Source organism: Triturus cristatus, chromosome 6 (assembly GCF_964204655.1).
Source record: "Triturus cristatus chromosome 6, aTriCri1.1, whole genome shotgun sequence".
Lineage (NCBI taxonomy): Eukaryota > Metazoa > Chordata > Amphibia > Caudata > Salamandridae > Triturus > Triturus cristatus.
In genome coordinates, this window is record NC_140589.1 from 1,642,885,269 (window position 1) to 1,643,029,447 (window position 144,179).

A 144,179-nucleotide genomic window follows, 5' to 3' on the forward strand; every position below is an offset into this window, starting at 1 on the left:
TGGTACGGGATCAATCAATGGCATATTGTAGTATTTGGGCTTATCATAGGTTTAACGACGCTTAATGTGGCCGCAGCAGTGACCGCTAAAATAACATTTGTCCAGGGAAACTAGTCAAGGACATAAACTAGATTGCTTGTATTTATCTTTGTTTTCCTTTGCAGTTTCACTTCAGTTATAATGTATAATAATAACACACTTAGAAGGTGTCGCAATATAACCTTTACCAGTCAAAAGAAATTATCCTATTTCAAAATGGTGCCTCCTTTGCTTCAGTGTGCCGTGTCCTCTTTCTGTGTTTATGGCAGGGTTAGACAAGGCCGTAGACAGACAGCACAGATTGACAGCACAGAGACCAGACCGTTCCTAATCTCGCAGTTTCGAATTCTCCCGAATTTACTCCCAGCATTTAGTGCTATTTTTTTAATGCAAAATGCTGAGGATGCATTTTGCTCTAAGAAATAGCATTAAATGCCATATAACACGAAAAGTGAGTGCCAACATCTATTCGTGCTCACTAAATATGCTCTTGCGGTAAAATCTTTCCCTCCACATTACTCTTAATTACGAGAACGAACGTAATCGCGTTAGTGTTGGTAATTCCGCATCAAAGAGTAATGCAGAATTACCAAAATGACTCCGGCATAATTGAAATCCGCAGAGGCCTATAGATTGTTCCCTGGAAGGCACTTATTCTTTCCTTTAATGGGAGTATTAATGTTTTCAGGGTCGAAAATCAACTGCAAGGGTATGTATGTGAGTGCACACAAAGTTAACATTTGTGCATATTTGTCTACTTTTGAAAGTAGGAGCTACCTGGATGCCCAGAAACGCACCTCTTGCCCTGCATTTTTGAATTTGGAAATTTTAAGATACTGTTCAAATTTCTGTATTACCAAATTACATTTGTGAGAGTAATATTCTGCTAAATCGGATTCAGTGCATCAAGATATAGATTTTGCCAGAACAAATGCATTTAGTTTTGTATTACGTGGGCTTTGTGAACCTTATCTTATGAGAACAGAGGTAACCCCTTTCTGTGTGTGCAGGAGAATTTGACTGGCCTCTGGTACGCTTGAACCCCAATGCAGGCCAAGAGGAGGAGGAGGGGCCGGCCGGCTCTGCACTGTTGTCGTGATATAATTAGGGCAGTTATGTAGAGGTCTGGAGCTGAGAATATCCCACCTGAAAGTTGGAAACAAATTCATCCTGTGTATTTCTGAGAGGATTGTTTTGTGCCCACAGAAAGAAAATAAACACCAGACGGACGGAAATGACTGGCATGTGGGTTTGGTCTGGCGCTAATTGATCATCCATGGCAGAGACGTCTTGTTCTTGATTTAAACTAATGAGACGTGGTGCTGAAAGAAAAGAGTGCGTTGTGTGAGGACAAATCCGCAGCTATCAACAAGGCAGGGCCAGACAGCTGCATTCTGTTCGGCTCAGTTGGTACTGTTGTGTTTGCCAGTTGTAAACACGGGGTGCAGGGGCATGGACGTTAATGATGGATGGTTATTTTACCTCATGACACCACCATTACTCTCACAAACCTCCAACCAGGTTAATGTTGTGCCTACAATTCTTTTGCTCTTTTGAAAGTGCATGAAAATTTAAAAAAAGCATCTGATAAAGCAAAGGTTCTTTTAATGGGAATGATAACAGGCAAATAAAGTTGCCTTAACATAAAACATCATAGTAATATACCTTAGATAGCCATGTACATATAAATATATATCGGTTATACACATTTTACGATTTGGGAAAATTGCATATATCTACTTTCTTAAAACATGGGAATTATGGTGCAAAATCAAGTAAACTATCAAAGTAAAATAATTTTCTTTCGGAAAGATTTCATCTCCATTTAATGATATATGGTTTCAACCAAATTTTGCTATGCGGTGTGTTTTTAAGTATTCCAGAGATAGAAGTCTCATGATATTCAGGTAAGGTTAACAATGTTAGTTTAATAATTGTCAAAGCAGTAAGCAAACATGAGGGTTAATGAATGCCTTATTAAAAGTTGAAAAAAACATCTATTTTCAATGTTGGCTGAATTTAAACCAATTTACGCACATGAATATCTTTTTCAGATTTTAATTAGCACTTCTGTTAATATTGTATATGAATAAATGGATAAAAGAAAAGATGTATTTATGAATTAAATATTTATATAGCAAGCTTTGCTAAGTGGATTGCTGTCCTTATAAGGACTGACTACACAGAGATGTATTACTAAACAACTGAATAGAATCTTTACAATTGTAGTGCAGTGCTTGAGAAGCTGGGGCAAATCTCACAGAAAATTTCACTTTCTGATGTTTTTCTGTCATTTTTACTGATTACATTTTTTACCAACATCACAAAATAAAATGATGGACGGAGTGTTGAAACTTTTTAAACACTCACACCCAGTCACAGATCTGGGTTTAATCCATCATTAGTTTGCTTGCCACGTTACCCCAGTTTGGACACAGCTATATGCAAATCGGTTTTGAGCCTGCTCCCCATTGGAACAGTCCAGCCCGAACTGCCAAGCCAGGTTCTCCTTGGACTGGAAACAAGCATACTTGGACCGATTTCAGGGTATAACCTCTCATCAGCCAGGCTAGCTTGAATCCAGTGGCACAGTGAGCAAGGGACCCATGTCTGGGCATGTCCTTAGCAACTTAGGGCCCACATAGCAACATCACAAAATAAAATGATGGACTGTGTGTTGAAACTTTTCAAACACTCACCCCCAGTCACAGATCTGGGTTTAATCCATTGTTAATTTGCTCTCCATGTCCCCCTAGTTTGGACCCAGCCATATGCACATCAGTCTTGACCAGGTTGCCCATGGCAACAGTCCGTCCCGAACTGCCAAGCCAGTTCCTCCCTGGACTGGAAACAAGCATCCTGGGACCGTTTTCAGGGTACTATGCCTCATCAGTCAGGCTAGCTTGAATTTAGTGGCACAGCGAGCAAGGAACCCACGTCTGGGAATACCCATTGCCACTTAGGACACACATAGCAACATCACAAAATACAATTATGGACAGAGTGTTGAAACTTTTCAAACATTCACTCCCAGTCCCAGATCTGGGTTTAATCCATCGTTATTTTGCTTGCCACATCACCCCAGTTTGGACCCAGCCATATGCAGTACAGTCTTGACACTGCTCCCTATGGGAACTGTCCAGCTCGAACTCCTAGCAAAGTCCTCTCTTGAACCGGAAACAAGCATCCTGGGACTAGTCTCACCCACTGAGTTCCAAGTGGCATGCTTCACCATAGAGTCCTCGTCCAGAAGCCAAATGTATCTGGACGGGCTCAGCTTTAGTAGCCAAGGGAGCTCTTTGGTTATTGTGTGGGATCCTTTATTTAAAATAGTCTAGGGTGTCCTGGGGGTTAATTTTATTTTCAAATGGCACCAGTGCATTCTTCTTGGAATTCTTGTGGGTGAGAGTCCTTTTAATATTAGAGGTAGATCCCCTTGGACTGGTATGGATAGATGGGCTAAGCACAGTAGAGATTCTCTCCGGTTGTTGTTGTATGCTTAGATGTTTGGGAAGGTAAACAGATCCTGTATCAGTTTTCATTCCCTCCTTCTTAGAATATATCATAACTCAACGTGACTGCTTATTTCATTCACTAAGCCACTGAAGCTCATTCCTCCCTCTCTTACTGTCCAAAGGAAATATTGCACAGTGCCAGTCATTGTTATAACCCAACTGAATTACAGTATTCCACATCTTGGCCTACGCAAGGTCCTCATTAAACAAGTTGTTGATCCAAAATGCGTAAGCCACATTAGTTTGGGAAGTGTCTATGCTGTTCCCTGTAGCTAATATTTTCTTTTCATTCATTGCTGATTGAGGCCAGGATTTATTTTTAAGGCTCTTTGTCTGGTTTATGGATGTGTCCATGTACTGGCATCTCTCTTCCTTACAGCTTATCCTTAGCACCAAAACCCTTCAGGGTTCATGGGTGTATAATTAAATTCCCTAAAGATAACGTAACAATAGAAGAACACACGTTGTTGATGATAGAAGGAAGAATTAATGTTATAATTACTGTCAATGACATACTCATGGAAAATAAAGTAAGAGGGAAATATTTTGAGTGGGTTCTCAACCTTGTTAGACAAAGTAACAATTGATCCATGCTATGGGAGTCTCTATTTGGGACAGGTTTGTTAGAAGGTAGAGGGGAAAATACTTCTGCGCTCATGTGAGTAGTATAATTAAGCCTCCAAAGGCTTTACATTCTTTTTTTTGTGGCTCACAAGAGTTACATTGTGTTGGATGACAGTGCTCCACCCAAAGTGGTACTCCTTTTCATAACTGACGACTACATTTCTCTTGAACAGGCCTTTTGAGTCCTAAATTCCTTTGAATCCCCAGATGCTCAATGGTACTCCTCAGCAGGCACCACTTACTCTTCTTGCTGTAAAAGCATAGAATATTAAGGCAGTAGTCAATTGGGGGGAAAGGGTAGGATACTGGGTAACTGGGGAGATCGGCAACAACAAGAAAGCTTGAGTTGTATCTACTCTTGCTCCCTTATCTTCTTATCAGATTTCTTTAATCACCTGTACCTAATGTATAGTTATTCAGATCTATATATCTGAGCTGGAGTAAGGCTTCTAATACTTATGTGTTCTCATATGCACCAAAAGGAAGAAACATCTGTCTGTGTACTGTCTAGGGTTTAAGGACAATAAATGGAAGCTGGCTGTGAAATTACCAACATCAACCCAGGAATATTGTGGATTTTCTTTTCTTTCTTTGCTATATCAACTGTGGTTCTTTCATCAATAACCAACACACCGGGCCAAGCCTGGTAATTTCACCCCAAAAGGCTAAATTGAAAAACAAAGATCACCCAGAGCAGGATAGATTACTTTAGGTGTAAATAAAATAACTGTTTGCTTCAGAATAACAAAACATAACAAAGACACTGGCAAATAAAATTATTTTAGAAAAACATATACCAGAAAGATAGCAGCACTGTACTCAATGTCAGAGGATTGCAAGTCACATCAACGTCAAAGACACCCCTAGCAGACATTGGTCACTACAAGAATAATGGCTTTTGTCCAAAATGTGGAACACCTCACCCATCTCCACTGGAAACCCGAATCAGCCTTAGCCTCAAACATCAATTTGTACCTGCTACTGGATCACTGGTACAGACGTGTGAGGAGAGTAACTGCCTGGCTCCTTCCTCAGTGAAGATTCAGAATACTGAGCACTGTTGTCCTTGGTGGGGCACCTTCTATAATGTACCTACCCAAGATAAGCTTAGGGTGCTGGGACTTCAAGTTCCAAAATGTTTCAGGGCTGACACAGTGCTTATGATGGCAGCTCTATCATGAGCAGTCTTAAACTGGATGTAGTTAACTTTGGCCACACACCCCTGTTGTTTTCTAACGCCATGCCTCAGCCCACATGCAGTCATAAGACATAAGGACCTAGCTATAAGAAGAAGGGACCTGTACTACTCTGAGATAGGTTGTAAGTTGGACAGGCTTCTGACAGGGATATGGCAAAATGAATTAATGGTTGGTGGTGACTGATTAACAGTTATGTGAAACAGGCCTTTTTACATTTACACCAGTTGGGGTGTAAAATTATTCAGTCTATTAAAATTGCCTTTCTTCTTTCAATGCTAGTGTTGTTCAGGATCATCTATGGTGAGAAACCCTTAGTTGAGTCACTCTCTTTGTGTTTAGCCCCTAATGGGGGTGTTTCATATGATTGAGTGGTAGTCCCACTTGCTGTTGTTTCTTTGCCTTCCTGCCTGTCTCCCCACGCTGCTCTTTCACTTCCCTTTCCACCAGAAGGCAATGCAAAGTCAAGGGTATGTCTGAATGGAATTATTATAAACCAGTACTCATCCTACCTGAACCATGTGTGTTCCAGTGCATGCGCCTGTGGCTGAGTCAGGAAAACCCTAGCTGAAACACTGTGGACAAGGGCATGGCCACTACTCCACACTTCAATAGAATAACTGGATCTGGTATTTCGAACTACGCTTACGGACATTTAATACGGAACACAGTGTTCTTCCGCACTCTCTCTTCATACACCGTACTCCTTGTGATTAGACGAGCAAGTGAGACCATTTCCATACAACAGTACTACAGTAACACTCTTTCCAGGTTTCACATAAAATAGTCCAAAAAAGAAGAAGGAGCTTTGCAAGTGCTAAAAAAGGGACTGCGTTTAATTGGATACGTGATCATTTTTTCAGCAAACTCAATGTCTTTGTAGATGATAAGCGTGGTACTTCAGACAGCGGAGGAAGTATGGGAGTTACTAGACAGATGCAGAAGGGAATGGTTAAAAATAGATAGCATGTGATGGAGCGACCTACAACACATTACACAGAATATACAAGAAGTGAGCGATGTACTAAATCTACTCAAGCATTAAGAAGAAAGGTATCACACAAAGGAAGTCCCCAGACCTACATAAGGTGAATAACAAGCATGTGAGACAATGTGAGGTGATAATCTCTAATTGTGTTATCCAACAGCTATAAATCAAGTGGACCCTTAGCATGTTATCACAGCTTAAATGGTGAATTCAGACTAAAAAACTGGAAGAATGTGGTACAGCATTATGTCTAATGACACTGCTAATAGTCATCCATAACAAACAGCAAAATAGTTAATTGGTGCTTTTGTGCATCTTAGTTAAGTGGCTGTCAGGAGAAAGATAAAGTGTAACATCTGATGACACCTGAATTTTACATTGGGAGGGATACATTTACACAGTTTTGAGATTGGATTGGGACAACAGTTTATGACTATTATCTGTTTATCTCTTTGACTGAGGCAAGAGGCACTAGGGGATGCCATCTGTAGATATTTTATGCATAGTTTGGGTAAAGGGAGGATGATTTGAGAAATAACTCTCACACTTTCAGGACAGTGTTCCTATGGAAAATAAATTAGATAATGGACAAAACTGAAGGAAGGATAGTCATCCAGTTCTTGCTGAGCTCAAATCCACATTTATTTTTGCTTCAGGAGACGCACCAAGTAGGAACAGAATGTTGATTTTAAAGAAGGCCTACGTTTATCTTATTGTCACATACAGGTTTTACAAGGGGAACACAGGGGTTGTTCTATGAGTTAAGAATCCCCTGCTCTTTGTGGTATTTAGTAAAAGGGCATACCCAGCCAGGAATACTACTATGATAGCTGTACATAGGGACATCAAGATACTGTAGTGTTATGTTTATGTGCCTCACCCCCACTCAGGTCTGAAGGATGCTTCTGATAGGAGGTGTTTGATCCTAGCATGGACAGATCTGGAGACTGATCAAACCAGGATGCCATGCCTACTAAATTATCCAAGTTTGTGAGATTGATTGGTCTCATAGACATCTGGACACTTCAGCATGGTGCCAAAATGTGAAACTCATTTTTATCTGGTGTTTATGGCACAATGTTGGGGTAGATTATGTTTTTAGGTCTGATGTGCTTTATTCTAAGAAGGAGGGAGTGAAAAGTGATACAGGGTTCGCTCACTTTCCCAAACATCTAACCATACAAAAACAACAGGAGGGAATACCTACCGTCCTTTGTCTATGTCTCCATACCAGCCCAAGGGGATCACCCAATGGTATTAAAAGGACTCTCCCCCATTGGGATTCCAAGTGGCAAGCTTCGCGATAGAGTCCCCATCCAGATGCATAGTGTATCTGGACAGGTTCAACCTTGGTCTGATGTGTACCAATGGTCAGTCAGTTCCTTAGAATTTCTGTCCTGGGGAATTACTGACCACCTTTTATTGATGGCGACCCTAAGACATCACTGTAGAGACATAAATGAGATGTTGAAACCGGAAAGGTAAAAAATTTGAGATAAATGCTTAGCTCAGCATTTGACTTCCATAAATGGTCAGAGAACAATGAAGGTGAGAAGTGTGGAAACAAATCTAAATGTTATATGAGAAAATATACACTTTTAGATTTCTGATTACAATCACCTTATTCAAATGGTCAGATAAAGATAAGTTGCTCTCAGTAGAGGACTTAACAATTGAAGCAGTTGTATCTGCAGTAACCCAGTCCAGGAAAACCTCACAAACTTCACACCTATAAACTGCATTTAATAAACAGTTATCATTGCATTTTTATAAACAGTTATCTGAAACATTCAGTCTGGAGCTCTTGCAGTTATTCTTGGCAGTGAAGGACGAAGGATCACTTTCCCTAAATGTGTGGTATGTGACCATCATGCTAATACCCGTGGCAAGAAAACCCACTGTGAACTATTTATTTTGCAGACCAATTTGGCATTTCATGACTGAAATATGTATCCTACTACATTGAAAAGTGCAGAGGCAATACCTATGACAAATCCAGTGTAGAGTGATATTGAAGGTGGTAACCAAAAAGTAATGAGAATGCAAATTCAGGGCTGTACATCAAGCAATGCGAATGACTAAACCATGATTAAAGGCTGGGTCTCGGGTTTCAACATTAAAGACCGGTGATTGTTGCTGAAAACTCGCTGGCTCAAGTGTCAGAAATATCAGACATGTTGCAAACAAACTGTGAGTCATACTTAAATGCAAATTAAACTAGAATTTACCAATCCCTGAGTAATGGCGCCTGAGAGATGATGAAGCTATTAGGTCTCCCCCAGAGCCTAAAATAAACACTTGAACATCCATGAATGCTCTGAACATCCAGATACAACAAGCACAGTCAAAGTCTACCTTTACTTCCACATTGCACTCGTTTATGAACTTCCTAGCACATAGAAACATGACCTTCTCATTAAATCAAAAACTCCAACGCTAGAGAAATGAGTGAAATTGGAACCCATGGCAAAAATGGATCGGCCTGTAATCTGTGAACCACCTATGTCTTGGAGAAGCGATCAATCTATCATACTGTGTGTGGCAATCTTGTGACTCCATAGGGACAGAAGACACAAACCCAAATTACTTACATCATCCTTGGAGAGGGAAATGACAAAAACCACTAGGTGAGTCATCTGCAGAAAACATGCACACATCTATAGAGATCAAATATTAACAAGGCACACATTGCTAATTTGGAAACCTTGAAGGAAAAAGTGAATAAACTATCAGATAAGATCACAACACTTGCAAAAGCATTTGGATCAACTGAGAAAGACGTTGAAGGTACTGTTCAAATGGAAACTGCTCACCAAGAAAGAAAAAGAAATGTTTGGGAACGTAATTGTGAGGATCTAGAAATTTGATCCTGACATCAAACACTCATGTTGTTATGATCTCTGAATGGTCAGATTGTTCCAAGACAGGCCACACACCAAATGTTCTATTGTACTGTGTTAAATTGCTGAACCTCAGTAGCAGGCCTCCTTACATTAGCTGAATCCTATGTAGTACATTCTTATGCCTTAAAACCTAGGGGCTTCCTAAGACTATTATTGTGTTTTGTTTGGGATTTCTTCATTGAAGAGAAGATAAGGTTTGTTTGCATTCGTAAACCCTGTGTGTCATAACATTATTCAGTTTGCGTCTGCAAAACACATTTTCAGTGTTCAAAACCCACTTTATGAGTTGTAAAAGTTTTTTGATGCCCAAAATTATTTTTTTAACACATACTGAATCATCATTTGGAAGGGGCATATAAGGGACACTACTTTCAAATTGAAGGTTGGTATGTAAGCATTATTGGTTTGCAGCCACAATTATGGTTGCAAACCATTGATCAATTACTTAAACCTCAAAGAGGATGGTAACTGATTTGCAAAGGGAGGCATATTGGTAAGCTCGCGGGGAGTAGGCAGTGGTCTGAAGAAAAACTGTCTGCTCTTTCTTATGTTTTCCCAAATGGAAAACCTTTTTTAAAATCCGCAATAGCTCATTTAAATGAACCCGCATGACTGTTGGATCAAATTTGTAGGAGAACAAAAACTGCATTTCCACTTCTAAGGGGTCACAGTGGCACTAAGAGCCTCAGGACCTATCATCGCTGATAAGGGTGGCACAGTGGAGGAGGTCAGGTCCTCTGCTTTATTTCACTGAAGTGCATGACTGTCCCCTCTAAAGTGTAGCATCAGCTGTGCTCCTGCTCTCACAGAGATGCTGTAGAGTGAGTGCTGCAGAGGAGCAAAGCAGTTGTTCCTTCCTTCTAATGCACACCAAGGGCTCCACAGTTTTACCACAACACATTTTTTAGTTCTCACCTACGAGGCATGTTTTAGCTGTCCATAGGCAAAGCCCTATAGTGAATCACAGAGCTTTTAGTGGGAGTAAAAAGGTGGGTTGGCCTCTGAAAGGTTAGCGACATAAGTAATGAAGGACATGGCTTAATACATGTGAGATACAATCCTGTGCTTTACACAGCATGCTGCCGGACCAGCATTTAGGTGCCTCTTTGTGACTTTTCTGCTATTGCCTCTCACTATATCACATAACAATAAGCTTATGCCTGAAGCAAGCCAGACCTTTTCGCTTTGTGAGTGCTTGTTAGCAGTTTGACATTAATGAGTAAAAACAAACCTTAAGTTGAAAATAATAAGAATTGGAAATTAGAAATGGTACATATGTGACCATCACTGTGTGTGCACTGGATTGAGGCCAACATTGGATAAGCTTGGACAATGACCCACAGACTCACACTTACCTTCAGCCTCAGCTCCAGATCTCTCAATTGTTCCCCATTGTAAACACCCAGCAACAACCAGAACTTACCTGAACACCTAAATGCAACTCAGCTCACATGTACTATACAGGCATTGAATAACCCAATGACTCAGCCTTTTAGAGCTGAGACTTCTTGCTTTGCTAATACTTAGGGCCTTATTACGAGTATGGCGGTACTGGGAACCCCGTACTCTCGGTGGCGGTCTGACCACAGCAGCCCCCCCCCCCACCGTATTGAGAGTGCGGAGGTCGGACCACCTGCAGCTCACTACAACACTGCTGGCACAGTCAGGATACTGGATTTTGATGTGCTCAAAGTGTTGGAAATGAGGAGGAATGGAGGCAGTGGCGATCCCAGCACCACCGTCCACATTACGACTTGCTCTTCTGGAAGCCTTTTTATGGCAGTGCCTCCACCTTGAAAAAGATGGTGGAAGGGAAAGGAGGGGGCCCCCAACAGAGCCCCCGGGCAAATATACCCATCGGGTTCGGGGCACATGATGTGCCCCACCACAAGTGCATGGTCGTGCATGCACTGTGTGGCATGCATGACATGGTGCATGCTGCACCGTGCACAGATGAGCATTTGGTGCTGTCACTGTGGCGGTAAGCTATATAGACTCTACTATGAGCCTAACATACCAATGGAGTGAGACTGCCACAGCAGCGTCCACCTGCCCAGGATTTTACTCGAAATCTGGCGGGCGGGCTCACCAAGGCCTTGGCAGACTTCCTGGGACCATGGCGGTTCCAGACGAAGAACTCCATAGTCATAATAAGGCCCTTAGCAAAGTAACTAAAAGTACAATACAAAATTGTACTTTAGTAAAGAGAGTTTACAAATGCTATTAAATTCAAAGTCTTAACTTATGTAAAATATGAATGTAAATACAGAAAGATATTGCTAAAACCATTGATAAAGCCAATAAGTTTAAAAGGCGAGATCTGTTAGCTTTGCCAGTGCCTGTTTATACTGTACAATGTTTTGTAATAACAGGACCAAGTATTTTACAATTTACATCAACAATATTCAAGTGGGGAGGGCATGGTCTGAGCACCCAAGGTGGTGGCCACACCTTTGATGAGGCTCTGATCAAGCCCTGACAATCCTATTACTATCCTGAAGATTCTGAAGCCATCGAAGCGGCAGCGTTTCACCCTGAAGCCAAGGGGAGGTGAGAATAGGGATACATTTGCAGCATCCCATGCAAGACTGTCCTTGTTGCAGACTGCAGTTGTGTGCTGCTGCACCAGGAGCTGAGGCAGGCCACCATGGGGAGAATTCAGATCACCAGTGTGCAGCAGTGGTGGAGGCACAGTAGCCCCAGCATTGCAGAGACAATGAAAGTGGCCTGACAGCAGAGGATAGTGTTGTGTGGCCTGGTGGAGGTGGACTGGGTCTAGGACCAACAAGAGTGAACCTTCCGGCCCTTGTTTCCATCCACCCTTCCTCCTGGACCACGAGGTGAAACAGCCCCACAGGACTGCACTGGGTGATCGAATTGAAAGGGGCCACCACAGTTGGGTATGAGGAGGAGGGAATACTGCTCAGCCAGGGTCACATGGGCCTGAGGCTAGTTAACACCTGGAATGACAGGTGTGAGATGTGTTGCTGAATCTGCTGCTGGCTCTTGGTGGCTTTGGGATCACACATGTGCACTGTGGTGGTTTGGCAGGGGAACTGGTCCCTGGGTCTGATATCGGCATATTGGCCAGAGACTGTAGGGATGATTACAAAGAGACTTGCCATCACGGGTGCTTCCTACCTTCTGTTCTACAGTGGATAAGGACAGCAGGATGTTGCAGCTCAGCCCTGGGCACCACTTGTTTGGTGGCTGTGCTGCTGCTGCAGCTGTTAAGAAGTTAAAAAATTGTGTAACTACTCCTGAGGTGACAGAATAACCTAGCCAGTGTTAGAGAACCTGGGGAGTGGCGGCTTACTCCTTGTTTCCCTCCCATGTTTGCATATGCCTTTGTGTTAAGAGGCCATGTCCCCGTTCTCATTGGGCAGCCACGCTCATCGAGCAGCCTGAGTTGATAGTCTGCCCACTGTTGGGTCAACCCAGTGAGACTGCCTAGCAGTGAGCAATTGGTACAATGCCCTCCTGGGAACCTATGGTGCCAAGCGTGGTAAGGGCCCCGTGGTAGCCTAAAAAGAAATGTTCCCACTCTGCGAATGTGTTTCTTGCTACTGCACTGCTATTCAGGTATCAGTGGTCTCCTTAGAGTAAACAGATACTCATCATCGCAAACATAATTCATCTTTAGGAATAAATCAGCTTCTTAACTAATCAGATAAGATAGTTATGTATTCATTTGAAGTGATCTCTGACCATGAATCTCGTGTGATGATAAATGGAAACGTATTCCCAAATGCATTTCGGGGGCAACCCAGCCCTCCATCAGCGAGTAGTCCCTGCAGAACAAAAGAAATGCTGGCTGTAGAACAAGAAAACGCTGATTGTTTGATGCAAATATATAACCATTAATCATTATTGTAAGGGAAATCGGGAAATAAACATTACACCCAGTAATTATATGCAATAGCAATAGTAACCACTCGGCGGAGAGCACCAGTGAGAGTTAACCTGAGAATCAACAACCAACATGATGACTACACTGTGGTGAATCGGCATCTCACAGAGTGCCCCACAGTGGAATAGATCAATCATCTAATGGATGCTGTTAAAATGTGTGAGGTGAAAATAGAAACCTGGTGTGATGTCAATGTGAACATTATGCATGTGATTATCAGTATTAGTCACAAATGGCTTTTACCAAACTTTGTGGATGCAGCTATAACAGAATACACCTTGATTAAGTAGGTGCTGTGAGTGCTCCTAGGTTTAGTGAAACCACTGTGTGAAGTACGATTTGTGGTGTGCCAGTTATCCAGCAAAAATCATGGTAGGAAGGGACCTGCATCACTTTAAATTCCTGAGTGTATATCTCTGAAGACTCCAACTAGTGCTGGGCACTCAATATTGACCCACTTCTGTGCAAAACACAATAGACCTTGAGTTGTGGGGGAATCTTCCAATATCTATATGAAAAGGGAGGCACTCTTCAAAAGGATCACAATCCATCGTTTCCTTTGCATACTTGATAACTACTGATAAACAACAGGAGAGAGAGGGTTTTCAGATAATCTAAGAAGGAGCACTCTTAGTCCCCCTGAGCAATATAGTCAAAAAACAACAAAAGAGTGTACTTTCCTTGAGAGAGGAGAAGTCGAAAAAAAATCACAATGGATTCTTTAGAAAGCCCTCACTCACCAACCTAGTTGGTGACATGCTTCATCATCGGGCCCCACCAGGAAGGTCTAAAACCCCCCCGGTGTGCTTCGACGCCAGAATTACTGCGGAGCAAGTTATTTTGTGTGTGAGTGATCAAGTGATGTGAGATAAAAGTGACTAGGTTGTGTCTAAAAGTATTTTATTCGTAGGCCAACCCAGCACGGTTAGAAAAGGAAGCGGGTGGTAGAAAATCTGGAAAGATATTTCAGCTATGCCACGCTCTGTGTGGTCAACATGTTTCTGCCTATCTGGGTGCAAACTCGCTAGGCATTCATCAGGACCAGTGTGACTACCCTGGCAGACACAGACAAACATATATATATATATATATATATATATATATATATATATATATATATATATAAAAATATACAGTATGTACAAGCGGTTGAGCACTTCATTTTACGTGTCTGCTTGTCAGCAGAAAATTCAAAACGGTGGATCTCCTCTCTTAGTGCATTCAAAGGAGTAGTCACGGTACTATGGTGCAGTAGCGTGCGTATTCTATGGATGTGTTTCAACGTGAGTGGTTTGTGGCAAAAAAAGGAACACTCAGTGTGGGGAGGTACCTTGTGATGGTAGCGCTACCAAGACCTGCACGCCTGCTTGTGCGTCGTATGGTATAAGTGCGTGTTTGGCGCACAGGAATAAGTAGTGACTTTCACCACCCCTACACGTGTGACATGGCAAATGGTGATGCCTGGGATAGAGATCCCAGAGAATTGGCGCTTACATGTGGTGTGATCACTAATCACCCCATGGGTCTCGGGAGGGGAAGATGGCTGAATAGGCACACCCTGTAAAAAAGAAGAAGTACGCGGTCAAACAGAGCGGAACTCGTCCGTTTCCTCCTAGTTACTTATCTGTATGTGGCATTGGAAGATCAGGATTCACTCACGCCGGCGCAGTCAAGCACCCTCTTGGTACCTGTGATCTGCCTCAATTACCGGACCCCGTCGATGCCGAGGTGACTGTGAAACTACCCTTAAATATGAAGAGGCACTGATTCAGTGGCGGTTGCTGTGGGCGAGAGCACTCTGGGCGTCCAGAGCTCGCAGTGTCCGCGTAAATGCATCATATAACTATCCATATACCCTCGCCAGCACTTTTTCACAGACATTAACTCTTTTCTGGGGGGGTTCCTTTGAGCAGGAGCTAAACCGCTCCTCAAATATACATACGCACCATATGATAATGGCTGGGCTTACCAGATATCTGCCTCTATTATTGGGCTTTCAAGTTCATTACTATCAATAAAAGGATCTTTGGGAATCACAATGACATGGCCTCAGACTGGAAATCGATCTTCTCCAGACTTCAAACATTTTTTCTCTGTTACATGGACCCTTTGTGCCCTGTGGACTTTCTGAGCCTACCAGAGTTTCTCTTAAATTCTGGATTACAGCCCACAAACACATCAGTGGTACAAGATGTCCTCAGGTTAGTTCCCCCTCTTGCTTCCATATGTGTGGGCCTTGATCAAATTAAATTAGTTGACAAAATAGCAATCTAAACGACTGAGGGTATGTGGGTGGGCAATCACATCAAGTCATATGAGCTGTAGACCACTGAGTTTGCCCTGGCATTGGTTTACAACACAAAGACCTACTCATAGCTCTTCCAGAATTTAAACCACTTGAGCCAAAAATTATGATGGAGCTCCTTGGGAAAAAGCCATGTCATTCATTTACAGATCAGTTGTGATCATCACCACAGATCCATTGAGAGTTTTGAGGTACAGATGGCAGAGGGACATTGGCGTCCTTGAAAACAAGGAATGACACAAAGTTAAAATTGCCTTGAAATGCATAGCTATCTCTTCCTCACTATGATTATGTACAATTTAAATACTTTCATAAAATGTACTATGACCCTGCTAAGCTTTGGAATATGGGGAAGAAACAAAACAAACAGTGCCCACACCCACAAGATGACAAAGAGGGCAATTTTTATATGATCTAAGCCTGCCTGACTGTGATCCACTAGTGGCAGCTGATATGCAAAGGTTTAGGTTAAATGCTCTGGGGCCGATTACGATACGAATAGGCTGCATCGTGAGTGGCCACTCGTTTTCCTTTACTACCGCCTCATTATGTTGGAGGCAGTTGGTAAAAAAAACAGCCGGACATTTCGGCTGGCTGCCAACGGGCTCAGAGAGCCCGTCTGTCAATCGGAAGCTGGCAAGTAATCTCAAGGGTGGGTCTTTACGCCCTTGAGATTACGATCCCAGTTTCCAACATGATCTTTCCATGCCGGTCTGTCAGACATGGAAACCATGTCGGAAAGCGTGTATGGGAGCCCACAGCAGGGCCCCCTTTCGTGTACAGCTTTCTGTTGGAGGCTGAGGGGAATTGATCCCTGCACTTTGTGGCAGGCACCTTGAGGTGTGTGCAACTGGGCGCAGGAATGCACCACACCTCCCATTTCACTGTGGGAGCATGCATCACAGCCATAATGCATGCTCCCATAGTGAAATTTAGGAAAGCGAACAAACAGTGTTCAGTTGCATCCTAATGAGGTGGTCATGACCGCCGGCCGTATGTCGGTAGGTCCCAGTGTGGTAAATATTCTTTTACCTGGACTGAATTTCATACGGAATCTTAAATAAAATAGCTCAGAATAATAAGAGGCAGAATCCGTGGTATAAGAGGTTTCTGAATGGGCTTTATTCCAAAATGGCCGACTCGAGTCGCGGCCTTCAGGTTCCGTCACCACGGGGGTTCAGGAAGTGAAGTACATACTTTATTGACAGGAAATTGCTTTTATAGAACATACATTATAATGAAACCAATGTAGAAGGCGTAACAATTGATAAGAGAAACGATACTGTAAGTGCGTAACCGAAAATGGGCGTAATAAGGAGTAAAAAGAAACATGATTGGTCATGATGTTGTGCATAGGTGGATCTATAAGATAATACTTGGCATAGATGCGCGTGCAGCAGCATGACGTGTAATTGACGTGTAACTAGGGGGTGAAGGGGACTTGACATTTAGCTCTACATGTGGAGACAAAAAGTCTAGGGGGTCAAGTCAACCTAATCCCAAATCATATCTAACATCCTATGTTTAAAGAACTATGTTATCCACAAGGAAGGACTCTCGGACAGAATCTATTCTATACTGACTGTGTGTGTGCGTGTACAAGCGTCTAAGTGTCTATATGAGATTCGAGAGGCAGAAACTTTCCATGGCAACAGGGCTATGATTTACTTGCATGAGGACAGAAAGGCCGAGCCCTTTGCTTGGGAGCTAAAGGAAATGTTTACCTAAACTACTAGACAGGAATGCATCGGCTGAGGAGCAAAGTAGATAATTCGAAGGTGAAATACAGCTTCTTGGCAGGCAGGCGAAACTGGCCGAGGCAGGCACCGTTAGCTGCACAGGAAGTAGGACAAAGTTCATGGATACAGATGCGAGCTCAAATTGATGCTGTCAGAGGCAGAGAGCAGGGAAAGGCTTTGAGGACAGAATCGGGCCTACTCTGCCTGAACTGCAAAAATGGAGTAACTTAGCCATATAAAGTCGGTGGCCTTTCATACTTAGGAATCGAATATCCAGCCCATTGATGGCGGATCTGACAGAGGACATGTTGATGGTGGACGCACATATGTTTGCGTCTTCGAAACTGGAACTGGAGGGAACATACATGTGCTTGTAACATGCACATAGAACCGTTGGGGTCCAAGATAGGGGACATAACTGATCAGGAAAATCCACATTTCCACATTCCCTCCTTGTCCCCTACTTGCCCTTCAAGAGATATCGATCTTCATTAATCCATCGATTTGCTCATGGAGCATCATTTCTTCTTCTTTCTTCTTCCGGGATTTTGAACGAAACCCTTGATGTGGAATACACGATGTGGCACACAGACCACAAATCGCTGGTCCACATTGCAGGCATAAGCAGCAACTGAATAGTATAAGAAGGCCAATACCTAGGAAGGACAGAACTCTCCATCCCCAGGCTGATATCACACTCCAAAACCACCCGGACCACGTCCAAGTGCCTGGATTCTCGTGTATCTGGTTCACAATCTTATGAAGGCGTGTTATAGCTTTATATACAGATGGCGAATTTTCTGGTATGAATATGCAGCAGCTGGATCCGATGACCCTACAAGCTCCGCCCCTATCGGCCAGGATGACGTCAAGGACGAGACGATTTTGAAGAACAACAATTCTCATCACTGATTGCTCCTCTGTCAAATTGCCTAGGGCGGCTATAGTCTCATTCACTACAGCTTCAAGAGTCTTGGTTAGCCTACGTATCAGCTTACTATTTGAAATTGTACCTATATAGGGAAAGATACCTTTATTGAAATCTACATACTTGTCCCATGCCGTCTCAGTATAATCGACAACTGGGAGATCTCTTCGCTCTCTATTGTGTACTAAATGAACATTTCGATAATAATCAGGAGGAGCTAGGAAAACAGGTGGCAAAAGGAATGCTATGTAACAGGTACCATCCCAATCTAGAGGCAGACGCATATATGCGGTCTGACCACATATAAAGTAGGAATGGCAAGAAGCTCTAAATGAAGATTTACTTTGATCACTATATTCTACTGTAGTAACGCATTTGCTATGGCCCATATGTATGGAACCAACTTTTCTTACACATAATTCACCCTTAACTGGAAATACTGACATAGTGGGCAGAATTAGTTCAACTTCGGATTCGACATTCAGAATCATAAGATTAGGTGTAAAATTACCTAATCCATACACTTCATTTTCTAGATCAGTTCCTGTTCTACTGGGGTGACCCTCCTTATCAGGGTAACAGACTTTGAATAAAACTAGATTCAGATTTCCCCATATCCAATGGTATTGATAAACTGCTGTGTCTGAGTCTATGGAATTCAGTAAACTAAACAATGCTCCACAGGAGCCATTATGTGTGAACGGATGGGGGAAGAAAGGCAGAACTCCTTTGTTATTCTGATAGGGAGGAAGTCGGCCACACACCCAACAATTAGTGGCATTACTAGTCTGATGGGAATGATGTAACATACTAATGAAAGTGTTATTACGCAGCGCAAGTCTATAAGATAATTCATGTGGGGGTAGGTCACTAAAAGAATGTTCATCAGTTATATTGAAAATATGTTTAGAAACAGGATAATACATATGCAACAATATACTTGCAGTAATTATTATAAAACTCAAGGAAAACAAAATTAATAATGTCATTATACAGTGGCTACGCAGTGCTTTACAGTATGCATGTCGTTTCAACATTGTTCTTGATTGTTCATGATTCAGACCTAAGGGATACATGTCGGGACAAATTCAACCGCTTCACCTAGAAGAGGACTTAAACAATCAAATCGTCCGACGGCCTGGGTCTAAGTTTCAGTTTGTAAAGGTCTGTGCTACTGGCCTCAGCCAAAGGTAGCTTTGAGTCAATGGGTGAAGACACACGAGGAGGACTGTTTATATCTGAAGGAAGTCCATGAAATTTCTTGATGTGGCTTGAATGGATCCAACCTTTTCTTCCTTCGATCTTCACGGCTGTCCTTGTGGTCAACAGGACTAGCTTGGGTGCCTTCCACCTCGGCTCCAGTTGGGTCTTTCTGTCAAAGTTCCTCACAAGGACATAATCGCCCGGGATTACGTCATGGGGTTTCACCTCAGTGTTGTCAGGAAAGGCTGCAGCTACCTGTGAACGACAAGATTGTAGTGCAGACATCAAGGAGGCCAAGTAATCTGTCAGCATATTACAATCAACATCAGTTATTTTACGGGGTATAGGCGTCCCCCACATATTCGGTGGTCTGCCGAAGATCACCTCATACGGGGATAGCCCTGTTCGAGAGTGTGCTACCATTCTTATGTAAAATAGTGCAACTGGTAAGGCTACTATCCAGTCAACACCTTTCTCCTGACATATTTTAGACAATCTGATTTTCAAAATTTGATTATGTCGTTCCACGAGACCTGCTGCCTCGGGGTGTCGGACACAATGAAACTTCCACTGATATCCCAGCAAAAGTGAAACATGTTTCATTAATTCAGATGAGAAAGGCTGGCCGTTATCTGAATATACAACACGTGGTAAACCGTACCGTGGGAAGAATTCTCGAACTAGCTGCTTGGCAGTGGTCGGGGCAGTGTAATCTGATACTGGGTACGCTTCAGTCCATCGGGAAAGAGCGCAGACAACTACAAGAACATATTTGAATCCTCGACATCGTTCCATCTGGATATAATCCATCTGGAGAGCTTCGAAAGGATGATCAGGAGTATGAAATCCACCCTGTTCTACGGGAACACTTTTTCCTGGGTTGAACTGACAACATATCATACAGGTACGGATTTTTTGTTTAGCTGCTGCTCGTAAATGTTTATTGAACCAAATGTGTTGAATGCTATCTAGCATAGCTTTCTCTCCTAAGTGCGCCGGACTGTGAATTGTAGCTATAATGGCTTGGACCATAGAGTCAGGAAGAAACCATACAGATTTCTCCTTTGTCACCCATCCCTGATCTGTCTGGATCCCTCCTAGTTCAGTCCATTTCTTTATTTCTTCTGTTGTGGCATGTGACTGTATGTCAATTATGTCAAGTGCGGGATCCTTAATCGTCATACACTGTATTGGTGTCCGAACTATTGTCTTTGTCATGTCGGATGTGCGAGTCTGAGCAGTCTGTTTAGCTGTTCTGTCAGCTAAATCATTGCCTTGAGAAATGATATCAGTAACCTTCGTGTGTGCTTTACATTTCATAATCGATATAGCTGTGGGCAGATGGATTGCGTCTAACAAAGCATGAATGAGAGACCCATGCTGAATATGGGTCCCATGAGAAGTTAAATAACCCCTCTCTCGCCAAAGCACCCCGAAGTCATGTACAACTCCGAATGCATAACGTGAATCAGTGTATATGTTGACTTTCTTATTTGTGGCTTGAATACAGGCTTGTGTTAGGGCAATAAGTTCCGCTGCTTGGGCTGACAAAGTATCTATACAGTTTGTTTCAATAACTTCAGTGTCTGTTGTGACTGCATACGCGGCCACTAAATCTCCTGTACTTGTTCTCATGCACGATCCATCTACGTACAACGTCAGGTCTGGATCTAACAATGGAACGTCTTTTAAGTCTTGTCTGGGTTTCGTCTTTATTTCAATAACTTCAACACAATCATGAGCTAGTGGGTCTGTTCCAATTACAGGTAAAAGTGTAGCAGGATTCAATGTATTACAACGTCGGATCTCTATGTGTGGCTGAAACAATGTCAGTTCATAACCGGTAAGTCTTGCTATGGTCAAGTGTTGTGTTTGCGTTCGGTTCACAAGGACTTCTACTGCATGTGGTACTTGTACTGTCAATGGATGTCCTAACACTATGGCATCGCTTTGTCTAATTGCTAAAGCTGTTGCTGCCACTGATTTCAGGCACGCAGGCAAAGCCTGAGCTACGGGATCTAATGTACTGGAAAAATACGCACATGGCTTGCGTGATCCTGCTTGTTCCTGAGTGAGTACTGACAAGGCAGTACCTTCGCGTTCTGTAACAAAGAGTGTAAAATGTTTGCTGTAACATGGTGTCGCTAAAACAGGTGCTTGACATAGAGCTTTCTTTAAGCTTTCAAAAGCTTGTGTGTGTTCCTGGGTCCAAGGGAGGACAGTCGATGTGGCTGCCTCCTGTGTTGTCAACTGAATGAGTGGTTTTGCTAGAAATGCGTACTGAGGGATCCACTGCCTACAATATGAAGTGAGGCCTATGAAAGCCCGCACCTCCTTTTGTGTCTTGGGTATTGACATGTTAGCAATTAACTGAATGCGATCTGGTGTAAGCTGCCTTCCCTCCTTGGACAGCGAGTGACCAAGATAAATAACTCGCTGGACACAGAATTGCAGCTTAGAAGGAGACACCTTGTGCCCTTTGTCTGCTAGAAAATGTAAAACTGTCAGAGAAGCCTTTTCACATTCAGGTTCGCTTCTAGCGGTGATCAGCAGATCATCGACATATTGAAGCAAGGCAGTGTTAACTGGCATGTGGATACTGTCAAGTTCTCGTTTCAGTGCTTGGCTATAGATGCTGGGGCTTTCTGTAAATCCTTGAGGTGCGCGTGAGAATTTAAAGCTACGCCCATTTAAACTGAATCCGAACAAATATTGGCTTTCCGGATCTATGGGGACGCTGAAAAAAGCATTCTTGAGATCAATTACAGTAAAGAATGTTGCTTCGGAATCAATGGCTGTCAATAATGATGAGATATCGGGGACCACAGGAAATTGTGGTACAATGCATTTGTTTAATTCGCGTAAATCAATAACCAATCGATACACTGGCGGGGCTGTAGGATCTGTTCGTTTAAGAATCGGAATTATCGGTGAATTACATACATTGGAGTCTGTTTCTACAACTACTCCTTGGGCAATTAGCTCGTCAATGATTTTCAGCAAAGCCACTACAGCATCTTGCGGTAACTTGTATTGTCGCATTCGTGGTAGCACCACTCCTGCCTTTAATGTGACTCGGTATGGTGTAATGTTCATGCAACCAACATCAGTAGGGCCTTGTGCCCATAGATGTGCTGGTAAAGTCTGTAATCGGCGATCCATGTCTCTGGATACATAATGACCTTTAAAATCACGTAAAAACAATCGTACTCCTTCCGGAGAACAACAGATAATAGCCCCTAGGGCTTTTAATGTCTTTATACCTAACAAGTTTTCTGGACAAGATTTGGTAAGCAATAAATCTGTAGTTCGTGTCAAAGGACCAATCGTAAGTGGAAGTGGCTGTGATACCTCATTAACAATAGGCTTTCCTGAAAAACCAAGGGAAACATTTTGAGAGCCTGAGAGGGGTGCCCCTGGAACTTCACTACGTTTTATTGTTGTTCGACTTGCCCCTGTATCGAGTAAGAATTTTCTATCTTGACCTAATACTTCACTATGTACATAAGGTCCTTCTTGATCTACAGGAATCTCAATAAGGGGTAAGTCAACTTCCCTCTCTAGGCTAGTTCATGCGTAACGCTGATACTCAGGATATTCATACTGTGCAGTCTGATACATTTGTCGTGTTGTGGTTTGTGTGGCAGCAGCAGGCATCGGTGGTGCAGCTGGCACAAACTGTATGGATTGTTGTGAGGCTGGCATAGACTGTTGCTGAGCTGGCATGGACTGTCCATGCTGCGTAGCTCCTTGTTCATTCTGATCCTGTCTGAGTGGTCGTGGTCTTTCTTTTGCAATACCTATAGCTATATTACGCTTCAGGACTTGACAATCGTGTACATAATGGCCTAGTTGTTTACAGTAATTGCATGTTCCCTTTACAGGAACTGCTGAATCTCCGGAATGTGTCACACCCTTTTTGTGACCATCCGCTGGTACTGTCTGAGAAACTAGCATTTTCATTTTTGTATCCTTCATACGTCTTTGTTCGTGTTCTTGTTCATCTCTAATTCTATTGTGATGATACTGTAACATTTGTAGCATTTGTGACGGAGTGTTACTTTGCCAGGTACTCTCGAATTTCAATATTCTATTCTTCACTGGAGGCAATGCATTTTCCACTAATTTTGTCACAAATAAATGTGGATACGACTCACTACTTGCTTTTATACCACTATTTACACCAAAACATTTTTCAAATCGGGCATAATAATCACTTGTGTCTTCATCATGCTTTTGCTTACAGGCTGAGATTGCACCCCAATCTTCCTTTTTCGTAGTTAATAAACGTGGCAGTACTTGTACTAGTAAACCTGGTAATGCTTTTACTTTATCCCCGAGCCCTGAACCTGCAGTTCGGGCCCTTTCCTCTGCTTCTAATGCTGTCCAATCTATTTTTTGGTCTCCCACTTCCCACTCTTTTTCTTTCAGCTTTTCATAAATGCCAGCAGGCATTAGCACCTTTAATATCGTCATAATATCAGGATAGGTATACTCTCCCATCAGTAACATGTCTTTAATTTCTCGGTGAAAACCCGCTGGGTCTTTGTCATGACTCGGTACTACTTTCTTCATTTCTAACAATTCAATTTTTGTTATGGGTGTGTATACAAATACACGGTGGAACTGATTATCTTCGCCTTTTATTGGGTGCACTTCTCGTAAGGGATTTTGTCTATCCATGTAATACGGCATTCTTTCCTTGCTGGGCAGCGAGAAAGGATCTGGGCTTACAAAAAGGACGTACTGTTTACGTGACACTAATATTTCTTTAATTAACTTGTTACTAGAACCTCTCCATCTATTCGTGAGTAGTTCCGTTAATATATCAGGTAAGGGACCAGGATCAGCATGTTGGCTCTTATATAATATAAGGAGTTGCTGAATCATATAGATTCCAGCTAAACGTTGTTCATCTGGACTGAGGTTAAAAAACGTGTGTGCTACGGTCTCATCACCGTATTTTCCAGGACTGTCAATCCAGTGGACGGCTGATCTGGCTAGTTCTTGCTCATCCATAGAATCGAGGAGGTGGTAACCCCTTCGTTCTCGGAGTATTTTATCTGCGGCTTGAAACAAATGTTCAGGAGACTTCAGATTTATTATTGGCGTCGGATACGTTCTGCTATTATTTGGACATACAGAGTGTATTGGATCAGAAAAACATCTAGTATTATTACAGGATCTTCCTCTACCTACATAGGCTATGGTCTCTGACTGTCTTACGGAATCCCCTGATTCGGACACTTCATCTTGCTCGAACTCGTCTGTTTCCAATCTTTCTTCATGAATACGTTCTATTTCTTTACGGATCTTTCGGCACATGGCTATTATACAATTTTGCTTATCGTGTCTCCCTTCTGATATATTCTGGCTCCATCTTGTAAGAATAAGCATGGCATTCGGGTCTACCCCCGGTCGGTCTTGATTTCTGATCACACAGTTTATGAGGAAACGTAACAGTTCCCCCTGTATCTCTACTTTCTGGAATTCCATAGCTCTATTAATACATTCTGGATCTCGCCCTGTTTGAACAAAATGATATATTTTATCTAGATGCGCAGTCATTCCTGGTAACTTCGCTAAATACCCTGCGGCTCGTCTGATGCGTAATGATGCCAGGACCATTTCGTCCTCTTTACCGACCACCGGGTCATATCTACAATCTATAAGAAGTTCCTTAAGCGCACGTTCACTTACGAATTTGGGTGTACGTGAATGCGCTGACTCTTGAAAAACAAGTTTATTTATTCTAGGTGGCGTAGAAGTATTGCTAGCACCTCCCGTGGCCCCATCTGGGGCGTCGGGTGTGAATGGATTCGTCGAACGTGACACAGCAACTATAGGTGTGGACACCACTGTAGAATCGGTTGCGGAGACAGATGCGGAAACAGATGTGCTTGCCGAAGCTTGTGTCGGGACTTGCTGTTGCACAGGGACAGATACCTGATCCTGACGTTGAACCCCCCCGGCAGACGGTCTATGTGGTGCGGGGTTAGCATACTCGGGAGCTGCGTCATCTAGATATGCGGAAAGAAAAACATCTTCTGCGGTTCTGGGATGTCCTTTAGGATGTACCTTAATTGGAAATAATGGGGGTGGCAAGTCTTTCGGTATCTCTGGAGCAGCTTTAGGTAATCCTTCGGCTAGAAGGGGATACATACCATTCATAAGGGCATTTCTTTGTCTATCTATTTGTTCTGATTTCACTCGGATACCTTCCTCAATTAATAGATTTTCTTGAACTTTATTTGAACTTTCTTTACTCTTCTCTTCTTGTCTACGTGCTTTTTCTGTACGTCTATGAGATTCTTTACGCCATAACTCAACAGCGTCTTTCTGTGACTGTCTGACCTTTCTTTTCCATAATTCTTCCTCGACTTTCATGATGCACTCTGCATCCCAGGTTCCCGCTGCGGGCCACCTTTGACTTTCTGGCAATCCTTTGGTGTAATCTACCCATAAATCAAGAAATAATATGGCATCTAAGCCATGCTTGTGATACATAAAGTGCCCTGGAGTGTCCCTAGGAGGAATAGGGACTGCTTCTTCAAGCACCCCTTTTCTAGTAGTAATCTGTCTTAACTTCGAAAAGAGCGGCATATTGACAACTGATCTGATACCTGGTCTTGAACACACTTAATGCGAAAAACACAATAATGAACAATCACTCATACCACAATATGCAAGACGTTTAACACATTAAACATTAAACATTAAAACATTATTAAAAAAATGACCAACAATGATGACAGTCTGCATAACTAATCACCAAGCAGAATTCTTGACAATAACTAGATACTTCGGAATACTTGATATACTGCTAAACAGTACATATACACTGCTAAACAGTGCAGACCGGATTTGTGTACCCAAATCCGTCTTGACCGGCACAACCTATGTGCGCGTCAACACGCCTCCCCGGCGATGGTACTCACCGGGTAGCTCCTTGAAACGGAAGGCCTCGGAGAATGGACTGGACTCGATGACTGTGGACATCGGACCCTCTGGACATCGGGACTTCGAAAACCTGGTGGGCCTCTGTATACCTCGGATCTTGCTCTCTCAGCTAGGCTCTGGTCGGGATACTTCGCACTTCTCACCGCCTCGTCTGGGTTGATCGCAGCCTCAGTCGCCCCCGCTTGACCGGAGGGAGCTACAGGAAATCCTGCTGGTACGCGTTATGGTCCGTCCAGCTGTGGCAGGAGACCGGGCCTGCAACGCACCGCCGGCGCGTGAGATGAGAAAGTGTCCCTGTTCGGGCGCCATTATGTGGTAAATATTCTTTTACCTGGACTGAATTTCATACGGAATCTTAAATAAAATAGCTCAGAATAATAAGAGGCAGAATCCGTGGTATAAGAGGTTTCTGAATGGGCTTTATTCCAAAATGGCCGACTCGAGTCGCGGCCTTCAGGTTCCGTCACCACGGGGGTTCAGGAAGTGAAGTACATACTTTATTGACAGGAAATTGCTTTTATAGAACATACATTATAATGAAACCAATGTAGAAGGCGTAACAATTGATAAGAGAAACGATACTGTAAGTGCGTAACCGAAAATGGGCGTAATAAGGAGTAAAAAGAAACATGATTGGTCATGATGTTGTGCATAGGTGGATCTATAAGATAATACTTGGCATAGATGCGCGCGCAGCAGCATGACGTGTAATTGACGTGTAACTAGGGGGTGAAGGGGACTTGACATTTAGCTCTACATGTGGAGACAAAAAGTCTAGGGGGTCAAGTCAACCTAATCCCAAATCATATCTAACATCCTATGTTTAAAGAACTATGTTATCCACAAGGAAGGACTCTCGGACAGAATCTATTCTATACTGACTGTGTGTGTGCGTGTACAAGCGTCTAAGTGTCTATATGAGATTCGAGAGGCAGAAACTTTCCATGGCAACAGGGCTATGATTTACTTGTATGAGGACAGAAAGGCCGAGCCCTTTGCTTGGGAGCTAAAGGAAATGTTTACCTAAACTACTAGACAGGAATGCATCGGCTGAGGAGCAAAGTAGATAATTCGAAGGTGAAATACAGCTTCTTGGCAGGCAGGCGAAACTGGCCGAGGCAGGCACCGTTAGCTGCACAGGAAGTAGGACAAAGTTCATGGATACAGATGCGAGCTCAAATTGATGCTGTCAGAGGCAGAGAGCAGGGAAAGGCTTTGAGGACAGAATCGGGCCTACTCTGCCTGAACTGCAAAAATGGAGTAACTTAGCCATATAAAGTCGGTGGCCTTTCATACTTAGGAATCGAATATCCAGCCCATTGATGGCGGATCTGACAGAGGACATGTTGATGGTGGACGCACATATGTTTGCGTCTTCGAAACTGGAACTGGAGGGAACATACATGTGCTTGTAACATGCACATAGAACCGTTGGGGTCCAAGATAGGGGACATAACTGATCAGGAAAATCCACATTTCCACACCAGGACCGTGTCGATGTACCGACATCATAATGAGCCCCTTTGTGTGAAGCAGATACCAAACGCGTAATCCTGGGTATTAGGAGGGTTGTGGGGAGGTTTCTTCATGTCCTGGCCCTTTTGCAAGTAACTGATGGTAACTAAGAAGGACATGACCCAACATTGGATTAATGTAGCACCCCCCCCACTCAGAGATTGGTTGAATGGCACATTTATGTGGCGTGTCAGGTCAGGCTTCTGTGCTGTGCATGAAAGTGGCATACTTGTTAGTCAATAGACATATAGTAGTGTAAACATGTCAAACTAAAAATTCAGTACAACGCATACATTATGATCCTAACAATGACATCTTTTACATGTTGTATGATTAGTCCTGTTCAGATTGATCGTATCATTGCATACCTCCCAGCCCCACAATTGGTATGTGTGTGGATGCTCCCAGTGATGTGGGTTGGTCTTTCCACAGTGCCGGCAAAGGGTGTTTGTCTCTTTGCCTTGGAAGATGCAGCTGTAAGCAAAGACAAGCTAGTGATGTATATTGCATGATTAGCACATCAATTTCACTCACACTTGATCTATAATATTTTCAGGACATGAGGTCTGACACATGAATATTGATACTATCCAAGCCCTGCATAATGCAGACCTGTGGAGTACATTGCACAGCATGAGGTCATAATACATTTCCATGGGAGGAGAGCTTGAGAACTACCTAACTGATGGGTGGCAGCTTCACGATATCTGTCTTACAGTAGACTACATAGTCACTCCAGGGGGGATGGGGTTCAGTGATGCCATCTGTATTGAGCGATATTTCAGATATTGGGACATGATTTGACAATGGCATAAGTTGAAGATTGAAGTATAATATGGACTAATGTGGAGCAATGTAAAGTTTCCATAGGCTGTCCTGTCTGACTGTCATTGGCAAATTGATGTTATAGCCTTCATTTGTTTGGCATGATGTCACACAGCACGGTCTCAAGTGAGATGTAGATGTCCTTTCTGATATATAAGTGTGATATGCTTGGGAGCAATACAAACATGATAAGAGGACACCTACTATATGACTGTATGAATATTGCATTAACCTTGATGATGAATTTATGAGCGACATTCTGAACGATACATAAATGACTGTGTTCTAAGCCTGATAGGAATTCAACAGTTTTAGACATGAAGGACTAGACTTACTAGGACCTGCTGTGTGATTAGTCTTTGTGGCCAGTTCAGATGTCATTATTAGAAGGATAACAGAAGTGAAGGTTGAAGTAGATGGCAGGGGAGTTTTCAACACAGATTCTGCAATGGTAATACATATAGAACAGTATGAGATGAATAAGGGCATGCATTTGCTTTGTTTCACATTGACAATCAGCATATGATAGGCACTGAGAGATATGAGTCGCTGTAGTTATAAAGGACATGTGGACATACCATGCGAACAAGAGAGCAGTATTTGTGTTCTAGTGTATGAGTTGAACAAAATTTGCACTTACACCAAGCTCCTTGAGTGAAGGGGATGAACAGTCGGATCATCCTGGCTGGGCACTTGCCACAGCGAAGATGTGTGCAGATGCAGAGATTTGAAATGGTACACACAATGGGTCTCAGAAGAAGACTTAACATGATTGATGACATACTTTATCAGTACCTGTTTTCAGATGTGGCTTCAAATGCAGGTGTGGTGTTCCTTTCTTTCACCTTGTGTGTTGTGTTGAATGTGTGGCACTAGGCCTTCTATGTCTGACTGGCAAGCATGCATGTTGAAGGTGTTAAGACATTTGCAAGGGCAGTCAGATGTTGTTACTTGACTTTGGCTTAGCTGGCGTGATGATTGTGGGCTCTACTACAAATGGGTCTGGCAACCAGTGGTTGGGCATGGTGTTGAGGATACTCTGTTCAATGTGGGAGAGTCTGAGACATGAACTGCTCCTTCACAGAGGAGTATAGATACCATTTACATCCTAGCAAACACCTAGTTTCACCCTACCAACCACTGCACAACAACCTGTCTACATCAAGTGTGCAGAGCCCTGCAAGTTGTAAATTTCTGTTTTGTTTATATTTCGAGAGGTTGTCCAATCAAACTCTTATTTGCCTACAATAATGAGGGCAAATCCGCCAAGGCCTATATGCTTGAAAAAGTACAACTGAATTCTTTGTCAGTACTGACAATTTGTAGTAAGCTTGATTATAAATGTTTCTCTGCACAGGCATAGAATTACAATTATATACTCATTTTTGGGAATCAGGCCAATTGCTTCTACCTCAAGAAAGTAAGGTAATACATGTGGAAAGCCTATGTACATTTATTAGCTAAGCTTTTTTTATATATTAGATAATTTCTGAAAGTTGTATAAAACCCTTCTATTTTTAAACACAGTATTTACAACATAAGGAGCAAGGCGGTGTATATAATCTCATAAACCCCTAGAAAAAATGTTCCCCTTGGTATTTTACTAAACATGAATACTATTATTGACAACCCAGTACTTTTTCAGGTTAAACAGTTTTTCCAACAGATGCACATTGAAAGAGGTATGACTTTACTTCAGGTTTCAGTGGTGTTCTGAACACAATTTGAGGATTCAGCTGCAGGCGTTTAGTGAACCGGGGCTTTCACATGCACACATGCATTCGTTTGGGGCCTTTTAGATCGAGCCTAGGCAGCGCTTACGCTGTCTCTTTGAGACATGCTGTATTCACTTTGAGGTCTTACAGCCCACCCACTGCTTTTTATTTGTGCGTTTCATTGTCCTTTAAAGATCCCTGCTTCTAAGTGCTTATTTTCACTCTTTGGCCCTCCTTTTTTGTTGTTTGTTCTCTCATATGGAGCAGACTCCTATTCTTGTAGCACTCTACTTGTTCCATTATACTTACTGGCGCAGGGACTATTCATGTAATTGTTTTGGCTAGCTCTCTAGTCTGTTTCTTAACCCCTCCCCCAACCAGTTTGTGCTGGTAACTTCTCCGTGCCACCCCATGCTGCGCATTTATGTCGATCTGCGGGTGAATGTTGCCGGCTAGCTCACTAGGAGCATTCCTATCATAGCTTTTAAAACAAAGGTTGTAAGCACTCTGTGACGCAACTCGTGCACTGGATCTCTTGGTAGTCTCTTTCCCATGACCTGTACAGGCTAAAGCCCGCCTCCTTATATACCCTACTTCCAGTGCTTAATTTGTAAAAGATTAAGTCCCGGTGCTCACAAATGGCATTTGTGGAGCTCTTGAATTTTGCATTTTATGTGTGCTGGGTGCTTTCACCACCACCTAGAAGATAAAAGGTGCAATATCTAAGCACACAGAATTTGCACCCAGCTCACAAGCACTACCAATGCTGTTTTGCATCCATTTGTATTCTATAACCTGAGGCAGGAGACCAGAATGGACATTTGTTAACTTCTGTGATAGAAGCCTGTGAGATACAAATGCACACTTGTGAAAAAAAGAGTGGATGTCCGTGGCACTATAAGTTCCCTATGACATTGATCCAGCACAAAGGACAACATTTACATATTCTCCTTATGTCACAGATTCTTATTCACAAAGGTTCATTCATACATTCATTCATTGGTGGGGCCCATAACACCAACACATTTCTCATCCACACAAACTCATTCGAATCTGTACACAGGAGAAGGGGCTGCTGGACAACGTGGGTACCTTATTACCTATCAGGACTAATTTTCTTACTACTTTATATATACATTCTATATACACTTTCTGAATCCTGACTTTATCATCAAGGCACTCCACTGTTTGTTTGATGGATCAACTAGTTGGACTGGTTGATGGGGAAATAGAATCAGCTAAAACACAATTAAAGTCTAGGAAAATATTTGATATCTTCAGTGATTAATTTAAGAACCACAAAACTTGTTTCTTGTTATTTCAATTTTGTTTCTCTAAATCATTAATCAATCCCTTTTAACTTACATTTATATACTACAGCTCATAATTTGAAATTTAGATTTGCTAAAGAATAATTAAGCATTTAGAAATCTCATTTAAGCATGAATTTAGGAAAAATGCAGTAAATCATTTACCAATGAACAGGCGAAGATAGCTTCAAATCGAACAGGGAGATATCCACATTCTCAGGTAAAGACTCCCTTAGACAGGCAGTCTGACCCTTAACAAGGGATCAAACCGTCAGGCAAAAATACAGGATATCTGAGATTCAGCAATGTCCATTCATCAATCCGCAGCATGGATTAACTCCACACCCAGACTGGCAGCATTAAACTTAATGAAAATAGAAAAGTCGGAAATTTGAAAGAGGAACCACCACCCAACAAGAATTCCCTCTCAAAGAATAACCCAAAGACAAACGCAACCGCAACTCCAACTGCAACTCTCAAACTCCTCCCGATCTCTAACACCCGTAATGACAGATGAGGGGTTATTATACCTTTTCTTGCCTTACTTCATACAAGATTTGGCGACTTTAGGGGCAGACCAAATGTTTTGATTGGACAGTTCGGGGTTATCAATAGTTCATTGCAAACTGGTTCTGCATAGTGACTTGGCACATGAGTTCACAAATTGTGATGGTCCTTCCGATTCCCATGCGGGAACCAGCAAATGTATCTTTTCAAGGCAAAAGGGTCCTATTGACAGGTTCATTCTTTCTCTCTTCCTCAGTTCTCATATGGTCATCTACTGGCTTGCGGTCAAGTTCCCAACTCATCGATCTTGGCAGGGAACACGGTGTCAGGAGTTAATTTCACCTCGTGATCTACAGAGCTATCTGGGCATGCGCAGAAATCATCGCGCGCACATGGTGGCATCTGCTTCAGAGAACGCTATCTTGAGTACTGCGGCCTAGTAGGCCCGAATGTTAACTAAGTGAAAATAGACATAGCAGCAATTAAAATATAGAAATTAAGGTTCTAATGTTCAATCCCACACTAATCCCAATATATATTAGTATCTTCCTAGCTGCAGCAACATTTACAGCGATAATACTTACCATACGATAACTTTAAGCCAAAAATACAACCACAAAGCAATATAAACCATGCAATTTTACTATTTTAACACAATCTAAGGTTAGTTTGCGTACCATTGTTAATTATTTAACTTTGCCATGCAATTATGAAATTAATCCCACGTGTATTTATGTTTATCAAGGTGCAAATATTGATTAGTACCACTTCCACTTCAAACATGTTATGTAAATTAATTTTAAAATGATTACGTAATTAATTACAAATTAGAGGAGGTATACAAAATCTTGTTTTACCTGCTCCATCAATATCATGCCGAACATGACCACTGACTGCAGCGACAAGACAGCAGGAGCGTGTTGTTTGACACAGTAGGGTATTGGGAAACTTCTCTTAGCAGGCATGTGGGAGGGATCACGACTTTACACCGTGGAGTCGAGGGCATGGGGGTAATTAGAGGCACCTCACATCTCCTCAGGCAGGTAGAACTAGGCCCTGTGCACTCTGCCTAGGGCAAGAAGTAGTATCAAGCACAGGATGGGTAGCTGGTGAGTATGGGGTCCAGTGCCAGGCTGGAGGGGATGGAAGAGGAAGTTGCACGAGAGGGCCAGGTGCTGGTGCTTACATACAGCCAGGCTTCTCAGTGCCAGCAGGCAGTCTGGCGCAGGCACCAGTCCAGCTCTGACGGGAATCCCCACCTGCTCCTAGTAAACTCGGTTCACACATTCAGCACCTGGCACTGGGGTAATGCTGAGCTTGCCGGAGTGAGGGGAAAAATGCATAGTCTCAGCCCTATGAATTAGGTCCTATTCCTGAGCACTGGAATCCACAGGCACAAATTAAGCACTGCCTACTTCCTGCATCCCTATCCATGTACAAGCTCTGGTTTCCGAACATGTTTTTTGGCTTCCTTAATGTGACTTTGAGGTCAACAGCAGCAGAATGTGATCGGGTGGTGCAGTAAGAGAACAATACTGTACGTGCAGGCGTGTGCCAGGGAGAATGTACGCAGGTTCGCAGTGGAAAAGCCCAGCAAGTGGCACTGAGGTGGATTTCAGTAAATTACAGAAACCCTCAGGGGCCCACAGTTTCCTCCCGATTGAAGACTGATCGTAAATATACATTTGGTTTGCAAATTGAGAACTCGGGAGATGCTCGACCTTACGTGCTGACAGGTGCTTGTGTGTACCCCTTATGCCTCAGGCCCTGACTCCCCCACCAAAGTGGGCCCCAGATAGACGTGATAATATGCAGAAAGTCACAGTCTCCTTCAAGGTTGACTTATCGCTTTTCTAACACACTGCAAGTACTTTCGGCTCTTAGATTGTCTATCTTTGGCTGGCGTCAATTATGTTGTGATAAGCGCATCACTGGGCCTGGACAGCAATGAGCCAAGGGAGTACTATGTTGTTTTTTTGGGCACTAAAGGCCTGTTGTTCTGATGACAGCTAAGACTTTTAAACACAATCTTCTCAAACGCTATCCTGAAACCCTCATCTCTGATACTTACCTATGGGCATCCAAGGGCGTAGTCGTGACAGACCTTATCTTCTACACAACCAGAAGAGCCCAGTGCAGAAGAGTTTTTACTGATACGCTTCGTTCCATAGCCCTTTGCAAAACCCCACATTGTTTCTGTATTAACATAACTCCATCTTGTTTCCTCAATGCGAAATTGACCATCTCTCTCTACAATAACGGTAACATCCTTATTCAAGCCTTTGACTTGTATTTGAATCGGTTTGACAGTATTTTTAATAAATTAAAAAATTCACTTAATAACCCTAATCCTGACAATTTAGCTCATCCCAATCTCCCCATTATGGCCGCACCTTCCGCGCCCTCCCTTCCTGTCTCTCCTCCAAACACCATGAGCATCAACCATAAACTTACCAGGCCAACACATAGTAGTCTCCCCATTACTACGGAACCGCCTGCTACCTCACACTCTGTGGGCGCCTCCTCCACCTCTCTCATGTTGATCCGTTCTGATACCACCTGCAACACGATTGAGTGGAACAATCCCAATACCAACATTGACACTACATGCGTCCCATCTCCTAATTCCAGTAATTCTAATCTGACTGATACCGCCCGCAACACGATTGAGTGTAACAATCCCAATACCAACCTTGCCACTACATGCTTCCCATCTCCTAGTTCCAGTAACTCTAATCTGATTGCGTCTCCTAGTACCAGTAACTCTAATCTGATTGCTTCTCCTTCCCTGCACACTACTTTAAACCCCAGCACCCTCCCTTTGAACCCTTTACGTCCTCCCTCCTTCTCCACCTCTACCTCTACACCTATTGCACAGGATACTACCTGAGGGCCACCCTTTCATTTGAACCCTCCTTGACCTTTCGCATCTTCTATCTCTACATCCATTTCACCACAGGACACCAACATAGGGCTCCCCGAGTTGCATCCTCAAAGGTTCTCTCCTCAACCTCCTGCTCAGATCCATGACACCATCTATGCCAATCCCACCCCACCAATGGATCCCATAACTGAGCTCAAGCAGGGGTCTATCTCCCCGTGCAAGTGCTGTGAGGAGAAGGGGCCTCTCCCTTCATTTTATTCTGGGCGGGTACCTGACTGTGACAGCCTTCACCGGATTGAGGAAAAACTGGCTGAACTGAAGCTGGACCTCCTTACTGTAAAAGATAACCTCCAGACCCTCCTATACAGCTCATTTAAGAATGAGAAGTTGTGCAAACCCTATCCTCCCACAGGGGCTGATCTTCCTAAGCCTTGGATATTTACCCTGGTAACCCACTCTGGCCCTCTTGACCTCTTCCCAACCTCCTTTCTAAACCGCGTAGATTCCAGCCTCAGATGTCTGATGATGACACGCTCGCACTCTTACTTTCATATGATGACTATGCCGTCTCTCCTAGCATCATACCCACTATCCCATCTGATCCGGATAGAAAACCTAGCGTTAACTTTAGATCCATGAATAAGGATAACTTACTTCATGTCGCCATGTCGCACCTAGTGGAAGCAACTACAAGCTCTCATATCAAATCGATGCTTCTCAACTGCAGATCAGCAGGGAAACACGCAGCGGATATCTCCGATCTCATCATTTCAGAAGAATTAGACCGCCAGATTCTTACGGAAACATGGCTTAATGACTCCACCTGCCCAATACTCGACATCTTAATTCCTCCTGACTATGACATAATCAGATTCAATAGATCTATTAAATCTGGGAGGGGCATTGCCTGCATCCATCGTTCTACCCTTGTACTGAAGCAGACTCATAAGGATTTGATGTCCTCCTGTGAGCTCCTAGTCACTGAAATGTGGAACAAGGGCAAGAATTTTTGTGTGCTTCACTCGATCTATCATCCCCCGGGGGATAACTTGTGTTTTGTAGAGCAATTGATGGATTCCATCTCTACCAGCTCGGCCCTCCACCCTAACAATATATTCCTCGGTGACTTCTTCCCAACCTCCTTTCTAGACCACGTAGATTCCAGCCTCAGATGTCTGATGATGACACGCTCGCACTCTTACTTTCATATGATGACTATGCCGTCTCTCCTAGCATCATACCCACTATTCCATCTGATCCGGATAGAAAACCTAACGTTAACTTTAGATCCATGAATAAGGATAACTTACTTCATGTCGCCACGTCGCATCTAGTGGAAGCAACTACAAACTCTCATATCAAATCGATGCTTCTCAAATGCAGATCAGCAGGGAAACACGCAGCGGATATCTCCGATCTCATAATTTCACAAGAATTAGACCTCCAGATTCTTACGGAAACATGGCTTAATGACTCCACCTGCCCAATACTCGACATCTTAATTCCTCCTGACTATGACATAATCAGATTCGATTGATCTATTAAATCTGGGAGGGGCATGGCCTGCATCCATCGTTCTACTGTTGCATTGAAGCAGTCTCATAAGGATTTGATGTCCTCCTGTGAGCACTTAGTCACTGAAATGTGGAACAAGGGCAAGATTTTGTGTGCTTCACTCGATCTATCATCCCCCGGGGGATAACTTGCGTTTCGTAGAGCAATTGATGGAATCCATCTCTGCCAGCTCGGCCCTCCACCCTAACGATATATTCCTCGGTGACTTCTTCCCAACCTCCTTTCTAGACCACGTAGATTCCAGCCTCAGATGTCTGATGATGGCGCGCTCGCACTCTTACTTTCATATGATGACTATGCTGTCTCTCCTAGCATCATACCCACTATCCCATCTGATCTGGATAGAAAACCTAGCGTTAACTTTAGATCCATGAATTAGGATAACTTACTTCATGTCGCCACGTCACACCTAGTGGAAGCAACTAGAAACTGTCATATCAAATCGATGCTTCTCAACTGCAGATCAGCAAGGAAACACGCAGCGGATATCTCCTATCTCATCATTTCACAAGAATTAGACCTCCAGATTCTTACGGAAACATGGCTTAATGACTCCTCCTGCACAATACTAGACATCTTAATTCCTCCTGACTATGACATAATCAGATTCGATAGATCTATTAAATCTGGGAGGGGAATTGCCTGCATCCTTCATTCTACAGTTGTATTGAAGCAGACTCATAAGGATTTGATGTCCTCCTGTGAGCTCTTAGTCACTGAAATGTGGAACAAGGGCAAGATTTTTTGTGTGCTTCACTTGATCTATCATCCCCGGGGGATAACTTGCGTTTCGTAGAGCAATTGATGGAATCCATCTCTGCCAGTTCGGCCCTCCACCCTAACAATATATTCCTCGGTGACTTCTTCCCAACCTCCTTTCTAGACCACGTAGATTCCAGCCTCAGATGTTTGATGATGACATGCTCGCACTCTTACTTTCATATGATGACTATGCCGTCTCTCCTAGCATCATACCCACTATCCCATCTGATCTGGATAGAAAACCTAGCGTTAACTTTAGATCCATGAATAAGGATAACTTACTTCATGTCGCCACGTCGCACCTAGTGGAAGCAACTACAAACTCTAATATCAAATCGATGCTTCTCAACTGCAGATCAGCAGGGAAACATCCAGCGGATATCTCCGATCTCATCATTTCACAAGAGTTAGACCTCCAGATTCTTACGGAAACATGGCTTAATTACTCCACCTGCCCAATACTCGACATCTTAATTCCTCCTGACTATGACATAATCAGATTCGATAGATCTATTAAATCTGGGAGGGTCATTGCCTGCATCCATCGTTCTACCGTTGTATTGAAGCAGACTCATAAGGATTTGATGTCCTCCTGTGAGCTCCTAGTCACTGAAATGTGGAACAAGTGCAAGATTTTTTGTGTGATTCACTCGATCTATCATCCCCCGGGGGATAACTTGCGTTTCGTAGAGCAATTGATGGAATCCATCTCTGCCAGCTCGGCCCTCCACCCTAACGATTTATTCCTCGGTGACTTCAACCTTCACTGGAATGACACTAATGATCCGCTAGTTTGCTCTTTTAAGGCTTTCCTCTCTGACCTCAACTATATAAAGGCTTGCAACGGTCCCACCCACTACAAGGGCGCTACCCATGACCTTATCATAGCTAGAGATCACATCATTCAACTGGATGACATTGTACCTTGTGATGGGTTGGATCATCACCAAATCTCCTTTCACATTCAGGAAAAGGTATTGCTCAGACAAGGTCAACCGCTCAAAAGCAAGCAACTGACTAGTAATCTGAGAGACATCAACATCGCTAACCTTTCCAACTTGAGCAAGAATCTGCTGGAACCTCCCACTAACATGACTAATTTGGAAGAGTTGACGGATCATTACGTCAACGCCATGTCAAATATTCTCGACTCTGCCGCCCCGAAGCAACTCAAAAGGATTCCTTGCAAACAATCCAAACCTTGGTTCAATGGTGCCCTTAGTGATGAACGTCGCAAACTGAGGATCTCTGAGAGACGTTTGAGAAATACCCCTTCCACCTCTAGACTCAAGCAGTTAAGGAAGATGAGAAGCTCTTATAACAAACACATTCGCATAGCTAAATCAGATCATTTCAGGGATCAGCTTGACAGCGATAAAAACCTACTCAAGAAACTGTTTGATATCATCAAACAACAGGCTAATCAATATACCAATCCTACTCCAGCAATCAAAACCTCTGGACCCAGTGAGGAGGACTCCTCAGCGCCCTTTTCTGAAAAGTCTAAGAGTATTGATCGGGACCTTCAACGTGCTGCTGCTAACCTCCGCTATACCCCACAGAACACACTCCCAAAAACAGTGCCTGCTGGAATACCTTCCTGCTCCCAGATTTGAAGGAGTTATCACATTCCTTGGCATCTCTTAAACCTTCTAACCATTTCAGTGATCAACTTCCCGCTAAGTTGTTCAAAGACCTCAACATGGCAATTCTGCCTCTCTGGTCCAGGATCATCCAACACTCTCTCTTACAGGGGAGGATTCCCGACTGCCTTAAAATGGGGGAAGTCACACCCATCCCCAAGAAGCCTAATGCAGACCTAACGGATCCCAATAACTTCCAGCCGATCACCAGCATCATGGCTTTAGCGAAATTGTTCGAGAAATGCGTTCACACACAGCTCTGGACCACATCAAGAAATTTCAGCTCCTAAACCGACATCATTCAGGCTTTAGATTAGGTCATAGTACAGAAACAGCTCTAACTCACATTGTTGATGATGCCTTGAGAGCTCTTGACCAAGATGTGCCTTGTCTTCTAATTCTTCTGGACTTATCCTCTGCTTTTGACACTATCAAACATGATAACTTGATTAACCTTCTTCGATATAGGATGGGGTTATCTAGTCAACCAATCTGCCAGCACCAAGGTCTCTTTTGGGGTATCTCAAGGATCTGCACTCTCGCCCACGCTCTTTAATCTCTTCATGGAACCCCTAACTGCTATTCTGAATGGTTCTAACATTCAGTACCATATGTACGCAGATGACACTCAACTGTATTTGAAGATCTCTTCTCCAGATGACATTAAAACTCTTAATGGGGCGCTTAAAAAAACTCAACAATGGCTAACGCATAATCGTCTATTACTAAATACCCTCAAAACAAAATTTTTCTTGATTACCCCCCGCAACTAAAATAAAGACAAAAGTAAAGAAAAAAATCGAATTTCAACATGACCTACATTTTTATGTCGAGCCTACTAGACAGCGCATGCACTGTCTGATGCAAAACCAATATAGGTGGGTTTTCCTGTCACTCTCTTTTGTCTGCTTCTTATTTGTGTCCCAGCTCGTGTCGCAGCTTCATGCCCCTCCCATGGAGCATACGCAAAACTGGATCAAAAAAATCTCAGCACTCAACTGCACCCCTCATATGGTGGACATCGCTTGTTCTTTAGGTGTCACCCTGGACAAATTCCTAAACATGCAAGGGCACATCAGTGCCACCATTAAGAGTGCAATCATCAGCTCAACACCCTTAGGAAGATCAAACCGTTCCTACCTCCCGAGGACATCCAGTCAGCAGTACAATCCCTAGTTATCTCACAAGTGGAATATGGCTTGGTGACCCTAGCTGGGTTTCCTAAATCTAAGTTAGCTCCACTAAGAGCTACTCTGAACGCGGTTGCCAGACTAATCACAGGCTCCAGAAAGCATGACCATATTATTCCTGACTTAATTCAACTTAACGGGCTTACCATTGAAGCAAGGATCCGCTTCAATATAGCTTGTCTGACATATAAAGCTGTACACTTTAATAAACCTGTTTACCTGGCAAAAAAACGCGAACTTTCTGGTTCCAATCGAAACTTAAGAAGCTCCAATACCCTACTACTGAAACCGCCTAAATTCAACAAAAAAAGAACTTACAATCGCACCTTCTGAGGGCTGGCTCAAAGAATTTGGAATGCCCTGCCGACGGAGATCAGAGCCAACCCCTCGACTGCTTTATTAAAAAAAACTGTCAAATGGCTACTTTTTGATGAACTTCATCAGCAATAGCCTTTATACAAATTTGCTAGACACTTCCTTCTCTTGCTTGACAAACATTTTTCTTTGTGTGTTGAAATGTATGCTTGACAATCATTTTTACTTTGTGCTTTGAAATTTATTTTGGCGTTCTTTTGTCTTAGTGCGCTGCTAATACTGCACTGCCACGTCTATTAGGGTTTTTCCTGGTGATCACGTGCTACCTCGTCCTCCACTAGCAACCACATTGACTTCTATGTTTCAGGTTCCTCCTATGTTGCCTTATTGTATTGTACTTATACTGTTTTTTCATGTCATCGTTAGTTTCTTTATGTACAGTGCTCTGATACCCGTCTGGGTCTTGTTCACGCTTTAAAAAACTTTTCAAATAAAATAAATAAATAAATGACAGTCGATGTTTCTATAGTGACTTCTTTTCGCAGATGAAAGTCGCCGAAGCTGTTTCCAAGATGGTGCATGTGATTACTTATGCGTGGTTGATTTCGTCCCAGTAGGCTAAGCAATAAAACAATTTATTATGACAGCGGTGTTTCAAGGCCTAATGTTATTGAATGATGAAGCAGAGAAATTGCTTGAACCTGTTGTGTCCTTCTGCAAAAATATTGTTTTCACATGGATTCTTTCTGAAACACAGTTCAATGTGATGCTGGGCCAAACAAAGTGCTCAGCTTTCATTTGCTACAGCAACAAATGGTGGACCGACTGGAGTGGCATGCAAAAAAATGGTGGATTTAACCCAGATCTGTGACTGAGTGTGAATGGTTGATTTGTTCAGCATTCCGTCCATCATCTACTCTTTTTGCATTAGTCGCCCTATGTGGGAATGACATGTCCAGATGTGGGTCCTGTGCTTGCTACGCCACCAGATTCATGCTAGCCTGGCTGATTTGGGGTGATACCCAGAAGCCGGTCCCAGGAAGCTTCTTTCTGGGCCAGGGAGGACCTAGCCTTTTATTTGCAGCAGGATGGAGCTGGAAATCTAGCATTTCTCCATGTTCACTGTGTCTTCTGAGTTCTGATACTGAGTGATATGCAGATCTGGCTTAGTCTGTTGTATAGGAAAATTATGTTGTATACGGTCTTTAGGTCGAGCCTAACTTTGTCTCCTTCTTATAGTTTGTTTCTTTAAAATGGAAGCACTTTATTTTCCCCATGGGTTTCACTACTTTCCCATTCCTGCTGATAATGGGTTTAATTTCTCAAAGTGACATCACAGGATTGTAGCACACACTGACATGGCCTTTTGTACAGATAGTACGATTAACAATCAGTAAGTGGAAAAAAGAGGCTGAGTTGAAGTTCAGCATTCAATTTATTAATAAACATCAGGCCCCAGACGGAAGTGATTTCAGTACACGCAAGCATTTCTGCTGTTTTATTCAGCAGTTTTTGTTTTGCAGGGAAAGGAAGAACCTCTAATTTGTTTGTGTACATCTTCAAAGTTATTTGACGGTTTAAAATTCAGTATCAACACTGTTTCTCCATTTCGTGCTTTTTAAATAGGTTTTTGAGGCGTTTTGTTTGCCGATTTTTTTAAGAGCTTAATTAATGTGATTGTTTAGTTTTTATTGATTCAGGGTTTTGGGTATTTAATATGTCATGGTTTAACATGCCTCTGTTGTATCTTATTTCACTAAAACTCTTTTTATTTTCATTATCACGTATGAAAGCACTTCTAGATATATAATTTCAGACTACCAGCTGTACAAAAACACGTTTTAATAAGTATTCTCAGTACTGGAATGTGCCTATTACTGTCAAAGCTTCTTTAGAAACACTTTGAATTTTTGAGAGACTGTATCATATTTTCATTAAATAGCACGGAACCTTGGGTGTGTGCGGCTGTTAACCAGTGGCACATGAAGTAACAGTAGATGTAGCATCCAGGATAATGTGCTGCATGGTTAAATACTCATAAGGTCTCAAAAGCGCAATCTATTTGCAATTCCGGTGCTTGTTAAAGCAGTGTTTATTGCTTTCAAACTCTTCCTTTATAACGTGCATCTGACTCAGTGGGCATGCCAGAACAGTATTGTGTACATTGTGTAGATCACATCATTTGCTGCTGTATTTATTTTTTGCAGTTTTTTAGCACTTTAACCAGCAGATGTTATTTTAAAGCAATTTAGTGGTACTCAATTTATCGTCAACAAATGTTCAATGGCTGAGTCAATATTAGTCATATTGCAACCAGTGTTCTGCACGTTTGAGGGACAATAGAATTTATTTCACTGAGCTGGTTATTATCCTAGGCTAATTCTCTGTTATGCCATAAATCTGTGATACTAGTTTTTATGTTAGATACTCTATGCATGGACAGACTTTTTTTGATGAAGGGCAAATCCTTGCTGTTACCTCGACAAATAGGTGTACAAGCAGAGTATGTAATATTCACTTCAAACAAAGACATCTTCGAGTTTAGCCGTGGTATAAATATGTATTGATATATGTTCAATCTTTCAAGAAATTTGTGGAGTAGCTACACTTTGTGATGCTGGCACTTACTCTAGCAGGGCTAACCTGTTTACACAACTTTTAACACCTAGCATAGCCTCGATTTTGTATTTAGCAAACCTTCTTATCCCCTACAAAATATGTGAATTCAAGGAGATGAACTTTAAGCACTAGAATTAAAGCAATTATTTTGTCAAAGTGTGTCAACAAAATTTAAGGCAAATGTGTTTTCCTAACAAAACACAGATGCTTGCAGAGTGGAGAAAATAAAACCAATGCATGAATGACACCCTTGTTTAATGTTAATCTTGCAGTGATGAGACCCGTAATAGAAGCCTGCTGTTCTCCTTGCCTGAACCAGAAACATTCACATTGTACCTATACATTTTCGATGAGTGACTGCTCTGGGGAAATGTAGTATAATAAAATCTGTCTTTAGTTTTTCGAGATGCTGATGAATAGGCTTCTCTAATACGTTTACCAGTTAGTGTGTTTTAAAAGACTGACTGCATAAGTCGAACCCAGTACAACCTCACCTAATTGCAGTTGGAGATATTGCACCACTAAACAGAGCAGAAGATCTGTCATGTCCCCAACACTCACTGAATATGATCTCAAAGCTTGGGCGCGGGTTGGGGGGTGGCGGCAGTATTGTTTGATGTCGATTTTCAGTTTGTAGTTAATACACGTCTTTTTTCCAAAGTTTTAGAAATTTACGGGCATATCTACAAGGCGGCGATAATTTCATCGCTATATTAGCAAGGTCACGCTATAGCGTGAAACCTTGCCTTATCGCCTGAATTCCTAACGCCCATCTTTGCATCTCTAATGAGATGCAAAGTGGGCGTTCCTCCCGAGGATAACGGGAGAAATGTCGCTAAGCGACATTTCTCCTATTATCAAGCCTCACGCAAAGCAGCATAGCGACATGAAAAGTAGCGATAACCCCTGTTATCGCTACTTTCCTTACGCCTGCTTTGAAACTGACTTAGCCATGATATCCTATGGAAGGTGGATATCATGGCTAAGTATGTGAGGCCCTATCAGCAAGCTATCGCCAAACTTCGTGGGATTATCGCTGGGTTTCCAGCGATAATCTCACGTTTGGCAGTTAGCGCTAGGATTTTTATCGCTTTTGAGATAAGGGTTGCTAATAGCACACTATCTCAGCGATAAAAATCCACGCTGCATCTACAATGTGGCGCACCGTGGCGCAAGCATAGGGTGATGCGTGTGGCATCCTGTGGCGTAAGGGCGGCGAATTGCTGGAGTCGCGTCACAAGCGCGAAGTGGCTCCAGCAATGCTCAGGGGCGCTCTATGCCTAACATGCTGCGTCACTCCTTACGCCTGCTTCAAGCAGGCGCAGGGTTTTGACGTAGCATGGACGTAAAAGTGACTCAGTGAAATCTTGTAGATTTCACTGCGTCACTTTTACGAGGCGTTCCTGCGACTGAACCCCCACCCTGCGCCAGAACGCCCACATGAAACCTAATGCAGGTTTCATGTGGCGCAGGGCTTTACAACGTGACGCATCTCCCTAGATGCGTCACGTTGTAAATAAGGCACAACGTGGCGCATGGCTTACGCATGGTTTACGCCGCCGCTGCGTCACATAAGTGACGCAACGGCGACGTAAATGTGGCGCATAGGGCTTGTAAATCTGCCCCAAAATATGTTTTATGACTTTTTTCTCATATACATTGTCCCAATGTCCATCGACGTTATAAATTCACGACCAGGGGTCACTCTGTTCTGGATGCATTTGTCTATATATATATTTAAAACTGTGTTCACGGAGGAGGAGCTTCGCGCGTATCCAAGATGGTCGCATGAGCACAGGGCTCCACGGACCCTTGCCGCTCCTCGCAACTTATCCTGACATTATCCTGGATTTGTGGACGGATTCTGGAAGATGAACCTTGGCTGAATCCATAACTCTTCTCAGAGCGAAAATCGGACTGGGGAGACCTGAAATACAGCGTCTTGCATTTTGGAGGCCCACCTGGAAGCTGTGCCCGGTGCTTTGGTGAACCGTGGGGCCCGGGAGTAGTTGAACAACAACGGCATCGGAGCCTTGCCAATGACCGCGCACCCACTTTCAGTTTCGCTTTTGCACTTCTGCATGTCCTGATCGAGGAGCTACGTCGCACAGCTGGGGCGTCCTCCGGCCTTGGTACTTGTTGGACCTAGATTACCCAAGCCCACATATGGTAGCCTGGCACAGTAGTGGTCTACAGCTCAAGGCGTTGGCTAAGTACTTACAAGTCTTACCCACAGTAACACAGTGATGAACCACTAAAATAAAGACACAACACCTCTGTTTGGAAAAATACCGTTACCTTTTATAAAAATAATATACTTTCTTGTTCTTGTTTAGAATAAAAGCCGTGTATAATTAATTTATACAGTTCTCATAGATTTCAAATCACATTCAATACTTTTCCCGGTCAATATATGAGATTCAAAGGTACATTACATTTGTGATAAGTGGCTGTCTATGGTACAATACACTACTCCACTATGAGGTTACAGATAGGAGATTGCACTCTACAGTTTCAATATGTTATTTAACCACTCTTAAGCAGGTACATTACCCCTCAGCTCTTAGCCTTCTTCTCAACTCAACAGACCTCTACCACAGGGGTGGATCTTCTCAGCATAAACCCCCAGCCATGTGGCTAAAAGAAGACAAAGCAGAATCAACAAGGTTCCCCCCCTGGTCAATTCACAGGCTGCACCTTACTGGTGGAGGTTCTACTTCCTCAATTAATAACAGGCTATAAGGGTTTTTACTAGTGAGCCTTGTAATTTTCCCTGCACACCGCTCTCCCCCTCTTATCTAGTTAGGAGATAGATTTTAAGTGGTCTGGGCAGTTCTGTAACTCAGTTCCTCGTATGTAGTTCTGGCGGCTTTCAAGTCAATTGCCTTGTTTTGAAATCCCCCGCTTTGATGTCTTTAGACACCCGATGCTTCCGCCTCCCGCTCCCTCTCTACCCGGCATACTTTTAGGCTCTGGTCAATGCAGCTGGTGTTGCCCGGGTCACGCGGTGCCAGGGAAGTCTTCCCGCAGATGTCGAGGCGTGTCAGAGAAGCCTACCTCAGACCGAGGCGCTTCACAGAGGTGACCGATGCGGCGCTTCTGCCTCTTCGATGTTACCGCTGGCTGGAGCTTTGCCTTGACGCACCTCCGATGACGCGACCGGCCTCTCCTGACTCCGCCTAGCGCCCGCCTCTTTCGACGCGCTGGGTCCTTCTTGCCGGTTCCGGCTCTGCGCACCTCGTCCGATGCGACGGCGTTCCTCACCACCTCGCAGGCGATCAGCTGGGCTCTGCTTCGCTTCCCGCCTCTTCCGGCGCCTCAACGGAGCTCTTCAAATGACGAGGCAAGACAGATGGGCTCTCCCTCTTCCGATGCCCTCACGTCAGGAAATGCTCTCGGCGGCAGCGTCGCTTCCAGGTAGGGACGACAGCTGGTTCTGCCGCTTTCACCCACAGGGGAGGGTGTTGAACTGGGGCGCTGCAGTCACGCGTATCTTTGTCTGTTACCCCCTGAATCTAGGGTCAGTTAGCTTGGGCTGGGTCTCAATTGTACTCTATACCCACGACCTTCAGGATGGGTCGAACAGATCCCTGGTAGCCACACTTCAGGGATGTCAGTCCTTAACAGATTCGTCGCAGAGTCTCTGATAACTTGAAGATGATTGCTGAAACAGTGGGGTTTGGTCAGCCAAGGTGGGGGCACTTCCCAGTAAAGCGACAGCCGGCCCCGCAGGTCGATCTTGTCACAACTAGTGCACAATCCTCCTCCTCCAGTCGCCTCTCTCCACACTGGTCATTCCAAGAAATGCACCAAATGGCTGCTGGTCACTGGCCTTTTATAGGGTGGCCTGGGACCTGCAGAAGTCACTGGTTGCTTCTCGAAAATTCCCTATGTTAGCCTATGGCCTGTTTTCCAGTAGTGTCCGTTATGGCAGTTGGTGGCCACCATTTTAGGTTTCTGGATGTCCCTAGATTTTCAAGGGGCCTGACTAGGCCTCACAGGTTATGAGGGAAAAATGGCGTCATCGCCAAGGAGCACCTAGCCCCCTGAAAGCATTGAAAACTCCTGATGGACACATGTAAAAATAAAAATAGAAACCCTGGGAGGCTAAGGGGGACAACAAAAAATAAATCATGGTGGTTAGAGTCTTCCCAGAAGCAGACAGGTCTAACACGCGTCCCCCCCCAGCTGAAAGTGGGGAGAACTACTCAACCCCTTGGGAGTCCTCATCACTAAGGCGGAAATACCTGGATAGACCGTCTGTGTTGGCATGGTCCGCCCCAGGTCGGTGTTCCACCCTGAAGTCCATTCCCTGTAGGGAGATGGACCACCTTAGCAACTTGGGATTCTCCCCCTTCATTTGCATCAGCCAACGAAGGGGGCGATGGTCAGTATGAACTAGGAAGTGCGAACCAAACAGGTATGGTCGCAGCTTCTTCAGAGCCCAAACCACCGCAAAGGCTTCTCGCTCAATTGTACTCCACCTCCTTTCCCTGGGGAGTAGTCTCCTGGACAGGAAGACCACGGGTTGATCCAGGCCCTCATCATTTAGCTGCGATAACACTGCCCCAATGCCATGTTCTGACGCATCTGTTTGGACAATGAATTCCCTAGCAAAATCAGGGGCCTTGAGAATGGGAGCGGAACACAATGCTTGTTTCAAGGTCATGAAGGCTCGCTGGCAAGCCTCCGTCCAGACTACCCGTCGGGGTTGCTTCTGGGAAGTAAGCTCCGTGAGGGGGGCCACGATAGTGCCATACCCCTTCACGAAGCGACGGTAGTATCCAGTGAGGCCCAGGAAGGCTCGGACCTCTGTTTGAGTCTTGGGGGGCTCCCAGGCGATGATAGCCTCAATCTTTGCCTGGAGGGGCTGCACCGTCCCTCTGCCCACCAAGTGACCTAAGTACACCACCGACCCCTGTCCGATCTGACACTTGCTGGCCTTGATTGTCAATCCAGCCTGTTGCAGGGCATGCAGAACAGCTTGCAGATGCTGCAAATGGTCCTCCCAGCTGCTACTGAAGACAGCAATGTCGTCCAGGTATGCAGCAGAAAAAGCTTCCATTCCAGAAAGGACCCTGTTCACCAACCGCTGAAAAGTGGCAGGGGCATTCTTGAGCCCAAAGGGCATCACCCGAAATTGGTAGTGTCCCTCAGGTGTAGAGAAGGCTGACCTTTCCTTCGCCTCCTCGGTAAGGGAAATCTGCCAGTACCCTGAAGTTAGGTCAAAGGTACTTAAGTATTGAGCAGCTCCCAGCCGGTCAATCAGCTCATCCGCCCGTGGGATAGGATGTGCATCAGTTTTGGTCACTGAGTTCAAGCCTCGGTAGTCCACACAGAATCTCAATTCAGGTGTGGTGCCTGGTGGGGCAGCTTTTGGTACCAAAACCACCGGGCTAGACCAAGGGCTTCCAGAAGGTTCAATCACTCCCAGTTCCAGCATCTTGGCGACTTCACTCTTGATGCTGGCCTTTACCTTGTCCGACAGCCGGTAGATTTTAGACTTCACAGGTGGGCTGTCTCCTGTGTCCACGTCATGGGTACACAGGTGGGTCCTACCCGGGACAAGGGAGAACAGAGAAGAAAATTGCTCCAGGATCTGGCGGCAATCACTCCGCTGTTCAGGAGTTAGGGATGGCGAGAGAATAACTCCCTCCACCGACCCATCCTTTTCTTGGGACGAGAGAAGATCAGGAAGAGGTTCACTTTCTTCTTCCTCTGCTCCATCGGTTACCATCATTAAGACAACCTCGGGCCTCTCATGATGTGGCTTGAGGCGATTGGCATGCAGCACCCTGTGGGGCTGCCTCGGGGTCTTAAGATCCACCAAATAGGTGGACTTCCCCTTTTTCTCCAAAACCTCAAAGGGGCCTGTCCAACGGTCCTGGAGGGCGTTTAGCTCTCCAGGTTCCATCACCCACACTTTCTGTCCAGGCTCCAGTTCCACTGGGTGAGCGTTGTGGTCATACCACTCTTTCATAACTGCTTGGCTGGCCTCCAAGTTGTCTGAAGCTTGCTTCCACAACTTAGCCATTTGGCTCCGGAAGGCCAGCATGTAACTCACCACGTCCTGGGGAAGCTTCCTGGGAGTCTGTTCCCATCCGTCTTTCACCAGGCTGAGAGGTCCCCGTACAGGGTGCCCGTACAAAAGTTCGAAGGGGCTGAAGCCCACTCCCTTCTGTGGCACCTCCCTGTAGGAAAACAAGAGACAGGGTAGGAGGACGTCCCATTTCCTCCGCAGGCTCTCAGGTAGACTCCGTATCATACCTTTCAAGGTTTTGTTAAACCTTTCCACAAGACCATTGGTTTGTGGATGATAAGGAGTGGTGAACCGATAGGTAACGCCGCACTCCTTCCACATAGCCCGCATGTATGCTGAAAGGAAGTTAGTCCCCCTGTCGGACACAACCTCCTTGGGGAAACCCACTCGGGTGAAGATCCCCATCAGGGCCCTTGCCACTGCAGGTGCAGTGATGGTCCTCAGAGGTATTGCCTCTGGGTACCGTGTGGCATGATCCACCAACACCAGTATGAACCGGTGACCAGCTGAAGTTGGTGGATCCAATGGCCCTACAATGTCGATGCCCACCCTCTCAAAGGGGGTGCTAACGACAGGTAGTGGTTCCAGGGGAGCTTTAAGCTTCACTCCTGTTTTCCCACTAGCTTGGCAGGACACACACGTCCGACAATATGTATCAGTCGCCACTTTCATTCGAGGCCAGTAGAAGTGGGGGACAAGCCGGGCAAAGGTCTTGTCCTGTCCTAGGTGTCCTGCCAATGGTATCTCATGAGCCAGTTCCAAAAGAAAGGCTCTAAAGCATTGAGGGACCACCAAGGCCCTGGATGATCCATGTCCAGGTGCCTTGGGCTCACTGTAGAGGAGTCCATCCTCCCAGTAAATCTGGTAGCTCCCTGCAATATTTCCTGCTGCCTGGGCTTTGGCCTGTTGCCGCAGCCCCTCGAGAGTAGGACACTCTTTCTGAGCTTTGCAGAACTCTTCCCTGGAAGGACCTCCCTCCACATGCCATTCAGTAGGGATGGGTAGGTTTTCCAGGGAAGCAACATTCTCCCCTGTGGACTCCAGATCCACCTCCGCAGGTGGCCCGTCTGTCTCACGAGGTGGAGATGTCGAGGCAGGGTCCTCCGGCCTCCCGTCCTTCTCCTCTCTGGCAGCTGGCTGGGCCATTGTTCCAGGCTCCAGCGTAAGCAAACTTCCCCTTCGGGCAGTCGCTGACCTTGTGCTGACACAAGTCCAGTCGGGGGGTCCCAGCATCGCAGAGTGAGTCTGGTACTCCACCCTCCTCCAAGCATTGTGCTCCATATCATTCCCCAACAGGCAGTCAACAGGCACGGCAGGGCTTACGGCAACTCGAAGTGGACCTGCAACCCCTCCCCACTCAAAGGGAATCTCAGCCACAGGGTAGTGGCCCAATCTGCCGTCAGCCATTACGGCGGGATGGAGTACATCTGGGATGACCTGCTCTGGAGACACCAGCTGACTCCTTACCATAGTCATGCTGGCTCCTGTGTCTCTCAGAGCCTCCCCTCTACGGCCATTGATGGTGACCCACTGCTCATACTTAATGGTATTAGAGGGCAGCTGGGTCTTGGGAACCATCTCCTTATCTCCCAGGGACACTAAAGTGACACCCGCCCGCTCCCCTCCATTAACCAAAGGCATCTCCTCCCCGAGCACTACACTAGTGATTCCCGGGGCTTTTCCTCCAGTGGGAGGGGGTGGTCTTTTTGGGCATCTCACATCTCCTTTATAGTGTCCCACACCACCACACTCAAAGCAATGAACAACCCTTGGCTGCTGGCTTTGGCCAGGGGTAGGGTTGCGAGGGGGGTTACTCTTGGGGATGAATCCTCTGCCCCTTCCTTGCGAAGTATTTTGTGGCCCTTTTGAGAACTCCCTCTTAGTTTCCCCTCCCTCTTTCTTCTGGGGGGCGCCCTGTCCTTGCTTCTGGGAATTCCCTCCAGTCCCCTTAGTCGACACCCGGGTACTAACCCAGATGTCCGCCTCCTCAGCAAGCTTCCTGGGGCTGGTCAGCTTGCTGTCCACCAAATGCTGTCTTAGTTCGGGAAGACACTTCTCGAGTAGGTGTTCCTTGAGTATGAGGTCATATAGTCCCTCATAGTCCCCTACTTCGCTGCCTCTTACCCAACCCTCCAGGGCCTTCCTGGAGTAGTCCAAGAAATCTACCCAGTTTTGTGTGCCCAGCTTGTAGCTGCCCCGGAACTTTTGTCTATATTTCTCAGGGGTCAACCCAAACTTCTTGAGCAGCGCTGATTTCATAGCCGGATAGTAGGTCTGTTCACTCTGGTCAAGGGCCAACAAAGTATCCCTGCCAGTGGGGGGCATGTATTTGTATAACCCACCTCCCCAGTGGACTTCCAGAATCCCATGGGCCCTCAGCGAAACCTCGTAGGCGGCTAGCCATTTAGCAATGTCGTCACTGGGTACATAACAAACCATAATGTCTTTTGGTAGGTACGGTCTAGGTTCTCTGGTGTTGGTTTGGTTATCGCTGCCACCATTCTCTGGTTTGGGGGTACGTAAAGTCAGGGCTTGCAAATCCATCTCTTTGATGGTCCGCTCATGCTCCAACCTCTTTTCCTCCCTCACCATGTCCATCCTGGCTAGTTCTATTCTCACCCTCCTCTCCTCCCTCCTGTCTTCTAACTCGGCGTCGGTCAGGCCCCTCTCTGACACACTACTGCCCACTCTAGAAGGTGTTCTAGGACCTGTTACAAGGTTCTCCCCTCCCGCCTGGTACAGTGTTGTGGTCTCCAGGACAGTGTCCTTGTCACCCTCTTCAGGATCTACCTCCTCCCCGGAATGAGCCTCTACCCATGCCCGAATACTGGTCAGCAGCTCAACTTTCCTGGCGCCTTTCTTGAAAAACACCCCCTGCTGCTGACACCATTCCTTCAATTGAGGCACAGTATAATTGTCTAGCTCTTCCACATTTATCTCCATTTTTATTCGAAGTATAAAATGCTACACAGGAGAAATCCACAGAGTGACCTGAGGTCAACCTCCACCCACCGCCAGAAGTCAATTTAGAAAAACCAAAAATGTAAATTAGGAGGGCCGCAGGGAGAAAACTCCAGGTGGGGTCTCGTGGTTGGCACTGCGTTACTAATAAGTAAGTGTAAGTACAAATCCGCTATCCCACCGCTGAAACACCAATTATGTTGGACCTAGATTACCCAAGCCCACATATGGTAGCCTGGCACAGTAGTGGTCTACAGCTCAAGGCGTTGGCTAAGTACTTACAAGTCTTACCCACAGTAACACAGTGATGAACCACTAAAATAAAGACACAACACCTCTGTTTGGAAAAATACCGTTACCTTTTATAAAAATAATATACTTTCTTGTTCTTGTTTAGAATAAAAGCCGTGTATAATTAATTTATACAGTTCTCATAGATTTCAAATCACATTCAATACTTTTCCCGGTCAATATATGAGATTCAAAGGTACATTACATTTGTGATAAGTGGCTGTCTATGGTACAATACACTACTCCACTATGAGGTTACAGATAGGAGATTGCACTCTACAGTTTCAATATGTTATTTAACCACTCTTAAGCAGGTACATTACCCCTCAGCTCTTAGCCTTCTTCTCAACTCAACAGACCTCTACCACAGGGGTGGATCTTCTCAGCATAAACCCCCAGCCATGTGGCTAAAAGAAGACAAAGCAGAATCAACAAGGTTCCCCCCCTGGTCAATTCACAGGCTGCACCTTACTGGTGGAGGTTCTACTTCCTCAATTAATAACAGGCTATAAGGGTTTTTACTAGTGAGCCTTGTAATTTTCCCTGCACACCGCTCTCCCCCTCTTATCTAGTTAGGAGATAGATTTTAAGTGGTCTGGGCAGTTCTGTAACTCAGTTCCTCGTATGTAGTTCTGGCGGCTTTCAAGTCAATTGCCTTGTTTTGAAATCCCCCGCTTTGATGTCTTTAGACACCCGATGCTTCTGCCTCCCGCTCCCTCTCTACCCGGCTTACTTTTAGGCTCTGGTCAATGCAGCTGGTGTTGCCCGGGTCACGCGGTGCCAGGGAAGTCTTCCCGCAGATGTCGAGGCGTGTCAGAGAAGCCTACCTCAGACCGAGGCGCTTCACAGAGGTGACCGATGCGGCGCTTCTGCCTCTTCGATGTTACCGCTGGCTGGAGCTTTGCCTTGACGCACCTCCGATGACGCGACCGGCCTCTCCTGACTCCGCCTAGCGCCCGCCTCTTTCGACGCGCTGGGTCCTTCTTGCCGGTTCCGGCTCTGCGCACCTCGTCCGATGCGACGGCGTTCCTCACCACCTCGCAGGCGATCAGCTGGGCTCTGCTTCGCTTCCCGCCTCTTCCGGCGCCTCAACGGAGCTCTTCAAATGACGAGGCAAGACAGATGGGCTCTCCCTCTTCCGATGCCCTCACGTCAGGAAATGCTCTTGGCGGCAGCGTCGCTTCCAGGTAGGGACGACAGCTGGTTCTGCCGCTTTCACCCACAGGGGAGGGTGTTGAACTGGGGCGCTGCAGTCACGCGTATCTTTGTCTGTTACCCCCTGAATCTAGGGTCAGTTAGCTTGGGCTGGGTCTCAATTGTACTCTATACCCACGACCTTCAGGATGGGTCGAACAGATCCCTGGTAGCCACACTTCAGGGATGTCAGTCCTTAACAGACTCGTCGCAGAGTCTCTGATAACTTGAAGATGATTGCTGAAACAGTGGGGTTTGGTCAGCCAAGGTGGGGGCACTTCCCAGTAAAGCGACAGCCGGCCCCGCAGGTCGATCTTGTCACAACTAGTGCACAATCCTCCTCCTCCAGTCGCCTCTCTCCACACTGGTCATTCCAAGAAATGCACCAAATGGCTGCTGGTCACTGGCCTTTTATAGGGTGGCCTGGGACCTGCAGAAGTCACTGGTTGCTTCTCGAAAATTCCCTATGTTAGCCTATGGCCTGTTTTCCAGTAGTGTCCGTTATGGCAGTTGGTGGCCACCATTTTAGGTTTCTGGATGTCCCTAGATTTTCAAGGGGCCTGACTAGGCCTCACAGGTTATGAGGGAAAAATGGCGTCATCGCCAAGGAGCACCTAGCCCCCTGACAGCATTGAAAACTCCTGATGGACACATGTAAAAATAAAAATAGAAACCCTGGGAGGCTAAGGGGGACAACAAAAAATAAATCATGGTGGTTAGAGTCTTCCCAGAAGCAGACAGGTCTAACAGTACTGGACTGATTTGTGCCTTTTTCTCAATTCTCCCGAGCGGGCTCTCGGACAGTCTGTGTCTGATCTGCTGGTGCCCCCTTTGCTATCGGTCCGGGCGGACCCCACCGGTGAGCATCGCCCAACATGGGGGCAAGGGGGATCCCGAGAAACGGAAGACCAAGACATCCATGCGTGGAGGACCAGTCCAGAGTAACATCATGGATCGCTATACCCAGGGTAAAGGGACCCCCCCCCATGCTGGCGGGTGCCGTTATGGAGGACTCGGGTGGGGGTCCGTCCGTCCCCACGGAATTGTCACTGCAGGACGTTATGGGCGCCATCAACGGCATAAGGGAGACCATCGCCCAGCAGTACGAGGCTCTGACCCATAAAATTGACACGGTTGCCATTGATGTTACGTTAATCCGGGCGGATCTCTCTAAGACTAATGAGAGGGTTCAATCGCTGGACTTGAGGACATCCACTCTTGTCACGGATGTATCAGACCTCCAGGCAACTCTTGGCGATCTAAAGTCTGCAAACGACGCGATGTCCCGGCGGCTGGAGGACTTCGAAGGTCGGGCACGACGCAATAATATCCGTGTCATAGGTGTACCGGAGACTTCCAACAATCGTCCGGTGGACCTTATGGTCGAGGATCTCATCCTCAATCATCTTGCTCCTTCAGGCCTGAGCAAGTTCTTCGTCGTGGAGCGTGCCCATCGTGTCCCGGGCGGTAGGCCTCGACCAGGCGCTCCCCCGAGGCCTATCTGTGGAGTTTCTATTCAATGCTGTAGAACTCAGTGATGTCATTAGAATGACATCACTGAGAGACTCTGTGAATGCTGCCAGTTGATGAAGCTGGAGGTTGCTCTATGGATGTGTACTTATCATCTTGAGAAATAAAGTACCTAAACTACTAACCACTGTCCCTGTGGTTACTACATTTTCATGGGGTTCCCTCATTAGTAAAGGTATGGATCTGACCTTATGTACCACTGGGCGAGCATTCTTCTTTAAAATAATCCGGTGACTGAAATTTTTGAGCATCCCCAAATCATCAGAAAAAACCTGCGGAAATGACAACATTAATTTCCTCCCCCACTCAGAATTACCATCGGAAACAGGCAAACTACATTCATGAGCAGGTTCAACTATCATGACTGGTTCCTTGGCATTGGGATCCAGAATTATATTGAGATCTTTTTGGTGTCGCCACCCTAAAAGATTCGACCCGTCTTCAGTTATGTATATTCTACCATGAACGCTGTTACCTTTGAAAAAGATTGCTAGTCGTGGGTTGACCATCAAGTGTCAGATAAGGAAGGAAAAAGTGGATTATTTAGGGCATGAGATATCTGCTGAGGGGATTAAACCTAAGAGAAGCATAATAAAGGCAATTGTAGATGCTCCACAACCAACTGATAAAGATTTATTGAAATCATTCCTTGGGTTAGCGGAATATTGCTCAAAATTTATATCAGGATTTTCAGAGATTGTGGAACCTATGAGGATGTTGTTAAAAAAAGGAGTATCATTTAATTGGAATGTTTCATGTGAAGAGGCGTTTGAAAAGATTAAATCGTCTTTGGTTAGTGCTCCTACTCTAGCCCATTTTGATGTGACTAAGAAAACAATTCTGACAACTGATGCAAGTAATATAGGATTGGGTGCTGTATTAACTCAAAAATCAATGGAGGGTGAAAGTGTGATTGGGTTTGCATCAAGACGTTTGCAGGGAGCAGAGAAGTCCTACTCCGCCATTGAGAAGGAAGCGTTGGGTTGTTGTTGGGCAATAAACCATTTTAAATTTTATTTGTGGGGTTTACCATTTGTTCTAAAAACAGATCATAAACCATTGGTACACATTTTTAAAGGTGGAAAAGGGCTTGAAGGTGGTGTGACTCCAAGGATATCCCGGTGGCTTTTGTCAATATTAGATTATAATTTCTCGATTGAGTTTGTAAGAGGTAAAAAAAATATCATTGCTGATTGTTTGTCGCGTATGCCAGTTGAGGGACAGGAGGAAGATTCATTCTTGGTATATGAAGTAGAATCTATGTGCGATATTAATGATTTGGATTTGGCATTGAAACAGGAAGAATGGAATGAAGCTTTAGACAAGGATGAAGAATACATGGTGCTTAAAAAAGTCATACGTGATGGTTGGAATAGTGAGCTTGATATCAATGAAGAGTTGAAAAAGTATTTAAAAGTTAAAGACCAGTTAAGCATTCAAAAGAACAGAGTTTTGAGATGCAACCGAGTGGTTCCCCCTAAGATGTTGAGAGGAAAGTTACTTAAATTGGTACACGAAGGACACTTAGGTAGGAGCATGTGTAAAAGAAGGTTGAGGCAGAGTTTTTGGTGGCCTGAAATGGACAGAGATGTGGAAACAATTGTAAAAGAATGTCAGCCATGCTGCAATAGTGATAAATGCAGAGTAATTCGTCAGCCTCCTCTGGGCTCCCTTGACGTTCCGGATCGGCCATGGGAGAAAGTGGCGATGGATTTTTTGGGTCCTATTAACAGGCTGGGTATGAGAAGTAGATTCTTAATAGTTCTAGTTGATTACCATAGCAAGTGGTTTATGATAAAGCCTGTAGAACATATTACATCTGAGGTGGTCATTGATTTTTTAAAGAGTGCATTTTTGGAAGAAGGAATACCTAAATGCTTAGTTACAGACAATGGAGTGCAACTTGTTTCCACGATAATGGCAAGGTTTCTCTCAAATCTTGGTATCAAACATGAGAGGGTGGCAGTATTCAGGCCTCAAGCTAACGGGTTGGTTGAGCGAGTGAATCGTATTATAATGGACAATATTCAATTGTCATTAAGTAATGGATTGAGATGGAGAGAAGAGTTAAATAAAATGGTGTGGGCACACAGAGTAACTCCACATTCTGTCACAGGTGTATCCCCTTTTGTGGCTTTAAAAGGGAGAGAACCAGCAAGGAAAGAGTCACCTGTATGGTTACAAAAGAAAAATCAGGTGTGGGTAGATCGAGAAAGAATTGCAGAAAGAGTTAGAGAGTCTCAAGAAAGAAATAAAGATGATTATAATAAGAGAAAAGGAGTGAAGGATATAAAAATTGCAGTTGGTGACTGGGTGATCACTAAAAGAATGGGTTTGGTTAAAAAAGGGGAAAGTAAGTTTTCCAAACCTCAAAAAGTGGTAAAGGTAATGAATTATGTGGTAACTCTTGCTGATGGGAAAATATGGAGCATGGGGAACTTGTGCAAAATTGATGTCCCAAATTCTTGTGAATGATTATATTTCTGTATCTCCAAATTCTTGTGAATGATTATATTTCTGTATCTCTTAGGATTAATGAATGTTTTGTTATTGCTATGAATGCTAATCTGTACAGTAGTTGTTGTTTTTGGATTATTTTATTGTTAACTCTTTGTAAGGGGGGAGATGTGTGGAGTTTCTATTCAATGCTGTAGAACTCAGTGATGTCATTAGAATGACATCACTGAGAGACTCTGTGAATGCTGCCAGTTGATGAAGCTGGAGGTTGCTCTATGGATGTGTACTTATCATCTTGAGAAATAAAGTACCTAAACTACTAACCACTGTCCCTGTGGTTACTACATTTTCATTGCAAAACTTTTTCATTACAGAGACCGGGATGCGATCTTGCAGGCCTCGAGGGTGCACGGCCCAGTTAAATATGAGAATTCCTCCGTCAACCTCTTCCCGGACTTCACCCAACTCGTTCAGAAACAGAGAATGAGCTTTCAGGGGGTGAAGCGCCGTCTTCGAGATCTGGACATCAAATACTCTATGCTTTTCCCTGCCAGGCTTCGTGTGGAATATGAAAATCGGACTCTCTTTTTTGACCGCCCCGACACAGTGAGTGACTGGTTGGATTCCCTGCCGGAACCGGGAGACCGAACTGGGCGTACTGGCGGTGCCGAGGGTGGTGGGCCTCTGCAGGAATAATTCTTGGTCCTCCACTTTGACATTTCCTTCTGTGCTCAGCCAGGTTCTACTTCAATTGAATATTTTGTCTATTAATGTTTCGTCTGGGTGCGGACGGGGACGGGTCCCTTTCCTCCTCTAGGGTCTTTTTGTAGCATGGGATTGTTAGGGCGACAGGCACACTGCAAGTTGGGGGGGCTGTATAGTCCGCAGGGGTGCAGGGTGGGGGGGGTGGCAATGGTGTGGGGGTGGGAGGGTGGCAGTGGTGGATGGGTTGTGTGTTTTTTCTTTTCAAGGCAGTGTTATTGTTTTCTTTCAGTTTCAGGTGTCTGGCTGCGTGCCCGGGGACTCCAGCTTCTTGTGTTGGGATGGGGGGGGACGGGTTGAAACTGATGTCTTGGAACGTCAACGGATTGGGGGACCGTATCAAACGTGGGGTTGTGTTGCAATATTTGTGTCGATTGGCCCCTGATGTGGTATTTCTTCAAGAGACGCACTTGGTGGGAAATGTATGTCATGCTATGAACAGGGGGGGATACCGACTGGACGCACACTCTGGCTTCACCACTGGCTCCAGAGGGGTGGGCATCTTGCTGCGCTCTTCCCTCCCGCTTGAGATTGACAAAGTTACTCTTGATGATAGAGGGCGCTATGCGTCTTTGACAGGGCGGTGGGAGGGGCAAACTCTTTCATTGGTTTCGGTCTATGTTCCCCCGGGCCTCCAGACCTCCACTTTCTCTGATGTGGGTCGTATGTTACTTGAACTTCCTGATAGTCTCCTGATTGTGGGTGGGGATTTTAATTCAGTGATTTCTGGTGAGTTAGATCGTTACCCTCCCAGGGCCCTCTCTACCGCCCAGGCGTGGCTCGGCGGGTTCTTGGACACTTTCGGTCTGGTGGACTGCTGGAGGTTGATACATCCGACACAGAGTCAGAACACATTCCACTCCGGGGCCCACGGGAGTCTCTCCAGACTAGATTATTTTCTAATGCCCGCGGCCCAGACCACCCGGGTCCGGGAGGTTAAGCACCTGGCCCGGGGCATTTCCGATCATTCCCCATTGTGGCTCCTCTTCGATACCGGGATGCCATCCGCCGGGCGGGTCGCCCCCATCAACCCCTGGTACTTGCGTGACCCCAAGATTCGCAAGGGTCTCATTAAGTCGCTTGATCAGTATTTTCTGGAGAATGAGGGGTCCGTCTTGTCCTCAGTGTCCCTGTGGGAGGCCTTCAAAACGGTCCTCCGAGGACACGCCCTATCCCTGATCGTGGAGGCCAAGAAAGCTAAGAACGGGGCGGTGGTTGCGTTGGAGGCTGAGATATAGGGGTTGGAGGCTGCCTTGGAGACGGGTGTCACTCAGGACGGGCTCCATGCCCTCAACCTGAAGCAGTTTGAATATAAGTCCCTTGTTACGGATGCTGCTCGGACAATGTATCGGGAACAGCAGGGTAGACTGTATGATGCTGGGGATAAGGCGGGTAAATTGATTGCTTGGCTTGATAAGAAGTAGAGAGTGAATCGAGTGGTCCCCGTGCTTCAGACGTCGGAGGGAGTGAGTGTGACTGACCCTGGTGAGATTGTGGAGTGTTTTGCGGACTACTTCTGTGCTGTGTACTCCCCGGTGTCTACTAGAGATGAGGCTGACTCTCGTCACTTGTTGAAGGATATTGCTTTGCCCTGCTTGTCGGTGGAGGAGCGTGAGCAGATGGATGCCCCACTTTCGGTTGACGAGATTGCAACCGCGATTCGTTCCCTTCGCTCAGGCAAGGCTATGGGCCCCAACGGACTCCCGATTGAACTCTATAAACTGCAACCGGATAAACTTGCGCCATTTCTCCGTCGTATGTACTCGGAGTCGCTTGAACTCGGCTCTCTCCCGGATGACCAACGCCTGGCCACTATAGTCGTGATTCCCAAGGACGGTAAGCCTCGGGACCGTTGCGCCTCGTATAGGCCTATTTCTCTGCTGAACGCAGAGCCGAAAATCCTTGCCAAGGTTCTTGCGAACCGCCTGCTTACTGTTATTTGCGATCTGGTGCATCCGGACCAATCCGGTTTTATCCCGCACCGGAATACGGCCCTTAACTTGCGGCGCCTACATGGCGTACTTGCAAGGGCGGAATATCTTTCAGAGCCGGCCATCTTGGTTTCCTTGGACGCCACGATGGCCTTTGATACGATAGAATGGCCGTATCTTTGGGCCGCCCTGGCAAAGTTTGGCTTCGGGGCTGGCACAGGTGGTCGTTAACGGGAGGGTTTCCCGGCCCTTCGTTCTTGGGAGGGGCACTAGGCAGGGATGTCTCCTCTGCTCTTCGCGTTAGCTTTGGAACCGCTCGCCGCTTGGCTCCGTTGGGAACCATCGATAAGAGGGATCCAGTGGGCCCCTGGCTTCGAGGATCGTGTTTCGTTGTACGCGGACGACATTCTCTTGTACCTCACCTCACCACGTAAGTCACTCAATGTGCTCTTTGACATCCTCACTTCCTTCGGTAAGAACTCTGGTTTGATCATTAACTGGTCCAAATCTTGTGTCTATGCTATATCCGGTGGCGTTCCTCTCTTGCCTTCTCGTTTTCCCATTAAGGCGTCCAGCTCCGGCTTTACGTACCTGGGGGTGTATGTCTCATTGGATCCTGCTGTCCGCTACGAGCATAATCTCCTCTCTCCACTTCGGAGATTGAGGTTAGACGTGGCCCGTTGGCGTAAGCTTCCCTTGTCTCCCCTCGGTCGTGCGGCACTTTTTAAAATGATGTCTCTTCCCCGATTTCTTTACGCACTTCAGAACTCCTTTGATAGTATTCCGGTGGTTTACTTCCGGGAAGTGGAGAGCTTACAAAGGAGACTTGTTTGGGGCGGTCGTGCACGTATTGCTCTTGCAAAACTGACTCTCCCCTGGTACGACGGGGGCATCGCGCTCCCGGACATCAGGAGGTACTATTGGGCTTCCCAGCTATCTGCTATTAACCATGCAACGTACTCACCTGGTCCGAATCCGGCTTTCGAAATGGATAGATTTTTGTTGCCTGGCGGCAACTTTAACAGAGCGCTTTACTCTCGATCGGCTGTGAGGACCTTAACCGGTCCCACTAAGATTGCAGTACGCTTGTGGAAGGCTGCGAATGTGGCCATGGGCTGGAATGATCGCTTGACGGGCGCGACCCCCTTGTTTGCGTCTGAAAGATTGGGAAGCCTCTGGACGACGAAGGGATTCGAGCGTTGGGACACGATTGGCATCAGCAGAGTAGGTGACCTTTGGGTGAAGGGTGCGGTTAAATCCTTCGCTGCGCTGCAGAGTGAGTACGAATTGAGTGAGAGGGAGTTCTTTCGGTACGTTCAGGTTCGCCACGCTTTGCTCTCGGCCATCGGGGCGGTACCTGCAGTCCCTGTGTCTTCGCCACTCGAGGACCGCATACTCGACGGTCACTTGCCCGACAGTACTATTTCCCTTATCTATAAAAAACTAATAAACATTCGGGCGGATCTACTCGTGCGTCTGCGGGAGGCGTGGATCGGGGATGGGGTGGAACTGGATGACGAGGACTGGCAGTCTGCGCTGTCCTCCCCTAAGGAGGTGGCCATACCCGCGCGTCTCCGTCTTGTCCAGCTTAAAATTCTCCACCGTGTCTACGTGACGGGCCCTCGTTTAGTTCTGATGGGTTTCTCTGAAGACGGACTCTGTAGGCGCGGCTGTGGGCTCAGCGCCACTTTTATCCATGTTCTCTGGGAGTGCTGTAAGGTTGCGGAGTATTGGCGCCGGGTGCATGCTGTCATGGAATGTGTCACTGGGGTCGCCCTGTTGCCTGAGGTTCGCCGATGTGTGCTGGACGTGTGGGAGCCTAACGATTATAATGCGGCTCAGACTCGGTGGGCGGCCCTTGGGAACATGGTTGCTAAGAGGAACATTGCACAGCTTTGGGGTTCCCGGCTGCCTCCCACCGTGTCAGTATGGAAGGAGAACATGGACTGGTGCATGTGCAGAGAGAAGACTGTGTATGTGGCCCGGGGTAAGCCGGGGGCGTGGGGTAGAATTTGGGGCCAGTGGAACGCGTACCGTGGGAACATCTGCACACCCCCCCCTCGTGGACTCATCTGATGCTGCCTTGTCCCCCTGATTCTGAGGTTCCCGGACTATTGCATTTCACCTGTAGATGGTTGTGGCTCTCCCGTCGCCCCCACCTCCCCCTTGATCATCCTCATTGACCACCCGAGGGTGGAGTTGGTACTGTGTGGTCCCCCAGCCGTGGTTAGACGCCTCTTTTTCGATGGTTTCCGCCTTGTCTTTTGGTGTTGTTTTATTTTCCTTTTTTTGTTTGTATTTCTAAAAATTATGTATCCGGATAACTTCTGAGGTGCACTCAATACTTTGTCAATTCGGCTGAGCCCCAGGGGGCCCCTTGCTTCCTTGATGTTGTTGAACATGTATATGTTAGCGGCCGGCCCTGGTGGTTGTAGGCCCATGTTTGTATTGAACTTTTCTGTGCAATAAAGGTTTTTCAAAAAAAAACAACAAAAAAAACTGTGTTCACTTTTAAAGAGAGCAACTGATACCATATTGGAGAAAGGAGCAATCCAAATTCAAAGCAGCACTGGACACCTATTGGCTGTGCAGCATGACTAAACCATTTACAAAAAGAAAAAGAAAAGCCTTTTCATGCAGACGCCTGTGTAATTTCGTATCGGCAAACAAAGTGCATGAGAGTGTTTACAAAATGTCGTGGGAGATTTTTTTTCTTTTTAGCTTGATCGGTAAATAAAAAGAAAAGAAAATGTGCAAAAGAGTTCTTAATTATTTTTAGAGTGAGCTGGGGCGGAAGCAATGGGGTTTTGAGCAACGAGGGTGTAAACAACGCTGTACACTGAAGCAACACAAGGCGGGTGCAGAGAAGCTACAGCAAACAGGATTCACATGCAACATAGAGAGGGCAGTTGCAACACGAGGTTGTGAGAAAGCAATAGAGAGGGTGTGGGTGGGAAGAAACAATAACAGGGAGCAAGAAGAAGGGCTTAGATTAGGGGAAGCAACTGAGGGGGTGCAGGCAAGCAATGGGGAGAAGTGCATGGGGGAGGGGCTGGAGAGAAGCTACAGGCATCAGAGAGCAACACTGAGTGCAGGGGGAGCAAATTACATGCGGAAGACTGCGCAAAAGCACATGCATTCTCACCAAGTGCTTAACAAAAAGGAAAAATAATAATGCTTGTAAAGCAAGTAGTGAAAGTCGCCAGCCAACTAAAAGAGATGGTAATGAGGCAATGCTCCATGGGAGGGACAAACAGAAGCAGCGACACGAGCTGGGACACAAATAAGAAGCAGACAAAAGAAAGTGACAGAAAAACCCACCTATATTGGTTTTGCAACAGACAGTGCATGCTCTGTCTAGTAGGCTCGACATAAAAATGTAGGTCATGTTGAAGTTCGATTTTTTTCTTTACTTTTGTCTTTATTTTAGTTGGAAAACATTTCCATAACTATCCACCTCTAACTAACCTCTTCCACAAATCCCACTTCATATCTGCATTGTGCCTGTTTTTCATAAATATGCAAATACGAATGTGGAGTAAATTATTTCCTTGTTGCAAATTTGTATCTGCGATTCGGAAGAATCAGGTTCTCCTTGAAAATGTAAAAGTGCATATTGGTTGCACCCAGGTCCAAATTAATTAATGGAACCCAAAGGTCCAGACGGACACTGTAAGTGTTGTGCTGCTGTTTTAGGTCAAGCCCTCCATGAATGGTAAGAAGTCCATTCACACAACCAGTTGTACTATTCATAGGATCTTATAAGCCATGTATATGGAGAAACAGATGCATGGTAATGTCTTCATTTCCTATATCACTGCGCCCATATGGGTCATGGATCATATTTCATTAAACACCGGGAGATGGATTACGTTTTTACCTAGATTTAAGCACAGGAAAGAAATTCATTACGCACAACTTTCATGTTATATATGAATGTTGATAGACACAAGGTGGAATACAGGTTGGAATGCAGGAAGGGGACATCCTTGCCCCCGGTCTGCATTTAACCCTTCACTGTAGTAGTTCTGCACCAGTTCATAAGAAGGGAACTTGCACTTTGTTGTGTGCATCCCCACCGGTGAATTGTGGATATACAAAGATCACTAGCTGCCTAATTCCTTTTCCAAGTTAAGTTGCAAATTAAGTGAATGGGCAAGATGTGCCAACACAACAGTAATTTGGCATATGCTTCACAGTATTTCCAAGCACAAACGTTCTCTCTGAATTTGATGAGACATTATACCAACTTTTTTCCCCATCTACCCATATGCAAAGGTGAGAACAACTTTGAAAACTGGACTGCTTGCATTTACATCACAAATTAGCACTTAAGGTCCAGTGTAATCCATTACTTTGGTCTTCTAACCATGCTTATTTGTCTTGTCCTGTAGTGCACAGATATTTAGCTATTAGTATTGTAAAGATAAATATGATCTAATGCAAGACTAAACTAAGAAACAAAAATCTATAACAGACGCTTACAAATCAGTCCTTTACAAAAGGCACTAACAGTTTTGAGTAATGTGTGAGGAACACTATTTTAAGAAGACCAAGACAAGGACCTGCTACAGTTGACAATAGAAGGAAAAGGTACATCATTCCTGGCTGGGGGAAAGTTTGCATTTACCTCACTTGCAGCAATACCTTCTCATGCAGCTTTATATCCTCCACATTTCTGCACTGATTATCTATTCTTGTTTCTACACCCTCTTCAGCATTACCTCCCAATCATTCTATTAAGATGTGATAACCATCAGTGAGTGGTTAGAAGTATATTCGACGATCACATCAAAATATGTTTGCTCTCACACATCAGTGAGAGAGGATAACTAAAAAGGATGTTGAAATCATTTAACAAATCGCATTGTAAGAAAGGAGAGAAGCACATTGGTTATTTTCTGCACCTATAAGCATTCTCATATATTTTTTGGATTATACAATTGCATCTGTGGTTAGCACACAAAGAGAAGATCCAGGAACAAGAGCGGTCATGCAGGGTTGTGTGCCAGAACCGTGCATACGATTACCATGCATGCCACTTCCACGTGGTCTTAACCACGCATGCCTTTACAACAAAATATGCATTATTAAGGCATGTATGGCAAAGACATATGCGTGGTTAAGACTTATCAGGTAAATGTAACCACTCCTGACCCCCGCCCTGAGCCCTACAACGCCCTCAGGCCAGAATTCTACCCAGGAACCTAGCCCCTGCCCTGAGCCCTAAAATGGCTCACAAATCCTCCAAAAGTACCCCGGTCGCTGTCCCCCACTCTAAGCCATATAACGGCCCTCAAGGCCCTGGCCTGAGATCTAAAACTACCCCCTCTCTCCTGAAAATCAACCCCTTCCCCGGACCACTAAAACTTCCCAACCCCCCAAGCCCTAAAATGTACCCTGATCCCTGCCCCCTGCCCTGAGCCCTAAAAGGGCTACCAAACCCTGCCCTGAGACCTGCAACTAACCCCTCCCTCCTGAAAACCAGTCCCCGCCCCCAAGCCCTTAAAACTACCCTGACCCTCCCCTAATCCCTAAAAACTACCTGACCTCCCCAAAACCCTAAAAACTACTCCCACCCCTGATCCCTAAAGACAACCACAACCCCGAGCCCTAAAAAAGTCCCTGCCCCTAAACCCTAAAAACTACCCGAACCCCTGAGCCTTAAAAACAACCCCAACTTGCCCCTAAGCTCTAAAAATGTCCCCGATTCCCCAGCCCTGAAAACAACCCAACCCACCCTCAGCCCTGAAAAACTACTCCCACACCCCCACAACCTGGCCACAGCCACACTTTCCTCACCACGTCCTCTCCCAATCCTTGCTCATCCTGGGTCTGCCCATACTAGCAGCTAGACCGCGCACTGCCTTAGCCACGCATATGCTTGTTTAAGGCATATTTGTGGTTAAGTCAAGCGCAGTTGCTCTTGGCTTGTTCGGTTGAGTCACTGTTGTACAGGCAAATACAATGCTGGTGTAGGTGCTGCAACTCGCTGGGCCCAGTCAGTCATCAGAGATCTTGCTATTTGATCCTACTGGTTCAATCAATTTCCTCTCTGACAATTACACTAAAGAGCCTATGAGAGGTATACTGGTGATCGTTCAAATATAGGTAAGCAGTGTTTGAGGGGGGCCAATGTTTAGGTTGGCAGGTGTCCAATGGGGAGCTTAATGTGAAACCTAGTGCCTACACACTAGGATCCCGAGGAATCCACTGGTGAGTCATTTCTGGCAAAGTTACTTGCAGAGCTCTGCAATGCTCGCACAGCCTTCCTGCATGAAGGCTGCAGAAAATGTGATGCTTTTCTCCTGGTAACCTCACTGATACTTTATCAGGCCAAAAGCAGGAAGTGGGCAGAGGCTTAAAAGAGCTCTGCGATCCCAGTTGGGACAACCAGGTGACGCACTAGGAGTTATGAACAAAGGTGGCACGCCATAGCTGCGGTCAGGCTAATCCTTCCCCTGTGCCACGTGCATTGCTCATGGTTGTTGATTGTTCAGTTGATCCTGCAAAGATGCTCACTTCTCAGCCACGTGACTGTAGATTTCTCTTATAGGCAACATTCTTTTGCCATTGTACCTCCAGTGCCCCTTCTCAGTCTGCTAGTAGGATCCTTCCAAAAATGTTCTTCCAAACAAAAAATATATTTATTTTTATTGATTTGAAACATAAAACGTACTTCACATGTCAAATAATTTCACATAGTGCACCACACTCATAACATCCACATGGTCAAGGGACTCAATAATGACTTGGGTCCATGCTCCGATCTCAAATCTGCCACTTTGACTCCATATCTACAGTTGGCGAAGTTCACGGCTCACCTCGATACACATTCCATTTACCCTATTTTCTATCCCATTTCTTAGAACAGCCCTGGATTTGAACACATCTTTCTCCGCTATCATACATTTATCTAACTCCTGCGCCCAACTTTTTGTTGATGGCTGCTCCCCCACCCCCCATTTCATTGCAACAAACAGCACTTTTTGTAGGATGGAAGATTCAAGTTTTGTTACCAGCCTGAAGGGCAGCTGACAATGAGGGATCCCAGTTCTGGAGCTCAATGATATCTGAGACACATAGCTGTGGTCCTTGCTCAAGAGAATCTTGACCATTTTGTCACTTTTTCCTGTGTTTTCAACCAGTATTTATGTCCCATTGGAGATTCAAATGTGGATTCCAAAAGCTGCTTTGATTTTGCAGTCCCGGCATCTCCTACACAAGCTGACCTGGTCCACCTTCTTCGTACTACAGATTACTCAAGATGTAGAAGTAGAGTTGGGTGTCCCTTGATAGGGCATGAAAAACAACTCTACAAAGGGAGAGAGGTCTGTTTTACCTACCTCCTACACAAAATCCTCTATAATGGCCTTCCAAACAAAGAAGGAAGCAGGAAGGGATGAGGTGCCTCTGCACTTCAAAGGACTAATTACAGGGACCTTTCCCAAATCAAAGACTTGTCTGAGTAAGTCCCCCTCATCTTCCATCTTGTCCACCATTCATATACACAGAGATTCAAAATGGATTCCTGTCCATAGTCAGGCCACTTTGCAAACACAGGCTCAAAGTTTACCAGACTCTGCATACACATGCAAAAGCACCTCACATCCATTTAGGCCTATCCCTTCCATTATAATCAGTGCTTCCACCATTGGCCATATAAGCCTAGTGAGAGGATGGAAGTCACCTTCTCAATGGGAGGTGCTCCTCTGGACGTGAAACTCTCCTCTGAGTCATCAGATGCCATTATATAGGAGGCCCTTAATGAACACACATACTTGCTGTGGAATTTTAAAATGGCTATTGCAACTTGCTAGGTGTTCAACAAGGACCATGGGTGCTTGCTCACCATGTCCAGGCAAGAGTCACTCCTATCCCAAAGACTGTATGTAATTGCCTTCAATTTTTCACCTGAGGACAGTAGTCTGCACATTGCTATTGAGTTTAACACTTGCCTTGCTGATACATTGTATGGAGGAGTTGCGAGGGCAAGGGATCCTTGCCTTAGAAGGCAGACTGTTATGAATGAGGATGCTGGATGGGATTTGGATTTTATTGTATCAAAGGACACAGTTCAGTGTAAAGGGAGAACTGTGCCTGAGCAGGGTGCAGGTACCTTTAAGACATCTGCAAGGGACCTGAAAAAATCTGTACCCATTTAGTAATTGAAAATTGCACACTGATGCAGTTTGTGACAAACAAAACCTATAAATGAATAATAATTTTTTTAATCTAATGAATTCATTTTCTGCATTACAAAAACATAATATTTTTAAAATAGATTCTTACAAACTTCCTTATCACATAATCAAAACATTCTAAAAATATAATTCTAACTGCACCTCTCCCTACTCTCAAACATGCTTTCATTCACACTCTAAAAACCGTTTTCGGTCAGTAGATATCCTAACCAATAGTTTATACTTGTAATTCATCAACATTGATGGTTATAACCGATGGGATATGAAGAACATTGAAGCACCTTTTGTGTCCAGCAACCATATTATATGACTTTTGGAACTTCGGTGGGCGTGGGGAGGTTTCCAATCCAACCAGAGGTTAGAAATAAAATACAGTTTATTGCCACAAAGTATAAATTCAGGGTTATTTCAAAACTTAATTTACAACGCTGCTACCCTCAACATTATATACATTATCTACTTGTATCCTACTGATTAGAAATATACAAATGCCTAAAGAACGACATCAATATGAGCTTTCAATTCAAAGATCCTAGATTACTCTCTCAACAAAATGTTCTTGTTTTTATCAGGATTGTTCATTTTAGTTCTTTTCCAGCAATTCTATTCTATTCTAGTCTATTCTTCAACATGTATAGAGTGTATGGCTACCCAAGGGACCTCCCAGAGCTGGAAACAAACATTAACCAACAGTAATGCATGCGTACCGTGAATGGAACTAGAATAGGAAGGTTTCCAGCTGCTTTCTGAAGCTAGGATCTGATTGGTCAAATCTAATATATGCTGGAAGAGTGTTCCAGAGTTTGGGTGCCAGATAGACAAAAGAACCTTCTTTGCATCTTGCTGGGCACCTACAGTAGTTTGAGACCCTTGGAGCATTGTGGTCTTCTCGGAGTATACAGAGTCACTATGCACTGAAGTATCTGAGAACCCTTCCTGTGAATGGCACGATGGACCAGACAGAGTGTTTTGAACTGGATTCTCTTCTGAATCGGTAACCAGTGCATGGTTGCTAAAGTTGGTGCAGCCGACTGGGGCGTAGGAATTTTGTGGAGAACCTGCACAACAGCATTCTGGACTACTTGAAGCCACCCTGTCAAGGACTTGGGGCTGCCTAGGTAGAGGGCGTTACCGTAGTCCAGGTATGAGTTGACCAGTCCCTGCACAACCACTCTAGGGCTATGGGACATGGATCAAACGTAATAATTTTCTCAGGGTTCTGAGAAGTCCACAAAAGCATGCAGCAGGTTTCTTGGCCTGAACCTTCATGGATAGCCTATCATCGATCCAAAATCCGAGGCTTTGGACTACGGAGGAAGGTGAGGGAAGTGGACTGAGGCAATCAGGGCAACTGATTTCCATCCAGTGAGAGGCGTTGTTACCTACAACTAGAAACTCCCGTTTCCCCCTTTCAGTTTCAAACAGCTGGAAGGCATCAAGTTTTTACCTGTTTCAAATAGACGTTTGACCTTTAATTGATTGTAGGGTTTGTTAGTGTCCGAAGTGAGCAAGATGACAATCTGTGTGTCTTCTGCGTAGGAGACCAATACGAGACTATACACTCGCATTATCTCCACCAGGGAAAATACATATAGGTTGAAAAGTGTGGGGCTTAGGAACAAGACCTGTTGCACTCAACACTTTAAGAAGTAGTAGTTTGTCATGAACAAAGATTCCTCATCCTATTTTTGATTCATCATGACAACCTTTTGAGACACTTGTTAGTCGTAGGATGGATGGTCTAAGGTACGAGGAATACAGAATACATAAGAGCATGATACAACATGCCTTGCATGCTGAATACAAGCAGATGTAGAAAATTTGACAAGAGACATCGAATTGCTCTGGACACTAACTTCGGTATTTTTAAAACTAAGAAAGACTTCCTATCAAGTTTCTGAAGAGAAAATGAAAATCAATCAATCAAGGCCCTGCATCTTACTTAGACCTTAGGAAGAATACTATGTAATTAGTAGGAAAATCCAAAACACATTAGATACCCCCTAGTTAATCCACCAGTTCGAAGTTGGTGTCTCAGGTGATCCTGAAGAAGGTGATTGTTTTAATACATTCATCACCGAAACATACCTAGACCAAAGTGTACAGGATCCTAACCCACAACAGTTGAAAAAAGAGTCGGTTTCTCGTTGTTCATGGACAGTGATTGTAATGAGAGGTTGGGAACAGTATGAATGCAAATAGTGGATGAATGAATGTGTACGCATGTTTAGGAGAGAGTGGTATTTCTTATATAAGTGGGAAGATGGGGGTAGACAGCGGTATGAGGTATTCATTTTTGTTTTGAAAAATTGTCTGTTTATATATATGTCTCTGTGTCTTCAGTATGTTCATTTCAGCACAAGGGTTCTCGGTACTATCTCTGAACATGAAATGAAAAGAATTGACCAAAGAATGATGTAGAGTAGTTAAAGTTGTTCTGTGTTGTATATATTGTATGTATTTATATTATGTTTTATGTATACGCTAATTGATATTTAAAAAACATATTTAAAAAACAAAATGAATTTAAGAAGCAATTTCTGTGCTTCCGGCAGGCCTGAATCCTGTTTGGTTTTGGTGTAGGGTGGCAAATGCCTCTAAAAACATACTTCTCGAGAGCCTTGCTAACCCCTGGAAGGAAGGAGATGGGTCGATAGTTCTCCATCAGAAGGGAATCTGCTGATGGCTTTTTCAGAAGAGGTCTAATCACAAAGTGTTTACACGCCACTGGAACAGTATCGCTTTGCAGTGAGTAGATAAAATGCTCATCAGTCTAGACAGGACTGTTTTTCCTCCTTTCCTGAGTATATGGGGGGGCTGGATTGAACAGTGACCCTTATTCAATAATTCTAAGAATCTCCTCGATAATCTAATTATTAATTGACAGGAAGGTCAGCAGTTTAAATGTTGCCAGATTTGCTGTGACAGGGGCTATGTTAAGAGTAGCCTCTTTGGGTAGGGAGAGAAGAATGCTCTTCACGTTTCCTAAAATAAAGTTAGCAAGCACATTGCGTACAGTCACCAGTGGCGTGCTCATTTGGCTCTTGGCTGGTTTCATTAGAGTGTTTACCAGCTTGAATATCTATTCTGATGAATTGGGGCATTTTCTATTTTAGCACTGAGATAAGAGACTCTTGCTTCTCTTATCGCATATTGGTATCTTTTCATGGCTTTCTTGTATGATGCCCCGCTGGGCTCATCATAAGATTTCCTCCAAGCTTTTTCTAGCTTTTTAGCTTCCTTTTTAAGTCAGTGAGCTCAGATGAGAACCAAGGGGCACGTCCTGCCAGGCAACTAGGCCCCTGAGATTTCATGGGGACCAGGGTGTCCAAGAAGCCACAGAGTCAGTCCTCAAAGTTGCAGTGCCTTTCTCCAATGTCCCCTTCCATTCTGGGGAAGGATTCAGCTAAGGAGCTTTCCCACCTTGCTGTGTCAAGTTTAGACCATCATCGAATTCACCTGGAGGGAAGGGGCAATTTAGATTTGTGCCTGAATATGTGCTGGGAGAAGGGCCCTATGCGGTGGTCTGCCCAATATATTCAGTTTGGAACGCCGAGTGTCAAATCACTGGTATTCAAAAAGATGGGATCCATTAGATGGCCCAATCTATGGGTAGGGTGTTTCACAAGTTGAATCATCTGGATGGCTGACAGAACTTGAATTAACTTTTTTACACTTTCACTGCTGTCATTGTCAAAGTGTAAGTTTAAAACTCCCAGTAGTGTGAAATTAGCCTTTTCTAGGCTAAGTTCTGCTACTAACTCTGGGAGTGCTTGGCTAAATTTGGTGACTGGGCCTGGGCATGATATGTCAATATACCTGAGAAGGTAAATGTGGCAGAAAGCTCAAGAGAGAAATGCAAACTTTCACTCGCAGGACTCTTTAGATCTTGTAACCTTGCTGGAGAGACATTGCAACATCTGACATTGAATCTTCTCTTAAGCATGCCTCAGTCATAAATACTACTTCTGATTGCTTATATTCCAGTGATATGAACAGTTCCAAGTTGTGTTTTGGCAGTGACCTGCAATTCAGCATAAACATCTGCCCCTCAGGATTACTTTTAATCGCAGGGGGTTGTAAAATGCTATTAGTTGATAAATTGAAGTTCCCTATGTCCCGTTTGCAGCTATTGCAAATAGAGTGGGCACCATCAGGCCTAATTAAGTGCTTACAAAGCTTACTTGCAGGACGATATAATAGATGGAGTTAAGCTAAGGAGGTGCTCCGCAATGCCGGCAAACGGGTTGAGTTTCTAGCCCCAGCCAGACACGGACGGCCGCCAGTGGCATGTCCACACTCCGCAGTGCATTGATTACCTGGGCTGGACTGAATGACTAAAGCAACAACATAAAATGGCAGAGCTAGTTGTTGATATGGGCAAAATGGCGCTGAATATGGCCAAGATCCCCGGTTATCAGACTCCCAAGGAAGTGTTATACACAGTTTTTTCACACAATTATTAAAAACGGCCTTGCCCTCCTCTCTTCAACCAACAAAATTAACTTTTCAAAACTTTCTAACATTCAGGGAAAAGAGTGCTGTAATGCGTGAGATAGCATACAAGATTAATTAAATCCCATTGGGCGCAGGATCAAGACTGATTTGCATATGGCTGGGTTCAAACTGGAATAGCATGGGGAGCAAAACAACAATAGATTTAGGCCCAGATCTCTGTACTGGGGTGAATGTATGACATTGTTCTGCATTCTGTCCATCAACTGTTCTTTTTTAATTAAAAACAGCCCTACTCTCCCCTCTCCTCCCAATAAAATGACTTTTTTAAAAACTTATTGAAATTCAAGATATAAAGTTTAGTAGTGTGAGAGATAGTACGGAGTAAACTGGTATCAACTATTGATACCTGCGCGTCCACGCCCCGCAGCGCATTAAGTGCTCTGTATGGCCGGAACGACTGAAGTGCTGACCTAAAATGGCAGCTCTAGTTGTTGTTATAGGCAAAATGGCACTGAACATGGCCAAGATCCCCTGTTATCAGACTCCCAAGTAAATGTTATACACAGTTTTTTCAAACAATAGTTAAAAGTGGCTCAGCCCTTCCCTCTTCAACCAACAAAATGAACTTTTTAAATTCCTTTATCCAAGTAAAGTGATATTATAGAAGTTATCAACATGTATGTCCTTTTTGCTGAATTGTGGTCACAAAACCTAATCCTCATCTCATTTACTAATCTCCAATATAATATTTAGTACATAGACAGAAAATTAGGTACATAATATTCTTTGTGATTGCATAAGGGTAATTCTTTTTCCTTTTACGATCCACAAAATCACTGACAAAAGTTGACTAAAATGCGTGGCCAAAGCCACAACTGAAAATACCTTCTGCAGGAGTAGACCCCAAAATGTTTTGTGGATCACCCGTTCTTTGGTCAGCAGAATGGCATTCACAAATGTGTTTCTTGCTTTTTTATTTATAAGTACCACAATAACTGGTCTCTCAAAATGCCATCAAAAATCAGCATTTGAAATATGTGAGGTAGAATTAATCAAATTCCTTAGCCTATGCATAATGCTAACTAATTGAGTGACACAAACAATCTAGTCTTGAACACCACTTTTAATGTCAGGTACAAACATTGATTTACAATTCCAACATTCTCTTATCAGAACTTTCTCTTTCAGAATCTCTGCATGTTTAAGATAGTCCTTTATGCATGTACTAAAACAGAGGAACTGTCCTAACTTTATATTCTTTTTAAAACTTACAATTTGCTACATAAAAAATGTTACAAAGTATCCTGGGCTTTGTAAACATTTTAACACCTATTTTCTTAAATCAAAAGAGAAATAGACTTGCATTCTATACATTATATGCCTATGTGTGTCATGACCTGTACCAGACTGTGCTCAACTGTTCGTATTAGACATATGAGGTGATCCACTCTTCTGAACTTACTTGGTGCATAGGGTTTAACAGCTGAATAGATCAGTGAAAAACACAAAGTGTGGGCACTGGTTGGTGTGAGGTTCGGCATCTGCTAACTTAATGGTTCCCTCAAGACAAACTAAAAGTTACATGGCAGTATGGGACACTCACAGGACTTGCAATAGTGGAGGCTACATTAGATTCAAAGAGTATAAATTATTTGTGCTTTAGAGAATTGTTTGCTAGACAATCGAGAAGTTTGGTTTTTGCAACTGGACCCTGGTTCTAATTGCACTTACTGTTCTATGGGAGGACAAGAACAATCAACTTCTACAGACTAAACTCTATTTTCTTTTCTTTTGACTAGCATATGGTATTAAGTCATATTCTGAACATAAGAGCATTTTAAAGGATTAAAAATGTTATCAAACCAACAAAACTGAACACTATGAAACAAATAATAGTGTTATATTTCTGCAAACTATTATAGTTATACATAAGCAAAGAATTATGTAACAAAGAAGTATTTAAAATACACTAGCACGGCTAATTGAAAATACATTATTTTAGTTTCTACCAAAATTTTAAGTGGCTTTAGTTTCCCATGTGTCATTCCTAAACTATTAAAAGAGTCAACGGAGGAATGTAACGCTAGGTCTCAAAGCCAAAGCAGACCTCATAAAACAAATGAATTTTCAAGAATAGATCAGAATTGAGCAAAGAGGACACATTGTCTCTCAGCACTAGATTGACCATTTCAATTCACTACAACAATTAATCAATGTTTTTCCATTATTGAAATCAATAGACACTTATATTGTAAACAGGCACCAACAAACTTGTTGTGCCAAAATATAAATCAAGCATTGGCACAGTCAATAGGTCTTGTTCACACTCTTAGGGGCATATGTACAAGCCCCTATTGCCACCGAAGCATCACTTTTTTGACGCTGAGATGGCCTAGCACCATTTCCATGTTTATAACGTGGCTCTAAGCCACTTAAGGTGGCCAAACGCCACCTTGTAAATATGCCCCTTTCTGCTGCAGTTCTCTGCAGCAAAGGGGCGTGCAATGGGCTTGCAATGGGTGTTGCACCACAACACCCATTGCTTTTTGATGCTGCCCCAGATTTACAAGGCTGAGACAGCACCAGAAACTAACGCCAGGGAATACCTGGTCTTAGAATGATGACACGAGGAGAAATGTTTAATTTCTCCTAGTTTTTTACTCTTGCCATAGAAAGAGCAAATCGCCATTATTGATTGTTTATGTGCAGGAAGGTGTCTCCGTAATTCATCCAGGCGGTAAGTGCCATAATTACGCCTGGATGAATTACGGATGGATGGAGCCATCGCAGATTGCCTGCGTAGAGGGCCCGGCAGCTTTGAAGTAACGCTGCATTCGGGACTGCAAGACTTGGGAAATTCATACGGACATTAAAGAGGTGATCCCACTTGGGTTTTACAAAATGTGTGCTTAGCGCTGTGCTCAAGAGACTATTGGGACCACAATGCGCTGGGAAAGCAGTTTGCATGAGAGTTGAATATCATTGGTCGTCTGCTTGAAAAGTATAAAAAATGAGTCGCCAAGCACACATTGTTTGAATTGCCGCTTTACCCCATGAGTAAGATGAACATATCGAAACGCGTCGGGGGGCATTCCTGTTTGATGTCCTGTTTTGAAATAAAAATATGCTGGCAGTAGAGTGCTTCTCGCTCCCTCTCTGTGGGTATTGGAGAGACTTTTTTTGATATTATTGACGACGTAGCCCGACGCCGCCATGAGACAGCACCGCCTCGATAATTATGGCACTTACCGCCTGGATGAATTACGGACGGATGGAGCCATCGCAGATTGCCTGCATAGAGGGCCCGGCAGCTTTGAAGTAACGCTGCATTCGGGACTGCAAGACTTGGGAAATTCATACGGACATTAAAGAGGTGATCCCACTTGGGTTTTACAAAATGGGTGCTTAGCGCTGTGCTCAAGAGACTATTGGGACCACAATGCGCTGGGAAAGCAGTTCGCATGAGAGTTGAATATCATTGGTCGTCTGCATGAAAAGTATAAAAAATGAGTCACCAAGCACACATTGTTTGAATTGCCGCTTTACCCCATGAGTAAGATGAACATATCGAAACGCGTCGGGGGGCATTCCTGTTTGATGTCCTGTTTTGAAATAAAAATATGCTGGCAGTAGTGTGCTTCTCGCTCCCTCTCTGTGGGTATTGGAGAGACTTTTTTTGATATTATTGACGACGTAGCCCGACGCCGCCATGAGACAGCACCACCTCGATAATTATGGCACTTACCGCCTGGATGAATTACGGACGGATGGAGCCATCGCAGATTGCCTGCGTAGAGGGCCCGGCAGCTTTGAAGTAACACTGCATTCGGGGCTGCAAGACTTGGGAATTTCATACGGACATTAAAGAGGTGATCCCACTTGGGTTTTACAAAATGTGTGCTTAGCGCTGTGCTCAAGAGACTATTGGGACCACAATGCGCTGGGAAAGCAGTTCGCATGAGAGTTGAATATCATTGGTCGTCTGCTTGAAAAGTATAAAAAATGAGTCGCCAAGCACACATTGTTTGAATTGCCGCTTTACCCCATGAGTAAGATGAACATATCGAAACGCGTCGGGGGGCATTCCTGTTTGATGTCCTGTTTTGAAATAAAAAAAAGCTGGCAGTAGAGTGCTTCTCGCTCCTTCTCTGTGGGTATTGGAGAGACTTTTTTGATATATATATACGGGCATTTTGTTTGCCCGTGAAATAAAAATATTGTAATTCAACTGGATTCGTGTGGCTCGTGCTTACAGGAGATAAAGGAGGCTGTGAGCTGACAGAGAATATATATATATATATATATATATACATATATAAAATATATATATATTTTTTTTTCAACACGGCCCACTAAAAATGCCACCTAACCCAGCACCATGAAAGAGGCAGTAGCAGTCTCTCTGCTCAAGCACGTCAGCCCAGCACTAGAATGGATGCTCTCTGGTATGTGCTGTAAGCACAGCCTTGTCATGCATCAAACAGGATGCCCATCTTTCCAAGGCATCTATCCACCATGCCATCCCCCAGTAAAAAAGTGACAATTGTCAAGTGGTTTCTCAGTAATCAATAGATTACAATGTCCCATCAGAAGATGTACAGGGCCTCACGTAATGGTGAAAAGGTAGTAGCATCATAAGAACTGTGGTGATCGGGTCGAGTGCAGTGGGTGAGATGGAAATGGAGCTACATAGAGCACCATATCCTGTGCTCCTTGAGTGATGACACCAACTTGGAGTTGTTCAGTGAGGACGCTATAATATTGTGACAGGAAAAATGCCATATGTGTGGCTTGCCACCCATAGCTGCCAAGTATCTCCCATTGTCTTCACTTTTACCTCTTTTCCAAAAGCTTCATGTTTCCACTACTCTGCTCAGCCAATCAAGGGACAGATACCAATACACGACCAGATTAATAGGCAGTGGGTGAACACCAGAAGGTGTGGGGGCTAAGGCATGGACGAGAGCGAGGGGGCAGGGTGAGCAGCTTCAGGAGGATGTTGTTTCTGAAAGGGCTGGGCCCATAAGTTCTAGACCTGTTCTAGAGTTACAAAATGATGGTTCTTTTTCGCAGCATTAAAGTGTAAAGGGGAGAAAAGTTGTTAGAAAACAATCAATTAACCAATAACTCTGCTAGATATATAATAACTCATGGACTACTACTGAAGGTTGGTCAGTTTATGACAAAGCCAAAAGTAACTTGACATAAAGACACCTCATTACTAGTGTATAGAAATACAAAGGAATTAGCATGAAGCCAAATCTGCGCATCCAATTTAGACGGTGTAGCATGGACAATACAATTAGTTCAAAAAGTAAGAAACAAAGAATCAGGAAGCATGAGTCCAAATTTCCCTGCATCGAGGGTAGGTGAGTAAAAAGCATTACATCTGTCCCTACTTTAACACTAAGGTGACATCCCTAAATAAGCGTCTTCAGAGGCAAGGATAAAAAGGTGTCAGCATGTGGAGTCTTCCTAAGGAGTCTCTCCATGATCAATGGGCTAGGTAGTATAAAGCTACCAAAGACAGAGCTTGTTCTAAGATGCTCTCTCTCTTTCTGAAGGCAAGAAAGAAGTGGCGCACTGTCCCTAACTCCAAGACCAGTTATTCACAGGTAGCAATTCCACCGCGCAATGCGAAACACGCCATCTGCCCTGGGTACAGCCCTGAAGGTAATTTTACATGGTGTTAATGGTGTACCTTCCTCGTTACAATTTGTCCTTGGTTTCCAGGTCTTCTCCTGTTGAAGCAGGACAACCCTCCTTTATTGACTCACGCCACAGGATTATAACTTCTTCTCTCCAGGTCTAACTAATAAAACAAATACATTATTCTATCTAATGAAAGCACTTCTTTCACCTGCATCACAAAATGTGAGAAAGACAGATTCCACTGTACACGTGAAATTGAAACCGTTAATTCTAAAACATGAGTTTTCAGGGACTTGTATTTCGGGCCTTCGAAATTCAGCTAACACAAGAAAGTATCATATAATTTTACGAATCCACATAACATTAAGGCACTTTCAAGTAATGCATTTACCTATGTACGACATGACATGATCAATATGCATATCTAGTACATAAATAGTTGTCAGTTGCCCAACACAAGCTCTTCACGTTAGTGGGTTCTGCTAGTTACATTCATTTTCTGCGTTGATTCTTCATGCTGCTTTTCAAAGGGCCTAAAATACATCACGGGAGTGATCTACACGTGATTATAATGCACCCCTACAAATGAAATGAGATTTCCACTCTATCATTTCCTTTGCTCCATCTGTGATGACAAAATAAATGTTTACTCTTGTCAAAACAATCATAATACAAATACCAAATCAAAATAAATTAAATGACTACTTTAACCCCAGCTACTATTTCCACTATGAAAAAATGTAAAACAGCTTTGATATGCCGTGGGTTTACCGATGGATAACCCAGGAACCCAATGTCTAAAAAGCATTGGCAATGCCCATTGGTCTCGCCTATGACACTTTAACAGCTGCTGTGCAGCATGGTTAAAATAAGAAGAAAAAAACAAAAGCGCTATGATGCGGTCTGTGCGGAATCATTTTTTTCAGGTGCATTAGTGCTGGCCACATCTTAGTGTTTTTATTTTTGGCTCTGTGCGCCCCTATCGCCACTCACCTGTTCTCTCCCTCATCACAGAGAAGGATGTGGGTGGGGGGAGGACAAGTGAGAGGGGATGTGGTAGCACTCAATGGAGGGAGGGCAGGAAGAGCTGGGTCAAGTACACTGACAATGTGGGGGGATGTGAGGGGATGGGGCAAGCACATGGACGCTGAAGGGTGGGCAGGAGTGGCTGGGGACAAACACATGGACCCTGGAGCGTAGGCAGGAGGTGCTGGGGGTAAACACACAGACGGTGGGTGGACAGGAATGGATGGGGTCAAGCACACTGACAACGGGGAGTAGGTAGGAGGGGCAACCACACAGAAAACAGTGGTCAGTTAGGAGGAGTTAGGAACATGCACATGCAAAACAGAGGGTAGCGGATGGTCAGGGGTAAGTAGATGGACAATGTATGGTATGCAGGAGATGCTGGGGCAAGCACATGGACAATGTAGGGTGGGCAGAAGGAGTTGGGGGATGCCCCATCTATGAAGGGCAGAGGGGATAGCTGGAGAAACAAATGGACGAATACACTGCAGCAAAGAATGGTTGGGAGGGGCAGGGGAAGCACACAGATAATGTGGGTTTAAGCAGGGGGCTGGGGCAAGCACACAGACAATGGGGAAGAAGTACATGAGCGAGACAGCCTGAAAACACACACAATCTCATAGACTGCTTAAACAAAAAAAGAAAATAGTAGTACCTGGAAAAGTGAACAGTGAAAGGACACAGTTATGCATGCTTGCTCCATGGAGGGACAAAGACCTGAACAGGAAGGAATACTACAGAAGATGCTGAATATGAAGCAAACAAATGAGAATGACAATGAAGCAAACTAATGGTATGCAATGGGCGGCCTCAACAATAGAACACCTTGGGCATCTTGATGCAAATGATGTAAAATTCCCAGCTGCTTGGAAAGGTGGTCTTAAGTGCCTGAAACAATATTATTCAGCCAATAAAAGCAAATGGAATACACTTTCAACTTATTTTAGACAATATGTAAGGGATAAAGTATCCTCTGCCATACATTATAAGGATATTGCAAGTCACTAAGGAGTTCATATATGAGGTTCTGAAACTCTAAGGTGACTTGCAATGTACTTATCATTTATCCCATATAATACAGACATGGTTACAACATCACCTTTCCCACAAACCTCTCAATACCTTGGTACATAATTCTTTCATATGAAAGAGCGAGCATCTTTGCAAACATGAAGAATAACAATAAAATCTCTTGTCAAAATTAAACACATCAAAAACCTGATAGATATTCGTTGCAAAGAGGTATAGGAAACAGTTCAATATGTCAGTTTAAAAAAAAATGAAACTTAGAACGTGTAGAAACATGCAGAAAGTTTCCTGCTTTTCCCTATCTAAGGAGTGCAAAAAATAAACATATTCTCTCTGTTTGTTATTGTAAGTTATTAAAATAGTGCAGAAGAGAGAATAGCAATGTTCTGTTTGTTGTTTTCGGCTGCTGGCTCTGGCAGTAGGCATTGTGACGTCGAGCTCTAATGTCTTTCCTGTATAATCGGTGACTTGGTGCATCACAAATCGCCGGTTATAAAGAAATGAGTGACTGCCGTTTATACAGGGATTACAGAATCCCATGTATTATAATGTTATGTATATTAAGTCTCCAGAATTAAAATACTATATGAGGGATGGAGTGTTAGTTTTATATGCCATCAACCCAATTGTATATATCATGGGAATGTTTATGGCATTACAAGTAAAAAAAAACACACAAACATCTAAATGAAAGAAGGGCTCATCCAAACTTGTGATAAGCATTTGGTGCAATATAAATGTGTGTCAACCTTCCTTATATGCAAGTCTCAATTCAAAAATGGGATCCTCATATAGGAGAAATGTCAGGTAAGCACAGCAAGGGATTTGCTTGCTTCACATATTAGTCTGTACAGTTATACTAATAATGCATTAGCTCCTATGAGCAAAACGAGGGGGGGTGGCAGGAATTGACTCATGTCACCAGTCCCCATTCCTCCACCCTCCCAGTTCCCAGCAGCACAACTCAGTTCTAGTTGTTCAATCAGAACTTTTTTTAGGTATTAGAAAACAACAATGAAAAAGATAGGAGAGAAAAAGGCATTGTGATAAAAATCACAATCTTGAAACACCTGCATGTTGGGGTCTGGTACAACGCATACACACATTTGAAGAGGTGAGTAGCTAGTAAGTCTAATTTATCAAATATTGGAACTAATTTGATGTCTCAATAGATGAGAGCATGTCATTGTCAATAAGTTTTGACCTTTTCTGTCCAATCATGGTACAGTTTTTCATTGATTACTTGCAAAAAAAAATTTACATTTAAATTTCAATAATCTGAAATAAGATACTGTGTCTTAATCTCCTACTTCTAGTGTAATCATTAGATTTATACAGGCTGTTGAACTATAAAAGAGCTCAACATCCAAAGAAATAATGGACATTGAAGTGATTTATGAGATTTTGCAATTTTCTTAAACTGATCTATGTGAAAGTAGTTGTAAACATAAAGCAGCTTTTGTACCACAGATGCAGATAGAAAATGTTATTGGAATGTTTACATTCTTAATGTTCTTATAAAGTTTATCCATGTGAATTTCAAATACAATTCAAGCAAAAATTTACATAGCGTTTACGACCCCTACGTGAGGTGCTGAAGGGCTTGCACACATGGGTAGCACAAGACACGGTGCATGCAGGGTGTTTGGTTGGAAGACTGGTGTCTTTGTTTTGATCCTGTGTGGGAAGTGTTCCTGTGTTGTGCGAGATTACCATCGAGTCACGATTATGATATCATGGGATGCAGTGCTTAGCAGTGTGATGGATGAAGATGTTTGAGAGATAGTGCACAGTTTATGGTGCCAGTAAACTAGCAGCTCTGAACAGCTTTGCTGGTCCCTTTTTGGTATTTCTCATCTTCATTGTCCACTTAGCTGGTTATTGCACCGAGTTGCCCATTTTGAGATATTTTATTTAAAGTTTGTGGTTTTATGGTCCTGAGTAGGCATAGGTTAAAGGGAGAAGTTTACTAGATCTGCTGGGGTGGACTATGTTGATATCATTCCAAATCTGAGTGCCATTGGGAGATGTCAATAAGTGGCTCTAGTTTGTAGTTAGTCAGGACCCGCAGTGGTGAACTCTTTTAGAGTCGTGTGTTGGGCAGCGGCATGTAGTGGACCTCTTTACATATCCTTGTCTGGACAAGAACCCATTCAAGAAGACTCACTGAAATCATTTCTATTCATAATTAAACGGGGAAATAGAATGCAATGATACACAGCAATATTCATACTGAAAAAACACCTGTGCAACTCAACCACAGCCCGCACAAGTTTTGTAATTCTGTGCATAAGCAGATCTGCTTCGAGAATTTGCCTATGTACATATTTTTCTCGGATTACTGTAATTTGGAAATAATTGAGAGAGAAATACTCCTTCCTTACTTTGACACGCTGACCAGTCTTTGTTAGGCAGTGGGCAACGTGTTATAATCTGTTAATCTTATTTTTTGTCTTTTTCAATTTCCTATTTCTCTCTACCGCCCTCGGGATAATTCAGGTTTTGTAGAAAATCATGGCTTGGAATATAGTTATTTGCAATATGAAGGCCAAACTTCTGTTGAACAAAGATGCACGTTTTATGTATATCGGTGAATCATAAATACGAGAGGGAGGTATGGACTTAATCACGCATTGTTTGAAAGGTTTATTCTTGTGGTTTCGATATTTAATCCAGTCGAGCAAAACAAAGGGAATAGTTTTCACTGTATTTTTTTTTTTAATGTTCACGGTGTTGCATGAGATGATATTTGCGGTTTGGCCTCCTGTCCTAAACAGCTCAGGGACCGTTTACTTACTTAAAATGTTCCAGTAGCTAGCTCTACAATGATTGCCGAATTGTTATGCATCGTGATTCCCTACAGCCTTTCATGAAACATAAATGAACGAAATCGACAGCATAACATTGTTTCAGATATGTTTAATATGTGGACTGGATTCGATTAAATAATTTAAAATAAGTGAATACTAAGTTTATATCTGGTGTAAAGCTAGATCAATATATTTGGGGAAAAAAGCGAATGTTATGAACAAGTGTGGATTTAAATGTGAATGTCTGTGCCTGTAGGGCTACGATATTAACTAATGAAAGTGGCTGCAAAGGGTGAGTGCTTTGTGATAAACTTTTAACACCACTGATGTGATAGTAAAACATATTTTTTTCACTAAAAATAAATTTACCAGTACGAAAAGGAATGCTATTTTTATTTATGTCCTATCAGAACTGACGAAATAGAATATAATAGGGAAAAAACGTGATTGTTACATGAAATTGCGCTGCTAGTTACAATGAAGTGTGCACGAGTGCGCGCAGACATACCGCCAGGTAGATACACCTGAGAAAACAATGGGGCAGATTTATATCGGACTTGCGCCACTTTTACGCCGCCGTTGCGTCACTTTTGTGACGCAGCGGCGACGTAAACCCTGCGCCATGTTGCGCCCCATTTACATCGTGACGCATCTATGGAGATGCGTCACGGTGTAAAGCCCTGCGCCACATGAAACCTGCGTCAGGTTTCATATGGGCGTTTCAACTCAGGGGGGCGTTCCGTCGCAGGAACGCCCCTGAAAAGTGACTCAGTGAAATCTATAAGATTTCACTGAGTCACTTTCCCAACGCTGATGGGTCAAAACCCTGCGCCTGCTTAAAGCAGACGTAAGGCTTGACGCACCATGTTAGGGATAGGAAAGGTTGGAACAGTGCTGGAGTTGTGTCGCGCTTGCGACGCAACTTCAGCACTGCGCCAACCTTACGCCGGCAGATGCGTCACGTATCTGCTTGTCCTTGCGCCACGATGCGCCGCATTGTAAATGCGGCGCATCTGCGGTGGCGCAAGGGCAAACTTGCGTGACGCATCTTCCCTGGCGCATCCATGCTGATTTGCAGGGATGCGCCAGGGAACATAAATCTGCCCCAATGTTTCTATACAGTATCACCTCTTATGGCATAGCCCTACTGTATTTCTTTTCAAGCCAGGTACATTGATGATCATTTTGTCAGCCCTGCTCTTATATTTCTTTTTTCTGTTCTTTTAAAGCCCTCTGCTGTCACTCACAAAAATGACTGAAAGGGACCATTCAACTTCTCATCTCCGTCACAACCATCTATAAAAACTAATGCGCCCTCACAAATGCACTAACACAGCCTCATTGCCATGAATTTGAACTAGTATTTTAACAGTCGTATTTTTTCCTCATTCCTTAAAAATGTTTTTAAACTACGGAAAACAATTGAGATCTGAACTTATTCAGTTTTTCCTATGTGTGGTGCCAATGACTGTTATTTTTATATATGTAATTTTGTTTTTTGTACTTTTATGGTTATTTTGTCTTAATAACCGAATAAAGTTTAAATCTGAATCTGAACTAATGCGTGAAATCCAGATAGAAAATGAGTTCATAGACTAGCTTTTCACAGAATTTGTAGTAGTCATTCTTTATCACTCATTGGGTTTTGTGAGTAAAAGCTTTAGTGCTGAGGAGAGATTTAGCAATAAAGGAATTAACCTTGAGTTTGTTAAAGCCCTTGCTAATATCACTAAGTCCTAGTTGTCCAATCAGATCTTTCCTAGATATTAGAAAGCCACAAATAAAAGGTAGGGGAGTAAAAGGCATTGTGATAAAAAGTGATTTCACAAGCTTGAAACACCTGCATGTTGTCGTCAAGTATGATGCACACACACAGATGAAGAGGTGAGTAGCTAGTAAGAAGCTAGTAAGTCTAATTTAGAAATTATTGAAACTAATTTGATGTCTTCGCAGATGAGAGCATGTCTTTGTCAATATCTTGTGACCTTTTCTGTCCTGTCACCATACAGCTTTTTATTGGTTACTAGCAGAAAACCATTTAAATTTAAATTTCAAAAATCTGAAAAGAAGCTACTGTATCTTAATCTCCTATTTCTACTGTAATTATTAGATATACGTTGGCTATGGAAATATAAAAGAGCTCGAAATCCTTCATAATGGAAATTGAAGTGATTTAGGAGTTTTTGCAAATTGCTTATACTGATCTATGTGAAAGTAGTTGTAAGCATAAAGCAGCTTTTGTACCACAGGTGAAGAAAGACAATGATATTGGAATGATTAGATTCGTGAATAATGATCACTCAAAAGGCTTTTAATTGGAGAAACTGTCATAGGGCCAAATTCACAAAGGTACACTGAGACAAAAGTCCAACTTTCCTGCTCTTGGTATTCACAAAGGGCATTTATGAGTAGTAAAGTTAGACTTTCGTATCAGTTAAACTTTGATTTTGGACTTAAGGGTAACTGAGACCGAAAGTCATGGTCTCAGTTAAACTTAAAACCAAAACTTAAGTTTAACTGAGGCAAAGGTCTAACTTTACTACTCATAAATGCCCTCTACGAAAAACGAAAGTTAGACTGTCGTCTCAGTTTACCTTTGTGAATCGTGCCAATAGACTATGAAGAATTACCTCAACAACTTAGCAAAACTAAGAATTGTAGCAAAGTAAGAATTTAACAAGGTAAAATAAAGTCAAATGTTAGTGTCAGACATTTATACAAAGATGATCCAACCTGGTAACTTTATTTTTGATTATATATTTGTTACCAAACATTCAGACCGACTTATAAAGTCACCTTAGAAAACCAATAATCAGTGGCACTGGTTATTTTAACAAATGATTGTCAGAATTTCTATATATATCTATATTTCACTATTGGTTCATACATTGTCTTCTATTAAGAATACTAAAGATGTCACTACTCAATTATGTGATATTCCTTTTGAAGATCAGCTAATTTGAGTAACTTTGGATGTGCGTAACTTTTACATAATGATTGAACATGAGAAACATATAACAGCATTGAAAAAATATCTATATTAGATCAAGATGTTTTCTAATTCATACCTCTATGATTCTTAAGATGACATTATTCATTTTGGAAAATTACTGCATTATGCACAGGATGACAAATATTATCAGAGATGCAGAGGCACTGTAGGTTCCGGTGTTGTGTGTAGATTTAGATTCCGTATATAGGATTCCCGATTTATGCCCTTATATAGGTACAATTCATATTGCCCTTATTTAGGCATAGAAAATCCAGCCCTTATTTAGGCAATGTCCATACTAACCAAATACAGGCATGGTCTCCTACATCCGCCAATCCATGTCACAACGAGTTCTTGGAAAACCAGACTCTTAAGCCTTTAGGAATTTCCCTTGCTTGGATATTGATTTCACCAAGAACTCATTTAGTATGCATGAACATCTATTCCTTAGGGTTTCATTCATGACATTCCGACGCCCGACATTTATGTCAATACAGGCATTCCTAAACACCTTCAAGTTATAAATATACCTGCACTTGCCTTGGCAAACCACGGTTCCGGTATGGTCCAGTTCGACTGCCTACTTGCGGTTCGCCACAGCAAGTTCGGAAGGAGATCGAGTTCCCGCCTGATGCACTGACCAGACGCTGTCATCCTCCTCGCAGATAATTCAGCTCCAGTGTTTCTGACTCCCCTTGCGGGGTGTTAGATATCGAGTCCCGGAAAGAGACTCCAACCTCACACATTCTATGGTATGGAGCAGACTAGAACTCAGAGAAACATTTGGCAACTCTTGGCAAAATTAAAACTATAGCTAGCTATACTTTAGGAAACAGCACCTACTTCTTACCTCGTACTACACTTAGGTTAGGTACATTGGGGTAGAACTATTTAGAAGCATCAGATGAGTATCCACATTTTAGCCTGTGTTATTTATGTATGTATTTTATGAATATATGTCATAGCTACAAACCATGCTATTGCATTATTATTTCCTCTTACTGCTAACCCTGTATGTATTGAACTTTGCATCCTGTCTTACTATTGTAGCAGTTCAGATCTCTTGCATGAGAAATAAGACTGTTCAATAAACCCTTTTTATTGAAACGCCCATCTCTCTATTTCTGTGCAACTCTGTAGAAACGAAGCATGCACGATTGACTGAGAGAAACTGTTATCTATTGTTTCCACGGTTCTGAGATTGTTCCGACTCTAAGGGAAACAAAGTTGTCATGTTTATGCGGTTGTCAGAAACTAATCCCTTCTTTTTTATTCAAGAGGTTTCTAGTGACCTCTGAGTTAGCAGGCACAAACAAGTAATTAAGTTTAATGTACTCGATATAGACATACTGACCTCAGTCCTATGTCAAAATTATAGTGTATATTATTCCAATGCGCAGAGCCTATCAGGGATATAGGAACTACACTACATGGCGCCCAACGGTTTGGTAAGGCTCTAATTTAACGCTAGATACTAAAGTAACTCAGTCGTGCTTTTCTCAGAGAACCCTACTCATAATATTCCATAAGACGTCTGGAGTAGGTAGGGATCAAATCCGCCATAGCTGAGTAGGACAAAAATCCTATGTATTAGCTGTTTGGTTTGTTCAACGTTGAAGGATACAGTGTTCCAAAATATTGTGCACCTTATCTTTGTTCCCTTGAAACTTTCTCTGCATTTTTCAATTCAACATATCTGATAGCGACACAAACACCGCGATCGGTGGGGCTGTAGCCGACCAAGTCGCAGCAGCTTTTAATCGTACAGGTTTTCAAGAAACCGCCGAGGATGCTATAATCATCCCTCCAAATTTAAGGAGAGCCATCACTCTAAAACTTATAAAACATGGCCTAACACCAAGAGGTGGTAGAGCAGTTTTTGTGATAGAGGCACATGAATCTCACCAGACAGAGGTATTCTATTCATGGATAGTATTCCCAGAATCAAATCCAGTAACTAAAACGTTTCACTTCTACAAAGAAGATGAACCACCTGAGGAATATATTCCTTTCGAGGATATTGAAATTCCGCTCACATACCAGGAGCATGATCTCTGGTTTAAAGGCACCCTAAAACATTACAATCACATTACCAGGCTCGGTCCACTAGATAGACCAGGAGCAACATGGCCGATTTTAGCCGGCTACACACCTCATCCTGACATTGAAGAAATGTCAGATGTAGAATTACTAGCTCAACTAAAGGAGCTAATCAAAATCTACAGACAATTATTTCAATATGTCATGCAGACTTTCACAGTCCAACCACCATTAACCATTCAAAATCCCGCCCCTCATCAGGGGAATACACTAAAAATCACTCAACAGACTTTACACGCAGTCATGGGTAAAATGCCCACAAAACGTGAACAAATTCCATTCTGGATAGCTCAAACAATTACTCGAATCGAAGCAGTATTTCCTAATATTAGCCCTTATGAGAAACAGAATTCTAACAATCTGTTTACCAATGGGGATCACACCACACCTGGAAGACTGCACCACTTAGGGCACAGTCTTTGCTGCAATCTACACAAAAAAACATGGTGTTCCGTCTATGGCGGTAATACCTGATGTCCTGAAACAGATTAAAAATTAATACGGGGCAGAGCCTGCTCTGAATTTAGGTATGAAGTTACTTAAAAATTTCGACCAGGTCTCAACAATAATATTATCTAATATTAAAGGAGAAGCTGCATCAGTGGCAATCTGCCAGAAATTAAGGGAATTTGATGTAACAGAACAACCACAAGATCTAGCCAGAATAACTGAAAAATCTTATGAAGAATTAGGCAGAGACAGTTTGGGAGGGAAACCAGTTAAATCACAACTGTCTGAAAGTCCTGAAAAGGCCTTTACTAAAAACAATCCTACCTCTTCTAAAAAGAAGTGGGAAAATAATAAAGAACATTCAAAAGAAAAAAAAATCTCAATCATGAGGTAGGTCTCCTCAAAAGGAGCCCTCTGAAAGGAGGTATAACCTCAGGAATAGGGATAATTTGAGAAAACATGACAGATATCAAGATACTGATACACATTCCTCTCGTACCTTTCAGATATCATCACAGACATCCAAAAGAAGAGGACGGTCAGAGAGCAGAGAAAAACGTGTGAAGTCCAAAAACGATCAACACGTTCAGAAAAACAAACCAAAACCTCAATTCTCCAAAAAGAAAGTAGCAGGTCTGAAGATCAGACATGCCGAGGATTCTGAGAACACAACTGAACAACGGAGATTGGGCTCAGACAATGTTGGGCAGCGCAGCAGAAGTTACAGTGGCTCGCCAGAACCTGAAGGGGCTTCTGGAGACAGTCGACTTGAATGAGGACATTCAAGTCGAAACTGCAGATACCGGGGTTAGTTCTCCGCATAGGTTATATGAAATAACACTCCGGATGGAGGGAGACATACCAAGTAAAGTGAAAACACTCTTTTGGGAGCGACTTTCAAAGGGCCATGATATACTTCTAGCAGAACAAGACTGGCCACCAGAATTTGTCAGAGAGTGCCCACATGGCGAAGACATCATTATGCCAGCCTTCTCTAACCATGTTCCAGTACATTTAAAATATACTTATGCCAGGAAATGGGCAGTGGCCCAGGCCCCAGCATTATACAAAAATCATGTAGGATGGGATGAAGACTCACCTCACCAAAAAATCCAGTTACAAAATCAACCAACTGCACAAAGGCAGTACCCAGTTAAGCAAGAAGCTAAAAAACAAGTCAGGGAGATGTTAGATCAACTTGAATACCAGGGGGTGATTGAAACATGCACCTCATCAATGAACATTCCTTTGTTTCCTGTTTCCAAACCAGACAATACATATCGTCTTGTTTTGGATTACAGACACCTAAACTCATGTTGTAAAACATTTGCAGTGCAAAATGCACGCAGTACAGCATTAATAAATTCCATTGTGCGTAAAAATTATAAAACCACATTAGACATTTCAAATGGTTTCTTTTGTCAAAATATTGCACCTGAAAGTAGATTTTTGACCGCTTTCTCAATAATGGGGACCCAGCCTCAATTTTGTCGACTCCCACAGGGGTTCAAAAACAGCCCGCGGTTATTCTCAGCAAGAGTAACAGAGTTACTACAAATTTTTGATGACGAGGCATTGTCATATGTCGATGATATATATCTGACAGACGATGACCTGGACAGACACTTGAACAGGGTGAATACCATTATATTGGGCTTCGCCTCTGAGGGATACAAATTCAACTTTAAAAAGTCCAGAATTACCCATCTCAATGTCCTCTTCCTTGGATATGAACTATCAAGTGAAGGAAAAAGCCTGGCAGCCAACTTTTTAGAAAAGTGTGCGCTGCTCCAACCTCCAAAAACGCTGAAGAACATACAGTCGATTCTAGGTTTCCTGAATTTTGGAAGAACATACATTCTAAACTACGCAGAGAGGGTTAAACCTCTCTACGAATTAATCAAACCTGATTTCAAAGCCACAACTTGGACACAAAAACACACAGAAATTCTGCGTTCACTTCAAACAGACATGGTAGCAACAAAACACTTGCAAACATGCGTAAATGTACGCAACTTAGCGATCCGAATAATTCCGGGTCAATGCGGATTCACCTACTTAACTTTTAACGAAGGGGAAAAAGTACCAATTGCATACAAATCACACTTGTATATACAAGCAGAAATGAAATTCACTTCTACAGAAAGATTCTGACAGCAGTTCAAATTGCTGTAGCAAAAGAAAGAGCCCTAGGACAGGGGAAACGCATTATGGTCGTAACTCCTGTACCAGCCTTAGAGACAGTTACTAAAGCTAGCATTCCGAATGCAAAAGCTTTACATCAGAGATGTATACAATGGGTTAATTCTCTTTCTGTAACTGATGTTGAATATGTTTTTGATCCTTATTTGAAAACACAAGCATTCCTGCAATATGAACACGAATGTCCTCTGCCTACTGAAATTCTCCCTCTTGATCAGTACGAATTTATAATTTATACTGCCGGATCTGCACAACTCGATACGGGGAGTAAACAAGCTTACAGTGCAGCATGCACGATCGTTAAAGGTCGTATGCGCAATGGCAAATTCAGACCAATGGTCACAATAACGCAATCTCTTGGAGATAGTACAGCTCAGCGAGCTGAACTACAAGCATTCAAGATGGCACTTAAAAACACGGATCGCGAATTCCCCACACTCATAGTGTGCGATTATTTTTACTATGTTCAATCTTCCAATGAATATTTACAGAATGGGATTCAAAACGGTTTCACAGATGCAAAGGGTGGCACAATTAAGCAGAAAATGCTTTGGGAACAAGTAGTTCAGTTGCGAAACGGACTACAAAAAACTCACGTGATACACACGCTGAGTCATCAACGTGATGGCGTTCACGTTGAAGGGAATTCATTGGCTGATGAAGCCGCGAAAGGGGCTGTGCAAACGGCTTCCATAGCTGCAATCACTCATTCAAAAATGAAAATAGACAGTGAAATAATGCTGGCTGTCAATGCTTCAAGCAAAGGCAGCGGTGCAGCGTCACCTAAAAAATTTCCACTCAAATACTCATATATAATTGATGCGAACAATGTTCTGTTTGCTCGAATCCCTGGAGTGGGGGATAGGGTAATACCAAACATGGAACATAGATTGGGACTAATCCTAGCAGCACATGAAGGGATCGCCTCTGCACATGCAGGTGTTTCCGCCACAGTATCGTTATTAAAACAGAGATACTGGTGGCCAGGCATTAGGAAACAGACCATGAACTATGTTTTGGAATGTGAAATATGTCAGAAGATGAAAGTCTCTACTGTGAAACGTCATGCGCAGACGTCCCTGTTAATTTCAGATAAACCATTAGCATGTATTTACCTGGACCACTGCGGTCCCTTACAAAGGGATGCTAACTATAAATATATCATGGTCGCAGCGGATTTGTGTTCTAGGTTCCTATGGATGTGGCCTCAGCGCTCGGCTGACGCTCAAACTGTTATAAAAGATTTTCGAGTCTTTATCGGCACATACGCAATAGGCACACTACATTCTGACCAGGGTCCTGCTTTTAGCTCTCGAGCTCACAAAGAAGCCATGGCCAGTTTGGGCGTAGCATTGCAGTATTCTTCTCCATTCCATCCTGAGGGAAATTATGTTGTGGAAAGAAAAAAACAGGACATAAAGCAGTCTATAACAGCTAGAGTATTAGGTTTGGTTGATGGGTGGGTCAAACACCTTTATGGGGTCCAGCGTGCACTTAACAACTTGCCAAGAAGTTCTCTAGGGGGTGTCACTCCATATGAAGTTCTATTTGGAACAAGAATGTTTGTACCGGACCTTGATATGCAAGGCACAGTGATGGAAAATAAGAAATTTGATATCAAAGATCGTTTGGCTATTTTACAGGAATTAAATAAACTAAGAACGAAACAAAGCAACATGATCCTGAAGCCAATCATCACTGGGGAAAAACCGGCCGTCCCAGCAAGGCCTGTCTGGATCCCAAAGCTTGGTGATCTAGTCAGAGAAAATATCGCGGACAAAAAGGAATTTGGGCCTTCTTACAGACAACCAGTACCTGTCCTAGCAATCCACGGATCAAGAACAGTACTTTTGCCGCCCCTTGCTGGTAAAAAGGAGAAAAGATTTGTGTCCATCGACCTGATCAAACCACACTATGTGGCCGATACTAAGCAGTAGGCCAAGTGGACTCCACCAATGTAGCAGACGCACACCTCTAACTACAATCCAAGAGGTTCAAACTGAAAGACACATGACCTTTGAAGATTCTACAGTGAGAAATAAAGGACTAAGCAACAAAGCTCTTGAAACCCAAATAACAGTTCGTCCTGATGCACCTGTCTACAACGAAGTAACAAGTGATCAACTGGTTCCAGCGAATTCAACAAATCCTGATGCAATTCCAACCATTGACAGAACTGCCTCTGGCTATTTCCTTAACTTTGATACGTTTTCTGAGGATCCCAGCGACCCTGAAATGACGCCAGCACAAAGAACTTTGAAAGAACTAGCACCATGGATTGAACTATTGATTGTTTTGGGAATATTCTTCTTTCTACTTTGGTTAACTCTGATATTAACTCTGGGTATGCTGATAAATGGAAGATATATTCAAATGGACACAACAAGTAAGAGTGAACTTACTTCTCCAGCCACACAAATCATCCCATCATGAAGCAAGAGACTTGTCAGCAGTGAACATCACAGCCATTCCTATACCAGAGGGGCAGAACTGAATATGACATTTTTGGCCCGTCGGAGCTTTTGAAGATTCCACATTTATTTAAGATTTCATTAAGTGACTTTATTACCTCTAGTACCTTTTCTGATGATTGGAACTTCGAGACTATTAATAACATGTTGTCTGATCTAGGAATGTCTGCAGTATTCACAAATCATGAATATTTAGAGGGTTCATCAGACTATGAACAAATGTATTGTTATAACCACTATGGTCATCATTTCTTGCATAAATCTGCAACACCTAGAAATGTATTTATGTATAACCAATGGGAACATTGTCCTACACCTCCAAAGGGTAGCTCGAAAAATTTTGCAATGAAATTTCCATATTTTTCAGGCTTCAATTTGTCTAATCCAGAAACGTTTTACTTTAAAAATGTGAACAAGACAGGAACGAAAAATATGTTAACCAATACGAAACAGATTTATTCTGCAGCCTTTATTGCACAACTATCTAGACAGGGTTTCGACTTTTGGAAAGACAACATTGAGACAAAATCTGCCTGGGGTACAAAAGATTGGCAAGTACAGGGGGTAGAAGCTTTGTTTAGAGTCGGTATCATCCCTGAGCAAATTATGTTTTTGAATGACACTCTCCAACAAACCCTTGCCTTGGGTTAGCCAAGATCAAAGACATGAACACACCGACCAGACCTATACCTGCAAGTAATAGCAATACATGGGGGGAGGTCGACGTACATAATATTTTCCATCACAACAGATCAGATCCAGAATGGAAAAAATGGTTGCTCTGGCCCACAGACACAAACAACTGTCAAGATCGATTCCTGAACAAAACACAGGGTTTCACTATCAATAGGCCAGACCCACGCTATGTTCAAAGACAGCATCCAGGGGTAGTAACAACATACAGTGTAGGGAAGCTTTGCCTTGAATGGCTACGAAAAAGCTACACTGAAGGATGTAAAACAACACTTAACTTTACTTCAAGAAGGCGCAGACCTTAGGGAATTCTTGCTAGGACCAAGAAAACCGCATCAAAAACGTTTAATATATGCCGGTATCTACGCTGTTTATAATGAAGCATGGAAGGTTACCCAAGCAGAGACTGCAGAACGAATACGAGAGATTGTATTAATTTAGAGAAAACTCTCTCTGTAGTAGACAATGGGTTAACGACTCTGTCGTCCAGAATATATTCATTGGACAGCATAGTGTCTTCTGTCATAGACATCATGGAACAAGACTTGGTCATGTTGCAACATGGTCAGTCTCAGCTACGTTCTATCATGCTATTGGGCTGGACGCTACAAAACTTGCGTGCAGGCTATGTGCCTTGGCGTCTAATCAACACTACGTCACTGTATTCAGAATTCAATCTCACTGATAAACAGATCAAACTGGCACAAAGGGGAGCAGACTACACTATGCTGAGCATTGAAAAACTGGAAAAATTACCATTCACAGTGGCAGAAAAACCAGCTACTGAGTGGATCATACATGGTAAAATTACTCTGCCTGTTACAACTTTCCATTTTCAGTATTGCCTAAAACATATACCAGCAGGCAAATATGAAAGGTTGGGTAAAGAATACATCAATACATCCTGGGATTTACCTTCCACACATAAATGTTGGAGTGGGGAACGTGAAGTGTTTCTTAGCGGTGAAAACTGTGAACATGCACTAAGCGGTTCTCTCCTTTGTCAGGGTTTTAACTTACACGGGGCCTGTGATGGTTCACTACAAACTTATCCTGTCACCTGCAAGGATTACCGGCTGCAGTGATTAATCCAATTTTTGGCCAACTTTCTAATGGGAGTTACATTATGTTAAATGATCACAACGGCTGTGGCATGTTGCCAGGTATTCCATATCTAGTTACGGTTACATCCAGGGTCACTTGCGGTATGCAAGTCTTGTTTCCACAGACACAGTCAGAGAGTCACCTTTATGGCCTTCACTGAACATCTCTTCTATACGAATTGATACTCTAAACAGAATGAAAGCCATTCTTTTACAGGAAACAGTGCCACTGACCGCTGCCAAAGAAACCTATGATCTCCAAGTCGCAAGGACTTCTGCCGAGATACATACCCTTTTGTATACAAACTGCCTTGTACATTTCTCAGAAATGTTAGGTCGTATCTTAAACATGTCTGATACGAGCGGTATTATACATGTATTTAAGAGCATATGTGCAGGACTGTTAGCACCTTTTCAAGCAGTCCTCAGCATTTTTCCAAACTTCGTGCACTCTGTGTTTGGTGGACTGCCGCTCCTTTTAGCACTCTTTGCAGGGATCCTATTTTTGCTCCTACTGCTACGATATGGCAAGCCAAATCACCAGCGTCACTCCAGGCACCATAGAGAGAGCTCTATTGGAGATGAAGTGCCGGGAGCGCATCGTCCAAATTTTGGGTTTACCTCGTCTACGAGAATTAAATACCACATGGTTTCCGTCATTCAGACCAATCTGGCAAGATTTCATCTTACCTCTTTTACGCTGCCTGCTTTGCGGTGAAGAATGCGTGCTAAACATCTGTCTAACACTCCCATCAGTCATGCCTACGGATATCGATACTATGCTGGACCCGGTAACGGCCCATGCTCTGTGTTGTCCCCAGTGGCTTCCAATCCTGATGACAGCATTCATTGAGATCTCACAGACACAAATTGCTACTGCTGAGGTACGAGAGGAAACATCAGGCACCCAGGTAACATCCAATTCGAACATTGCTAATGCAACCAATGCTGAAGGCGATAGTTCACATCTATGTGCAATTAATCTTCTAAACGAGGTATTCCAACTTTCACCTACAACGGTAGATAACTTTATGTCTACAGGATTAGAAGACTTCATGTTTTCTCCAGGCCCACACACTGACTTTTGAGTCAGGCACACAGTGTTCCGATGAGACTCTGAATTTGGCCTTTATTCTTTTCAGACAAGGGACTAACTTTGGAACTTTTTTCCTATGATTAATTTTTTTTTACAATTTTTTTTTCTTTTTTTGGCACAGTAATCTGCTTATAGTAGAAATATTCATAGAGAACAGAATTCTTTGAAAATCTTCCAGGGACATTATGCCACCTTGTCACTTCAACAACTGATTTATGTTAACCTGCTATGAAATGGTTTCATCCCCCTTTTTCTTCTGTATTAACAAGCCATTTCATCATGTATATATTTCTGGTTCATTCTGTTTAGCATTTCCAATGCGCTCATGTGCTTAGAATGAAATATTGCTTTTAATATGTACAGCACCTTATGCATAACAATGGTTTTGTAATGCATTTTTAGGACATATGTTTTTAGATATATTTTAGCATGTTTTTAGCTAATCATGCGATACTCTCTTTTAGATATGTTTAGTATGTTTGGGATTTAGTAATGTAGTTCATACGAAACTGGAGTGGGTGTTGTGTGTTGATTTAGGTTCTGTATATAGGATTCCCGATTTATGCCATTATATAGGTACAATTCATATTGCCCTTATTTAGGCATAGAAAATCCAGCCCTTATTTAGGCATTGTCCATACTAACCAAATACAGGCATGGTCTTCTACATATCAATCCACGTCACAACGAGTTCTTGGAAAACCAGACTCTTAAGCCTTTAGGAATTTCCCTTGCTTGGATATTGATTTCTCCAAGAACTCATTTAGTATGCATGAACATCTATTCCTTAGGGGTTCATTCATGACGTTCCGATGCCTGACTTTTACGTCAATACAGGCATTCCTAAACACCTTCAAGGTATAAATATACCTGCACTTGCCTTGGCAAACCACGGTTCCGGTACGGTCCAGTTCGACTGCCTACTTGCGGTTCGCCACAGCAAGTTCGGAAGAAGATCGAGTTCCCGCCTGATGCACTGAGCAGCCGCTGTCATCCTCCTCGCAGAGAATCCAGCTCCAGTGTTTCTGACTCCCCTTGTGGGGTGTTAGATATCGAGTCATGCAAAGAGATTCCAACCTCACACATTCTAAGGTATGGAGCCGACTAGAACTTAGAGAAACCTTTGGCAACTCTTGGCAAAACTAAAACTATAGCTAGCTATACTTTAGAAAATAGCACCTACTTCTTATCTTTTACTACACTTAGGTTAGGTACACTGGGGTAGAACTATTTAGAAGCATCAGATGAGTATCCCCATTTTAGCCTGTGTTATTTATGAATGTATTTTATGAATATATGTCATAGCTACAAACCATGCTATTGCAGTATTATTTCATCTTACTGCTAACCCTGTACGTATTGTACTTTGCATCCTGTCTTACGATTGCAGCAGTTCATATCTCTTGCATGAGAAATAAGACTGTTCAATAAACCCTTTTTATTAACACGCCTGTCTCTCTATTTCTGTGCATCTCTGTAGAAACGAAGCATGCACGATTGACTGAGTGAAACTGTTTTCTATTGTTTCCACGGTTATGAGATTGTTCCGACTCTAAGGGAAACAACGTTTTCATGTTTATGCGGTTGTCAGAAACTAATCCCTTCTTGTTTATTTGAAAAGTTTCTAGTGACCTCTGAGTTGGCACACACATGTAATTAAGTTTAATGTACTCGATAGAGACATACTGACCTCAGTCCTATGTCAAAACTATAGTGTATATTATTCCAATGCGCAGAGCCTATCAGGGATATAGGAACTACACTACACCGGGTTTGCTCCCTGTTACGCCAGCTTATTCATAGGATGGAATGAAAATTTGTATAATTTTTTTGAAAACATAGTGTATTAGTATAATACATTGATGATATTCTCCTAAGTTGAAACAGTACTTACCTTGAACTAAATAAATTACCATGTCTTGAATATAATGACCTCCACGTTTTTTAACATTGGAATAGATCTGATTACAGTAAGGAGAAGGTACAGTTGCTCAGCTTGGAATTTTTGGTAACTGATAATAGTCTACAGGATAGAATTCACCGTATCTCTACTACATCTAACAGAATACTATATTCTAGTTTTGCTACAAAACATAGCACAGTGAACTGCTTAGAACCAATAGAAATTAAGGTGAGATTGTATCAGGTAGCTAAAATGCTGCAAGCGACAGTCTATCCTGAAAGTGTTCTCGATTCAGGAGCTATTAAACCGAATATTTTGAGTAAATATATTTTGTTAAAATATAAACCTTCTAAGACTAAGCTGTAAAAGATTAATCATAAAACAATATGGTTTAACACACAATTCAATGTGGAATGAAGAAATATATTCTCACTTAAGATTTGGGTATTTTAAAAACTGAGAAAGATTTTGGGAAAAAAGAGAGACACTATCACAATTATTGTAAAACCTACTGATACCATGGGCCATATTATCAAGAACGGCGATAACATTGTCGCCGTTTTAGTGGCAGGAAACTGCCGCTAAAGCGGCGATAAGGGGCTTGATAATATGCCCTTCTGAATTTCAATAGAAGCCCAGGTTTTGGTGTGAAGGACATCAAACCTGGGCTTCTATTGGAATTCACAAGGGCATAGTATCAAGCCCCTTATCGCCGCTTTAGCGGCAGTTTCCTGCCGCTAAGACAGCGATAATGTTATCGCTGTTCTTGATAATATGGCCCCACGTGTTTTAAAACTAATATGGAACAAAACACATGGTAACCTAGTTTACCAATCGATTGTTGCTGTTGTGGTTCATTCATAGGCTGCAAATATGTTATGTACAAAACCATGAATTGTTCTGCCCAAATTCAACAAAGAATGCATGACATTACTAGTCTTATTAACTGTTTTACTACTTTTGTGTGTTTATATAGAGCAACGTGCATGCAATAAACAATATACCAGTTCCACAACACATGCTTCTAAAGAACAGAGAAAAGAATATTTTAGAGCTATAAGAAGTCATGTACTCTTTTTGGAAAATCAACAATCTACCAGTTATCAACAATGTGGGGATGCAGTTCTTCTCTTCACATGGTCATGGAGGTAGCACAGGCACAACAATTACTCAAACGCCACTGGGCATCCACTGACTCAGATAAGAACATTGCCCACCTAGTGACCCCAAAGGAACTGGGTGAGGGAAAACAATGAACTAAAATGAACAAGAACAAATAAAGAGGTATCAGGAGTGTTGGTGGCCTGAAGGCAAAACAAACATGGAGGTCACCAATTGTGTCATGGATACCTTACTTACTTACCTGTAAAGAACTTGCTAAGTTTTGTAATTTTGTAAGTATTGTTTCTGACAAGTCCCATACTTTCTTACTGGTGCAAATCTTTTGAGATGGACACACTGCCAAAAATAGTGAGATAAACAAAAACACACATGCATCGGTTCACAACTCACTGTGGGAGGCACTGCTTATCCCAGACCACCCACCATCTCCATATGCACCTACTCATTGATTTGTTGTATGCCACAATTACAGGGCTCAGATGAACCGGTGATTGTTGTCTTTGGATTTTCTTGCTTTCTCTTGCAACTGTGCAAAGTTTACAGGGTTGTCACAACTGTTTTCTCTAGTACTGTCAGATATTGATGTAGGTTTTCATACATACAATAAATTCACATACTCTGCTACCTCAAATGAGGGTAGATTCTGTTTTTCACACTCTGCTGAGGAATCCCTTCACCTCCTAATATGCACTGCTCTGCTGCATGCGAGGTCTCGTAATGCAAAACATTGAGATCCCTGGGGGCACAGTTTAAAGAGGGGGACATTCAAAATGACCACGAAGAATTCTGTAGTCTCGCAGGACTTCAGGAATGCACCATCCACTGCAAAACCAACAGTTGTGCCATAATGCATTCAATGGAGTCATCCTTAATTCACACATTTGTGCAACCATCATATTAAAGAAACAACATCAGGAAACTCCAGGAACAGCAGCATGTAACATTATCATCCTTGGTGCTATCTGACTGAAGCTGTAGTGATGCAATGAAAATGACCAAAAAGGTAAGTGAGTGGGGCATGAGCGAGTGACATGGTGGTCTGACACGCTCAACCTCTGAATCATAACACTTGAAGAAGAGCACCTTCCCAGGTTCTGGTTCGTCCTGACACAATCTGATAACTGAAGAGTGTGATTTCTGAGTACTAAATCCATTACCCAAAATAGAAGAGAAGGAAATCAAGAGCAACATCATAGTGGTAAAGAAAATTGATGGATTGATAGACTTAAAACAATGAAAATGGATCAAAATATTGACAGAGGATTTCCTTTAGTGCTATAACTAACAGCCTAATTATTTTACTACCAACTACTATATAACAGAAGTTCCTGAATGATAAGAATTACAGGAATTCAAAGTAAAATTAGCATATTTTGTAAATGAATGTGATTTGACACAACATGACCTACGTGTTAATGGAAAGTAGATGACCAAATTGTACTGCTAGCTAGGAGACAGTAGACCCAAAGCATTATATTACTAGGTCAGGGTTTGGGGTTTATGTCCTATACAAAACCCATGTGCTAAGCACTAGACAGGAATGTGGTAAATACTGTACTATAAACACAGAGATGTTTTGCTTATGTATTCATGCTTACCCAGTAAAAAAAGTGATTTAATATGCAGCTGGTTTGGAAGAAATTGAAACAAATTATGGTAGCTTGTAGAAATACACAGATAGAGTGTTTGCAAACAGATATTCATTACATATTGGACTAGACAATTAGTAATATACTATGTAAGAAATAAATTCAGATATTAGACATATTTTATGCAATGATTTAATTCTTCACTACCTGGGCAGTCTCTGTAGAACAAACAATATATAGAATATGTGTGCTACAGATGCTTAAAATACATATGGAATTGTATATATAAGTGTACGGTAAAATCAATAAAGTTTGTTAAATTAGAATCATTCTTGCAAATATGTCAGATTTGAATTATGTTTTTGGTTGCTTATGCATGTTATTAATGTCTCTGCATTTTGTTAGGAGGCTGTAATATATATGTGGACAAATTCTAAGGATAAATGCATTTTTTCATTCAGCCGCCTTAAAAAAGCTGATTCTACAATAGTAAAATATGTTTTAACTGAAGGGTAACTATATGATCATCCCACACATCTGAACAAAAAAAAGATTTGTTATTGAAGATTTCTGTCCATCATTTTAGTCATTTACCTATGGAGTATTATGATATTGCAAACATTTGAGTTCTTTCCTGTAAATGCAATGATGAAGTGGCTTACCAGCGGGTTCTCCAAATTTGTTATAAATTCAGTCCTGGTATTTGGGGTGAGGACAGCAGGGTGGGTAGTTGGGATTCAACTGTTCTTTTGAATTTTCCGTATTTCCTTTGGAGTTATCCTAGCTCACTAAGATGGAACAGAGATTACATTTTTTACAATGCCAAATATTTATTCATTCTGCATTTTTGCTTATATTTTGAGTCGATTCCCAATATTTGGGGATTCACAACAATCCCCAGCAATGCTCATGCATTAGGACTTCTGCTTCCTTGCACTGTTTGCTTTGGAATGTGGGTGTCTCAGTATTTTAATGCACTATTTGCAGATTTACTGCCGTCATTTTAACAGTAATATGTGCAGAAGTAAATTTCATTAAGAAACCATTGTGAAAGTTGAGGAATATCTGTAAAGGTATATTTAATGGCCTTTCATCAGTTTCCTAATGTTTGCCACCTACCTTTCATTTAGGAACACCCAAACCCTTGCCCTAACCTTACATTAACAATGACAGAAGATCTGCCAGTGGTAAGCATGGTGAAGGGCTATAAATAAAACAAAACACTGATTCGATGTATAAGATAGCTTTTCATTTTGTTTGACCCTAAATCAAAAAACTTTAGAATAATGGCATAAACTTCTAACATTCAGAAATTGCAACCCATTCACAGTCAGCTAGCTTGAACCTCAACTACAGCCCCTTTATGGTCTCACAGTCATCTTGTCCATTCTCCAGTTCCATAATGCTTACTAGTCACTTCTCACTCCTCGGACTCTGACTTAGGTGATAGCCATTCTTCAAGGGCCGGAACTGAGCTTCATCACACCTCGTCACTGCTCCCTCTCATTTGGCACTGCTCTTTTAGCTCTTACCTGTACCAACACCATGCACAATAAGAGCGATGCATTCCTCCCTCAAGTCAGCTGCTGGACTCCAATTCCAAACACCCGCTCGATATCCATCCTAATATCAAAAGCATTGCTGTTGCATGTGGAAAAATATGATTGCACCTTCAAGTGCCATTAGCTGCCATATTAGAATCACTGAGATAGTCTAGGGTGAGTGGATCATGGGAGATCATTGGTCATATTGGTCTAAATCACATCACTGTGTCATTTGAGGCACATTTCCTAAGCTCTGCCTCCTCTGCATCCATTATAAGGTCTCATTAAAGCAAGTTGCACCAGAGTCCAGAAGGAGTACTTTTTCTTCTACAAGCAAGCTATGCTATCCAAACTAAATACATGATGAATTTGAACTGAAACTGAACTGACCCCATCAGCAACTGGAATATGAATATCTACACCACACACACACTTCAGTGGGAAGGCAACGCATGCCTGTTCACAACAGCTGTATAACATCGAAGACAAAATCACAGGAACCAAAAATCAACACTTCATACCTATTCACAGATTATTTTTTTTAACTCATTTTTATTAAGCAAGAGAATCGATACCATGCATACAAATAGGAGGTATAAAGCATCTTTACAGTATAATTACGTCTGAACATTGAATCATACAGGTGGTGATGACTGATTAAGAACTCAAGGCGGTACAGGTTCCTCTAGGGTGGGGATCACAGGTGGAGCACAAATGTCACCCCGGTATGCGTTCCATTTATTCCAAATTGCAAACCACTTTTTGTAGCACCCACGCGCTGTGTATACTGTCTTCTCCCTAAACATGCACCAACCAGTCCATGTCTGTCCTCCATTTAGTGAGTTGAGGCGGCCCCCCAGAGCTGGCCTATACTCCTTTTAGCCAGCATCAGGCCCAACGTGGCCCATGTTTTGTTCTTGTTATTTAAATCCATGGGTTCCCACACATTTTAGAGACAGCGCTTGGCTTCAGGTCGAAGGCTCACCCCAAGAACCTCTGTCATGCACTCATGTATTTCCTGCCAGTAACTTTGGATGTATCCACATTCCTATAAGGTGTGCATGAACGTGCCCTCCTGCCCACACTGCCTCCTACAGCTCCCATCATTTACCCTTCCCATATTGACAAGTCTAGACCCAGACACATACACACTATGGAGAATCTTTAGATGTACCAGACGCAGCCTAGAAAATTGCAACCTCTCATGGGGAGAAGATCGCTTTCTGCCATTCTTCGGCGTCCAGCTCTAGTCCATCTCTCACCCACCATTCCCTTATCAGTATGAGGGGATCGGGCGTATTGTTAATTAATTTCTTATATGTTAGGGAGGTTGCTTTCATAGGCATATAGCCATCGAGCAACCTGTCTTCCAGGGGCGAGGACTCTGGGGGAGAGGCACCCTTGGGAAATTGCGCAAGAAGGGCATGCTGTACCTGTAAATAATGGAAATACTCTGTATCTGCTAATTCGTACTCGTTCTTAATGGAGGCAAATGACACCACTCTCCCCTCTTCCATAGGTTACTATCTTTGAGATTCCGATAAGATCCCATTTGTCGAAGCCCTTCGAAGTCCCCAGGGTGCCTAGTTGTTCAGTGTTCCACAAGGGAGTGGCAATTGTGAGCTTCTGTTCCCATCCCATACTTCGATTCGCTGCCTGCCAGACTTACACTGAATGTTTGGTTGGCCGTGTTAATGGGAACTTGCCCTGTTGTAGTTACCCCCAGGAAGCAGCCATTTGTCCATTCTATACCCCGGGTGCTCCGAGCATCGATATGTGCAGTGGTTGATTGCGGCCAGGTGAGCAGCCCAATAGTATTTCCTTATATCTGAAAGACCGATCCCCCCATCGTACCAGCTGAGAGCTAGCTTCTGCAAAGCTATTCGGGGTCTACTGTCCCAAAGGAGTTCCCTCTGAAGACCCTCTTCTTCCTTAAAATGGCACGCTAGGATCAGGTCTGGGTAGTTCTGCAAGGCATAAAGGAAGCGTGGCAGCAACATAATTTGTTGGAGTGCTGCCCTGCCCAGCAGGGAGAAGGGGGCGTCCTCCAATGTGCAATGTCTCGTTTCAGTCTCCGAAGGGGGGAGCAAGTTTCGGTCATATCGAGTCTTGGGGTACACCAAAATGAAGATTCCCAAGTACTGGAAGCCCCCTTCTGCAATCTGAATTGGACAGTTGTTAGGCAGACGCGGAGGATTACCACTGAGGACGTACATCAAGGACTTGGCCCAGTTTATTGTATAGCCAGAGTATCTCCCAAACATGGCAAATATATCGAGGACTGCATTGAGCGAAGACCTGAGGGAAGCCAGATACAATTGGATATCATCGGCATAGAGGGAGAAGCTCAGACCACTTCTCTCTGCGGATCGATGCGGCCAGGGGCTCGTGGGAAAGAGCAAACAGACAACAGACACCCCTGACGTGTTCCACGACTCAGTGCAAACACCTCAGATTTCTTATTGTTGACCACTACTTGTGCCATGGTTTCAGCGTATAAGAGCCGCACCCAACCTATGAACCCAGGCCTGAAACCCATTTTTGCCAGGACTGTGAACAGGTATGACCACTCAATAGTGTTGAACGCCTTGGTGGCATCCAACGAAACCACCACTGTATCCTCATGGATCGTCCTGAGTCTCCCCAACACCCCATGCAATCTCCTCAGGTTCAATGCAGTGTTCTGGTTGGGCATAAAGCCTGATTGGTCAGGGTGTACCAGATTACTAATAATCGGGGTCAAGCGGCTCACCAATAGTTTTTGTATATTGCCGTCTTTATATATTGTATATTGTAACTAGAGTTGCTACCCTTTTATCCTGGGGAAGCAGACCGTCTTCCTGCTTTCTTCAAACATCGCCCGCATATGCGGCGCCATGGTGTCTGGCTTGAGCTTGTACAGTTCAATCGGCAGGCCATTAGGACCCAGCGCCTTCCCAGGTTGGAGATTTCTAATCTGCGCTATCTCATCATTAGTAAAGGCGCTATCAAGGGACTGCTTTTCCTCAGGGGACAGGGTAGGGTGTCGGATGTCTGAAAGCATTGCTTGTGAGTCTTCCTCAGACAAGGGGGAACTCGCCCGGTATACCTGCCAATAATGCTCGGCAAACTCGTTGGTAATCGCCTGTGGATCTGTTATTTTCTTGCTGCTAGCATCCTTGAGTTCTGGTACTAATCGACTAGCCAATTCCTTCCTGTCCAGCCATGCTAGGTGCTTCCCGGCCTTATCACCCAAGTCGTATATCCTGCTCTTCTTTTCCCTGCCCAACATTTTGGCCATATCAGTAGCCAGTAACTTGTACTCTTCCCTCTTGAGTTTGAGCTCATGCGTTACCTCTTCCATGGCTGCTCCTCGACTCTCGTCCTCCAATCGGAGGAAATATGTTTCCAGACGGACCAGGTCCTTCACCTTCTCTTTTCGCACCCCTGCAATGAGCGAGAGTGCCTTCCCCCTCAACACAGTTTTGAATGCTTCCCATATGGTTTGATGCGAGGTCACAGATCCTACATTGTCCGCAAAGTAGTGATCTATGGCCTGAAGTAGGGTCTTTTTTACCACTGAGTTCCAATGGTACCATGGGTTGATCGGTGCAACCTTCCCTACCCTTTTTAGGTCTCACCTGAACCAGCGCATGCGCTGCTCTGTGAGACATTTAGTAAGCGGGTTTTGAAAGTGCTACCACAGGCTTTTTCTGGCCTCAAGCTTGCTGTTACGCGGACGTGCATCTGTCTTTTCTCCCTCCTTCACGGGTCATTAAGTGCATTGTGATCACTTTCACTTTCGCGGCCGCGTCACTTTCATGGCCGCGCAACCAATGATTGTTACTTTTAGCGCGCGCACGCATGTTTTCAATTCCTTTCTCCCCATTCTCCCTACCTACACTTATTTTTCCTTCTGCCGCGGTCATCCCTTCTCCCTGTTTGTCACTCCTGGGACCTTGCCCACATTTCTGTTTTTCGATCGGTTTGACGTGTGTGCCACTACCGACGTACTGAGGGGCGACTTGTTTCTCTTTGATCTGTGCTGCTTCATAGCTTCTCGGTAAGCACTTTGTTTACCTTTATTTTCTGTCACCCCTTCCGCACCCGTTACTTTTCAGCTCATTTGTGCTCTGTCCAATCAGGTCTCCCAGGTGAACAGCGTAAAACGGCTGTGTACATGTCTTTCCGCCAATTTAAATGTGCTTGCACAAGATGGTTTGTGTAGAAGACGGAAGCAAACCAGCACTGTTTGTCTTCTAGTGTAACAGAAGTGATTCATGCCATCAGAGCAGCTAGCCCATGGCAGATTCGGCTATGTCTTTGTTTTATAATTTCAATATCTGCATCTAGTTGCAATCATTTAGAAAACATTATTGGAACACAGACAATATAGGAAGTATTCCCACCACAGAGCCTGTGCTTGGTATCTGCTTCAGCATCAAACGTTCAAAACAATAACATGATAATGTATTTGCACTATTCATAGCTGCAGGACTTGATTTGGATCCGGATTTATTAAGTGAATGTTTTTCGCAGACTCATGTGATTCTCCCACTTCGAATGAACTTTCGAAAGTCGGGAACCTGCCTATTTCGTCCACAGAAGGGTTTCACTTAGGTGTGACATTCCCATGGTTTCAGCTCGCTTAATGTGACATGCTTGACCGTGTGACATTTAGAGAGGTGCAGTGTCGCTGGCTCTGCAAAGCACGCCTTATTATTAATTATATCTGAAATGATCCAGTTTCTACGTCCTGCATAAATCATTGCAGCGATGCACTTCCATCAGCTGTAGGAGTATTGTGCATGGCTCACCCTATAAACGTACAATCAAGCACATCTACATGCAAGTAAGCTGTAGTGACATGAATATTTGGCCCTTCTCCATGGAGGGGCCGCAGCCTGGGGTTTCATTTTAGTTTTGCAAACCTTGCCTCCACTTCTGCCAAAATCCCGTCCCATGCAAGCTTTTTTTAGCACGCATGATTTGCTTTCTAGAGTTGTAACTTCTCCCTCTGACATGTGTCACTTTCAAAGCCCTAATGTTCAGTTAGTGATCTAAATACAAACCCAAGATTGTTTCAAGTGACACGCATGGGGCCACTTGGTGGTTATTTTATTATACAGAACTTCCTCAACTGGTGATGAGCCGCTTCCGACGTCCATCATTTAACATCCACCCCCGCCCATCATGCATCTATTCGCCCATTCATTCACCCACCCATTCACACTTGCATCCATCCAGGTGTGCTGCCACCCCTACCCACCCACTCACCGCTGCATGCAGGCATGCCCATCCAACCATATATTCATCCAAGTATACACCTATAAATGTATCCATGCACCCATTCGCCCACGCCCAACCATTTACACACCCATTCACACTTACATCCTTCCATGTGTGCTGCCACCCCTATGTACCCTTTCACACTGGCACCCATCCATGTGTGCTGCCACCCCTACCCACCCATCCACCGCTGCATGCAGGCACACCCATCCAACCATATATTCATCCAAGTATACACCGATCAACTATAAACATATCCTTTAATGCACCACATTACTACAATGTGCATGTCCTCATACGTCTGTAGTTTGTCACCATATGTCTTAATGTGTGTGTGTATGCGTGTGTGCATGTGTGTATGTGTGTGTGTGTAAAATATGCTTGTCCTATCGCCTTTTTTACTGATTGTTTTATATAAAACATTTTCCTTACAGCACCACCATCCGACCCTCCCGTATGCATAACAATAGACACACTCCGAGATGGGCCCCACAACACCAATAGTCTGCCAAAGGGCAATCAGTGCCGGCGTCCAGAACAGACATCAGGCAACCAACTTCACCATCCCTCCCCAACCAAGAAAGCATATACAAGTGGATCCGGCCAGAGCGTTCAAGAGTACTTTACCAGCACAGCAAACATTACGGTGTAGTCCGGTGGCAGGGTCCCCTCATCCAACCCTTCAGCCAGTCAGTAGCCTCTTCAGGACGCTCGAAGAACCATGCTTTGCCCTCCACCTCCACCCTCAACCGGGCCGGGAACAGCATGGCGTACTTCATGCCTTTATCACGCGGTTTCTTCTTCACCTCCAGTAAGGATCTCTGCTGCTTTTGCACCTTCAGGGTGAAGTCCGGGAACTTTGCATTGTGGTAGCGAAGAGGGGGGGCCACCCTGGCGTTCTAAAGTATCACGTCCCTATCTCTGAAGTTCAGTAGTCTTGCCAGTATGGGGCACGGAGGCGCACCGGGTCTCAATCATCCACCGGGGACTCTGTGTGCCCGTACTACCAAGAAGAACTTGGAGAGTCCCTCTGGCTGCAGGTGGTTAAGGATGAGGTCTTTGACTAATAGGTCCACTGCTGGCCCCCCTGCCTTTTCGGGCACCCCAATGATTCGGATATTGTTCCTCCTGGTGTGACCTTCATAATCATCGAGCTTATCTTCTGTGAATTTACGGAAGTCCTGGAGTTCCTTAGACTCCTTGTTGCAGCTGTGACGTGTCGCCCAGGATACTAGAGGTAAAGACCTCCATTTGCTTCACTTTTTCACTAATCTTCGTCATGTCTGCCCTGATCAGGGTGACCTCTGTCATGATCGGGTCCATTCTCTGTTCCATTGATGACCGGACTCCAGAGATAGCTTCCATCACGTCTTTAAGGGTAAGTTCCGGGTGTTCGATCTCTGGCCCTGTTGCTGTTTTACCCTTGGGGCAAAGCTCAGGGTCCATTGTTTTTGGCAATGTGAATGTATCAAGCTTCATTTGCTGAGCAACCTTTGCACCTTTTGGCCCCGACATCACTCCGACCATTAGGACCACTGCTTCACTGTTCCCAGGTAGTGTACCACTGCTGCTGACTGGAGGGCGTCTCGAGGGATGTCTCAGGATACAGCCCCGACCCTAGAGACAACAGGTGCGTGTCTCATGTAATCCAACTCGGCAACACAAGAGACTGCGGCCACACACAGGCACCCAGAGAGGGACAGGGAGCAAGAGTCAATCAGTGCACTGATAGGTGCCAGTGAACTCGTGGTGCTCATGGTTTGTAGCTGTGCCAGGCCAAAGGTACGCAGTGTAAGGGCCGCCTCCAATACCGTCCCACACACAGCACCCAGAGTGGGCCCCCTTGTCGCTTACAGGCCTCTGGATTCACCACCGGCGATCATCGCCTGATATGTATGAGTACCTGTGCAGTCCCAGAGCTTGCCCATTCTCCTTCACTCGCCTCTAAGTATGGCAGTTACCTTTGCATGTGGCCAGTTCAGTGTCTCCAGTGCTCCATCAGTGGGGGAGCGCCTCAGGATTCACCGCTGCGGGACAAATCGTGGAAGCGCTCTGCACCATGCCAGCCAGAGCAATGGGCCGGTGACGCCCAGCCCCTCGGTCGTGGCCCAGTCACAGCCGCACCCCACCACTCCAACAGTGGCGGTCGCTGACTCCCCAGCTCCCACTGCTGTTGAGCTCACTCCCAGGCCGGGGGGGCCAACACGTCTAGCAACTCTTCCAGATGGTGGTGGGGATTAATGTAGTGGCGTCTTCGCACCCGCCGGGGGCACCGATGCGGGCGCTCCAACAGCCCAGGCAAAGCCACCAGGGCCACCAAGGGTCCACGCCAACGGCTGCACCACACAGCCTCTGGGATCCTGGGTGACCGCCGAGCCGCCACACCGCCAGCGCCGGCCGTCGCAGTTACCGCAGCACCTCTGGCCCCCCACCAGCACCAATGCAAGCCCAAGCCGCGGTCTTGCATCGGACAGAGGCCGGATCTGGCACTGCCCCACGCCCACACTCTCAGCATGTCAGTGCCCTGCCGCGGCTTTGGGCAGGCTCGATGGCGCTGCAATGATCTCCGTCAGTCCGTGGGGTCTGGGGAGCTGGAGTCCTCGGCCACAGCCCCTCCGGACACTCAAAAGATGCTTCACCCACTCCTCGGGCAACGGATAAATGTAGCGGATATTGAGGGAGAGCTCAGGTTCTGGTGGAGCTCCTCTACGTCTGAACATATGCCTAGCTCTGATTCAGTAGATTTTGTACTGGTTGAAAATTGTCAGCATTGTGGTTAAGGTGCACACGCAAATGCTCCTTTTTCTTTTTACTTTTTTGCCTACAAAAATACAGGTAGAGAAATTTCATCCCAAACCCTCCACAATACGTTATTGGTCTGGGTGTTTTTCACACCCAATCTGCAAACTTATGTAAGCCTTTTTTGTCACAGAGTGAAGAATGAATGACCATCAACAAAGTTTTTGAATATGTACAAGGATGCAACCTTGAGGGTTTTCATTAATTTCCCAATGACCACTTCTGTGTTCTTTCACTAGGCACCCCCATGCTCGCACTCCTAACCTGAACTTTATTGTAGTAGATGTTACTGCGTTGTGAGTTCTATGTGTAAGCAAGTTCCACCTGGAGTCATAAATGGCCCCAGATCCTGCTTATGTGAATCATGATCTTTTCTTCATAATTTCAGACTGAAATGCTTGGAATTCTAAGTTACTCCCACAAATAAAATGGGAATATTTTCCCCTTCTCGCCTTACATCTATGGGACAAGATTCACAGCAGGGCATACTGGAAAGCAGAATCATAGCGTTCATTGGATGTGTTGTGCCTAAATGTTTGCACCTACATCACTTGCTAGGGCTCATGCTTTCTTGCAGATATTGCTGGCTGTATGTACACCCATTTTATCTCTAAAATCACATCCATATATGTCTGACAATTCTAGGAGAAACCATATTAAGCCAAATCTGAGTATAACTATATGCACATCAAGAAAAGAATAATTCAACTCTCAGACATGCAAATAAAATGCATGCCAACAAAAACTGCTTCTGAAATGTACATTTGTTGACTCTCAAAAGCATTAAAAATATTGGATATATGCCAAAATTGCATTTCAATTGTACGTTCTGAACTAGTTTCTTACGCAGGGCCAGGTGTGACTCGACATGAAAAGACAGTTGGCAGCTGCGGTTTTACACATAAAAGAGAAGTATCGCATTGCAGGAAGCCTATTCTAAATTTTACATTCTCAGGCAGCATTACCTACTCAGATATTACTTACACAGAAATTAAATCAGATATGTGCAATTGAATCATGCAATAGTTGTTTGGGAGTTGTATTTTTGTCCATTGATTGTGTAGTCCAAGAAAACAAACTGTATTGAGGGGAGGCCAGATTGCCATGCCAAATTTCTATAAGGTCTCCTTATTTTGAAGTTACTTGACACCTTGAATGCAATTGCAAGGAAATCAGGTTGCCATAGGAATGCATTGTGATAGTTATTCATTTAACAAGTGTTATTTAGCTTTAAAACTATTCATTAGATTTAATGGCTTTTAAAGTTGACCTCCAAAGACTGGGTGGTATTAACCATTTGGACATTTTTCTGAATTTTCAATAGTTTACATGCAGTGGTCTAGCAGGTAGAAGGCAGCACTTGTTCCGGAATTCACCATCTAACCATGAGGAGCTGTATTGGGCGAAGAAAAGTTGGATGAATGCAGATTGTTAACATTGTCATTGTATAAAAATGGTGAAAGATGCCAAGACCTTCATCAGATGAGCGGAAATTAGGCAAGAGAAACCCTAGGAAGCATCTCAAGGAGGTTAATGGAGAAAATGTAAACTCAGTGTCATGCTAACTTTTTTGTCGTTGTAAGAAACAAGCATCTCACAATGAGGAATACCAAATAGCAAATTGTTGCTGCAGAGAACATTTTCTTAGGTTAGTGACCAGTTACTCACTGGTAATGACTTTTCATATAGTGTTTCATCTCATATGTTTGGGCTCGGCTTGAACAAATATATCTTGCACCCTTGCTACATCACCTGACTACCATTTTATCATGGACAATAAACTGCAGTGACCACTTCATAGTCTGCCACTACATTACCATTAAATAAAATCAAGGTAAGATAATTAAAATGAAAATAATTAAGATAAATATTAAAACATAAGGGTGTATATATTTGATATAATATGAATTAAAGAGAGATTGGGACTCCCCCTTAAAATAAAGACTTATGACAATTAAAACAAGTTTCTGGAGTCTCCACCAAAATAATGTATTATTAAAATATTATTACTTCTGTTATAATAGTTTGCTAATAATATCATGTATTTACTTCATTTTGTATTCAAAATTACAGTTAAAATCACATACGGATACTAAGTCATCACGACCCAAAGCCTTGTTTATGTTGAAGACATGCTCACCATCTCTGGTGGATCTCGGCACTAGCAGCCAGGACACCATCAGACTGCAGACTGCAGACTAAGAAGTGTAAAAAAAGAAAAAAAATACAGCAGGCCTTCTCAATCTATGCACCCAGGAACTGGAACAGTATCGTCCTATACATCAGGACTGCTCAAACACTGCTCCAATTTAGGAAGAATTGAAGATTCATCTATCCCCTCATCGTGGTGCATTAACCATCCACAAGTCAGATTCCTATCCTATTACTCATTGGCTTTATATTTATCTTTGACCAGATACAGGGCTCTACTGCCTTTGGCTGGATTTCAGCAATAGAAATACAATAGGCATAAATACACACACATTAAAGTATGATAAAATATACTAATGGCATTTATTAAGGGTCAGTATTAGTAAATATGTTAGGTTTAAAATGCTTAATTAATTCAAATTAATTATTAGTAAAAAAAAATATTTTAATGAATAGGAAATAAAGAATAAGATTAATTTAAAAAACAAATTAACCCACATAATATAGATTTGAAAGGTTACAATCACAGTTAAGAAGAACTAATTAATCAATGAGTTTATCAATCAAAAATGTTAATAAAAAAATAACATGGTTATAGGATTATTCTAGTGTGATCCATATAGTTGTGTACAATACATTTAAAGCTTATTGAGCTGAGTGTAATAATAGGCCTATGTAACATACAGCCCCATGTAGAAATAGCCACAAACAACATATTGTTTTTGTAAAATTGCTTCAACCTCACAACAGACAAAAAATTTATAATTTCTTGCATTTTAGTAACAAACCCTTGCTGCGGATGGGAGGGTCTGTAATTCCATCTAAATCAATGACCCAATATGCAGGCTGTTTTCTCCCTGTGTGTGGATGCAAGAGATCATAGATCCTGACAGGTCTGTCATGCCTCACATGGGTGTTCCAAGGCAGGACCATTTTGACAAAGGTGGCAATATTGTGTTGTGGCCACGATTAGGATATTTAACGGAGGCCTACAAACATCTAAATGACAAGCTAAGAGGAGTAATATACAACAGATAAGAGATATTAACAGTAAGTTTCAAGAGGAACGGAGAAGATGGAAAAATGAGGGACTATAAGCAACAAATCAACACTAGTCTCTCCCCAACAATTATCCAATAATGCCGGTCCTTTATTTTGTGGCTAAAGTTCATAAAAAACGTCCCAATACCGGAGAGACCTATAATTTCGTCCAGGAATAGTATTTTTGAAAAGACATCTCAGTATGTTGATTTTTTACTGCAGGAATACGGGCACAATTTACCATCTTTTATTCAAGACACAGGTGACTTCCTCAAGAGAATGTACTATATACCTTGGAATAGTGAATACCTACTGATGACATTGTATATAACTTCGCTCTATACAAGCATCAAGCATCAAGATGGAGTGAGAGCAGTGGAATATTATCTAAGAAGCAGACAGTTGAGATTACACAATCATAGTGCTATTATCCATGATTAGATAGAGCTTGGAAAATAATTTCCCAACAACATAGGGGAGTCACCATAGGTGCCTGCTTCTCTCCCAGTTACAGTTGTTTACACATGGGCTGGTGGGAGGACTGGTTACTGATGGTAGACCATGGTGAAGACCTGGACAATCATGTTATCGGTTGGCTTTGCTGTATAGATGACTTTTTCATCATATGGAAGGGGTTGGTGGTGAGTGCAGAAAAAATTATGGAAAAGATTCATGTTAATTCTGTGAATTTGGAATTTACAAAACATATAAACATAAAACAAAAACTTGATTTTTTAGATTTGCAAGTGTACATAGAACATAATAGAATTGAATCCCAATTGAAAAGAAAAATAACAGCTGGCAATGATATCGTGCACGCCAGTAGTTTTCACACCAGACACGTTAAAAATAGCATCCCAAAATGCTAAGGCTGCGAAGAATTTGCAGCCGGAACAGTGATTTAATCAGATGTCAGGAGAAAGCCAAACAGAGATTCATGGCTCATGGTTATTCAGCTAATACCCTCAGTTGAGCTATTGAAGAGCCAATCAGGAAAGTCGGGAGACTGTTTTATTTAAGGATGATTCGAGCAGTAAGAACAAAAACTAAAAAAATACAAAAACATGGATGAGACCAAAGTGAGGTTAATTCTTACATATAATAAACAGGAACAACAGATAAGATCCATCCTTAGAAAGCAGTGGCCTATCATCTTAACTGATCAAACCATAGGACACATTCTCCCTACCAACCCAATAAATAAATAAAATGCACAAAGAATTTGGAGTCTGTGTTCAGGTCTAAGTTCAGTTGATCCAATGAGATATACAATCAATAAATGGTTTATCATTTTTAAGGAAGGTCCCTGGAGTTCTACCTGTATCCAATATCTACTCACAGATCAGAAGTAATTGCAGAGATATCTTAATAGCTAAACTACAATTGGTAAGATCAACAACACTTTCCAAATCTTCTACAGGAGTCATTTGTCTTCCAGTCAGACAGTTTTGTACTTGATCCAGTGTTGTAAGAGAGATGGTCGCAAAGTAGAATCAAATTCTCTTCTTTAAGCCTGGTTTGTTAAATACATTAGGATTTGCAGTGTATTGTGTATATATACTAACAATTCCAAGTCTTTGGGCCAGTAGATGCCTGATTTTTCTCCAACTCAAAAACAATTTAATCGTTTGAATAAAGTCCTTTTGAGTAGCGAGCAGCCTTTTTTGAAATTGTTAACTCAAAGGGTATATTGGAGAGATCATATACAAATTTAGAATAGCGGAAACCAGGAAGGAATCCATTTGGATGTTGTTGTATGGAGAACAATAATGAATGCAGCTCCCGAAGGATTTTGATATTGTGGGATATTCCCAATTCTGAGAACTTTTTATTAATTTGCACATTCAAGTTCTGGTCTTACAAAGTGATGCTTTGTCTTTCGTTGTATCTGTAATGCAATTACAATTACCAAATAAAATCAATGGACTGTCATAAGTGGAAAATTAATTGTCAATTTAGTCTGTGTAAGCAAAGACGCCCCCATGAAGTTCATATTTGAGCCTATACACATTTACATTTTTTCTTTGCTTTGGATTTGATAAATTGACATATCTTAAGTGTGATAGCTATAACACCTCCTCCTATAACATATCGACCAGCCACAGAGACAGACAACTACCAACTACGTTTGCTAAAATCATGCTAGTGTCAGCATTAATTATATGGCTATACATAGTTACATTTATAACCTCACATTAACCTTCCATTTTTCAGTGAATTCCTTTTTGTATTATATTCTAAATTGGCCCAGTGCCCAGCAATCTCCAAGGACCCAACCCCCACTCCACAAGGTCTTTGACTATGCACAGCAGGGATTGCTTGCACTCCAATCCTCAGTAGGTGACCAATCCCCTGCTGTGCAAAGCCTCTGGCCACTGGGCCTGCACCCAATCCTTTGCGGGAGTCTCTCTGTGAGCACCCAACCAACACTATGGGCAAAGATTGACTGTTTTTCTGACGTGCTCATAAGCAGGGATACTTGAATATTGAGATTCTATTGACACACTTTCCATATAATGCGAAATAGTGCAAGTAAAGAACTCTTGCTACGGAGCAACCTTCCCTAGATGCAAATGCTAATTTTTTAAGAAACAATTTCCCTAATATGTTCAATTTTTTAGTTGTACCTGATACTTTTCAAAGAACCGTTACATATCACAAACAATATTTATCACAACATAATCAGATCATCGATGCAACATTTAATTATTGTTCAAGGATGCTCTCTTTGTTATTTGGAGATAGCATAGCGGCATTGGTGTGTTATAATCGGATGGTAATTGATGTATTCGATCTTTTTTTAGAAATCCCGTCTGAACTTGAATGACCCAGTGGGGGTCTTTGTTTCGAAAGGTTGTCAGGAACCAAGGTTAGTGCACCATAAGTCTTGTTCTTCTTATGCTAGTTTGTTTAGAATCCCTAGAGTGGTAAATCTGAAATAAGGATTGGTATTTTTTCTTTCCTGCCCACAGAGTGCGTTTGATACATGGTCTACAGGTACGCCGAATTTTTAGTTTTTCCTTACACACACATAAGAATGTGTGTATTATTCTATCACTTTGGGTGACCGGGTTCTATAAAGGGTTTTCTTTCAGAATCTGTTCGTTCTGATTGTTATCATTTATATGCAAAGTCAGTTTTTATTTAAAATTACGAGGAGAAGACATGCACTGTTGTATTTAGTACGCTTTGTGAAATGTTGTAGCTGTTGTCTGCACCTATGAAGTTCGAAGTCATTGGATTTATTGTCTTTATTTTATTTTTAGATTTTCCCCTGAAGAAGGGCCACTACATGGCCCGAAATGCATTGGGCGAGCATCAATATAATCAAACTTTTGACTAATGTATCATTTGTAACAAACAAAGTATTATTGTATCTTGAACAATAATTAAATGTTGTATCGATGATCTGATTATGTTGTGATAAATATTGTTTGTGATATGTAACGGTTCTTTGAAAAGTATCAGGTACAACTAAAAAATTGAACATATTAGGGAAATTGTTTCTTAAAAAATTAGCATTTGCATCTAGGGAAGGTTGCTCCGTAGCAAGAGTTCTTTACTTGCACTATTTCGCATTAATCTTAGGGTCTGTTGAGGCAGTCAGACCTTTCACGGAAGCACCCCAAAAAATTACAAAATTTTTTTTTTTATCGAGTGAGTGCCTTTCATACATTCTCATTAATTACACTTTCCATATAATCCATCATCTGCTGCATAATGTGCAGATTCTTAAAATAAAGAAATTGTTAGGTAAAATGGATCAAAATTTACAAAAACCACAGCAACACTTTTTACCTTGGTTATAAGGGTAACAGGTAGGCCTGCTGTATTTCTGTGTTAAAGTCCGAAGTCTTAGAGGCTTGAAATGCCCCAGTGATAATGTTAGTGATGAATTTTAGAGCACAAGGTCCTCTTATTTCTTCTGTAGTACCCACTATATTAAGAATTTGTAGGTCTTTGCAGGTTGTTGAAAACTCACAAGTCCTATGGCTGCTGCTGCTGGTCTGCCCCCGACTACGAAGTCCAGAATGCATCTGAAGAATCTCAAAGAAACAGGCAGGGAAGCGAGGAACAAGAAAAAAGGGGATGAGAACATTGCTGTTCTTGTGAAGTAATCGACTCGAGGGAGTAGCTTGGCGGTAGCAATGGAAGGTCAACAGGCTATCTCTGACCTATTTCCGCTAAAACTCCCCCGGTCCCTAAAAAAACAGGATGTGGTTACCGCCACCCGCATATCAGTTTCCCCATTTGTCTCTACTCATATGTCTGAGGTGGTGACTGAGATTGTGGCAGACCCCTCCAAGATCCCAGAAACAGGTGACAAGGCAAAATGTGCAGCCACCCCCATGGTGGATGTTGAGGAGAAATTACTGCCCCAACAGAATCTGCCCGGCTCTGGATCTACTGAGACTGAAGATCTAGGGGGACATGTGTCTCCCCCTCCCACCCAACTTGGAGAAATCGGATTCTGTCGTGTTAGGCTTTGGCTTTCTGGGTGACACTAGGCCTCTGATGTCACCTGATATTATGGTGGGCGGGGGGAGAATTGCTTTCCTCTAACGGATGATTCAGATTCTTCAATGCCCGAGCTGGGATCCTCATCCTCCACAATATCCATGTCAAGCAGTTCGCTGGATGAATCTGTCATCCTTGCTAGTCGAAAGAAGAGATCGGGAGGATCAAAAAATAAGAAAAAAAATCCACAAGTCTAAGAAAGAGGCAGATGGCAAGTGACAAACAAGCATTGGCATAGCCAATAGGTCTCGCTTTTGGGACCTTATAAGTATTTAGTTATGCAGCACAATATCCTTGGTGCAACAACATCAACTGTTGCATGGCTAAACACTTATAAACTCCCAAAAGCAATACCTATTGGCTATGCCAATGCTTGTTACAACCTTAGTGCAAGTACTCAAATGCCTCATCACTTACTTGCTGCAATAGTGAGTGGCCCAGAAACACACTGAAACTATAATTGATGCAAAGATCATATTTGTTATTCAGTCGCACTCATGATGAATAGTTCTGTCCTGTAGTTCTGACGTCAATTGAAAATAAAATGCACTCTCTTACAATGTACGCATATTTTTTCCTAGCTGACCATCCATTTGTAAGAGAGTAGATGGACAATGTAAATTTACCCGATAACTCGAAAGACTTTTCTGCCACTGAGAGCCCTGCCATCATGCCTTCATTTTGAGTGTCCTGTTTGATCTGTTATCTTTCAAATCAAATGTCAAGCCCAGTAGGATGTGCTAGCCACAAACGTAGCTTTTACACTCATTAGTTCAGTCATCCAAGACAGCTTTTCTTCCAATGAGGATGAAAGAGGGTGGGGCTGGTGGGGGGTAACAGAAGAAAGGAGCAGAGCCGGAGAGCCTGGTCTGGTGTAAGAAAAGGATTTGTAAAGCAGGCCTCAATATTTAGAAGTAATTTACACCTTGAATAGTAGTAAAAGACAGCTACTCACCGAAATATCTTTGTGAACCAGCCCTACACTTATATGGTAAGTGTTAGGTAAGGAATATTTTCTTTTAGCGTTGCTTTAGATGTTTAGCACCTCATTCAGATTAGAGGCTTGATTCGCAAACAATATTGGTTTTGCAAAATCAGTCCAACTGATTCCAAGAGGTCAAAGTCAGAAGTGCAATGCACAAAAAAGTACTTTGTGATTCATAATTTAAGTTGAAAAGCACACATTGTGAACCTTTCCAAATTGCAAGTGAAGGGGAGACAAAAGGGCGTTGCCCTCCCTTGTCATTCAGGAAGATATGCACAAATGCTTTGTGACCCTCTTTTGTGGTTACAGAGCACAGTATAGTCGGTGCTTGCCAACAGTAGACAGGGAGCATTTGCAAACTGTAAGTTATCCAAATTTGAAAGCATTCGTCCTGCTCGCGCAGGCTGGAGGCAATGGGAGGGGCACAGAGTGGTCCAATGGGCCGCTGCGTGTTTGAATCACAGAGTGCCACTTGTTGTGTCATGGTAGCCCGGCCCCTTTAAGGTACAGAGGTCAAAGACTGGGATGGAGTCCTACTGCCCCATGTAGGCCTCCATCCCAGAATATACATGTTCTCTCTAGGAGGTGTAAGCCAGTCCCTGCCTCGTAAATGAGTGAAGCAGCATGTTTACAGCTGGTAATAAAAAGACCCTCTGCTGTGAAATGGCTTTGAGCATTGCTCGCACTGCAGATGGAGAGGCTTATCACAGAGCAATGCAAACAAGAAGGGCTGGGCGAGAAGGGAGGGGGGAATGCGAGGAGCCTGAATCCAAGTGATGAAAAAAGAGGAGGAGAAGGGAGGAGGGAGATGCGAGCAGAGCATCAAAGGGCTGGGTGAGAAGGGAGGGAGGAATGCAAGGAGCAGAGGAGCCGCTGTGAAAGTGCACGCCATCGTGCACTCAAGCTCTAGGCCAGCAAAACCATGTGGGTAGCACGTTTGAAAAAAACCCACTTACAAAATGTCTCAAAGAGACAGCTTACACTGTCTCAGCGAGACCTATAAAGCAAGTAAAAGCCACGAAGATTCTCCACGGAAAAAAACCCCTAGGCTTAGATGAGTTTCCTTATTTGCATGACCAGACTTCGCCCATGCTACAGTGGAGCGAAGATGGTGTTTAAGACAAATGTTTGCCCCCTTTTAGAAGCTGGGTGCTGAAGTATTCCTACAAAACCCCGCAAAACTGAAAGAGATCTTTAAGGGACACACCTGTAGTTTTTTTCCGGAGATTCAGGCCCAGGAATACTTAGCAGAGTTGCAGGGAGGGGTCTGACCTTTCGGGAGAAGTTCTAAAAACGTAAGATAAAGCTGGTTAAGAAGAATCAAAATGGCTGAATCTGTTAGAAAGGCTTAAATGATGGGAAGTAGAGGGGATAAAATGGGGAAAAAATATGGAGGAGGGGGAAAATATATACAGTATACAGTCAGTGTAGAAGAACATGGTGTTTCACAGGGGGTTGGTGGAGGGGGCTCTGAAGCAAGTTTTGACTTTCAAGACGGTGTCATTCAGGCTAGGCCTGGTTGCTCAGTGGATGGGTGTGGGTATGGGCGAGGGGGGTGCTTGGGAAGGGAGGGGGGTGTTAAGGGAGGGGGGTGTTCGGGAAGGGAGGGGCCCCGCGATCAGGGTAAAAAAAGGAAGAATGAGAATGACTGGGTGATGGTCAGTTGGAGATGTAGAGGCAACACTTTTGGTACACCGTTATTACTTCATTATCACAACATTAAGGATGTGAAATTGAGGTTGTGGGGTAAAATAATTAAATGATTGATTAGCAGATGATTCGTATTGCCTCTATGGGGCCTAAATGATCCTAGAAAAAGACCTAGAACTTCCCTATGCCTAAAGAATTCTGAGGGCGGACATTGTCTGCCTACGGGAAACACATATTGAAGCTTTAGAGAGGTATTCTCTAAATTCCCCAGGATATAGACTCATATCTGGCACCTCACAAGGCACTCGCTCTGGGGGTGTTGCGGTTTTGGCCTGCGGTAGTCTGTTAAATTGACCTCAAATAGGGTCCGATACTAGAGGTAGATGGGTGACAGATGTTTGTTATTCTCCATGTGGAGGTAGATTCACGTTGCGCTCAGTCTATGGCAGTATACTTGATGATCCCTCCATTATCAATCAGATATCTAAAGAGCTAACGCACCGTCCTCTACCTATTGTTCTATGTGGAGATCTTACTATTAGCCTTCCAAGTAATTTCGATATAGGTAGGCAATCAAAATATACCAGGAGGAAACCTAAAGTGTTTCATACCCTCAAAGGGGTGTGCAAAGGTTATGGCTTAGTAGATGTGTGGCATAAAAAGAATCAGATGGGGCATGGTTACACTTATTTTTCCGCTCCGCACTCCACACATGCTCGCCTTGATTATTTTTTCATATCTATCAAGTTCATCGCTACCTGTAAGATTGATCGATACCCACGGCTTCTCTCAGATCACAATCCTCTCGTATTAGAATTGCAAGGAATAGGGGGGAAACCATCAAGTACATGGAGCTTTGAACGCGCCCTCCTCACCAATGAAGATTATTGCAAACATATTAGCAGGTGGATCCCAATGTTCTTTAATGAGAATAATGGAAGCACTTCTCTGTGTACGGTCTGGGACACATTTAAGGCCTGCCTAAGGGGGGAGACCCTAAGATAAGAATCGCAAGGGTAGAACTAGATGGGATATTTGCAAATATGGCAGCAGAAAAGTATGTTACTTGGAAAGAAAGAACGTACGAGTGGAGCAAGCAGGTTGGACATCATCTGGCAGTAGGAGCAAGGCAGAGGTGTACAAATAAGGAGATAAGAAAAATGTTGGATCCTGTTTTTGGGGATGTTACTGATGCGAAGAAGATCAGGAAGGCATTTCAAGTATACTATCAAACTTTGTACACAGAAGAAATCAGGGATTGCCCCTGACAGACCAAGGAGTTCTTCGAAACAGTGCCTGAAAGTAAATTATCAGGAGATGAATAGGAACTCCTAGAAGAGGAGCTACTATGGGAAGAGATCTCACTTGCAATCTCTAATCTCCCCTCAGGCAAAGCTGCAGGTGTTGATGCGATCCCTTCATAATTTTACAAAACTTTTGCCCCAAGCTGAAAGATCAGATGCTAGCACTTTTCAACTATTTATTTAATAGAGACACACCATCAGATTCTTGGTCGGTTGCCAAAATAGTTGTTTTCTTGAAGAAAGATAAGCCACCGGCAGAATTATGTTCATATCGGTCAATTACATTGATTAATGGAGACTCCCAAATTTATTCCAAGGTATTAGAACATGAATCAACAGCATGGTTTTATTGCAGGGAGGGACACAACTGACCACACTCGGAGAGTGAGCTCACTTCAGGAGACCCTAAGGCTTTGATTTTGTTAGATGCTGAAAAAGCATTCAATAGGGTCTTCTGGCAGGTTTTATGGCATGCAATGTATGCAAGGGACTTTGACCCAAGGTTTATTCAAGGAATTAAGGCCTTATATTGTAAACCCACTGCAAAGGTCTGTATCTCAGGAAGTATGACAGGGCCAGTGATGATCACTCATGGAACCCGACAGGGGTGTTCTTGTTCCCCACCCCTGTTTGTACTGTATATTGACCCATTTTTAAGAAAAATAGCGCAAAACACTGCTATCGCCCCCATAATCATGCATGGACATGAAACAAAAATCTTGCTGTATGCAGACGATGTGGCAGTTTTGACTCCTAACCCTGAAGCTGCTATAAAGGTAATAGAGACAGAAGCCTCTGTTTTTGGTGATATTTCTGGCTTCTCGCCAAACAAGGTAAAGACGCAAAGTATAATAAATGATAAGATTACATTGTCTGACAAAAGAGTAGTTAAAAAAGCAATATATTTAGGTGTTTTTGTATCCTCTAATGTGGGGGCTATTGTTAATTTAAATCTGGAACCATTGATAGACAAAACCAAAAAAGAGTTAGCAAGATTAAACAATATGCATCTTACAATGATTGTTCGCTGTAACTTTATAAAGATGATCTATTTTGTACTTTTTTAGGGCAATTCCTTTAGACTTTCCTAACGAATCCCTAAAAAGTTTTGATGCTGTATTTTCTAGATTTTTATGGGTCTATTCTAAACCAAGAAGAGCGCTAAGGTATCTATCGCTTCCCAAAGAGAGTGGAGGGTGGGCTCTCCCAAACCTTAAACCATATTATTGGGCTACAATGCTGCAATACAGACGGATCTTATTAATGGAACCTGCGCTAATGACCCCCCCAAATTCTACTCCTTCAATATTTGAATTACTGATGGAGTGTCTTTTCAGACAAATTGAATATGGCTATTACAAAAAAGGACGGATTAAGTGCCTTTTGGGCGCGTTTAAGGTTTGGACCACCATACTTAAACTGCTGGGTCTAGGGAGATTGGATTTCTGTACTAAGATTTTGAATAATCCAAACCTACCCGAAATTTTTAACGATGGCTTTATGCAAGTCTGGTCCTCGGCAGGGATTGAAAAATTAGGATTTTTCTTTTTCCTCCTGTTGGCTTTGTCCCGTTTGATGAGTTAAAAACTGAGTTTGGTATTAACAATAAGGAGTTTTTTAAGTACCTACAAGTTTGGCATTGCCAGCGGTTTTTGATAAATATGCCTTGGTGGAAAATTTTATAACGCAGAACAACATTCAGATTGGGACAATTTAACAGTCCCTGAATAATGAAATGAAAGATGACCTTGATTAAGTGTTTGTCAAGTGGCATAATAAGATGGCAAGTTTGCGAAGGCTCTTACCTTATTCCAAACTGTTTTAATGTGGGGCAATTTACAAGTGCAGTTTTTTAAAACTTATTTTATGCTTCATTATACACCTGAGTGAATCACAAAATGAGGCTCGGGTCAGGGAACCATTTGTCCTCGATTTACCACCTCTTGCACTGATATTGTTCATATGTTTGCAACCTGTTCCTCTTTAAAATCCGTTACGAATGAAATAAAAGATTTTTTCCATAGTAAACTAGATATTAAGGTCTCATTGACTCCAAAACTAATTTTATTAGGGATATTCGAAGAGAAACAGACTCCTGATATTGATTATTTTCTTGCTGTCGTGATGGCGATTTTTAGACTTGTAGTTGTTGTGGCTTGGCTCGATCAACAACCTCCATTGTTTCAACTTTGGCTTCCCCGGTTATTAGCCATTTCTAATCTGGAGAAAGCCATTTATTGTAGAAAAGCCTCCAAAGTAAGGAAAAGGGCAGCTAATATGGGCACCTTTATCTAGATTGGAAAGCTGATTTTTTTAATGTAAAGTCAGGAAGGATTACTGTGGAATGCTTATCTGCTCTAGTGCCGTTTTTTTCTATTTTATGCACACTGCACTGCACTTTAAATAATGGTCTGATGTTTACAGCTGTTTTATTTGGATTTATTTAATGTTGTATTTTATGACTCCCAGATTAATTATAGGACGTCGGTCGCTGATGGTTTTATCCCAGTATCTCAACTGTATTATCACGTGATGATTATTATTAACCGTGGGCGGAGAGCTCCGCTCTGCCCGTGAAGATTTACCTACTCCTCATTCCGCGGAGTAGACAAACCCCCACACACTCCGCGGCGGAGCAGAGTTGACCAGCCCCCGGCTCCACCCCCCTTTGAAGAATTACTTAAAACTACATTAAAGGTAAAAGAATAAAGACTTACCTTGACTGCAGCATCCAAGGGCTTGCGTCCTCCTCTTCATCGCTGTCTCAGGGTGATCTGCGCATGTGCGCACCCGCACATGCGCATTTCTCACAAGGAATGCACATGCGCGGGCACCCGCACATGCGCAGATCACCCTGAGACGGCGATGAAGAGGAGGACGGCAGCCCGGGGATTTCGCAGTCAAGGTAAGTCTTTATTCTTTTACCTTTAATGTAGTTTTAATTAACTCTTAATGGAGGGTGGAAGGCGGGCGGCAGAGGGAAGTCCACGGAGTTTGTTCCCAATCCGTGGACCTCCGCGTAGTCCTACTCCGCCAGCTCCGCCCGGGGTTAATTATTATGTACGGTATTTATGACTTTATTTTTTCCCTGATCGTGTGGATGTGTGAATTGTAAAGGTTGAAAATGTTAATAAAGGCTTATTAAAAAAAAGAATAGGATTGGCTGAGGATAGGGTTATCCGTGTTGACCCTTGTGGAGAATATATCCTAAACACACAGAGCCAGCTCTTATTTTTTAAAGAAATTTGGCTGTAAACTACATAGGTAATCAAAGGGAGAATGGATCACTTGTACCTGTATTACAACCAGGGTCAGACGTGTTGACCAACTTAAAAACCCTCATTCACGTACAGGAGTGGTGGAGTGGTATATCTTGATTCTCCGCTTCTCATAGAACGTGAAAGCACCATCAACGGGTCTTTTTCTGACAATATGCTTTCCTCCACCTGGAGGTAGACTAACTGGCGTTTACAGTAGTGATCAGTGATAATATGAAGTAAAGTGAGGTGAGTTAAAATTGCCTACTGCTCCTTCCCAAATAAACTTTATTCGGTTGGAGAGGAGGCAAGGTTAAAAACCAGGGTGATGTGCATATAGAAATGTTACTGTTCTATAGCGCCTTGTTGTCCGTGTAGGTGGTCGACATGTTTCAACCTGTTGTTTGCCCTAACGGGTCAGGGGGCTTTCTTCAGAACCTATGCGAAATGTGAGGTGACTAATTAAGCACCTTATAAGGACAGGTAAGTGACTCACCCTTCTTCTTATTCGTTGCTGTCATTAGTACCTTATGGTTCCCAATTCAGGCTTCCTCGAGAGACCGGCGGGCTCAGTAACCTGGATTGACAGGTTGATCGACTTGTGCTTGCTCCAATTACGGTGGTGGCTGAACTGAGGCATTTTGTTTGGTTAGGACTTTACAATTGCAAACAAAGTTGAAGATTTTTTCAGCTCAGAAAATTGAATAATATTTATGCGGATGCAGTGAGTAACTTGAAACCTGTAGTGCAAGAATGGTGAAATATTCTGATTGTGACTGTTAGATTTGGGGGTCTCTAGTTGGCACAGGTAGGTACTTGTGACAAATAGGGACCCTTGCCTCTAGTCAGGGTAAGGGGGTACACCCCTACAATAACCCCTGCTCACCCCCTTGGTAGCTTGGCACGAGCAGACAGGCTTATCTCAGAGGCAGTGTGTAAAGTATTTGTGACCACATACAGTAATCCAGTGACAACACTACAAATGGACACCACACAGGTTTTATATAAAAAATAAGTATACTTTATATAGATTTACCACAAGACCATAAACGACAAAAATACACAATACTATTACTTTAAGATGGTAGTTTTTAGCTTAGTTCAGTTCAGTTCTTAAGATGCGACACTTTGAGTCAATGTACCTTACGATTATTTGCGCTTCCACGACAAATAATGTCGCAGCGATGGAAATGCGGGAAAGTTCTGGTGCAAAGAAATAAAGGCGTGAAGATCTTCCAGATGCGACACACTTCTCCGGGGATGCGAGAAGTTCTCAGTTCGATGCGTGGACTGCAGCGGCGACACCCTTGTTCAGAAGTGCGACGGCAACAGCTCCAACTGCGACACTCTTCTCCCACGATGCATGAAGCTTCCGCACGATGCAACAACTACAGCGGCGACATCCTTGTTCAGAAATGCAATGGCAGCAGCTCCGACGGCGGCGCGCTTCTCGGGGATGCGAGGCGCTTTCTCCTATGCAATGCAATGCGACAGTTTCAGCGGCATTACTCTTGTTCAGAAGTGCGACGGCAGCAACAGCGATGGCGACACGCTTCTTCCTCGTTGTGAGACTCTTCTCTCGATGCGGTGCAGTGCGACAACTCCAGCGGCGACACCCTTGTTCAGAAGTGCGACGGCAGGCAGCAGCGACGGCAACACGCTTCCTCTTTGTTGCGAGACACTTCTCTCGATGCGGTACAATGTGACAACTCCAACGGCGACACCCTTGTTCAGAAGTGCAACTGCAGCAGCAGTGACGGCGACACACTTCGGCTTCGCTGAGTCGCGCTTACAGCTCCTTGCGACACACAGTCCCTCAGAAGGCCCAAAACAGCAGCAGGCACTTCCAAAGAACTCTGGGGAGCTGGGGGTTGACGTCTGTTGTCCCTGAGACTTCAGCAGGAGGCAAGCTCTGTTCCAAGCCCTTGGAGATCCTTACAAGTTGAAATAAGCACACAAAGTCTCTTCTCCTTCCTTTGGCCGTCAGACAAACCACTGCAGGCCAATCCCCCAAGCAGCACTTCAGCTTAGGGATAGTCTCTCCTCAGTTTCTTCAGGTTCCGCTCCTCAGTAAATGTTTCTTCTTGTTCCAAAAGTGATCTAATTTCTTGGGATCAGGGTCCCAATATTTATTCCCCAAAATCCTTTGTCTTCTGAGGGCAGAGGGGTCTTTGCCCAGTCCAAACCAGTTATGGAGCACTCTGTTTACATGACTCCTTATTTCCTTTCACAGTGCAGGGCAGAAACATCAGACGCCCCACAGGAGGTGGAACCTGCATTGTGGAGGGAAAGCACAGCCCTGGAGCACTTTTTTGACATGATTCCTTCTCTCCTTTCACAGTGCAGGGCAGAGACATCAGACGCATCACAGGGGGTGGAGCCAGCACTGTGGGGGGCAGGCACTGTCCTATTCAGGTCCCAGGTGCAACTCCTCCTTCCCGTCTAGATGCAGATCTCTCTATTCACCACTGGGACACCTCACCCTGTCTCCTGGAATTCCCCAGCCCTATCACTCAAACTCCAGACAGGGAATACACAACCTAGCAGAGGCAGGTTTGAATGGTTAGACAAGAAAATACCTACTTTCTAAAAGTGGTATTTTCAAACACAGAATGTTAAAACCAACTTCACTAAAAGATGTATTTTATCATCCTGAGTTCAGGCATACTAAATTCGAATTTCTACCATGTTCCCTGAGTCAGTTAGGATTATAAAATGTAATAACCAACTGCCCATTCTGGCCTATGGAGAACAGATAGCCTTGCAATAGTGAAAAACGAAAATGGCAGTAAATCACTATTAGAACATGCCACACACACCAGGGCATGTCCTACCTTATCCTTACAATGCACCCTGCCTTTGGGCCTACCACAGGGGTGTCTGATATGAAGAGAAGGGAAGGTTTAGGGACTGGCAAGTGGGTGCACTTGCCCAGTCAGCATGACAGTACCAGACTGCACGCAGGTTCTGCAATGGCAGACCTTAGACACACTTTTACAGGCTGCTTCTGTGGGTGGCACAACCAGTGCTGCAAGCCCACCAGCAGCATTTGGATTTACACGCCCTGGGCACACTCAGTGCACTGTACTAGGGTCTGACAAGTAAACCAAACAGTCAATCATGGAGTCACCAATTAATACATCAATTTACAATAGGGAGAGCATATGCACTTTAGCACTGATCAGCAGTGGTAAAGTGCCCAGAGTCAAAAAACAGCCAACAACAGGTCAGTAAAAATATGGGAGGAAGGCGAAAAGTTCAGGGATGACCCTGCAAAAAGGGCCAAGTTCAACAGTGACCCTCAGGGTGTCCTTAGAAATAGGGAAGGTCAATGGTAATCAATGCTACCACACTCAGTTCCAACCATAAGTCCCAATTTTTATGCAACTGCCCGGAGACTTCACTGGCATTCAGCTAGTGGAATAGTGGAAGGGGAAACACTGGAAATGCATTATTCCCACAGGAGGTGCCGTCATTCAGAGTCCAGGCCAAAGGGCATAAATAAACATACTCAGATTAGTGGAAATTGAGAGAACTGTTGAAATTTATAGTAACATTTTCTGAAATTCATTTTTTGATGAATATATTTACTTTCCACTAGTTCTATAGAAGGTTTTCTGCAGGCCAGATCCTGGCTGTGATATGTTGTGACAGTGGTAGCATGGCCCCTTTAATACTGTCAAGGAGGTCTTGAAAGCAGTAGGTAATCTACAATGCTAAGTGTCGGACTTGGAGCTTTTTGCAGGGTCATCTCCAAACTTTTTGACTTCAACCTCCTGTTTTCTGACCCCATTTTATTGGCTTCTAGGACTCTGTGCACTTTATCAATGCTAACTAGTGCTAATGTGCTTGTGCTCTCTCATAGTAAAATTGACTTACACCCAATTAGCACTTTAATTTACTTGTATGTCCGTAGTAAAGGGGTACTACATGTAAACTGAATGCCACTAGTGGGTCTGCAGCACTCATTGTGCCACCAACTTACGTACCTTCTAAACATGTCTCAGGCTGGTCATTGTAGCCTGTTTATGCAGTTTACACTGCCATTTCGAGCTGGCAAAATAAATCTTTTGCCAGGCCTGAACCATCCTTTTTAATGCATATAAGTCACCCCTAGAGTAGACCTGAAACACCCCAAAAGGCAGGGTGAAGTGCATTTAAAATAGTGATAGTGAAAAACTCCTAAATACGTTTTTTACTACTGCAGGACCTACCGCTTCCATAGGATAACATTGGGTTAACTTATTATATTTAATAAGTGATAACTTTTAATTTGGAGAAGGTAGGAATATTGAGTTTGGTTTCTAAGAAATTGTAATTTAAAGATTTCTTTAATGGTAACGTCAGAATTTAAGTCACAATTCTGAACATGCCACTTTTAGAAAGTGGACATTTTCTCGCCCTAACCATTAGGTGTTTGCTGCCTGTATACTGGGTCAAATGACTAGGTGTAGCTGGCAGTCTGTCTTTGTGTATTGCTCTCAGACAAAGAAACAAAGGGCCATAGTTGTTGGCAGGATAAGCCATCTCTGACCTGATAAGGGGCGGAACTGTCACCTACTACACTTCAGCATCACAAAGGCTCTCCCTGAGGGCACTCACAAAGGGTTTGGCAATAGTCCATTGTGACCCCAGACAAGCTGAGGCCAGGGCAAAGAGGCAGGAAATCCCAAGCATCTCTAGGAGTGGAAACCTCCAGAACCGTCTACTACTTCAAAGTAGGCACCAAGTATAAATATTGGACCCCCAGTCCCAACTCTTCAGCACACCTCTGAAACTATGGAAGATTCAGAAGGACAGGTCTGTTGCTCTGCAGGAAGGACTGCTACTCTGTTGCCTCAACAATAACACAGGGCTTCGCATCAAAGCCTTGCAGCTCTTCTGAACCGCTGCTGCCCGACGAATAATCTACGTTGGATCATGCAACCTACCGCAACCAGGATTTACGATACTGTAGTTCAAAGAGCCTAACTGGGTCCCTGTATCTGGCCCGTGCTCCATCACCATTGGCTTGACCTTGTGACTTTGTTCCATTCCGAAGCAACTAGATAACCACAGTTGGTGCTTTGTGTTTCTAGGCACTATTTTTGCTTAAAACTTTGAAATTGTATATCTCCAGTTCTACTGACTGGGGGCATTTCATCAATGGCCAGCGATAATTATCACTGGCCGTGTTTAGCGTGCACAATAATAACGCCACCTATCGCCGGATTCTATCACCCGGTGAGCGCATTATCAGCAAAGTCCATCGCCGAGGCAATAGGAATCCCGGCAATAGCGGCGATAAGGGGCAATTATCGCAGGATTACCTGTGATAAAAAAGCAACAATAGTAAAAACATGTGTGATAGGGAGATATGGACTCAGCATGACGATCCACCTCCTATGTTAAACATGGCTAAGTCAAAGAATTAGCAGGCGTAAAGAACCGGCGATATAGCCTGTAAGCGCTACTTTTAATGTCTCTAGGCCGGTTAGCGATTCCCTTGTTGATAGGGAGATCCTTCGTTAGCGATTATTTTCGCTGTATTTCTCACGGGAACGCCTACCTCGCATCTCATTAGCGATGCGAGGCGAAAAGAAAATGGGCGCTAAAGCATGGATTCACGCGTTAGCGTGTCCATGCTGATAGGGCGATAAAAGTATCGCCGCTTTTCGTCCAAAAACGGACGTAAAAGCGGCGATAATTTGTAACGCCGGCCCTTGATGATATGCCCCTGGATTTTTGTCATTTTAGCATCAAATATTCTTTTTTTACATTTTACTCCATGTTTCTTAATTGGTATGGGATTTTCATACAGTTTGAATTGCTGCATAAATCATATACATTGCTTGACTGCTCTGTGCTAAGCTACCAGACAGTTAAGCACAGATTAATTTAGGGTTTGCTATTGTTTCACCCTGGCAGGGACTGTGGTTCCTGTTTGAGTAGAATTTCACCCCCTCAACCTGTTACCCAGTTTCCAACACAAGGACACTGGAAAGACAGCAGAAATGGAATTCAACCAATATTTATCAATTGCTTCTTCACCAAGTTACACATTGATGACATATATATATGTAATGTAATATTGTATATGAACATGCTTGAATTAGAACACATCCCACTCAATATATGGTGCATCTCTGTCCAGAATGGTATTTCTGAATCCCCATCTGACTACTGGAAATTTGCACTTCTCTGACCACTTTTATGCGGTGTCTAGAGAAATTATACACTTCAAAATAATGGTGAAGAGAAACGATTTTATAAGTGATGATGTGTTGTGACCCAGGAATATAGATCAATATCACTAAAGCACCAATATTATTCACTAAAGGGATAAAGGCATTGTGGTTGTCTTTGGAATCCTGATAAACTTGATTTAATGAATTGCTGAATATAGCAATAAATCTAACAGTATATAGCATCAATGAAACATGTACTTTCTTGGTTATCAAAGAAATATAATTGGCAGCATGTGATGCTCAAATTAACTGAAAGTCCTTTTCATAACTAGGGAGAAAGGATCTTGAGATAGCACAAATGCTGTGCTTAGGATCCACCAAAAATAATACCTTTTATGTTTAAAGCTAGTTTGTCGATGCAACTCCGAGAGTCACAGAATCACAGGACTTGCAACTGCAAAATGGCTTTTTGCTGTGTACTAAATCTCTTTTGCAATTTGGAAAAGCCTTCCCAAATCACAAGGGGTTTTAACGATTAATTTCCAAATTGAGATTAGAAGTGAGTTTCAAAGGGGCATTCAGTTCTAATTGCTAATCAAAATGGCATGTATCAATGGCTTGCAACTGTAAAGTTACTGAAAAGTTAATGACACCTCAATTAAGGTGATAACTCAGATGCAAAGGGGAAGTTGCCCTTTTTCAACAGCTTCCCTGTTGGGAATCGAGTCAGGCAGGCTCAAGTAGAGTAGGAAGTGGTCCTTGGATCCTCTGCATGCACCCCTCAATGTTTTCATAATAGGGAATCATGTAACAGAACCGATTTAGAAGCGAAGGGCTTGATTACGATGGTGGTACGACCACCGAAATCCTTTTGGTCAGAACGGCATATTAAAGTCCCAGCTGTCGAACCCACAGTTGTCAAAGGGAAGACCGCCAACTCCGCCAGAATCAGAGATCCCGACGGGGCGGCAGTCGGAGTCATATCCCTGAATGGCGCTGTTGCCGAGCCAGGCAACGCCGTCGGAATTACGATATCCATTTCCAACAGCCTTTTCATGGCAGGAAGACTGCCATGAAAAGGCCGTCCAAAAGGGTTATGGGAGACCACAAACAGGGCCCCCGTCCGTCCTGGGCCACTGTAAAGTGGCCCCAGGAGTACAAGTTTTGCCCCCATTCACCTCCATGCACTGTGTGCCATGCATGACATGATGCATGACACACAGTCCATTGATGTGCAGGAGGTGCTCCATACCACGGCAGCTTGTGCTGCAGGCCTTTTTTGCTTGGCTGCAGCACACGTCGCTGTGATACAAGCACTTTCTGACCGCTTGCATGTTGGTCATATCGAAATGTGGTGGTTGGACCATCACCTGCTTGTTGTGTGGGCTCCTGACTGCTGCAATAGCGGGTGGCGATCTAACTAACTGCAATCAAAATCCGCCCCTATTTCTGGGACCTTAGAGGCTGATTTTGTAATGTTTGTCATTTGTCGTCCGTTGTCCCTTGATCCTATCTCCACCCCGCCCCTCTTTGACAAAACCAGCAGCTACTACATGTTAGTTTTGTCTGTAATGTGGTTTGTCTTTGCTATTTGCTATGAGTCTTCCTGGCAGACATTAACTGTATGGAATCCAGTAATGTTCTGCTTTAAGAAAATTTATTAGAACTTCCTAATGAGAATCCTGCCAATTACAGTTGTGATCACTGTGTGACAAGATGGTGAAACGACTTGAACATCCTCAAATTGTGTTCCAAGAAGTAATAAGCAATCATATTCTGAAATGTAGATCCCGCAAGTAAGATGTGCAGGTAAAAAATGCAAATCTATAATTCTATAATGCTACAGATTGATTGCTATTTTCTATAGCCTGATGTCTAATCGTTCCCACTTGATGCCCAGTTTTTGCGAATTGGAAACTCATGTCAGTTTAGGAAGTCACTTAAAACCTTGTTGTTTTCAAGGAGGGATGCCGCACTGTTAGGTTTCAGCACTAGGACCACTTTTTAGGCAATTGAGTGCTTTAGAAAATAAAATATTATTATTATTATTATTATTATTATTATTATTATTATTATTATTAATAATAACAATAGTATTATTAATAATAATAGTAATAATAATAATCATAACAACAATAATAATAATAATAATAATAGTAATAATAATAATAATAGCAATAACAACAATAATAATAATAAACACAAATAAAGAGCCGAATCTAACAAAGTGGTTTTGTGGAAATATATATGATTCACGGCTCCAAAGGTTGCTCATAGTGTACAAATAAGTACATTAAGGGTGATTCACAAAAGAGAGCAGCCGTGGAATGAATACATGAGAAAAGCACGTGTGTGGCTTACACAATGCTTGTACAGAACATGCAGACTTGAGACGAGCTGAGGGAGCATGTGCAAGGGCGTTTCAGACTAGTGGCCATGAAAAAGCAATTCAAATTGTGTCAACAGCAACAAAAATAGCACAAAAGAGCCAATATCCTTCCCACACATAACACCTAACATACAGCCTGACAGATCAAACGCAATTAGTGTGAGAAATGTGGGTTAATGTGATAACAGAAAACAAATGTAAAGCAAAAAATACAAACTCCATCTCTTTCTTACCCCGCTTCATATGTGGTATTTACATTGTGTTGTACACTCTGCCAACAAACAGCCAGGCAATTAGGCGTTCTTTAACAATATGGTGTAACTGCTGCATATTTGCAGATATATTATTACAAAGTAATGTTCATGAACATCCACACACATTACACTCTGTGCATGGATAGGTCATACCCTCCTCTCAGAGTTGCTAACATAGTTAAATGATTTCCTATTTAGTAAGTAGTTTAAATACCATTAACGTGAGTGATATCCCCAAATGACAGAAGCGTTATCCAAAGCATGTTATAAAATAATACCTTATTACTATTGCACACCCAACTTCGCCTGACTTTGCGGAAATTGAAGCACCTTCATCCAACTCTACTAAATATCAGGCTAGGGACAAGTAGAAGGAACCATCCACACAGCAGCAGAAAGGGAAGTGTATGCAGTTGAACCGTGTGACGTCATAGAGAAAACAATGACTATAATCCCATAGGTTTGAAGTGATTTTAGAGAACTACTACTCAGCACACAATCTTCGCTGGATGCACCTACAATTAAATGAATGTAATGTTTCCATTGTATGTATATTGCATCACTCAACAATAGAGTTCGCCATTGACCAAAATACTTTTTAATGGAAGTGGTTTGTGAAATGCAAGGAGCAGTTAAAGGAGAACTAAACAGGACTACTTTGTTAGTACAAACAGTGCCACAATGGAAAGGACCCCGGGGACCACTCAGTGCAATATGATCAAGCATTGCCGGCACAGAGGCTTTGAAAGGCTGTTGTAAAAATACTCGTTTAAAGCCTTTCACCTGCTCGCTCGCATCATTTCCAGCAGTGGCATGTTTGCCGCCACTCTGACCCCTTACAGCAGAGGGCAGCACTTCAAAGAGGCACCGGCAGATCACATCTCAGGTAATCATGCAGCCGAGGAACCAGCGCCAGGGATGAAAGACTTCTTGTTGAGCTGTAAAACAGGTGAATAGGGATATTATTGTCCCAGATGCACGTTGCAATGACTCCAAACAACGTCAGACGTACAACCTGCAACTAATTACAGCATTAAACGTAAGGTCGTTTAAAAAATAGAAACGTGAGTGCATTAAGTTTAAGCGAAAAATAGTTTGTTGAAAGTAAGAGAAAGAGAGTTATGACTGAATAGTTAACAAAACATCTATTCTGTTGTCATCTACACGTGCTACAAAGCAATGCAGATTTTGCAAAAAGGTTTTGGAAAAGACAAGAGGTCAGTTAGTTTCAGTTCTGCAAAGATTAAAACGTTCAGAGTGTGGGAAACAGAGTGAGAGGCTGGGGCGTGTGGTAAACTTTGCATGTGGCGTGGCTTAAATGGTTTCCCACGATTTCATCAAGTCATTGAACAAATTGAGGGGAACCAAGTCATTCTAGATGTGGTCAGGATAAAAACTTATAGGACAAATAAGCAGTGTTTTGAATGAGCCCTCGTGAGTTATGATAATAAATGCGTGACATTCCTCGTTATGCCAAGATGCGTTGGGGGTATATTTCTCATTAGAAAACACGGTTCACTGATAGAATATTGATGCTAAAAACGGCGATGTAAAAAATATCGAAAAAATAATATAGAATACAAAAATATTGACTCCCTATATTTAAACAGGTAAGTACAAAAATATTGAATCAAAAATATCGAAGTTCAAAATATAGATGCAAAAAATATCAATTAAGAAATATAAATAAAATAAAAGAATATATATTAAATATATAAAATATCCATATTATCTCTAACAAAATACATTACATTTACTATACATTTTAACTGAATATAATAAATAAACTTAATTTTTAAAAATATAAACACACAAACATAATATTTTATACATATACCTATATTTACTTTAAAATAATTTATTAACTGTTATCTTGAATTGATTTTTAAACTTTTGAATTATATAAAAATAAAATATATACATATATCAATAATTAAAAATTAAAAATACATTCTATACTTAATTAAAATATTAAGCCATTAAAAAGAATTAAAACGTACATTTTGCAATACAATAAATACAACAGTAGGGATAACGTTGGCGGGCAAAATAATTCCATTTACTATTCCATCTCTAGTGAGTGCAACAGTAGGGAAAGTGTTGGCTAGTGGAGGGGTAAAAATTACTGTCCCCACTCCAAAGAGTGCAACAGTAGAGAAAGTGTTGGATAGCGGAGGGGCATGAATTACTATTCCCACTCCAGTGAGTGCAAAAGTAAAGAAAGTGCTGGATAGCGTAGGGGTAAAAATTACTATTCCCACTCCAGTGATTGCAACACTAGGGAAAGTGCTGGATAGCGAAGGGGTATTATAATATTAATTATTATAACAAAAAGGTACAAATATGATATAAAATAAATTAATAAATACCTTTATAAACAATATCTATTTAAAATGAGCAAATATTTACAAACAAATTATTTTAAACATGAATGAATTAACTTTAGTTCCTACCCTATAACACCACACCAATAAAAATAGACTTCAACATTTTTATTTACATTTATTTCCATAATAAACATAATTAATAATGAATTAAAAATATATTAATAAAAAAGATAATAAATATTCATTGAGTACACATTCTTTAACACTTTAATATCCACAACAGACACCTAAAACTAATTACACAATTACCATAATTATTAATTGATTAATTTAAATTAATTAACAACGAATTAATAATTCATCAATAAAAAAATTAATTGCTTCCCACCATTTACTGCTATAAACACCACAACACACACCTAAAATTAATTACACAATTACTATAATTAATTACTAATTAATTCATTAAAATTAACAATGAATTAATAATTCATCAATAAAAAATAAATTATTTCCCACCCTTCCCACTATTTACACCTATAAATACCACAACACACACCTACCTTAATCAATTACTAATTAATTAAAATTTATTAAAACTAATTGTAAAAAATCAATAATAAATTATTTTTCACTGTAACACTATAACATCTTAATTAAAGAAAAATTAATAAATAAAAAATATTCAATAAATGTAATATAATTAAATTACATCCCACCCTATTCCCCTATAAACCCACAACCCGCTACGGAACTATAAAACACAAATTTCGAATAAAAAGAATAATAATAACTAAAAATAATCAATACATTTTATATAATTAAATTACTTCCCACCCTATTCCCCCATAAACCCTCAACCCTCTACGGAAATAAAACGCAAGTTGCAAATAAAAAAAAATAATAATAACTACTAGAAATAATCAATGAATTTTATATAATTAAATTACTTCCCACCCTATTCTCCTATAAACTCACAACCCGCTATGGATATATAAACGCAAAATTCAAATAAAAAAAATCAATAACTACTAAAATTTTAACACACATAATAAAAATACAAACAATTCTTATGCAAAAAAGCAAACACCACACACATATGAAATATATGCTAACATACATAACATTAACAAAAAATCGATATTTTTAACAACTATATTTTTGCAAACGATATTAAATACTTTGATAGTTTTTACATCGATATTACTTACTTAATATTGATATTCTTGACCATGAGAATTTGTCTGTCGATATTCCTGACGCATGATATTTTTGACACGATATTTGTGTAATTCAATATTTTTTACTCAATAGTCTGTCTCTGCACCGTAATCAATGTTGCGGCAGTTTAAATTATAGCATTTCTATGCAATTGAAGGTGAATGAATGACTAAATTAAAATGATTTCTAGAAAAAGTAAGACATGCACAAAGTACTTGGAAGACCATTAGAGACTTTCCACATTTTGTGTATCTTTCGAAATAAAGATTTATGGAGATTGCAAATATAGCCCTTCACTCCCTCATACTTACTTTCATTCTCTCATTTTACTCCTCAAATACAAATTATTTTACAAGCGTGTTATCCAAACTACAGCAGTGTTGATAATGTCATAAAAATATCAACATCGATATTAAATAATATTCATATGACTAGTTAAATAATAGAGGATTGACAACAAACTGTTGGTGAGAAAATTTCAATTTCATGACTGAAATTGGATATGTAATCATCATTGGGAAATGGGCAGTGGACTTATGCTTAGTATACCTTATATGGAGATTAAAACTCATATAGGGAAGACAGGTATTTGGCCACTACCAACAAATTTCAATTTTCATATGGCACAGCAAACCATCATTCGTCACTCCCGTCAGATTGGAATCGGCCCCCTAGTGTATGTTTGACTTAACAACTGAGACTTTTCTGATAGATGCCTTATTGAATGCCCTTAGACCAATTTGTCCAGTCACTGTTACCCCTACAAATAGCATTTGCCTCAGCATTCAAGACAATCAGACAGTATTGTAACTCTCAAGTCATTCCTCCCTTACCTTTTCAATGTGAGAGTAAACAGAAGTTGATTCCAGTCTGTACTATTCTGGGAGCGTTTCCCAGTATATATGGGGCAGTTATTTGTGTTCCTGTTAAGGACTGCCAGAGTTCCCCAGTCAGTGCCAAACAGGAAAATAAGTAGGTCTGCACTTCCGCCTTAAGTAGGGCGAATCGCCTGACGCACTCTGACTCACAACCCTGTGTCAGTAAGGCACAGGTTTCTACTGGCAAAGACAAAGGAAAATCTTCTGGTGGCAACATGACGGTTTACCAACTCTAAATATGATATGATATGATTAGGAACTTATATTGCACGCAGCTACACCAGGGAGTGTCCCAGGACAGTATCAGCTAATGTTAATGTTGTAGACTTGTAAAGCGCACAGCTACCCCAGCAACAGGGCGTCCCGGCGCTGTAGACCGCTGGGGAACCCGTCCTGGCTATCCCTGTGAGATGGTCCCTTTCTGGGTATCTCCAAGGTGAAACCAGGCACCCCCGGCGTCTGTGGGGGGCCGTTGTAGAGATGAGGCAAGCTTAATGCCCAGAGTTGCCGAGTGTGTTCCTGGTTAGAGTAGGTACCGAGGCGAGAATTATCAAGTCCGTTTTGACCCTGGTCCACGACCCAGCCGCGTTGGGAATTGAACCCTAGTCCCTGGCCGATTCTCTGCTTACGGGTCTGCCGTCTCTAACTAGTGAGCCACACCTCTCCACTATGAAGTCAGAGAGAAAGCACACTTTGTTTAACGAGAGAAAAACAGGTTTTCAGCTTCTTTTTAAACAACCTTGGATCGCTTGAGGCATGTAATTCCAGTTGGAGCTGATTCCACGCCGCCGCCACCAAAAAAGTAAGTAATCTGCCTCCAGCTCTCTGTCTACAAATCCTGGGGGAGCGTACCAGAAATTTATTGGCAGTTCAAAGTTGTCTTGGTGGGCTGTAAAAGCTAAATCTGGTACTCAAGTAGATAAATCCTTCGCCATAGAGGGCTTCATGAACCAGTGCCAAAGACTTACATTTCACTCTCTCCCTAATGGTTAGCAAGTGGAGATCCCAATGATGTAGCCTGATGCGTGCCCTCATTGGGAGATTGAGCAGGAGTCAAACTGCCGCTTTCTGGATTACTGTCAGGATCCCTAGCTGAAGTCCCAAAGAGGTTCGCGATCAGATAGACTTTTGCGGGGCCACAGGGTTCACAGGGTCGAAAACCAGGCATCAGTGGTCAAGTTGGTGGCATGTCCGCAACTCCAGGATGGCCGCTAAGGTGCTGGGGTCTTTGGTCTAGTTGATTTGCAAATCTAGAGTGGGCTGATGTGACGCGCGCACACCTGAAGTATTGCGCACTTCACGAACGTGTTTTCTCAGAGGAGGTTGATAATTAGAGCGCCCGTAGTGTTTTGAAGTTTAAAACCCCTAGAGTCCGAAGTATTGAGAGCCTTACCCTTAGCGAACTTTCCCTAGTCACAGAACCGCAATAAATATTTAGTTAAAGAAAGAAGTAGCACTCGGAGTTCCGTGCAGAATAAAATACCGGAGCCGTGCTCGGAGCTTCATTACTCTTCACGTCGGAGCCGAGCAGTGATTCATTTGGCACCTGAAAAGAAACGGAAAAAAGAGATAAGTGACTTACAGAGAGAGTTTAAGGAATTGTAAATGATGACAAGTAAATGTTAAAGAATACGATATCGTGAGAGCAGGTAAACTTACCGTTGACAGCAGTTGTAAAATACACTGGAACCTATAAAGAAAGTAAGAGAAGATTAACGACTTTTGTGAGCAAGTTTTAAGAGGCACAAAATCAAAAAAAAAAAAAACTGTTTAAAGAGTGAGAAATACGACTTGTGGAGAAAACTTACCAGAAAACTTACCAGAGTCATATCTGTACAGAGAATTCCTGTGGAGAGAAAGCGAACAGTAAAATATTAAGAGCATAAGAAAACAACTTAAGTAGACAATCGCTATATGTAAAAAAATACCGACGAGGTTAAAAGAAGTTAGCCAATAAAACTACACCTGGTAGGTTACAGAGTAGAGAAGTCATATAATAAGAGCTAAGGAATAGAATTGGTGATTAATCTATGTAAATGTTTTACAGATGTTAAAAGACACATTCTAACAAGAAAAAAGGTTACATCAGGCCAAGAAGAGAGGCAAGGTGTTTAAGGATCTTGGGTAGGTAGCTAATCACAAGAAATAATAAGGAATGAGAAGTAGGATAGAGTAGGTAAGGGAAAACATATAATTGTTGTGTGTTTAGTTTTCCTAGGAGACTTCGGTAGGCTGATCAAAGGCTGAAGTAGATCCCCAGACAGAAAACCAGAAGGTTCAGGACTGGTCTCTTCTTATTGTTTGTTATTTTATCTACTTTTCCCCCTTCCCCCTCACTGATCAGTTAGCGCCAAGTATTCTTTCTGGAGCTGAATGGTTGGTAGTGGGAGTTGGGAAGTTAGCCACTTCTGTTCCTCTGCAAGACTACAGAAACCAGCGAGAAGCTGAAGGTGAGCTCTGACAATTACCTGAAGTTTGTCCAGAAGATATTCTGGAAGGCCTCAAACAGAGCATTGCCATTGTCAATACAGGACGTGATTAGTGCTTGAATGACTGTTTTCTTAGCATGGTATGATGAGAGAGGCAGACATTTTTTCAGAGATCTTATGATCCCAAAGCAAGTGCCCACCAACTTTTTGATTTGGGGACCAAATGACAGCATGTTGTCAAACTTAATCCCCAAATTATTTACCGGATCTCCTTGGGGATCTGGCGAAGGAGCATTGTGTGGCCAAAAGGTTAGCTAAAACTGAGGAGGAGATTCCCCAATAAGGAGAATTTCTGTTTTATCCTCATTACATTTCAGTTGAGCGCTAGCCAGTGAAAGAATGCGGTAAGACAGGTTTTTACATTAGAACTTTCCAGCTCTGTTCCTTTATTCCAGGAGAAGAGCAGCTGTGTGTCATCCGCATAGGAGATCACATTTGCTCCTAATTTTTCTGCTAACTGGATTAGCGGGTTAAGATAAATATTAAAGAGTGTAGGGCTCAATGCCGAACACTGATGGACCCCTGTATCCACCTTTTTAGGGCGTGCTAAACAGGGGGGAATCCAGATTTGTTGATTTCTGTTTTCCGAGAATAATTTTAACCAGCTCCAGACTAGCCCTATCACTCCTATCTTCTGCAGACGGTCTAAGAGAAGGGCATGCATGACCGTGTCGATCGCTGCCGACAGGTCCAATAATACTAGTGCCGCTATCCCCCTGTGTCCAGGGTAATCCTAACGGATTCTGCTATTTCTAGTCGTTTCAGTGCTGTGCAAGGGCCCTAAAGCCTGATTGACTTGAGTGGAGAAGCCCATTGATCTCCGCATACTTCGACAGTTGACCATTTACCTGCATCTCAAATACTTTAGAAAAAGCCAGCAATATGGAAATGGGCCTGTTGTTAGGTGGGGCGGCTGGATCTACTGTAGTTTTTTTTAGCAGGGGTAGAATCATTGCCTATTTCCAAACTCTCAGAACCGTGGCTGATTCTAGGGCTAAATTAAGAATCTTATTGACCAGTGGGTTGATAGCCTCCGCCCCAGCAGCTAACAGTTTAGACGGGCACGGGTCAATCGGGGAACCTGATTTTAACGTTTTGAGAGCCATAAGAGAACCCTTAAAAGAGATGGCTTAGAAGGAGCTCAGTTTAGGATTTCTTGCATGTAGCTTCATATTTGGAGTTTCCACTAATGGGTGAACCAGGAGTTTGGCAGATAGGTTTTACTAAATTCGTAATAAGCCTGTTTCCCCCACTACACCCTCCCAGTTCACAGTGCTGTAATGCTACCTCATGGTTGCTTACTGCGCTGTACAAAATCCAACTAAATAGAAATAATTAGGCCCTCAACGTCATAGTTATAATTTTTGCTCAGGATAATTCCATTATTGTCAGTTATGACTCTATAGTTGTAAAGTTTCACTTGGGATAGTTTCATTGTTGTCAGTTATGAAATCATGTGGCATCAACAATAATGGTGAAATGCTAGCAATTATGTTTTTTGCCCAGTCTAGAAAGAAATATGTACCATTTCCTGTTCCTTTGGCCACTCCATATTGCTCTATTCGGACTTTAAAAGATGACTCTCTGTTACACAGGTCTATAATAGAACAATATTCTTAGCCGGTAATGAAACATATTGGTGTTGTGTGGAGGAGGAGAAACCACCTATTGAAACTCATTTTTAATTATGTACATTCCTGAGGGGGCATGGCCAGCAAGATTGACAAGAGGTAGCACTAAACGCGGGCTCTGACCCCGAAAGTGAGTTCTTGCTGCATCCTGCCGCCCGAACCTCCATACTGCCCAGAAATGTGTTTATTGGGGGCTTCACTCACTGCCACGACCGCAGTGGCTTAGATGCCCGACTCTGACTGGTTGGGGCCTGGTTGAGAGAGATGAGGCCTGAAGCGAGACCCGGAGCACAGGGAAACTGCTCCTGTGGCAGACCCTGAGAGCGGTGCAGACAATACCAGTCCCCTGAGTGGGGGTGAGAACAGTCACAGGCGAGACAGTGAGTGCTTTATTCAGTGCCTGTCCAAGAGGTGCCAGCTGCTGAGACACTTGAGGCCCTGCATCGGGCCACCGGCAGTTGTGGACTCTGATCAGGTGTCATTGTCTCAGGTGTCATTCCCAGCAACTCTGCTACCCCTGCAGCGAGAGAGGCAAAGGCTAGGACCCCCATAAGCATTGGTTTGAGGTGGAGGCACTGAGTGTGGGGGCCCCCTTGTGGCATCTGCTACATGCGGGGGCCGCCTTTTGCAGCTGCGGAGGGTCCGTGAGCCTGGAAGCATCATCAGGGACTGAGGACCCTCCTGTCTCCCATGGCAAGTGAGGCATTGGTGAGCTGCGACTAGGCCCTGCACTTGGGAGTGCCAGTGCTGACAGTACAGTGCGTGGAGGGCCCTGGTGCTGCCGTGTCTACAGTGGGGTCTGCCTGTATTGCCCGTGCAGATCGGTGCAGCCAGGAAGAAGCCAGAGGCCCAGGAGTGAATGTAGGCCATGCTGAGGAGCTGAGGTGCTGCATCGGCTAGTGAATCCTAATTGCTGGAGATCCCAACTAGATATGAGACTGTGAAATTAGCTGACAGCATTAGACTGTGACAGCTGCCTGGCACAGAAGTGCTGGCACATGGCGCTCCATCCCTAGATGTAGGCATAGATACTGACTGCTTCCCAGAGGAGACCATCTGGTGGTGCAGCG